General features: G+C 34.0%; 3 protein-coding genes across 3 annotated transcripts; 2 read left to right on the plus strand and 1 right to left on the minus strand.

Moving 5' to 3' along the window:
* The first annotated feature begins 18,421 nt into the window (after positions 1-18,421).
* On the plus strand, positions 18,422-74,092 carry LOC128676459 (zinc finger protein 177-like). The gene is made up of 7 exons (XM_053756583.1): positions 18,422-18,866; positions 52,575-52,685; positions 54,509-54,680; positions 57,764-58,030; positions 58,500-58,669; positions 72,232-72,397; positions 72,799-74,092. The coding sequence occupies exons 1-7, from the start codon at positions 18,678-18,680 to the stop codon at positions 72,834-72,836; spliced, it is 1,113 nt and encodes a 370-aa protein (XP_053612558.1). The 5' UTR covers positions 18,422-18,677; the 3' UTR covers positions 72,837-74,092.
* Positions 74,093-111,684: 37,592 nt separating this feature from the next.
* Positions 111,685-118,681, plus strand: LOC128676457 (cytochrome P450 6B4-like). Its single transcript, XM_053756580.1, has 3 exons — positions 111,685-112,963; positions 117,310-117,494; positions 118,136-118,681. Exons 1-2 carry the CDS (start codon positions 111,754-111,756, stop codon positions 117,477-117,479), a joined length of 1,380 nt encoding a protein of 459 aa, XP_053612555.1. The 5' UTR covers positions 111,685-111,753; the 3' UTR covers positions 117,480-117,494; positions 118,136-118,681.
* An 8,229-nt stretch (positions 118,682-126,910) lies between these two features.
* On the minus strand, positions 126,911-127,750 carry LOC128676461 (histidine-rich glycoprotein-like). Its single transcript, XM_053756586.1, has one exon. It carries the CDS (start codon positions 127,748-127,750, stop codon positions 127,022-127,024), a length of 729 nt encoding a protein of 242 aa, XP_053612561.1. The 3' UTR covers positions 126,911-127,021.
* Positions 127,751-130,845: the final 3,095 nt, after the last annotated feature.

Genomic DNA, 130,845 nt, shown 5'->3' on the forward strand with positions numbered 1-130,845 from the left:
TCCGCGCTCCGAATCAATACGTGTATTTTCATTTAGATTTCGTTAATGGCTCTTATTTGCATGAACTTAGCTCGTCTTTGTTTCGCTGTTTACATGATGATTATTTTAATAGATTTTTTGACATTTCGGGAAAATTGTTAATTTTAATAAGTTTTTAAAAGCCATTACATCAACTAGGACTTTGGGGACATTTGCGGATCTAGTGACGTAGTGTGTGTGTTGCGGATGAATTTCTGAGATGTCGAATCGTATCGCTCGTATTTATTTTTGTTAAGAGACGTAAACCGATAGGTAAATTATAATATTTTATAGGGTTTCTTTATCACAACTTAGCAAAAATAAGAAAACCAATGACGTGTAACTAGTTTCAAATAAAATCTCATCGTGCTCTACAACTAATTCGAAATTCGTTGTACAAGGCACTTAATATCTATCAGAGTTGAAACACAGTAGTCATCATGGCACTGCCTAAATGTAGGTTGCCATTCCCTCCCTCTAGGGCACACTTTAGGAAATTGCACCCTAAATTAATTTTATACGCACGCCAATCGTTTCCTAAAACGATTCACGAGTTTTTGTCTGCTTAGAAATATTTTTGGAGGGTTATTTTTTTTTTACAGGGGAAATCTCAAGCAGATCGTGCTAGGCTGAATGATATCATCCCGTAAATATTATTTCTAAAGTCAAGTTACACTAACAACCGACCATATGGCTCATCATTAGTCTTTTGTACTTACTGCTAAAATTAATATGACTTAATGGAATCCATTACGATGTCTTTGATGCCAAATTATAAACAACAATAAATCTGAAAATATCAATATCCTTCATTTAAAACTTAGGAATCGGCGAATATTTAATAACAAATATATGCTACAGGCGTATACTTGTCATTGAATATTACGTATATCAGGCTCATTTTAAAATGTTGATTGTCCACAAGTGATAAGATAAGATTTAAGGAATAATTTAAGGAAATAATGACCTATGAATTGATAAAATAATTATAATTTAAGTGACACGTCTATTTTGTGTCATCAATCACGTTCTAGGTACACTTGTACTGCGGACCTCGAACGTGGAAACCAGAATACTAGCCTTTTTAATACATTATTTTAGTTATTTTATATGAATTGATTTCACTACCGGTAACCATGCTATCGGATTTATTATTATTGTATTTGTTTATAAGAATTACATTGTTGATAGATCACTAGTAAGTGATCTATCATACAAGAAGCAACATCGGTTAAAATTACATACAATTTGAATGTATTTGCATGTTTTTATTGTAGTGAAAAAAATGTATCGGCTTGTAATGTAAAGTTTGTATGTCATCATCAGCCCTCCGCTACCTACCTGATACACATTCGCTTTTATTGATTTCCTACAACTGACTGTTAACCATAGTTTCAGAAAATATTTGTTGTATTCTTTAAAATGTAAAGTGTGTCTCAAAAAGAACTCATCATTACTCCTTTCCTCACCAATTCCCGGAGAGTCGGAGAAGTAAACCGCAATTTGGCGCAATCTTCAAGTCTATATTTCTCGTCATACTCTAGACGGCTTCATGTAACACGTTCATTATATTATCTGTATGTAATGTATCTTTTTCCTGATTTCTGGATGACTTGTATTCGTCAATTAATTTAAGAACTTTGTTCTTGTCGGTGGAGCATTTTCCATCTAATTCTGTCCTCAGCCACCGATTTCACCTCCCTATACGACACGAGCTCTGCCTTCTCTTTTATTTCATCTAGGAATGCTCTTCTTGTTTTTAAATTAATTGATGATGATTAATTGATGATGTAATTGTTAATCCTCGAATTTAATACTATTTGTATTGTGAGCTGGTAGTATATTTTATTAGTATAATTTTCCACATATGACGCAGCAGTAGCATTATACAGACCATAAACCTCCCGACTCGCCAAACAGCATAATCACGTATAAACGGAACCCAAAAAGGGAACATGAAGAATGCCCCGCCAGAGGGCACCGCTGTAATGAATTTATAATTCTCAGCAACAATTAGAGCGGAGTAGCCGCGGGAGCGAATTTAAATGTTAAATCTCCCGTCGTAGTCTGGACAGCCCACTGCTAGCTCGTGTGCGATATTAATTGGACTGTTATTATGTACCAGTCTATGTATGGCCTGTATAGTGATAGGGTTTTTAAATGTTAGTTAAGATATGCTGGCTTGATATAGTCAGGTATAATATGCGGGTCCATGCTTCGACAACTAAAGATGCCGTGTGAAGCGGATGAGAAACAGTACTGGGCACTAGGTTTTGAAGTTCTTCAAACTCTTTTCAAGTTGTTAATGAGATGAGCGCAGGTGATAGTCAGTCTGATGATCAACAGTCTGATGCCTGATACCTGTCCACTACATCTAATTTAAATAACCTATACCAAGTTGAAAATATTGAAACCAAAATTGAAAAGATTTACGTAAGTTAAAAATAACTTTGTGATTTACTCATGCCATCACATATGTCGCTCAAGTCAAGATAGAAACAGCATAAAAATTTAAGACCTCTTTGCTTTGTATGCTAGCTCTTTCTCACATAAGACACGACGTCGAAAAACAGAATCGCTCATTCATGCAGCCAGACAAAAGGAAACTTCACAAAAACATTCCATCCTCACCTAGCCCGTGGCTACCACTCAAAACACGAGCTACCGGTCTCTTATGCAGACCAAAAAATTATAATGAGTGTGAGGCCCGCTCGCATTGGACCAACATTGCGGCCGATTTCACATACACTGCTTAGTGTTATGTTGCGGGAAGCCATACCTGTCGCTATAAGCAAGTAATGTACGTCGTTTGACCGTAACGTGCAGTAGCTTCAGGCGCTGCGCGGCGCATGCGAGCTTCTCCCATTACGCGGACATTTGCATGCCTCCCATTTAATTCAGTCGTCTTCCGGCCCTCCGGCTGCGAGACACGGCACGCAACGATACTGTTAAGGGAGCGGCACACTAATACTGGAATCTTTACTGAGATTTTCTGTCTAAAACTTTATGTGACTGTGGAGTGGTGCAATCCATGGCTCATCTGTTGTTTTGCCAAACTGTCCCTCCTCCTACTTCGTAGATAAATCAATTGCTATTTTGACTAGAAAAAAAAGGAGACTCCGATTTTTCACTATCTTTTTGCGAAACTTGCGAAACGGTTTGCGAGCTCGGCCTGGGATATGTCACGGCGCGGGTGACCAAAATGCATCTTAAGCTCTTCTAAGTTCAGTCAGTCTCTACTGTATCTGTTATCATTAGCACTAACACTAGCCAATCCGCATTGGGTCCGCGCGGAAAGGGTTTTGCATCATAATTTGTCATATCCATCCGTAAATTGACTAGTGTCCTACCAGCTGAGACATTTAAATCATTTTCACTACAATAAGCAAGCCACATCTAAACAATAATAGCTTTCTTGAGATTTAGAAGCTTTGTGGCAGCTTGCAACGTCATTACAGCAAAATCATCTAGAGTACGACGAGACGAGATTTTTTAGTGTATAATGTGTGCAAGAAAGCTTATAAAATACCAGAAAAGGAAGTAAACATATGTATGTAGAATATCTAGATAACATTGATGGTTAGGTATACCTTGCGTATTTTGATCTCAGTGGCAAATAAACTTATTATCGAGTGTGTATACGTCTTTACACCGAAGTTGTAATTATTAATGGTTATGATACAACAGTTGGTAGTGTACTGAAATGATATTTAATTATGGTCAAATTTTCACTACCACCGTTCAAATTATTTTTGTTTTTTCTTCAAAATGTTTAAATTCTTATGGTTGAGTTATTATTCGTTTAGTAAGTGCTGTTTAGATTTCTTTCGTTCTCATTAGCACGCCTTTAAAATTCAGAAAAAACAATAAATTAAAATATACAAAGTCTAAGTATAATATATATATATACTTTCACAAATATTTTTTATTTATTTATAATTTACTGCTATTTCATCTAGTAATTAATCTTTTAGTTACCTATAGTTATTCAAGGCTTTATATAATTTGAAATTATTTAGAAAGTACGCCTATGATTACGCATTTGTACATTTGATTGTATTACGTCACATGCTACATCAAATACTTTATTTGTTAACGACGACTGCCGAGAAGAAATGCCAAAAGAAACTCATTTGAACAGTGTTGGTTTAGTTTTGACGTGACAATGATTATTCATCGTAACGTTTGTTAAACAAGTTAATTTGGTTTGGTTGGTAACGAGGTTTGGGCTGGTTTGGTTAATTCTACTAATATTATAAATGCGAAAGTTCCACGAGAGAAATTACGGGAGCGAAGTCCCGGGGCGTAGGTAGTATTTACATAAACTCGGCATTATACATTCGTTTCGCCGATTATAATAAATTTTAGTTACCTATATCTATCATTTTTGATCTAAATAAGTTTAAATGACATTTTTTATTTATTTACAAGTTTGGAACAGTTCTATACATTTACTTATCTATATCTGAAAATTGCAGTTCCTAGGAAACTGTTTTTGGAAGCTTTGATTGGACTTTTACCGAAGATACAGTATGGAACCATTAAACGCAAAGTTGTACTAGCATTGAATGCGTTACGTATTTATGATTAATAGAATAATACTCAGTATGATTACACGGTAGATAACGACGGTAGTGATTCTGACTAATCCACAATAATATATTCCCATATCTCGAAACCTACTTTTTTGATACCTTTTGTTCTGAGAATCAATAACAAAAATAACAGTTAGCCGAATTCCGCGCTCCGAATCAATACGTGTATTTTCATTTAGATTTCGTTAATGGCTCTTATTTGCATGAACTTAGCTCGTCTTTGTTTCGCTGTTTACATGATGATTATTTTAATAGATTTTTTGACATTTCGGGAAAATTGTTAATTTTAATAAGTTTTTAAAAGCCATTACATCAACTAGGACTTTGGGGACATTTGCGGATCTAGTGACGTAGTGTGTGTGTTGCGGATGAATTTCTGAGATGTCGAATCGTATCGCTCGTATTTATTTTTGTTAAGAGACGTAAACCGATAGGTAAATTATAATATTTTATAGGGTTTCTTTATCACAACTTAGCAAAAATAAGAAAACCAATGACGTGTAACTAGTTTCAAATAAAATCTCATCGTGCTCTACAACTAATTCGAAATTCGTTGTACAAGGCACTTAATATCTATCAGAGTTGAAACACAGTAGTCATCATGGCACTGCCTAAATGTAGGTTGCCATTCCCTCCCTCTAGGGCACACTTTAGGAAATTGCACCCTAAATTAATTTTATACGCACGCCAATCGTTTCCTAAAACGATTCACGAGTTTTTGTCTGCTTAGAAATATTTTTGGAGGGTTATTTTTTTTTTACAGGGGAAATCTCAAGCAGATCGTGCTAGGCTGAATGATATCATCCCGTAAATATTATTTCTAAAGTCAAGTTACACTAACAACCGACCATATGGCTCATCATTAGTCTTTTGTACTTACTGCTAAAATTAATATGACTTAATGGAATCCATTACGATGTCTTTGATGCCAAATTATAAACAACAATAAATCTGAAAATATCAATATCCTTCATTTAAAACTTAGGAATCGGCGAATATTTAATAACAAATATATGCTACAGGCGTATACTTGTCATTGAATATTACGTATATCAGGCTCATTTTAAAATGTTGATTGTCCACAAGTGATAAGATAAGATTTAAGGAATAATTTAAGGAAATAATGACCTATGAATTGATAAAATAATTATAATTTAAGTGACACGTCTATTTTGTGTCATCAATCACGTTCTAGGTACACTTGTACTGCGGACCTCGAACGTGGAAACCAGAATACTAGCCTTTTTAATACATTATTTTAGTTATTTTATATGAATTGATTTCACTACCGGTAACCATGCTATCGGATTTATTATTATTGTATTTGTTTATAAGAATTACATTGTTGATAGATCACTAGTAAGTGATCTATCATACAAGAAGCAACATCGGTTAAAATTACATACAATTTGAATGTATTTGCATGTTTTTATTGTAGTGAAAAAAATGTATCGGCTTGTAATGTAAAGTTTGTATGTCATCATCAGCCCTCCGCTACCTACCTGATACACATTCGCTTTTATTGATTTCCTACAACTGACTGTTAACCATAGTTTCAGAAAATATTTGTTGTATTCTTTAAAATGTAAAGTGTGTCTCAAAAAGAACTCATCATTACTCCTTTCCTCACCAATTCCCGGAGAGTCGGAGAAGTAAACCGCAATTTGGCGCAATCTTCAAGTCTATATTTCTCGTCATACTCTAGACGGCTTCATGTAACACGTTCATTATATTATCTGTATGTAATGTATCTTTTTCCTGATTTCTGGATGACTTGTATTCGTCAATTAATTTAAGAACTTTGTTCTTGTCGGTGGAGCATTTTCCATCTAATTCTGTCCTCAGCCACCGATTTCACCTCCCTATACGACACGAGCTCTGCCTTCTCTTTTATTTCATCTAGGAATGCTCTTCTTGTTTTTAAATTAATTGATGATGATTAATTGATGATGTAATTGTTAATCCTCGAATTTAATACTATTTGTATTGTGAGCTGGTAGTATATTTTATTAGTATAATTTTCCACATATGACGCAGCAGTAGCATTATACAGACCATAAACCTCCCGACTCGCCAAACAGCATAATCACGTATAAACGGAACCCAAAAAGGGAACATGAAGAATGCCCCGCCAGAGGGCACCGCTGTAATGAATTTATAATTCTCAGCAACAATTAGAGCGGAGTAGCCGCGGGAGCGAATTTAAATGTTAAATCTCCCGTCGTAGTCTGGACAGCCCACTGCTAGCTCGTGTGCGATATTAATTGGACTGTTATTATGTACCAGTCTATGTATGGCCTGTATAGTGATAGGGTTTTTAAATGTTAGTTAAGATATGCTGGCTTGATATCGTCAGGTATAATATGCGGGTCCATGCTTCGACAACTAAAGATGCCGTGTGAAGCGGATGAGAAACAGTACTGGGCACTAGGTTTTGAAGTTCTTCAAACTCTTTTCAAGTTGTTAATGAGATGAGCGCAGGTGATAGTCAGTCTGATGATCAACAGTCTGATGCCTGATACCTGTCCACTACATCTAATTTAAATAACCTATACCAAGTTGAAAATATTGAAACCAAAATTGAAAAGATTTACGTAAGTTAAAAATAACTTTGTGATTTACTCATGCCATCACATATGTCGCTCAAGTCAAGATAGAAACAGCATAAAAATTTAAGACCTCTTTGCTTTGTATGCTAGCTCTTTCTCACATAAGACACGACGTCGAAAAACAGAATCGCTCATTCATGCAGCCAGACAAAAGGAAACTTCACAAAAACATTCCATCCTCACCTAGCCCGTGGCTACCACTCAAAACACGAGCTACCGGTCTCTTATGCAGACCAAAAAATTATAATGAGTGTGAGGCCCGCTCGCATTGGACCAACATTGCGGCCGATTTCACATACACTGCTTAGTGTTATGTTGCGGGAAGCCATACCTGTCGCTATAAGCAAGTAATGTACGTCGTTTGACCGTAACGTGCAGTAGCTTCAGGCGCTGCGCGGCGCATGCGAGCTTCTCCCATTACGCGGACATTTGCATGCCTCCCATTTAATTCAGTCGTCTTCCGGCCCTCCGGCTGCGAGACACGGCACGCAACGATACTGTTAAGGGAGCGGCACACTAATACTGGAATCTTTACTGAGATTTTCTGTCTAAAACTTTATGTGACTGTGGAGTGGTGCAATCCATGGCTCATCTGTTGTTTTGCCAAACTGTCCCTCCTCCTACTTCGTAGATAAATCAATTGCTATTTTGACTAGAAAAAAAAGGAGACTCCGATTTTTCACTATCTTTTTGCGAAACTTGCGAAACGGTTTGCGAGCTCGGCCTGGGATATGTCACGGCGCGGGTGACCAAAATGCATCTTAAGCTCTTCTAAGTTCAGTCAGTCTCTACTGTATCTGTTATCATTAGCACTAACACTAGCCAATCCGCATTGGGTCCGCGCGGAAAGGGTTTTGCATCATAATTTGTCATATCCATCCGTAAATTGACTAGTGTCCTACCAGCTGAGACATTTAAATCATTTTCACTACAATAAGCAAGCCACATCTAAACAATAATAGCTTTCTTGAGATTTAGAAGCTTTGTGGCAGCTTGCAACGTCATTACAGCAAAATCATCTAGAGTACGACGAGACGAGATTTTTTAGTGTATAATGTGTGCAAGAAAGCTTATAAAATACCAGAAAAGGAAGTAAACATATGTATGTAGAATATCTAGATAACATTGATGGTTAGGTATACCTTGCGTATTTTGATCTCAGTGGCAAATAAACTTATTATCGAGTGTGTATACGTCTTTACACCGAAGTTGTAATTATTAATGGTTATGATACAACAGTTGGTAGTGTACTGAAATGATATTTAATTATGGTCAAATTTTCACTACCACCGTTCAAATTATTTTTGTTTTTTCTTCAAAATGTTTAAATTCTTATGGTTGAGTTATTATTCGTTTAGTAAGTGCTGTTTAGATTTCTTTCGTTCTCATTAGCACGCCTTTAAAATTCAGAAAAAACAATAAATTAAAATATACAAAGTCTAAGTATAATATATATATATACTTTCACAAATATTTTTTATTTATTTATAATTTACTGCTATTTCATCTAGTAATTAATCTTTTAGTTACCTATAGTTATTCAAGGCTTTATATAATTTGAAATTATTTAGAAAGTACGCCTATGATTACGCATTTGTACATTTGATTGTATTACGTCACATGCTACATCAAATACTTTATTTGTTAACGACGACTGCCGAGAAGAAATGCCAAAAGAAACTCATTTGAACAGTGTTGGTTTAGTTTTGACGTGACAATGATTATTCATCGTAACGTTTGTTAAACAAGTTAATTTGGTTTGGTTGGTAACGAGGTTTGGGCTGGTTTGGTTAATTCTACTAATATTATAAATGCGAAAGTTCCACGAGAGAAATTACGGGAGCGAAGTCCCGGGGCGTAGGTAGTATTTACATAAACTCGGCATTATACATTCGTTTCGCCGATTATAATAAATTTTAGTTACCTATATCTATCATTTTTGATCTAAATAAGTTTAAATGACATTTTTTATTTATTTACAAGTTTGGAACAGTTCTATACATTTACTTATCTATATCTGAAAATTGCAGTTCCTAGGAAACTGTTTTTGGAAGCTTTGATTGGACTTTTACCGAAGATACAGTATGGAACCATTAAACGCAAAGTTGTACTAGCATTGAATGCGTTACGTATTTATGATTAATAGAATAATACTCAGTATGATTACACGGTAGATAACGACGGTAGTGATTCTGACTAATCCACAATAATATATTCCCATATCTCGAAACCTACTTTTTTGATACCTTTTGTTCTGAGAATCAATAACAAAAATAACAGTTAGCCGAATTCCGCGCTCCGAATCAATACGTGTATTTTCATTTAGATTTCGTTAATGGCTCTTATTTGCATGAACTTAGCTCGTCTTTGTTTCGCTGTTTACATGATGATTATTTTAATAGATTTTTTGACATTTCGGGAAAATTGTTAATTTTAATAAGTTTTTAAAAGCCATTACATCAACTAGGACTTTGGGGACATTTGCGGATCTAGTGACGTAGTGTGTGTGTTGCGGATGAATTTCTGAGATGTCGAATCGTATCGCTCGTATTTATTTTTGTTAAGAGACGTAAACCGATAGGTAAATTATAATATTTTATAGGGTTTCTTTATCACAACTTAGCAAAAATAAGAAAACCAATGACGTGTAACTAGTTTCAAATAAAATCTCATCGTGCTCTACAACTAATTCGAAATTCGTTGTACAAGGCACTTAATATCTATCAGAGTTGAAACACAGTAGTCATCATGGCACTGCCTAAATGTAGGTTGCCATTCCCTCCCTCTAGGGCACACTTTAGGAAATTGCACCCTAAATTAATTTTATACGCACGCCAATCGTTTCCTAAAACGATTCACGAGTTTTTGTCTGCTTAGAAATATTTTTGGAGGGTTATTTTTTTTTTACAGGGGAAATCTCAAGCAGATCGTGCTAGGCTGAATGATATCATCCCGTAAATATTATTTCTAAAGTCAAGTTACACTAACAACCGACCATATGGCTCATCATTAGTCTTTTGTACTTACTGCTAAAATTAATATGACTTAATGGAATCCATTACGATGTCTTTGATGCCAAATTATAAACAACAATAAATCTGAAAATATCAATATCCTTCATTTAAAACTTAGGAATCGGCGAATATTTAATAACAAATATATGCTACAGGCGTATACTTGTCATTGAATATTACGTATATCAGGCTCATTTTAAAATGTTGATTGTCCACAAGTGATAAGATAAGATTTAAGGAATAATTTAAGGAAATAATGACCTATGAATTGATAAAATAATTATAATTTAAGTGACACGTCTATTTTGTGTCATCAATCACGTTCTAGGTACACTTGTACTGCGGACCTCGAACGTGGAAACCAGAATACTAGCCTTTTTAATACATTATTTTAGTTATTTTATATGAATTGATTTCACTACCGGTAACCATGCTATCGGATTTATTATTATTGTATTTGTTTATAAGAATTACATTGTTGATAGATCACTAGTAAGTGATCTATCATACAAGAAGCAACATCGGTTAAAATTACATACAATTTGAATGTATTTGCATGTTTTTATTGTAGTGAAAAAAATGTATCGGCTTGTAATGTAAAGTTTGTATGTCATCATCAGCCCTCCGCTACCTACCTGATACACATTCGCTTTTATTGATTTCCTACAACTGACTGTTAACCATAGTTTCAGAAAATATTTGTTGTATTCTTTAAAATGTAAAGTGTGTCTCAAAAAGAACTCATCATTACTCCTTTCCTCACCAATTCCCGGAGAGTCGGAGAAGTAAACCGCAATTTGGCGCAATCTTCAAGTCTATATTTCTCGTCATACTCTAGACGGCTTCATGTAACACGTTCATTATATTATCTGTATGTAATGTATCTTTTTCCTGATTTCTGGATGACTTGTATTCGTCAATTAATTTAAGAACTTTGTTCTTGTCGGTGGAGCATTTTCCATCTAATTCTGTCCTCAGCCACCGATTTCACCTCCCTATACGACACGAGCTCTGCCTTCTCTTTTATTTCATCTAGGAATGCTCTTCTTGTTTTTAAATTAATTGATGATGATTAATTGATGATGTAATTGTTAATCCTCGAATTTAATACTATTTGTATTGTGAGCTGGTAGTATATTTTATTAGTATAATTTTCCACATATGACGCAGCAGTAGCATTATACAGACCATAAACCTCCCGACTCGCCAAACAGCATAATCACGTATAAACGGAACCCAAAAAGGGAACATGAAGAATGCCCCGCCAGAGGGCACCGCTGTAATGAATTTATAATTCTCAGCAACAATTAGAGCGGAGTAGCCGCGGGAGCGAATTTAAATGTTAAATCTCCCGTCGTAGTCTGGACAGCCCACTGCTAGCTCGTGTGCGATATTAATTGGACTGTTATTATGTACCAGTCTATGTATGGCCTGTATAGTGATAGGGTTTTTAAATGTTAGTTAAGATATGCTGGCTTGATATCGTCAGGTATAATATGCGGGTCCATGCTTCGACAACTAAAGATGCCGTGTGAAGCGGATGAGAAACAGTACTGGGCACTAGGTTTTGAAGTTCTTCAAACTCTTTTCAAGTTGTTAATGAGATGAGCGCAGGTGATAGTCAGTCTGATGATCAACAGTCTGATGCCTGATACCTGTCCACTACATCTAATTTAAATAACCTATACCAAGTTGAAAATATTGAAACCAAAATTGAAAAGATTTACGTAAGTTAAAAATAACTTTGTGATTTACTCATGCCATCACATATGTCGCTCAAGTCAAGATAGAAACAGCATAAAAATTTAAGACCTCTTTGCTTTGTATGCTAGCTCTTTCTCACATAAGACACGACGTCGAAAAACAGAATCGCTCATTCATGCAGCCAGACAAAAGGAAACTTCACAAAAACATTCCATCCTCACCTAGCCCGTGGCTACCACTCAAAACACGAGCTACCGGTCTCTTATGCAGACCAAAAAATTATAATGAGTGTGAGGCCCGCTCGCATTGGACCAACATTGCGGCCGATTTCACATACACTGCTTAGTGTTATGTTGCGGGAAGCCATACCTGTCGCTATAAGCAAGTAATGTACGTCGTTTGACCGTAACGTGCAGTAGCTTCAGGCGCTGCGCGGCGCATGCGAGCTTCTCCCATTACGCGGACATTTGCATGCCTCCCATTTAATTCAGTCGTCTTCCGGCCCTCCGGCTGCGAGACACGGCACGCAACGATACTGTTAAGGGAGCGGCACACTAATACTGGAATCTTTACTGAGATTTTCTGTCTAAAACTTTATGTGACTGTGGAGTGGTGCAATCCATGGCTCATCTGTTGTTTTGCCAAACTGTCCCTCCTCCTACTTCGTAGATAAATGAATTGCTATTTTGACTAGAAAAAAAAGGAGACTCCGATTTTTCACTATCTTTTTGCGAAACTTGCGAAACGGTTTGCGAGCTCGGCCTGGGATATGTCACGGCGCGGGTGACCAAAATGCATCTTAAGCTCTTCTAAGTTCAGTCAGTCTCTACTGTATCTGTTATCATTAGCACTAACACTAGCCAATCCGCATTGGGTCCGCGCGGAAAGGGTTTTGCATCATAATTTGTCATATCCATCCGTAAATTGACTAGTGTCCTACCAGCTGAGACATTTAAATCATTTTCACTACAATAAGCAAGCCACATCTAAACAATAATAGCTTTCTTGAGATTTAGAAGCTTTGTGGCAGCTTGCAACGTCATTACAGCAAAATCATCTAGAGTACGACGAGACGAGATTTTTTAGTGTATAATGTGTGCAAGAAAGCTTATAAAATACCAGAAAAGGAAGTAAACATATGTATGTAGAATATCTAGATAACATTGATGGTTAGGTATACCTTGCGTATTTTGATCTCAGTGGCAAATAAACTTATTATCGAGTGTGTATACGTCTTTACACCGAAGTTGTAATTATTAATGGTTATGATACAACAGTTGGTAGTGTACTGAAATGATATTTAATTATGGTCAAATTTTCACTACCACCGTTCAAATTATTTTTGTTTTTTCTTCAAAATGTTTAAATTCTTATGGTTGAGTTATTATTCGTTTAGTAAGTGCTGTTTAGATTTCTTTCGTTCTCATTAGCACGCCTTTAAAATTCAGAAAAAACAATAAATTAAAATATACAAAGTCTAAGTATAATATATATATATACTTTCACAAATATTTTTTATTTATTTATAATTTACTGCTATTTCATCTAGTAATTAATCTTTTAGTTACCTATAGTTATTCAAGGCTTTATATAATTTGAAATTATTTAGAAAGTACGCCTATGATTACGCATTTGTACATTTGATTGTATTACGTCACATGCTACATCAAATACTTTATTTGTTAACTCTTTAAAAAAAATATTATTTTCAATAGTAATGTTCATTCGCCAAATACAAGAATACTTATAATAATCATTAATATGGAAAATAAATGACCGAATAACCAGCTTGTTCTCAAAGGAGACGCCGCTGGTGCCCAATTGGCCGTTATCTTACACTCGGATGACACCCTGTCTAATGTTTATTTTGTTTTGTCTCGAGTGACATATCTCCCTCGAGACGTGATGTGTGATTAAAAATAAATCCGGCCATGCGTGGGTGGTGTCCGTGCGTAGATGGTTCCGCATCTGCAGATGACAACGCAAACCTGGCTTTAGTAAATAAAAATGCATATTACGTACAAACAATTTCTATTGGAGTAGTATATTATAGTATAAGTTAGTGTAAAGTAATATTTATTATAAATAAATAGAGATTCTAAGAGACTACAAAGAATCGTCGACTAATTCACATGTTTACTTCAATAAAATGTAATTAATAATATATTTATTAGTGATGATAATAAATGGTTGAGAATGAAGGTTTTTCTTATGTTAGCCAAATTAGATTTTGTTGCCAATATTTTTACAAATTATAGGTTACTGTTTCTAGTTCTGTTACCACTAAATATATTAGTAGTAAAAATAAGGATTATATTATCAGATAAAATATTAAACAAGCTATAGTTAGCTTGTTTAATGTTTTATCTGATAATCGGGTTCGGTAAATTAATTTTTCTCATATTATGTAGCGTTGCGCGACGTCGTTCAGTATGTGGCACTTATTTTGTTGTGGTTACAGTAAGGCGTAGTTGGTGGTAGGTAGTCGTAAAGGTCCTGCCAGATGCCTTCAGGAGAGTTGAATAAAATATAACTATATCGTTAGCAATACACACTCTAAAAAGAAGAAGAAGTTAGGTAAAAAAATTATGAATTATCACAATCTATCATTCAAGGAACCCTGAAAGATAGATCTTGTTCGTTGGATTATAGTATGGTTACCGCAGTGTGACACTTGGTTATTGATCACTATGGCATTCGATGCATTCCTTTTTTTATAACCAGTATTTTAATTACAAATATTTGCTTACATGGAGGCATTTTATTACACACTACAAGAGTAAAAACGAAAATGCTCAAATGAGAGGCAGTCCTACAAGTTTATACCTATGTAATACCTACTTACTTAGGAATATATCTACAGAGTAAAGCTAGGTTAGAGATACATGTACTTACCTACATTACGCCAACAATACTTATACCTAATGCAGCTTTTCTTTCTTTCATTATAGGATCAGGAGCCACCTTTTATATTGACAAGAAGAAAAGGCTGCGGTGCAGTTTGTTGCACCGCTTCTTCTTCAGCTACTCTTTGTAATATAATTAGTTATAAGTATTTTTTTGACGTTAATGAGTGTTTTATCAGTCTTAATGGAATAAATATTATTGGCTTGATTGTAATCAATTATTTGTTTGAGCGAGTTGTACTCCTACATGGGATTAATGAGCAAAGACACTAATCCTCGTCGTAAAATAATTTCAGGTGAAGAAGCAGCTTCATCACTTTAGATATGGAGTTCTTTAAAGGGTGCAAAATCATTTATTCTTGAGCTATCGTTGAGGCTGCTTCTTATTTCTTATACATAGTTATGAGAGAATTTTTAGACTGCGAATTCGATACTTAATTACTTTTGTATGTATGATTATGAATGACTCTCATTAGGTGACGTTACAACCGTCACTAATGAGAGTCATTCATAAAGTCTCTTATTCCAAACATTGACAACACGATATTTGATAATCACTGAAAATCTGTCTCATGAACCATGCATACTTAATGCTATACAAATAAACATATTTATAAACTCATGGCACTATTTCCTTCGGACTGTTTTTCATTGGAACGGTATAATTAATTCAATAGTACATAAAGACCATTTTTTAATTATTTAAAGTGTTTCCACTTTTAAAAATTTTAATTACACTGTTATTAGTAAATCTATAAATTATAAAAATACCTATAAATGTTATTTTAAATAATATGATCATAATTGAATGACGTCAAAGGGATCGTAAGCCGCTTACGTCTGTCTGTTCGATATGGGATCATCGTGCGGTAACCAAACACAAGATTAGTAGGCTCAAGCTTTTGAAATAACTTTAAATAAATATATTTTTAATAAAACTTAATTTAAAATATAAATGTTAAATAACGAACCATATCCCAATAAAACATATCACACAAAAATATTGCAATAAAATGTTATATTAAAAAAATGTGTGCGTTTTCTTAGTGATACATACATAGAAATAAAGAAGCTAAAATCTGGTTATCCAATTATCTTTAACGCCTAATTTATTTAAAAAAATAACTTCATTTTCAAGATTTTACCAAAGACAATGATATTAAAAAAACAAAACACAACCATTATTTACAGATTTTTAAACACACATCTCCTTGCCGGCCAGTACGCTGCGTATTTTTTGTAGTACCAAATATAAACGCAATAAAAAGCCCTCCGAACAATAGCCGTCTGCCGGTAAGGCACGGTGGGAGGCCGCGCGAGGCCACGCCCAAAATCAGACCCCGCCCTGCGTTTTTGCCGGTCGAATTACGAATGTTTTTTTTTAACTTTAAATAAATTTAAAATTATATTCGTGTTAAATGAATGGACTCTATTAGGTTATGTGTATAATATTAAAAATTTTATTCTTCTCTTCTTTTAAGATTTTATTTATAATTCAGAAATTATAATACTACTAGCATTTTATTACCATAGTTTAATACCAAGATTAATTAATCTTGGTATTAAACTATACTAAGGAAAAAAGGTAAAACTTTTTAAGTAACAAAATAAACTTAATTAAGACTTATTAAGACAGTATATATAAATAATTTGATAAAATCAAAAACATGAAACTACTACTAGTAGGCGATGAAATACATTATTTAACTATTTATATTTAATCTAGATTTTAAAGGTAACCGAAACGGATATTACTTATAAACTACGCTAAACACGAATAGCGACTTTTAATATAAACTTGAAATGTAATCAAAATTAGATACTACGATACTATCAAACGCTGGATTATTTTCACATTGAAAAATCGCAAATAATCTTTTCAAAAATAGAATTTTTCATTTAAATAGAATAAATCAAGTCATCACGCGCTTATTCCCCTCTAAGTTGCTGGTCCACTTTGCTGGTGTGACACCAGCTATTCTTGCCCCTGTTACGCTATATCAATCCCCCGCCCCCTAATAAAATAAAATGTTTTTTCCCATATCTATAACTAGCGGGACGTCCGGGATTTGCTCGCGTAAAAGCATAATTATATACCTAAAACTTCCTGACAAATCAGTTGCTGAAAACCGCAAGTCCCTGCACCAGCTTTTGAATTTATCGCGAACAGATTTTGTTTTATAATACGTAAGGATAAATTACAAAGGTTAAGTGGTAAAAATCTTTGTAATACATAACTTCAGGTATACACCGATATATCTTGTATAAGTGACAATAAACAAAAAAAATATGTTATTATTTATATAGGTAGGTACCATGTAAGTGTCACGTATTCGGCCGTATAGGTAGAAGATCTTTACCTGACTCATGCAAACTACATACATTGCACAAGCCCGTGTGGGGCGGCGGCGGCAGGTGCACTCAGGTCGTCGACATCAACTGCATTGCGTTTTGTTATAGCCTTTATTTGTATAAACATAGAGGCCATCATGCGGTATTTTTAATTCAAAATTACCTGTGTACAAAATTTTGCAGTCTAATTTTGATGTGAAAATAAAGTAGGTTTGAGTGTTCAGTTTTGGAGTGATGCTCAAATAATAATCAGTTGACAATTCAACTTAAAGTATTTATGTAAAAAAAAATACCTATAAAAACAAATATCAGTGAGTAATGAGCATCAATTAATAAATATAATTATCATTCATAGATTCTATCATTCCACCATCCAGACCGAAAGTTTATTGAATTTTTATATTTAAAAAAAATGTTTTTGTCTACTAGGCATACCCATAAAATCACTTTTTGTAAAATTTTGAAAAAATACGACGTTGTATATGCACTTTTAATCATTAATGCAATTGTGTTTATACAATACAGTGTTACTTTTTAATCTCTTACTTTTCTGAATGTACTTGTAATAGCGAATGCATTTTGTTGATAGAAACAAAAACAAATTGTGATTACATAAAAAAATGCAATTCTATAAATATAAATTGATTTAACATTGTCGTAGTAATGTTTCTAACATCCATCTTGTGAGTTTGGCATTACTTTGTTCAATAATATTACTACTTTTTGCCATTCATTCATCATCCTTACAACACTTTTTTTAAGAATACATAAAACTCATATTTAAAAATCTACTTTAATTATTCCGTAGTTATTATTTAGTACTAGATATAATTTAAATTTCTTATAAAAGTTACTAGACTTAACTGACATTTTTATACTGTCCCTAAAAATATATCAAACATTAGAATTAAACGCATCTATCGGAATTGGTCACCTGTCATGTGGCATATGAAAAAATGTCTATTAAAAAAAGGTCAGGTGCGCCCGCGCAGCGCCGCGCTCCAAGGCGCTCTGACGGGCGGCGCGCGCCGGACAGGTGCCGCCTTAGGAGGGGGGCACCTTACTACACCTTACCACCATATATTTACCACCTCTATCTTCTCTATCTCAAGGGAATAGAGGTCGGATTTGATAGGCAGAACGGTGCAATGAATTGTAGGGCTTTACTCCTCTCCTTTTTATCGAACAAAAAATGAACTGTAAAACGCGATCACGGCCGCTAAGGTCAATGTTAGAGCTTCCTTCAGTGCTCGCTGTGAGAAGTGAGCATACGCATCCTTCGCAGGCCGGCCGTGGCGTACCGGTGAACGAACTTCACGTCCCGTGATAAATCTGAACGGACATTTTTCTGAACCATCGATCAGTCGGTGACATCGCGGAGATAATCGATACGACATTTTTTAATTTTTAATTGTAATATGCTTATTAAATGTGATGGACGACGTTAAAATTTTAGTGTAAAGAACTGTGATTTGGAAAATGGAGACTTTAGTGTTGATACCTCAGGACTTGAGTCTGGCCTTAAGGCCGGGTGGCGCCAGGGGGCGGGAGGCCTCGGTCAGCGTGTGGACCTCCGGCGAGCTGCCACGAGGGGCCTTGATGTACCCCTTCCAGGGCACCATCAGGATCGACAAGCTGCATGTGTACTCCCACGTGCCCGACCATGACGTAAGTCTATTTTATTTGTTTACTATAAACAATACGTAAACAATTATGAATCACTGAAATCATGAAAACAAAAAAGTCGTAAGTATGATTTGAAGTATAATTTTTGTATTTTTAGGAATATTATATACTTTCCTATATTAATTTAATCTATTCTGATTACACGAATTTCAAAAAGCCTTTATTATATTGGGAAAAATGAATAACAAATAATTATGATATAGGTTCGTAATCTTTTAGGCTCTAAATATGACAAAGATGTAAAGAAAAAATTAAAAACATTCAAATCTAATTAGCACTTTTATTCAAAATTAGTGACATTGGTATTGAAAATGTTCATGGATATTTGTCATTTAAATTATATTTGTACATAATAATATTCTTCAAATTACTTAAAAACTGGTAGTCGTAATATTTTTTTGGTATCCTTGTTATTGACATTTGAAGCAACTTATAAAATGAAGGTGTCTTTAATTACAAAAAATTAAGTATAATTTGAAGGACAATTAAGAATTTTAATTTAGAATTATCATTCCGTCTTATTTTTAGTTGTCACTTATTTTTTTAAAATTTGTTTAAAAAATTTAAGTGACAAATAAAAATAATTAAAATGGCAAATAATTTTAATTTAAATTAAATTTGTTCAATTTCCTTGAATTATGTTTATGTTTAATGAAGTGACGATGACCGAAATATGATCAATATTTAAAAGATATATTAATTTAATCTATAAACACAATTCAATATTCACTTCTTTATTTAAAAGAGTGAGATATAGATTAAATTAATATAGTTTTGTAATGTTGATCACACTTCGGTTATGTGAATAAATAATAATTTCATAGTCTACATAATTGAAACATAAATATAATTCGATGAAATATAAAATTTCCTTTCGTGAACAATCAATGAATCTCTGTTATTATTGATCAATTAATTAGATGTTAATTTTATTTCCCTAGTGATGCGCGTTGTTAATCTAGTTATCATAATCCGGACAAGAAACTACCATAAAACTTATTTGTGTTTTTACATAGAATGTTTATGTAATTATAATTTTTTATAGCCCAGAAAGATATGTAATTCATATCTTTATTCATACTGTATGAAATGAAATCGATGAAATACTTAAAAATGACACTAGAAATATTGAATAAAATAAAACCAGTTGTAAACTAGCAGCCATTTAATCATTATCATGTTCTAAAAAAATTTTGAACGTGAAATATCCTCACTAATATTAAAATTAAATGCAAAAGTAAGTTTGTTACTCTTCATGGTCTATCTACTCAACCAATCTTCTTGAAATTTTCATACGTGTAGATTGAAGTATGTGTACCTTTCTCCCCGGAATAATAAATGTTCCCGTGGAAAATTACAACAACAACAACTAGTATAATACTAGAATTAATTATAAAACGTTAGTAAGTATTTCAGTAACTATTATTGTTTAATCGATTTAGCTACACTTTACTATACAAGGGAAGTATATAAAATTCTATGGAATTTTCTACCATTTTCTACGTGAAAACAACTAGGCTCTATTCTTTGCATGTTTGCGAGATATGTAACCAGACAATGAGATAAGGAAAGGCAGAGTGGATTCACGCATGCGCCACACACAACTCATAATGTTGACGTGACAAACTCAGGTCTTCATCATCTTCATCAGATGAAGAAGAATGGCGCATACGCGAATCCACCCAGGGTTAGCAATCTGTGGGTTAAAATATTAGTCATGGTAATCACATGTGAAAACTTAATGGTCAACAAGAAAAGTAAAAATATTCATCTATAGCGACGCCCCGATGAAACGTACGAGTAGGCTCAGAAAATAGTTAATTTAACCCATAACTGATTGACCGGTAGCAATCCGTCGGTTCTATTATAACTGTAACGGCTTAACCGCTGGAGAGTGGGTTCAACCACAAAATACTGTTTGCATTCGATTCTGCGCACGTGCCCACCGGTGGGTGATTACCAATTATGTACCTGGGAAACCAAATGGACTCGGGAAAATACTGTTTTCCCAACAGGTAGTTGTTTTGTTAATTATTGGTAGGTATTGTCCGAGACTTCGTCTGCAGTCGTCTGGAGTTTTTATATACAAATATGAATACCATGTGAAATCTTTCATTCATAGAAGACATTGTGCGTGTATATGATAAACCAATAGTAATTTTACAGTTTCATTGAAATAATAACAAAGAAACGAAAAACATTGCGTTAAATTATTAATCTCATTTTAACGGTTCACAATCTCGCACGAGACAGACTGACAAATTCATCAGGCGGTTTATGTAAATTTTTGACATCTATATATTATGTATTTTAAAATTGAATTTTGCATAATTGAAACAAAGTACCAAATGTTAAATAGAGTTTTTTTTTAAGTACTCACAAAAGAAAAGCATTACCTCACCGCAGACCAGTCAGAACAGAATCGAACCTCACGTCCATCAGTCAGCGCTTTTTACCAACAAACATAAAAAAACCAAACCACATAATTGCATAGTGTTGTTACTTTGGAAAATAAATACGTACCTACCTACTATTGTTACGAATTATATAATGACACCGTAACGTAACGCTGTAAATACTTATAATATTTTGAATTTGTTTGTTCGCGCTAATCTCTGGAATTACGACACTAAAAAAATTTTTTTATGTATGATACAATAAACACGTTTATGTAAAAGTTTATAAAAAGTCTTGAAATTTCTAGGGGAGCGAAGCCAATCCGAAGACTGACATAATGTAGACTAGATTTTATTGTTGTAATATTATAATAACAAGCTGTTGTCCGTGGTTCCCTTGATCATTAACTATATCTATTCAAAATTTTATAATCAAATGCAGCCCTGCGGTTTAGCCATGACAGAGACAGACTTTCGCGATTATTATTATTAGTGGATGTTTAATTTATTCAACATATGGTAATTTGTTGTAAAACCTTTTTCGCGATATTATATTAAATAAATAACTGATTTCCCATTACCATCACGTCCCAGAGATAACGAGACTACATACCAATCAAAACCCCAGCTAATCGCCACTCACAAACCATAAACACTTGACAGTAATGACCGGTACTTCCGCGTGTAAATTCGTAAACTATACCATATTAAAAAAATATATTTAAAAAACACCTAAGGCAAACCGGAAGCGACAGTTCAGGTGTTATGCGTAAACTTTCACCATGTACAGCGAACTACACGTCAAACGAATCAATTGCAAGATAGTCTTTAGTGCTACAGCATAGAGCTCCGTGGAGGGTGTCTTGGCATACAGTTGGCTGTACTGGTTTGAAGCAAGTGCAGGCGATATAGTAGTTAGCATAAAAAAGCGAGATCGCAATGCGCAAGCGCCATATTCCACATTTTGCTGCAGGTTTCGACCCAGGAATGGCATTCATGTAAAAATAATAATAATATAAATTTTCACCTCGTGCTGTTTAAATCATTGTTGAATTCTAGTGGAAATAATAAATTCTATTTTTCATAACGATAATCGGTTAAATGTAACATACTGTCTGAAAATAGTTTAGTGCCTACATAATTAAATCACTTTATTGATATATGCAGTACTGGTATAAAAATCAACATAAAGCAGGAAAACATAAGTTTGTTTTTTCAAATAAATCACAAACTAAGCAATTAACTTTAAAACTGGTCTCATTACTTGAAGAGAAAACATTAAATATGATTGTAATTAACTGTTAAGTATTTGATATTGTTTTTAAACAACCCATTAGATATTTTCATCAAAATGACCAATGTGGGTTACATTACATTACATTACATTACAAAAACTCTCAAGAGAAAAACATTGTTTACATAATCAGTTTTCTAATAAAAAAACTTATTCAGAACCTAAGTGTCAAGGGGCATATATCGCAAAGGGCTGGAAGCTCAAGCACTCACGTACGATGTAAAAAGCGAATGTACACGATCACAACGAATTCCTTCATTTATTGTGTTTTTTTTTTAAATGTTTCACAGATATTTTCGTATGTGGTAATATAACTTCTAATATTTATTCCAATAAAATTTTCAAAATTATACATATGAGTAACATCAATTCTGTGTTTACTCTTGCTAAATTGTTTACATTTAATTTATCTAGGAACAAATATTTCGGTAACTTTGCGCCCTTAAGAAGATTATATTTCTGATTGTAGATTTTGGTACACTTCGTTACGTCAATTTAATCACTTTAATGTATCAATGAACACTGAGCCAACTTTCCATAAAAAGCGGAAGTGAACCAAGCCTTGCCCCAATCGATTGACGAACCATATCGATTCCAATCTTATTTAATTCGATCAATATTTTATCCGCAGTAAAGAGATTGTAATTCTTAACCTATTTTTTACAGTATTGTCCGCAACAATTAGTAGAAACTATTGAATGGGCATCATAAAGGAAGAGGAAGCGATTCATGTCCTTTGAAGAAAGTAGTTCAATAGTGTAATTAAAATGTAACTGTATTTGCCAAAATAGTTGCTCAATGTAACTAGAATATCTAAAGCTTGTGTTATATCTTCCTTCCTGTCGCTTACAAGTAGTGGACGAGGGCTTCCCGACGCGTCAGATAAGATAATTAGTAATACAATATCTTAAACAGCTGTATATGTTTAATTTATTCAACTCAGTTAACTAAAGTGCCATCTTATTATATAAATAAATAAATAATATTTGAGTAAGTTATATACTAACTAAATCTATGGATTAGTAGACCTGGAGCTGTTGAAACATTCCCATTAGGTAATTATTTACTTCAAAGTTTATGTAATATATTTTTTTATTGATAATACGATGTTAATAATAGTTTATTTATAAGTTAGTCGAAGTTAAAAGATATTACAATATGTCGATTATACATGTTATTATTAGGGAATAGAGCCAACGTGAAGCGGTGGTGGTGTAATGGTTAAGACGCCCGCCTGTGGATCGAAAGGTCCCAGGTTCAAATCTTACTCGTGCCACATGAGTTTGTATACCAATCTGACTCATGTATAGTTTTTTTTTCATCGTCCACCACTTGCTTCCGGTGAAGGAAAACATGGTGAGGAAACCTGCACACTGGTTGATTCTTATTAACTTGTGTGTGAATTGGAGAAGGCAATGGCAAACCACTCCATTAATGATGCCAAGAAAGTTGTTGTGTATGTTTCATTCCACGTAATAACCACGGCCCTCAGCCATGAGGAATTCGACAATGAAGAGATGTGTAAATAAATTTACAAAGGGTGAAAATGTAATTAGTGGATTGTATATGAGTAAGAGAATAGAGAAGAGAAACTATAAACAAGAAAATAAGAAATATCAAACGCAAAAGAAAACACAAAATGAAAATTAAAGGAATATAAACTAAAATTATAACTATAATATTTTAAAGATTCCGAATAAATCTCCGTACTCATGACATGCTCCATAAATGGATATTGCTGTTACTCCCGCTGCATTCCCTCACGTGCGCCACACTAGCTAGTAGCGTTCTGCGCGCACGCCGCCTTTCATTACCCACTCCTCTCTCATTCAACACAAGAGCCTAATTATCATTGTTCCGAATATTTTGACAACCACCATTTATAACGTTCGAATCAGTACCCCAACTCCAATATAGAGATCTAATAACACATTCTGTATTGTGCGTTTTCGAAATGAAGCCTCTTTGATTACGACTTTCACTTGTCTATAAGTGATCTTGTTTTACTGTATTCAGATATTGGCATGGTCGGTCGTACGAGGTTTACGATAAAGCTTTGGTTGGGATCATTGAATATTAGTAAGTCACTCTGGCATCTAATGGACCAACACTGTTTAAACGAGATCTGTATAAATGAGTAAGTATTTTATTTCGGCAGTCGTTCCAAAATGCTATTAATATTTCGGGACGATCGCTTCATTTGTGAGAAACTCTATTATTATAATTTTCTCTATTACATTTAAAATTTGACATGAAAAAGTAGGCTTTATAAGGGTAATTTCTCTTTGTCAAATTTTATTTAATGTTGTCACTTCTGACGCTATGTATATTTAAAGCCATTGATATAATAGACAATGTCCAATTTATTAGAATAGTAAGTGAGATAACTTCGTGTATCCAAAATTTCCATTCCCATTGGGCCCTGATCCCCAGCCTGCTTCATAAAGGAATTCTGTCTCAGCTATTTCATATATATCTCATTTTAAGTACGAGCCAAGTGGAAACTTCCTAAAAAAGAAAAAAGCAACATATTGGACCCAAAACAAATGATCGTGATTCATCAATTAAAAAAGCTTGGTAATTACCGCAGTGCGCTTATGAAGGCTTTTAATTATAAATAATATGAATTTATAATGAGAAGTCGAGTTTGAAAGATGTTTATATTAGTAATAGTATTTCTTTGACCTCCGCGTTCACGCCTCGATGCGGGGATAAATGAAGAGTATCGAGGGTATGTCTAAACAATTAATTTATCTTTTTAAATTGTGTTTGTTTTGACGGATATGAAACCTAACTACATTATTGCTTGTTCTGGAACATATATTAAACCTAAAAATTCCTAATCATATTAGATTGTAATACTGTTAATACATTAACATGTTCGTTGATCTTTTCTATGATAAAATTAATTTACATAGTATTCAAATGAAAAATCAAGTACAAGATTATAAAATATTTTTTGAAACTGCATCTTAAACTACAAGAATATTGTCGTATTACTAGACTCCAGTAGCCATTTACTTGTGTCATTCCAGAAATGTATCACAGAATTAATGTATGTTTTTTTTTAATGACGCAACTGAATACATTTACTGCCGGAATAGAAAAGAGATACATATGATTCCCAGCCGTGTTCATGATGTGTGCAAAAGTCATCTTCGTCAAATAAATTAAAAATATTGATAAGTTCTTATTTCAAATTTGTACATTTTATATAAAGTTGGATTAGTTTATGATGGTTACACTTCCAAAAACAAACTTCTCCAAATTGAAGACCAAGGAAGTTACCTCAACGAGCGCCCGTTCAAATTGTTCCCAACCTTTGGCGACGTAAAAACGTATATGTTACCACACTAGAAAGAGTTTCATTGTTCGAAGACAAAAGCGAAAGTTCATTGAATATGAGATAATTAGGTGTTTCACCTGCTGTTGCGTCACATTAGTTTTTCCGCGATTGTTTGGCCAGTGAACTTGGATTGCTATTGTCGGCGGCTGGAGGAAGCATATCGAGGGCCGACATCGAGACGCGCTCAATCTTGAAACGTTCATTCATGTTCAAATACGTATTTTGATTTAACTATAATTTATAAAGTTAGTATCTCCATAATAAAATTTTAGGCTTAAATTGTCATCTCGTTTTCAATTAGAATTAATTATGAAATTAAAATTTTTAGGTAAAACACTCGACTTATTTAAAACTTGACGAAGTCGTTATTAGACAGTCGTATGATCATTGCTCCACAATTTGAGCGCAGTTAAGATTGGTTTTATTCATAGAATGATAGAAGAAATTGAGATGTTCATTGACATTATCATTTCACATTAAGCGTCTTTACAAAATCGAATTTTCAACTAATATTTTTAACAGGTTTTCGATATTCCGAAAACAAGTAAAACCTACAAGTTGTTTACAATAAACAAGTCAGTGTTAGCATAATACAATAACCCATCATGCGAACTTACGAGAGCTTTCACAGAGAGGTGCCAGAAGCGATGCAACTATATATTCATGAGCTTTGGTATGTGGAGCTTTATATTTATTTAGATCACGCGATGAATTTATATGTTTATGACACTTCATTTGAGTATTTCAATGTAATGTGTACATTCCTTGTGACCAATACTTTGGTTCATAATAAAATAAAAGTAACTGTATTAAATCTTGTCAACAAAATAAAAACTTCATGCAAGTTTAAACAAATCGGCGGATCTTTTTTTATTCGGAAAAATATTTGGAATAAGAACTAAATATCTTTCCAACTTATCTGTCTAGTGCGGTCTTGGTGGCCAGTATGATTTACTACATTATAAACGTGCTATTGTAAATTAATGAAAACGTTGGCGATATACTTTTTTTAATAATGAAAAAAAAAAACCGTTCGAAATTTGGAAAGAAACACATAATCAACAAGCAAAAGAATGGACCAGTAATGTAGGAAGTACTGATAATTTCTCCAGTGATCATACATTAATGACAAATATTATACTATCTTAGCCTATTTCTTATCCAAACGTTTCCTCAATTTCCTTCTCACCTATAGAACGTCGGAGGCCAGGATCCGCTATCGCAACTGCCTTGTTGAACTAAGTCTCTATCATTATCAAGCACCAGTCTTCACAATTTTCCATAACTAGCATAAGTTCCAATTATTGCATAAAATATATGTACTTTTTTGTGAAGAAAAATAAATAAAATTCTTAAATGATCTTCCTAGTCTTCATTGCAGAAGGCATTGGTTGTTTAGAATTAATATCGAAATATTATATTGATACAATTGCCCTGCAAGAACTATAAATTCTATTTAACTTTTCCTTTTAAGCTACGAAACAATAATTGAAACAACATTTTAACAGTTGTGCGGCGATTAATTTTTTATTCATTTCCAATTAATTGAATACAGATGGCCGCTTGTTAGGTGATCGCATTATGAATCGATATCTCGATAATTCGATTCATCGATAAAATAAGTTTTGAGTGAATGGCTAAACACAATGCTCGCCCGCGGAGAAGCCAGCACTTTCTATAGCAACATAATTACCTATTGTTGAGAGCTATCGTCACTGAGGCCAATTAAATGTGCAGTATGAAATTAAATATCAAATAATATGTAAAGCTTCACCATTTCTCTCAACTTCGCGTATTACCGGTATCATTCGAGGTTATGACGCCCTGAGTCAACGTAAAAAATAGGCCTTTAAATTTTGTAAATCTAGATTTAATTTTACAACTAAGCGCCTGCATCTATCAGCTGTCAAGACTATGTGATCTCTAGTCGCCCCCTACAATATCCACGGGAGGAGTGATCTTAATATAGGGCGGGAACACACGCCAGACTTCACACCAATGCTTCAGCTAATCATCCCAATAATACAAATGCGAAAGTTTTGACCTGAGACTTTGTGTGTTGCACAATTTAAGCAAAATTAACTGGATAAAGTGCAATAGGATACGCTGCACAGCTTAGTCTTAACTAACGTTATTTATTGTTATTCTATAACAACATTGCCTGTATTTTCTATGACATTATCAAATAACGGCGTCGTGGATCGGGTCGGGAGGTTCCCTTTATTGTGGTTGAGCTTCGCGATGGCTGACTCACGCGTCAACTTGTGAACGGGTGCACCCGTTGATCACAATCATAATATGTTTCAGTATACCTTTTGACCATGTACTTTATTGTGTATTATATTACATTGTTATATTACTGATAAAAAATTATACATAAATTTATATTTAAAAATGGTAAGCCCTTCTGGCATAATAGGGACCAACACTGTTTGAATGAGTTTCTTTGGGCATTTCTTCTCAGCAGTGGTCGTTCCGAAATGCTAGTAGTTTGTAGCTTTGGTAAACATCATTTCATTTAGAATATGGCGTGAAAAAGTGCCTGTGAAGGCCTAATTTCTGAATAAATGATTTAATTTGATTTGATAACGCTTAAAGGTTGCCAGTTGTAAATAAAACTTATCATAATTGCCTTATTTCCATTTATTAAGGCGATAAAGTTTGATAAATCTTAACATGTTTACTTTATATCTAATATCCGTACTAATTTATATGTGGTATTTATTTTAATGAGTGTTTTAAGGCTTCCGGCTCATGATATTTCATATTTCACGAGCATTTGATAGCGCGATTGGATATTGAGATTAAATAGTGATGTTGAGGCCAGAAAAACATCTAACTGTCATACGAAAATACTGAATGTTTTTTGTTGTAATATTTTGAACTGATATTGGACTTCATGAGAAACAAAACAGTTGAAAAAATAAATTACATGAAAACAAACTCTTGGTAGAATGCTTTATAGAAATGTCTCTAGAGTTGGCTGCTTTTACGGATTAGCGTTGCTGGCCAATGCTGGAACGCCGTCTGCTTTCTTGGCACGATGCTTCACGGGCATCTTTTAAGATTTTTACCTAATTTTATTTTTATTAAGTTTTTTTTTTTCAATTATAATTTTGAATGTAGTAATGAGATGTATAGCCACACAAATTGTCATCATAAATATATATCTATACAATTATTATAAAGAGGTAAGCGTTTGTGACTTTGTGTGTTTGAGGCGGGTAATCCACGAAACTACCTAACCGATTTTGAAAATTCTTTCACCATTAGAAAGGTACGTTATACAAGATTGCTATAGGCGACGCAGGCAGACTGACGACCTCGGTGGCGAAGTGGTAAAGTGCTTGCCTCTGAACCGAGAGGTCCCGGGTTCGATCCCCGGTCGGGTCATGATGGAAAATGATCTTTTTCTGATTGGCCCGGGTCTTGGATGTTTATCTATATATGTATTTGTTATAAAATATAGTATCGTTGAGTTAGTATCCCGTAACACAAGTCTCGAACTTACTTTGGGGCTAGCTCAATCGGTGTGATTTGTCCTAATAGATTTATTTTATTTTTATTTTATTTTTATTTTATAGGCTATATTTTATCTCAAAATTCCCACGGAAGCGAAGCCCCGGGCAACATCTAGTACCTAAATAAGTAAACAACACAAAAGATGCCAAATTTGACTTTTTTATATTGTCACTATAATAAATTACTGCGATAGTGTTCCAAAGCATAGAAAAACTTGATTAAGGCCAGATCATTATTTACTCGTTATTTTCTTCATTAATAAGCATGTAGAACCAGTCAATAATAAAGCTCTGGAACTATACCGACGTTTAACAGCTACTTTGACAACATTAGCGGCCTTGAGCAGGAAACATAATGTAAATATGTGAATTCTGGCAATAAAATGAACATCGGAAGAAATTATAGTCTTCAAATCTGTGGGAACTGGTAGTGTTCGGATGTTGGACGCCAGAGCATTTTTATATACCTCTACAATTACTATGTTAGTAAACACTAGATGATAATTAGATTACATCTGGGGGCACGGTAGTGCCCCCGCAAGTCGAGCAAAAACGCTGCGCGGCCATCCCACCTTTTTCTCGATATTATTTTCTTCCACCTATAGAAATAAGTAGTACCTTTGTACTTAGTTTCCTATTTGTAAGTTTTATATTTACACTGTTACAAATAAAATTCGATAATAATAAAAATAGAGTGACATAAACATTAACCTGCTCAGATAAACGCAAAGTACGTACGTAATTTTGTTTAAACGTCAGCGGTGCACAAAGTCAGCGTCAAAATTGACTTGCGCAGCTCATTCTAACTGCCGGGTTCACAGATGGGTTTATGCCTAGTATTTTCCCACATTCAAACCCAACTGAGAGATGAGTTTGCGCCTGACTTTTTGGGAAGAAACGGGATATATACAGGGAGTACATCTCCAGGGGCATCTCAAATCAAATAAGTATATTAAATCGTAAATAATATATTATTTAATTGAGCCGTCGATATAATATGCACTACAAAGTTACAAAGTCTATGGAACAACTTAATGTGAATTTAATTGATATACGCATTTTCGATGCCAGCAATCTTTTATCAGCACTTTTTTTATCAAAATTATACAGTTGGAGTATAGCAATATCTTTGTGGGATTCTTCTCATGCTGCCACTATTTCGAAATTTCAGTTCTATCGAAGTCGAGTCATGGATCGAAACCCTAGGCTCTATCAACCCCGTAGGGGTAAATACAAGATACTGTATCAGATAGCCCTGTCAATTTAATGTTTAAAACAAATGTATTGGCACTCACTGCCTAGGCAAACTAGTTGATCGTGAAATATTCCGGAGCGTTATCTCTCAAATGCCATAAATATAATTATTTGTAGAAGCAATTGGCTGGTGTTATAGAAACTGTGATTTGTGTGGAGGTAACGAGCCACTGATTAGAAATCCGGTCGCAGCCAGTTTAGTAAACGATGGTTTCAATATTATATTATTTTTAAAGAAGAATATTTTAAATCTTATGTGTTTTTTTTTAAATTGCCATTGGTTGATAACTCTCATAAATCACCTACTGATTTTCAAAGAGTGATAATGAAGTCACATATAAAATTCGTACAAAAGTATTTAGATTGAGTTGCACCATTCAACTTTGACGCGAAATGGCGTGGTAAGTAAACGTCAAAGTTGAATTGTAGGTACAACCCACTCTAGAGTTCAAAATTAACGAACCCTACGAATATATAAGTATAACTAAAAAAAAACACTCATTTTCTAATTCATAAATTAGATTCACGTCGCCATAACAATACAGGTATACCACAAAAAGTCCGGAAATGTGCAATCTTACGGATCACTGGTAAAAAAAATGAATGATCATTTGGTGCAAATTTATTGAGTTACCTGTTCAACAAAAAATTGTTCGTGAATGGCGGTATTGACATGTGGCCAGCAACTAATGCTGCTAACGCGTGAAATATTATACCTTCGTGTTGGAATAAAAAGTCACAGGCTTGTTATTTTATATGAACTTTTATTTATTTCTACCTGTTCCGTAGCCCGTCTGTACGTAATATTGTTTTGCAAGTTATAGTTTTTAATATTATCATAACGCTCAACGGCTGAAGGATCCGGGAAAAAGCTCAGATGCAGAATCTCAGTCAATACTAGTGTTGAGAAAGCCAGTGTAGTCAGCTGTGACGACCATTCTCGGGAGTATCGCGTCTCATTCACATGTTCACGTTACGTCTCGTATGATTTACGGTATTACATTTTTTTTACTGACCACTTCGATACACGTTCATTTTTAGTAGTTTTGTTTGTGTATTTATTTGTTTTAATTTATGACATATTTATTTTTTCTTTTTCATCATATTTTCATGCATATTCTTAATTGATCATTATTAGACTAAAATATTCGCCATCAATCTCATAATATGATCTTGATTTATGAATAATTACGTAAAATCAAAATGATTGCTGTCTCCACAAAATAAACACAGCAGGTTAAATCCTCGACGGTGGTGTCCAGTGGGATCCCACAGAAGCAGGACCGATAAATAACATACGGCAATTTATGCTAATTCTCCGACTGAGACAGGACATCCGCTGGTCGAGTTCTTTCGAGATAGTCACGAATGTTAACATTTTATATCACATCAGTAAAATTGGCAAACTGTTTAAGGAAACAGCTGGTATTACTGAAAACATTGAAGTTAGAGCCTCTACAAACAATTTTAATCTTGATACAAATTTTAGTTTTAGCAACATTTAGTCACTTTGTATTAATATACAATTGAATAAGCGAAGTTTAATAAAGAGTGAAACGCAAGAAATAATAAATGTTAAAAGCAATATATAATTAGTAATAATATAATTCACAAGTTGCACGTGCAACCTTTTTGTGAGAGAAATTATTCTACGTTCTAATAAGTATTTTTCCATAAAGTTTGTACTTGTAGCAGAACCTAATGATGGAACATGATAATATTTCATTGCCTATCGAAATTTCTGTGTCAGCAATTGATCAAAGTTAGGCGTTAAAAAACACGACTTATAAATGTAATTATGCTAACAAGGCTCATCAATGACTTTCGTATTCTGTACATCATTAACAACACTAAAATATTCTATTGGCACTGTCATATATAAAAGCATTTAGGTACTCACGTTATTATCCATTTGATAGAACGATTTATGGTGATGTTATAGAAAATTGACGCAAATTTATTCAAATATAGTCTGTTAATTGTAAAACGAGTGTTTATAGTTATAACGATTTGATAGTTGATGTATGTCTATACATCACACTCTCCTCCGTACAATCATAATTCAAAAGTGTGCCCTAAAAGTTCATTCTAATTCATTGCTCTGTCGCAATCAGATCTGACACGGAGTGTTTCGACAAGAAGAGCAATGGTAGTCGAAGATGTTAAATTTGTCTCGAGTTGTGATGGATAACTTGATGGCAATACGATTTGTCGTGACTTCCACTAGATGGATAATGGGAAACGTTTTGGTGATTCGTGGGTGAATATTAAGAGCATAGTTCAAATGCTAACACCCGTAGATGCGAGGTCAAACGCATTAGCCACTAGCGCTATGTGTGTATAGACCTTTATTAATCAAAGTAACATCGCTCAATTTTTTATCGAACCATGCCTGTTCTATGAGAATCAGCTCTTTGACACGTTTGAGAATTATTATACCATAGAAAAAATGCAAGCAAAAATTTGTTAATGAGCATCAAAATTATGAATGACAAAAAATATGACATTTTAGTCTATCTCTTTAATGAGAATGTAATATTGCTTTTTATTCGCATTGGGAATGTAATAGAATACATACAAATCTATTTCGTTTGGGCATCTGCGTAGGTTGATGCTCACTGTGGACAAACCTCTGTGGTTTTTGTCAGTGTTCTTATATTATGTACTATATATATTTGTTCTTTATATGTGAAATAAATATATAAAAAAAGGTAAATCTATAGTATACGGTAAAATAAATAAAACTTAAACTGTATTCTATGCATATCATATTGAAAACATTTAAGTAAGGAATATTTTGATTAACTATCTAATATAATATATTAATAATCTTTATTGAAAACAGAGTAGCAGAGAATCACCTGGAGGAACGTAAAATGTAAATACACTACATAATGTTTTTCTTTTCGCTTTCATACAATCAGGAAAGTCTATTTGGTTATAACTTCATGAATATTAAAAAACAAATGCTTATCGATTGAAAAAGCATAAAAAGAAACAAAAAATGGCCTACTGTTACTTTTACTTTTCCTCTTGGTATAAAAGAGCAATTAAAATATAACTTCCTCGAGATCGGCGTCGGAAGTTCGATCGTTATGGGTGACAAATGTGAGATTCAGTCTTATACCGTAATATTTGGTTCGGAATTTTATTATTAAGTAGCACTGTAAATGATAATGAGTGGAAGTAAATTTAATATTTATTGCCATGGTATGTCACCTATATATTATTAACACTTTTTGTGTTCAATAGCTAGGCAAAAGCCTCCCCTTTCTGTTTCTATAAATTTAGATCAATAAGGTTTTCTTACTTATATAATGAAAATGGTGAACAGAAAATAGCTGAACAAAATTGGCATTAAACAGAATAAAATAAATCATTGAAAGAATGCCCTTTCTTTTCTTACTCCATCACAACAATATTATATTTGACATTCAAATTAAACTGCACACTTCTTCTCTTGCGTTATAGCTCCAGCGTTCGCCAAATAAATAATTTTGCCAACGTCAAGGTTATAATTAAGGAATAAATTGCACGGTATAGTAGAAAGGAAATTATTTAAAACTTATGAATACTGAAGCACGGTAACGATTGACGTTGTTGTGACAGTAGAGCACAGGTTAAAAAGGATTTAAGGACAAAATTAAAAAAAAAATACAGTAGAACATATCTCTGACTTTCCGTAAAATGTTGTATACTTTACGTAACTTGGTTAAAGTATAGTAATGTCCACAACACGCCACCTGATCTTGGCCGAGGCTCATCTCTCGCCACAGGTGTAACCGTAAACAATTCACTCATATTTCACCACAGAACCATACAATAGATCTATATTGGATGGATTTCTATCCGCAAATGTCAGGCCTTGTTTTTTTTTCTTGCTTTTTAATAGCATAGTAGATGCAGAAATTTAATTAATTTAATATGTAGATAATCTAGATCTAGATAATTATATATCTAGATAATCTTATATAATTTCTGCAACTTTTTTGTTCGATAAAACCTGTAAGTCTTGGTATAATATACTCAGTACAGAAAAAACTTATATAAGTATTCTTTAAGTTTTGTCTGTATTTAAACAGTGTATTTGTATATTTTGTAAAAGTTGTTAATTTTTTTCTTTCCGAACATGTTGCGCATTTAATTTAATCGATATGTGAGCATGAACTACTTGTAAGTCGCTATAAAATTAAAATAACACTCTCCCGACCAATCTAGATACAGATCTAAACTGCTAACCAAAATCGCTCAGACTTCGTTAACCAGTTAGAGCCTTCAAACTATAAATTAGCTTTTAAAAAGTAGTAATTTCAATTTGCGTCCATTCGTGACGAGAGGGGCCATAAACTTCGAGTCGGTAATCGAACCTGTGGCCCGAACTACCGGTAAAAGTAATTCGACCGTTGGGGCATTACTCTACTCTGCATGTTTGTGCGGAGGCAGAGGGTGCGGAAGCGACAACAGAATTATGGGATATTTGAATAAAACTCAATAATTATGATTTTTTTGCGGATTATCTTGAAAGATATTAATGTATTGTAGTATTGAAGTTATCGACTTAGGACAGAAATATTTGACTTAGACAAGGAAATAAACTCTTTATATACCCTACGAACAATGTCATCGACATAACCAATTTAACATTTTTTTTTCTTCCGCTCATTCGAATATATAGTTACTACCAATTTTTAACTTGATGATTTTGAATAAATGAGAATAATAACAATTGCTACCTCTCCTCTGAACGTGAGCACAGCTTTAGATAAGGAATGGACGAAATCTGAAGTAATTGTTTTTGTATCGGCAGTATTAAAACGTGTCGGAGCTTATCTCGTTAGATTTAATTGTATAGAGATAGTACACGATTCAAAGTATTGGAAGATGAAACATTGTAGCAACTTAGTGGAGTAGTTTCTAGAAATGTTTAATTCATAGCGAATAAACATAGGCAATTTGGATTTTATGATTATGGTCATCATTTTATCACCTGTATTAACATTATTGCCATGATTTGGAGACTAATTGAGACTAAAAAGTTCTGAGCATTTGTCCTTATAAAATGTGCGCCCTACGCCGGTATCAAGTCTATTAAAACAATCGTATAGTATTAGTCAGTGCTCTGCAAAATTATGAGAAGTAGAGTTTATTCCTGGGAGTTTTCTACAACAAGCAGGCGTTTTAACCATTCGACCACCATCGCTTCAAACAGGAATGCAAATTTATTTATAGGCTTGTTTGTAAATTATCAGCCATTTGGACCTAATAAGAAAAATTCTCACATTAATTTAGCTTACATGAAATCAAGTCACGAATTTTACCTCAACATGTACAAACGTACGTGTAGTATACTGTTTATTAATAACGCCACATTTTATGCTAATTCGGCTATCGTTTAGAATTTTGTTCCTTAATTAAATTGCCTATTTTAAATCAATACCCATAGCGGCAGAAGTGATAGTTAGAGAATCAATTGATTTATCAACCAATTATATGTTACAAGACCGTTGCATTGATCAGGTTTAGAACTGTCCAATTTGGCATGGCATAGCCATTTTTCTAAATGAAAAGTTGATCTAATACATTTTGTCATAAATTGGTTAGCGGAGACATCAAAACGTTCGTCGGATGCCGAAAGAACGTTATTTATTGCGTCCATTTCGATTTTTACTTCGCCTATGTGTTTGTGTTCTTGCGCTTATCTTGTTGGAGTTTTTATTGCACCGTTGGCTTCCGATGTCTCTGTGTAGCTGCTTGTTCTTGTTCTGCTTTGAGTAGTGTTGTTCTGATTGATTTTGTATATTTACTAACGACAGTTGCATTGAAGTATGTGGAAACTATTTTCTAATTTACGCAATATTATTTTAATTACATGTTAAAGCTGCTTATGTTGTTGATGATGTTGCTATAGATAACGGTTAGTGTAGTGAATCACTTTACATTATCTAGAATCAGATCTCCAAAATTTAGATGTTAGCGCGGCTCTCAATTAGGTATCTTCAATTTGTATTTTTTCCAAAATGCAATCCAAAATAATCATCGATGTAGATCATCGACGACATATGGCCACATTAGCCACAGTAATTAACTTCCAAAATTTTTGTCTCCCTCATTTATGCGCCACATCTCAGCAAATTGCAAAGTCTCGATGTCTCGTCATATTTATTCATAACCCGCAAATAACTTGCAAATAGCTGGAACAGGTCCGTCGGGACTCGTCCTATAAATGAGACTAGTTGATGGCGAGACATCATACCAAGTAACTACTGGAGCACTCTCTATGGTAATATCATTTGTACTCTTGCATTTTTTAACTCTTTTTAAGGTTCCGTAGTAAAAACTTTCTTTTTATAGCTAGAGATACGTTAAATCATCTTTATACTATGCCTAATAATTAACTACTTATAATATACCTATTAGACGTATAATATAGTCACATCGTATACTAATAACTACGCTGCAACCAAATCTGTGTAGTAAACAGTTTTGTATAAAGTAAATGTAAGGACATGAGAATATTTTTCAAGACGCCAGAAAACACGTTACGGTCTTATTATATCTAACAAAGTTAGATTGATATACGTACTCACTCAGATTTGAACCTGTATTTTTGCACCCAAGTTTAACACATGGTTTAGCCACTACCATCGCTTCAAAGAGAATTATTCGATGTAATGACCCTGGCCTGGCAATAAGGAATGACGTGTTCTATTAGCAGTTTATTTATTTCAGATTTAAAAGTTACAATGTTGAACCTAATGGTAGCACAAATATAATATAAGAAAGTCAATAACAGAATTTAGTTAGGTTTTACATTTAGAAAGATAGAAGTGAGTTTTTCATCAATATCTTAGGCCTTATCTACGTTTTCGTAATATTCTCTTTGTATGGTCTTTTTCTTCTAAAATTCAAAATTCTTTATTCAATTTAGTATAATCACAGTTTAATATTGACATTTAAAAAAATACTTTATCTAAGTCTTTTTTTACTTTCATTTACCTATGTATATCAATTTGGACCTATTCAATATCGTCTACTCATTTGGTTGCCACATCCATTGCTGATTACTGTAAAAGTATTTTTAACCAAAATAAAAAAAGTGACCCGTATTTTTTCATAACCAAAAAACTTCTAACAAGCTTGTCCAAAATGTAAGCTGACTTATGGTCAGACGAAATCAAAATTGTCCATCTACGGTTGATAAGTAATCTGGTCTGATTTATGTGTAAGTTGGAGTCTGTGGATCGTTATACAGCTCCACACTGGTCGAGTTTAATGGGCAATGAATAATTGATCTACTGGTCCAGTAGGGCGGCGTGTTGGCGTAAAATCCTGGAAGTAATTTCTTAGAAATATAAGTGTAAGTTGAGCTCGCGCAATAGTCGGTTCCGTAGTCGTACCATTAAGTAAATAGTATATCAATTTCATCTTGTCAAAATGAAAAAAAATCAAACAACTGGTGGTACGCGACACGATTAAACTTTTAATGTAAAATACTTTAATAAGTATTATACCTATAATATACCTAAGAACCTTGGTGCGGCATTTTTAGAATTCACACGTTTCCCTATAAATTTTACCTAACATTAGTGTCTGGCTCATGTTTAGCAGTTTTCATCGACCACCACTTGCTTCCGGTGAAGGAAAACATCGTGAGGAAACCTGCACACTGGTTGATTATCAACTAGTGTGTGAAACAGAGAAGGCAATGACAAACCACTCCATTACTAAAGCCAAGAAAATTCTTGTGTGCGTTTCATTCCACGTAACGACCACGACCCTCAGCCATGTGGAATACGAATATGAAGAAGTGTCTGGCAGGCAATCTTATAATCAATTTTATCTTATAATTTTAAAAACTTTCTCACGTCTAATTGGAGACTATAAACGATTGCAGAATCCGATATATGTGCACTTCCTGTATTTACTGGTTTTTAGATATATTTAGATAAATACCTTGATAATCAATCTCTTAACTGTTATTAGAAAGCTGAGAAGTGTTATATTATAATGTTACGGTTTTAATTTCCTTGGGAAAAATATTAAAACGAAAAACAAATATTTACTTATTTGCTTTAAATAAGGTATTTAGGTGATTTATATACAATTTGATATACATAGCTGGTACATTGCATATAAGAACTCGCCTATCTATACCTTCTTTATCAAAAATACTACGTATGTTAATAAAATTTTCTACACAGAGGTATACATCATAGCGCTTTATGTTAATGCTAGTGATCTCACTTGTTATCCTATCCTACTAATATTATACATGAGAAAGTTTGTGAGGATGTATGTATGTATGTATGTATGTTACATACATGTTTGTTTCTCTTTCACGCAAAATCTGAAGGATTATTATGAAATTTGGTACATGGGTAGAATATAACCTAAAATAACACATAGAGTACTTTTAACCCGAAGTTCCCACGGGAGCGAAGCCCTGGAACGCCGCTAGTAATTAATAAAAATATATACTCTGACGAACTGATATAAAAATAAAAATAAGTTAAAAAATAATAAAAATATTAAAACTAACAAAATGCATCTTTAGTTTTATATAATGTTAGTGATGAAAGTTACTAAAATTTACATAATATTTAATAACTTTATCATTTAACAAGTGGCCTTTCACAATATTTTGGCAAGACAAATCGTTGTTGTTTGTTTTTTAAGGTTTCTGTCACTATCGGCCATCTCTCATACAGTCATTAATATTTAGAATAATTCGTTTCGTACATTTGATGATAAAAGTGATTTAATGTTTACACTGATCTACATTTTTATAGTAATAGTATTATTTATCGTATTTTGGAAAGTACATAGAAGAGAAAGAAACAAACTGCCATGTAAAGTGAATTAAAAAGTAGATAGATAGATAAACTCTTTATTGCACCATTCACAAAGAAGTACAGTTACAACAAGATAAATAGTATAATGTTAGTTCATATTTTAGTATAATATCATTAACTTCTGATATTTTATATGTATTTCTTCTTCAAACAATCATTAAACACTATTATATAAATCTTGGAACCTTCGGACATAAGTATCGATGAGGTAGTTCGTGTAAGCTGTACAGTGTACACATTCGACTTTTGTGCGCGACTGTCAAGTTTCTATCGACATTATTTGTTGTCCCCCCATTAATGTCCCATCGAAGCACTTTTGACCCGAATCAGTAGCCTAATCGCCTGTTAATTTGTTAGATCCGAGACCAAAAGCGCCGCACTCAAAGATTTATGGCTTCATCTCCGCGTCTTGTTTATTTTATCCACTTTTTAACAAAAATCAACGTTTGAAACACACCGACGACATTTTTTTCTTTATTGGCACTCTCCGCGGCCGATAACGCAATCGATTTATATTAATTTGACAGAAATTTGTTAGAAGGTGACGTATGAATTTTAATGCGACATGATTGTGATTTCGTATAAGTTATTATAGTGTTCGATTTATTTTTTTGATAGTATTTAATTTTAATATTTTTTACGGTAAATATCTTAGTGAGTTTCGATTTCTCACACATACGAGTATATTGATCGTTCCTGTGGGGATGTACTCGGTGTCTGTAATACCCGGAATCAAACAGATATTGAAATGAAATGATTAATTTACGTGAACAGATGGCATGTAAATTTAATTATTAATGCCTAATTATAATCTCATGTTATTGAGTTGTTCTACTAACATAACATACATGTTTGCCAGAAAGCGATAAAAATTCAAACAATGTCGGCCATCCATATGAAAAACAGAAATTATTTAAAAATTAAAATATTAAAACAAAATTTGACTATTTCATGTAATTTTATGTAATAAAAAATAAATAAATTTAATTTCATGCCATGCCTTATCAAAGTTTTATAAGAAATAATTGAATCGGTAGTTGGTGGGAAAAAAAATCTGCCATTTAAGTAAATAAATGTTTTCTGGTATTTACAAGTAAACAAATATGTCTAAGATTCCTGAAATCCTGTCACTAATTAATTACAAACAAAGATAGCTTTCAGGAATAATATTGATTTATTTATACTGTCCTAGTGATTTTACTTTGTAGATTTAATTTCAATTATTAAGAGTCTCATTTATAACTATTTTTCACAATGCTTAAGCATGATAATTACTTGAATTTATGATTATACTGTAAAGCTACTGCATATTTAATTTAATGCTTGACTAATGATCATATACAGATAATAAATAAAGAATCGTGAAATGTAACAGTATGGCGTACTCCTACAATATGGTCGAACAAGAGAACCATAAACTTAACATTATATTAACTTCTTTTAGAGCTCGGGTTCGTGTACACTGTCCTTCCATTAGGTTATTAACGCGTGTTCGTGTTTCTTTATCCATTTTATTGAGTGACTTTGCGAAAACAAGGACTTTATTTTAAATATTCCTTTTTACTCAATTCTAGTTTGATTAAATGAATACACTAATACATTTAAGTAATGATTTTTTATTAAAAATATCAATAACTGTTATTATATATTTGTAGAAAAGGAAGGCTTTGCAAAGGGATTTCGTACTGAAATTAGAATTAAATAAAATTGTGCTTTAAAAGAAGATCATTGCAAACATCACGTTATACTAATTTATTTAAATAAAATGAAATAAAAAAACGAAGACGTTAGCTCACCGTTTTCATACGGCTAACTTTCCTGCCACAGATTGCATAGCTAACAATAAAACAGATTAAAAATAAAAATTAAAAATAAGAAGGGCCCCAGGCGCTATCTCTGTGTTGCGGTCTGCATCGAGTTCCTTGTGCACTCAGGTGATTAGACCCAGCCATACGTTAATAAGTTTTTTTTTTACTTTGATACAAACTTTTATTGATATCAGATATATGTTGTTTTATTCAAAGTATAAAAAATACATAACCATTCGTAAATCATCGAGGAGTTCCCTAGTTGGGAGTCGGTGCACAATCAGATCATGCTTATTGAAACATAACTTGGTCATCAGCGTTATGCTTGTAAAAATATATTCCATCGGAACGTATGTAATATCAAATACATAAATTAATCTTAAATTCTATTCTCTTTAAAAACTGGATCACCATACAAATAAAATTTTAGAAATTATTTCAAAAATCGTGAATTTTCCTGACGTCATAGTTTATTTTATAAACATGTTTTGTTTATAAAATAAATAATTATGTTACTTTGTATATAATAAGAATACATACTAATTCAAACTTATGAAATTAAAGCATATAAAAACAAAATACAAATTATGATAACATAGTATGATTTGTTGTTAATTTTCGCAGCTCCACATACCTAGTATACGTTTGTTTGGCGACTCACCACTCCCACGGGTGTGTAGAGAACAAACCATTTCGTTCTAAGTTTAATCTCGCGCGTGATATATCTGGCTACCAGTACCTACTGCTCGGCCCACCAATTACTATATAATTACTAACCTTACTCATATCAGAAACGTTAGCTTTTAGCTGGATGAGCCATCCAGTTTTTCTTTAATTTCAGACGTAAATTCGATTTGAGCAATTCAAGGGGTGTGTCTGATATTTCTTGACACCGATCAAAGTGCGTTTAACGTTTTTTTTTTGTTTTTGTGTATAGTTACGCCGGTTTCACCTAAATTTATATTTTTAATTTTTTAGTAGCTATAACATGTCCCACTGCTGGGCAAAAGCCTCCCCTCTAAATTCAAATGAGGTGTCGTTTGATCGTTTATTTTATGTAACTTTCTACAATAGAAAGCATTCCCTTAGAAATTAATATTATGTTAAATTAAATTGAAACCACTTTTCCATGACAATTCTAGGCTATGTTACATTAAAAAGGATTTCGGTATTCTTTCCAGTACGGACGACACGTTTTTGTCCATATAATATTACTATTCTATATTACATAATAAGCGTAATACTACAATAAAGCAATTCTATGTGTTTTCGAAAACTTGGAATTCAAAAAAGAATGTACTGGGCATCAGTTCCATGTTACATAAATCCTTGTACCACCAAAAAGCAACTGGCGATAGCCCGCCCTCTCATTTAACACAATTATTACGTCGCACAAGAATGAAAACAAACCGAATAGAATCCGCAGGCCTTGATTAAAACCGCGATGGGATGATTGTTCGTGTGTTTTTTTTTTGTTTTTATTAATTCTGTATAATACCAGTAGTCGGTGAGAATTGGACGTTGGCTTTCTTGACCTCGTGAGATATTGTTAGTAATTCTAAATGTAGTCGAATCTTGATGATGAATTTGAAGTATGAATATTTTTATTGCTGAATGTTAACCCTCTTTAGAAATGCTGTTATTGCTATCATCTAACAAGGCTCTATATCCTTGAGACGCCTCGTACGACATCTGCGAATGGATATATAGTAGTCCTATAGGTTGCGGGAACCTCACGCGCAATCAGCATTTTATGAGTAAACTGTGCAATAAGGAGTAGGTAATAACTAAAAAATAACACAGCGTTAAAATATCATATGCTTTCAAACACATTGTGTATTAGTGAGGAAAGTTTAATTATTTTTTGTCTTCGTTTTGCCCACTAAACCCAGAGTCACGAGCGCGACGAAGCGTGCCCAACAGTGGGTTACAATAGCCCTAATACAATTTAACGGTGTTATGTCTACCTTCGGTCTGTCCATCACGATCTGTTTAGTTTATAAATGGGAAGAATTCCATACATTTGGATAATAATAATATTATAACATAATTATTTATTTATTTTTTTTCTAACATTCTACTTGGGGCAAAAATAAATTTTTTGTATGTATGTTTGTAACGCGATAACTTTCGAACCGTTGGTCCGATTTTTATTAAATTTAAAAGATATGTACGATCTGTCAATAGAATTTTTAAGTTGTTGGCTCATCAAAATCGGATCAGTGGTTTTTGAAATATTCACAATTTTATAAAAACTCATCAAAAATGTACTGTGTTCACGAGATCTAATTTCGTGGCGAACAACTAGTATAATAGAGTTATGTATCTACATCCTTCCAGAAATGGTTAAAAATCCTTGACAGCATTTTCATAGTGGGTTGACGTCAGACAGATGGCCTATCGTCAATCACAGCCAAATCTTCTGGTCTGGTAAATGCAACTGGAATCACGCGAGCACAAAGATATTGTTTTTCTAAACATAATTTCTAAAGTTAACACAACAGACCTTCGTCCTACGAGTCATCTCATAACGTGTTCCAATAACTTTATGGATATGAAAATGCTGCAAGATCATCAATGAAAATTGTCAGAATACAAATGTTTTATGTCGCGGGTATAGCTGAAACCAATCGTTTATTCCATCAAAAAATGTCAAATTACAAAATTATTTGGCCTTTCCAACCAGCCGGTATATCGTTCCGTCCGTTTGTTTATCAATCACGGCTGATGATTGATGTGTCTGCTCGGTGCATACTAATTCAATGTAAATTATGTTTACGTGGTATTAAATCATGATTGAATGACGTGGGCCGGTCGGGTTAATTCTTATTTATTAGTGTAGATGAAAAGTTCTGAAATCACCTTTTATGAAAAGATTTTGAAAAGAAAAAATACATTATTGATTTTCTCTTTCATCTGAGCGTCTTCCCGGTTTTTTTACACAGCCCTTGGTCGTCGGAGCCCAGGGTCCGCTTTCCTACGTTTTCGTGTTGATGATCTGACAACAGTACTGATCTGAATAGTTTGTCTACTCAAATTTGGATGTAAACTGTCGACGTAAACATTTACCCTCGCTTCGCTTTCGTAGAAATTTTAAGAAAAAATGCCTGTCACTCAGAAATAGTAGCTGTCCACTGGTGAAAGAACTTTGGAAATCAATCGAGTAGTTCCGAATATAACCTTAAATTATATACTTACAAACATTTGCTCTTTATAATACCTATATATCATAATGCCTAGTCATAAAGTCTGCAGATAAAATAATAAAATTGTCAAAACTACTTGATTAATTGACAACATATGATTGTTAAATTACCATATATTTCACAGATAACACAAACACCAATTACACGTCTCGTTACCCACCACAGTATTGCACCGCGTGGTACAGCCAACCATGACCATTGAATGCCACCACAAGCATCACCTGAGTGCAAACACATTTCATGATTGGTTGCGCACCCCCGTATCGCACGCGTGGTATACCGAAGCGGAACCGGAGACAAGTGTTATGCCGTCATTAGTACCTACCAGGTGCTATGTAAATAATTAAATATGGAAAAGTAAACGTCTCTATGTCTCCAAACAAATTAATAAAGGAGGCTGATTATTTGGAAGCCACCTGGCTATGAGATAATGTAATATTTTCCAATTCGAGTATGTTATTATTGAAATTGGTGATAATTTCAGTCTCGGCCCCTGAAAACAACTGGCCTGATTTTTACATATTATTAGATTTTTCGAAGTCTCTTATACAAAACGATGGAACGGTCCTTATGAAGTCTTCAGATTTACTTTCGTTATCGATTTGAATTATTGAATATTTAGATCAAAAGTTTAATTTACAATGACTTTGTTACACTGTGTAAATAGTAGGGTAGCTTAATCGGTTATTATTCGGTCTGGCGATCACCCTGTAAGAACTATGTGGTGTATCGAACTACTTAATTAATATTGATTGTCGATACATATCTCTTTCTGCTTGTAGTTGTATTGTTTCCTTTTCATTGGCAAAACTGGAAATAATTCTTATTCTGTTACTTCTTGAAAAATCTCATTCATTCAGACATTATTATAGTCCACCTGTTATATATTAAATTTAATTTAAGTAATTGCTTTGCTGGAAACTTATAGTGTTTGGAAGTTTATCAATTAACACTGTTTTATAAGAGTCAATATTGTTATCTTTTGATTTTCTTTATAAATAATATTATTCGGTTAATTTTGGGTTCGTGAAACATCGTATGATCTTCTTCAAATAACAATTTTCGACCAACAACACTTTTAGGTAAAATTAAACTATATTAATGTTCTATGTCGTTTTTTTTTCAAATCTCGATAATATTAGCATAAACCTCTTCACACCTCGTCTTTATAACCCTTTTTACCCTTAATAAAATTACTGTTGACGATGACAAATACTTAGCAACTTAGTCACGGTCTATCACCCACCCCCATTCCGCACGTGGTAAGCCGAGCCGTGACGTCACGGTATTGCACGCGCCGTGTAAACGACGTAATTTAAGGCTATTATGGTATAAACACTCTTACACCTGTCGACGTGTTAGATTTATGAAGTAAAATGAAATTTTCTTTCTAAATTACTTGTAAACATAACAGATAATTTTTGATTAATTAATTAATCAAACATGCTCATATCAAATTCAATCAATTATAAAATTTATAGCATAAGTTGGGTTGTTTTAATATTTGCAACAGATTACAAAATGTATAGTGTTATTGTTCAAAATGGAAAAAGCAACATTTAACATGAGCAATATGCAATATTTTACAGAACATTTTGTTTTCATTCCATCACTATTGTCAAAACAACGATCTGAAGTGCTAGAAATGGAGTTGATTTTTTTTATTTAATTGGTATGAGGAGTAGAGTGTCTCTGAAGTTCTAATTTCTGAATAAATGCACCTTAGGGTGCCTTGTTAACGCAACGTAATAATACTGTTTCCGCTAGATAGTGTTGGGTTTTAGAGTTAATATTTATAAATAAACACTACTCACAGTGTAAAATAAGAAGAGAAAAATCTCTTGCCAAAGATAATGGAACATGGAAAAATAGATAAAAATGAATCATAGCACAAATGTCTGGGTTGGTTACAATCACTGACCGCGCGCCCCGCGCAGCGCCGCGAGAGGCGCATTCAAACAAATGACGCACAATTTCGCTCACACACTTGCCCTAGAGATAAAATTATACAAGTTAAAAGAGCAAGCGGTGAAGGGAAATATACCCCCTTTCCCATCTGTTTCCGGTAACATTCGGGGCTGTGAGGTCACAAAGCCTGAGGTTAGCATAAAAATAAAGCTCAAAATTTGATAATACCAAGGCTGGAAACCACCTGCCAAATGTCAAAGTTAAAGTTGCTTCTCAGCTGCTTAAGTAGTCTCATAGTACCTCGTGCGACACCCACGAGACGACACCTGTGGCCTTATTCTAGGATGAGACTAAACACGACGAAGGTGAAATAAAAATTATAATACAGCCGATGATAATTCGCTCATTCTTCTAATATTATAAATGCGAAAGTTTGTGAGGATGTGAGTTGACCGAGTTACTATGAAATTTGGTACACGGGTAGAATATAACCTGGAATCAAAATCAAATCATTTATTCAGAAATGCCTTCACAGGCACTTTTTATCGTCATTATTCTAAATTAAACGATATTTACCAAAGCTACAAATTACTAGCATTTCGGAACGACCACTGCTGAAAAGAAAACTCATTCAAACAGTCACTATTATGCCAGAAGGGCTTACCATTTTTTAAATATAAATTTATGTATGATTTTTTATCAGTAATATAACAATGTAAGTACACAATAAAGTACATGGTCAAATACTGAAACATATTATGATTGTAATCAAGTGCTGATGAAAGGAAAAAAAAGTATAAAATTAACCAAACAAAAAAACTTTTAATAAAAGATCGAACTAACATATTGAGTACTTTTTATACCGAAATTCAGTTACTCATAATTGTCAATATTTCGGATTCTAAGCAACGTATCACGATGAAACCTATACCAGATTTTAAGTTAGACCATCTGCTATACATCTGTGATAACATACAGTCGGCAGACAACAAAACAGACAAAAAAATGTTTTAGTTTCTATTAGTCCCATAAAACCCCCCCAATATTTCCTATGTACAGACTTAGTCCACATACAGTTTTATAATATGATTTGAGTCGCTAGGTTTGTATCTCGAGCCCGTGTTTCCCCGTGCTCAGTTGCGGTAATGCTGCGTTATTATTGGTCACCTCCGGCCTTCACGATCTCGTCCCTATTTGTGGAACATTTGAGTCGCGTGCGCCGCTAGATCAGCTTATGTTGGTTCCGTCAATACGTTTCCTACATCATTTTTAGGTTATGCTGCAGTCATATTTGTGTCGTAATGGTAATTTCCAATGCCTTATAAAAAATTTGTGCATTTTGAAAAATTGTATTTCTTTACCTATGTTCCCAATCACTGAATGTTTCAAAAATCTCTAATAATCATTTCAAAAGTTGTGTCCGTCTCTCTTATTTCTTGTATAAACAATACTTTTTCACATCGATACAAGAAATTGCATTGAAAGCAAACAATACAAGTTTAAGAAAATAATGAATAAACAGTAAAATGTCTATTTTTTTTCAAATTTAGGCACACGCATATTTGACAAGCAGGCACAAGATGCATTTATCTCAAGCGCACGGACGCGCAATTTGGTGGTGCTGCAAATGATAGCTGCAGGCTGCGATGTGAACACGAGCAGTGTAAACTTCCACAGCACTATTTATATAAAATTTTTAAAAGTAAAATATGATTTTAAAATATTTTACAGAATTAAGCAAGGTATTGGTGGAATTCACTTCATGAGAATCATGTATCTAGTGAAATTTATCTAACACTAATAACTTAAGGAATAAATCATCTAACAAACAGTGAAAACTGCATCAAAATCCCCGCTAGGTTTAAAAGAAGACAGTTTAGAAACAGACAAAGGCGATGAGTTTGTTTTTTACTATGTAGTGATAAAATTTAGCAATAAATTAGTATTTTTTATTTAAACCCTTGTACCTTAAATTCTAACAAGACAAATCGGTCGCATTGATCAAACTGGACCTTAAGCTAAGCCGCTCTCACTCAGGGTTACAGGAAGGGCTCGCCCGAGGCTCGGACGTCTTTCGGCTTCTGTTTTAAATTATTTTCGATGAATTACTACACGCATGTCATACAGTATAGTTTAGTATATTCGCTGTAATTTTCTCTGGTTGCAACCTGTCACACGATATATTGGCCTCTCAATTGTAAGTCGTAAAGCTCGCATATTAGACACTGCAGCGCGGGAAATTTGGAAATTTAAAATATATTCTTATGAAATTTAAATATCAGCGATGCCTTTAGCGATCTTTATGAAGTTGACTTTCCTATTAAATGAGGTGCCAATGTTTTCTTATATCTATTTTAGAATTAAACATTGATTTGGTTTAAGAGTTTAAGATTTTTTAGTACTAGGAGCTAAATGAAAAACTTCCAATCTAAAAAACATACTATTTCTCTAGAGCTGTCGAGTTAATTCTAATCTTTACCGCACATCAACAGAGCAAGTGTTATCGTTTTCTTTTTCTCCCAGTTAAAACGTGAATGGAAGTCGTAGGAATGCGAGTGGAGTCGGGGCGAGCTGTCAGTGTTACATGTTATATTTGTTACTAAATGTTTATGAGACTTTCACACTTGTCGATGTGAAAAATTCACGTAAACCTTGATAATCAGACTTTTTCAATTATTCCATAGATTAGGATGTATTAAGTGTTGTGCCTCAATCGTAAGGTTCTTTTCTCGATGCATTATGCAAATGTGTAAACAGTAAAATAATGAAGGCCCGCATTCCTTCATTACTCCATTGTCCTTCAATGCGTTGACGTCCGTCAACGGATCAATGCAGAACACCATGTCAAAACCTTATAATAAAACAACGGAGCAACAACACATCGAAGCGGAGCAATAGTTGGAGGAGCAATCATTAACATGATAGTACAGTTGCCAAATTAAGTGAGTGCAGTGTGAAGGGTCTGTACAATCGTAATTAAAAGTGAGTGCAGTATGAAGGGTCCATACAATTGCAGTTAGAAGTGAGTGCTGCAGGAAAGGCGCGGTACAGTCGCGCACGCATAGTGGTAGACTGACGCCCGCGGCCCAGCTTCTGTAGATCGTGAGCGTTGCCGGGCATTGCTGCCGCTGCCGATAAGGCTGCTTTCACATTATTTAATTATATAAAACTTTATTGCAAAAACATACAAAATTATGAACAAATGGTGGATTCAATGCCATATGTCATTCTTTAGCAGCTGCAGTCAACCGTTAGACTAATTAATAGAGATTTTATTTCATACATGATTATTTTTTAATAACATATTATTTATGTTGTGCTTATAACTTAGTTTCCTTGTCATAAAAGCTTTATAATATTTCATTTTTATATATTAGCTCAGTGTAGATTACGACATTTAGAGATAAATACATAAACTTGTTTTTATTAAAAATTAAGTGAGTTACCACATTGAATAATTCATTCCTCGTCAAATTTATGATACTTATCTGTCAATATTGTTAAAACTGGCAGATGATAATAAGAAGGTCCGCCAATTGACGTCAATTATATTTGACGAACTGCTGAATCAATCACATTGATTTTTAAGATTTTTATATTTACATTCTAAATGTTAATAAAAAGATAAGAGTGGGGTCTTATAAATTGTCAAATTCCCCAATTTATGGGACTATCGTTTAGAAATTCTGCTAAACATGGCCTGCCCGTTTTGCAACTCTTGGCTATGCCTACCCCACCAGGTATTAAGACGTGACATTATAGTTCTATTTAACTATGTAATATTATTTATTTTCAACGACCAGAACGTGGTCGCTATGGCCGACATCTGTCGGATCATCATCATAATCTTATACATTTATGAAAAATGTACACGGATGGAGACTAAACTAAAATAGCCTGTAGGCATATTTATTATCACAAGATGCCTAAAGTATTGGATCAACGGGATTGTAATAAATATACCCCGTGTAAGGCTACCCCAGTGTCGCCCTCTAACGTCGCCAAACCGAGAGTATAACTCTGAATCAGCACACAAAGGCCCACAAAAACAGGCCGACGTTTGTAACGGTACCGTGATTTATACGGCCTGTTATTCTGGATTTCGGGTTTGACTTTCGCCGTATTTTATACCGGGAATGGCAATGTTTAGATTGAAGAGTAATTAGACCTCGACCTCTTCTTAATTGATAACACTAGTGTCAAATTTTGTTCAAGTCGTTTAAATGGGGCCTGACAAGACACAAAAATATCTTATTTAATAAAAGTCGGCCCAGTAGTTCTTGAGTATATTAATTACAAACAGAAATACATCTTTATGTCTTTAAAATTTAAAAGGGAACTAAATTATTCTGTAATTTCTGCAAACTGAATTAGATAAAAGTTCAAATTGAAAAGTTTTATCATCGTACATTTATCTACAACCGTTAATAGCTACTTTTATACGCAAGCAAGTCAGCTGCAATTCATATACTGATAGAGGACATGGTACACTCGAGTACGTAATTGATTTTTTACAAGATTATTAAATCATTTATATTGATATTTTTATCTAGGTAAAAATATAGTTTTTTTTTCAATTTGAAATGAGGTCCGCACATAGTGTCTGCGCAAATGCGCTTGTTAAAAAAATATATGTTGTAAAGTTAAAAAAAAAACACTAATACCAAACATCAACCAACTAAATAAATAAATGTGTGCTAAAACTTTTGCCGTCGACTGTACGGCGAAAGCAGTTGTATCTCGTTAATTGCGCAGATTGAATCTTGTGGCGCGTACGCATCATATTTGCGCAATTCCGCACGTCATTATCAATGCCCTGCGCGCTTGAAAGGCACCGCGCATAGACTAACAGACTGTAAGATATGCCAAATCGGAGATGACAGTTAATGTTAAACGTTGGGGAGATAACATGCAAATGCATATGAATATTTAGACCTAATATAGTATTTAAAATTGTACAGTCTATGGCAATTTGAAGAAAAGACAAACAAAATGAAATTTGAATAATATTACTTAGGATAATTAGCTGCATAAATTTATTCTACGATCCAATGACTATGCAATAGATACAGTGAGACATCACAAGACACAGAGGTGGAATTGAGATTATGTTGTTCTCTTGATTATTTCTTTGGTTAAGTAGTAAAGTTATGACTCTCGCCTGTGATCAAATAGTTCCAGGTTCAAATCCTACTCGTGCCAACTTTTACTCATGATATGACTCTTATAAATATGCTTTCTGTGAGAGAACATAGCGGTTTTCGTAAAAATATTATAAGTTGTCTTTAAGTGACTTGATTAAAATCTGACACCAGCGGTAAAGGAAAAAAGACTAGATTAGTTTTTATTGTTGGGGATTTACCTGTAGATAGAGAGTCCTTCTTGGATCAAAAACAAATAAATAAATATAATCTAATTGTAGCATCTCATCCTATCTACAGCATTTAGTTGCAGCAGTCTATGGGCCTATTAGAGACATGCAAGTCATTTGCATCCTGTTATGATAATGCAGGAGGTATATTGCACTCTGCCACTTATCATATCATACTATTCTCTTGTAATTATTTTAGAATATGTACTTGCGTTTAAAATTAGAACAAAAAAATGAACTTTAATTCATTTTAAAAGTTTTAACATGTTTTCTTATCATTAATAGTCTTTCCTTTGTTCTTCTCAAGCGTTATTGCTAACACAGATGTCAGATTTTACTCAAATCGCCTCAAGGCATCTGACATGACTTACCTATGAGTAGATATAGTAAAATATAAATTAGTGTACTTAATAACCGACTGGCTGTTTGTTCACTGTGTTTTCTTTCTTCACAAGCAAGTGGACAATCAACTTGCTTCCATTAATGGTAAGGGTAGCCAGGGGTGAATGCATAAAACCAACCTTTAAATTTGGAAGATTCGTTTGTGATTTTACAATATTGCATGACGATAACTTATTATAGTCTATCAGTTGAGGATCTATCAGCCTTTGAGGCCCTCATTTGCCTCGTGCAACATGCACGGTAGGATATGGAGTGGTCCTATTCTAGGTCGGAACCACACGCTACTACATAAGGGTTATTAACCTCTCATTAACCATTTCCATTGTGAACAGATCCGCCACCGGTTCGGTCTGTACGACGAGGTGTGCACGTCGCGCGGAGTGCAGGTCCGGCATTGCAACTGGGTGCGCTTCCTGCGGGTCTCCGAGAACTACGGTCCTCAAGTAAGTGGCTACAAAATTCTATATTCAATTTAGGATGATGATATTACATCACTTATTGAAGTCAAAAAATTGCTTAAGCTACTGCCGACTTCCAAGAAGAAGAAGAAGCGGCGCAACAAACTTCACCGCAGCCTTTTCTCCAACGACGTCAATTAACAAAATGTTGGTTTAATATATATGTTAAAAATTAGATTTATTAATTATAAAAACTAAATTTAGATAAGTTGAAAAGATTTACAGTATTCAATAAATAATAAATAAATATATTAGGACAAATCACACAGATTGAGCTAGCCCCAAAGTAAGTTCGAGACTTGTATTATGGAATACTAACTCAACGATACTATATTTTATAATAAATACATATATAGATAAACATCCAAGACCCGGGCCAATCAGAAAAAGATCATTTTCCATCATGACCCGACCGGGGATCGAACCCGGGACCTCTCGGTTCAGTGGCAAGAACCTTACCACTGCGCCACCGAGGTTGTCAAAAAAAATTAATTATCAGTATGCATGCATTGTGGTCGCATAACGAACCTTGCGACGTTTAGCACTCACCTCCATGCCTTCATACTTCTTCATAGTCGTATTCCTCATGGCCGAGGGTCGTGGTTGTTACGTGGTATGAAACACACACAACAACTTTCTTGACATTATTAATGGAGTGGTTTGCCATTGCCTTGTCCATTTCACACACAAGTTCATAAGAATCAACCAGTGTGCAGGTTTCCTCACGATGTTTTCCTTCACCGGAAGCATGTGGTGGACGATGAAAACTACTATACATGAGTCAGATTGGTATACAAACTCATGTGGCACGAGTAGGATTCCAACCTGGGACCTTTCGATCCACAGGCGGGCGTCTTAACCATTACACCACCACCGCTTCAATGTACCTTGATATAGTAGGTTCTTAAAATTTGATTAGATGAAATATATCTCTCGTCTCTGACAGTGGCTCTACCAACTGAGCTAGTGACGTCATTACTCACTCGACCGAACTAACAATACAAAACTCTTTATTCAGTTAAAGATAAAAGTCTACTGCCGACTTCCAAAGCAGAGTTAAAGAAGCGGCGCAACAAACTTTACCGCTATTTTTTCTTCAAAGACGTCGATTAACAAATGTGGATCTTATTATTTTCACGAGCGTTGGATTGAATAGGGCAATCTGGCCAATGACATAAGGCAGTTTTATCTAGCGGTTAGTATAACTGTCAGATTACCATATGATACATTATCATAAAGTGGTAAAACAGGCCCTTAGTATTTTTAAATCTATAGTCTAAGTATAGTTCAAATGTGTGTCTTATAACTTACTAGTAGCCCGTTCCGGCTTCGCTCGAGTAAACCATAATAAATCTTTCTCAGAAATCACCCTATATAGATAATCAGACTTAATTCAAAGTAATTGGAGTTTAGGATTCGAACCATGAACAAAGTAACAACGCGACATATTTATTTTCACCCTCATTTAAATACCTTAAGGGTAAAATTTTAAGAAATCCTGAAACGCGGGTTAGATTATTTTTGTTGCATAGCATGTATGCCAAGTTTTAAATAGATCAGTAAAGATTTTCGTTATTTTTCATACAGTAAGTTTGTGTTTGTACCCCTAATTTTTTACCCCTTTAGGGGTAGAATTTTGAAAATTCTTATCTGAGCACTACGTGATAACCAAAAGCTACTGCCCAAAATTTGCGTTTATAGCTTCTATGGTTTAGGCTGGGCGTTGATTATTAAAAAAAACGCTTGTTCTTTGATATAATAAAGATTTGATCAATCTATAGTCTACAACAGACCATACCTGATCACAGGTGAACCTAGTATGCACGAAGGTGAAAGGCGAGCCGGTGTACGAGACCGTGAAGCCGGTGTCCCCGCACACGGAGCTGGTGGTCTACTACCTGCCCGAGCGGCCCGAGGAGATGTTCTTCGTCAGGATGAGGAACAACCTCTATCGGCAGACCATGGACTCAATTTTAGAAGGTTTGTCTATCAATAATATTAGTCAGTTATTTTATTGTCATCATCAGGCCTCGTTCCATCTTAACCTTCTCTGTTCTGAACCATCTTTATCCTGTTGTTGACAGATATTATCTTTACATCGTCTGTTAGTGTGTTATTATTTATTTACAAGACCTGACGGTGTACCTGAACTCCTCAATTTCAGGTTAACTGCATGGACATTTGTTTTTGTGTCACGCGTTGTCAAACAAAAATAAAATCTTATGACAAAAATTCAAGTTTCGTTCTCATACATAGGAAAGAAATCAGTTTTACAATACTTATGCGATACGCTTATCTATAATTTAGACGAAGAAATATAATATATTCAAACGGAAATAATTATATCTAATGAAGATGACTAACTCATATGTTACGAGCTCTTTCTCACGGCGCGAGTAATTTTGATAGCACCATAAAATGGCAGCCAAATAATATTTTTACAAGTTTTTTTATAAATGCAGTTCTGGGCTATTAAAACATAGTACTCGTATATGCTACGTAGATAAAATAAATATATATGCTAGCTAAGTAGCTAGCATAGAAAGAGAAGTCTCTCTCTACACCGATTGTCACAGTCAATCAAAGGAAAAGTCTATACAATGAAGTTTCTTCTCATAGGTCATAGCAACCTGTCACTATTAAATCTCAATTCCAAAACGCAAACTACGCCATTTAATTGAAACGTCAGCGGCGCGCAGGTTAAAATTAACGTCAAAGTTGACTGGTGAAACCAATTCTTAATTAACGACAAAAAACACTTTATTGTATTGTTACAATGATTAGTTATGGGATTAAACAAAAAAAATTAGAATTAATGATGATAGCGTTTACATGTTCACAATTTTATGGCTGGTATAAATAAATATAAAGACCTTTTATATTAAATGTCCTCTTTACGATCGTTACGGAAATGGCTGCATATTTGTATCATTAAATCTTCTTGTCTGGTGATGCAAGTCTTTGTTCGATCCCAAAAAGACCAGTGTCCGTCTCTCGTTCCGCAATGCTCTCGGCCGCGACGCTCTCGAATTTCAAAACTATGTGCGCCACGGCCTTGGTCGTGACGCTCTCGTTTTAATTATTTTTCATACTTCTCGAATGAGTACTGTTGAGGCCAAAAATGTTAAACAAAAATAAATAATTACATACCAAGAAAGAACGAAAACAAAAAGTGTTGGCCTGATCTTGAATGTAGTCAAATGATATGCGTGCCAATGATTTAATAACTAAGGATCTCGAGAAATGTGAAATGGAGAAGATAATTTAGTAAATTAGACCATAGATTTTCTGAAGAAAAAAGGTAATAACCAGGAGGAGAGAGAGATAAAAGTCATTTTTTATGATAAATGAAATTAGCTGTATTTTAAGATGGAAACTAAGCTAATATTCTTATGCTAATTTCATGTTTTAAAAAACAAATTTAATCTTAAATTCTTCCTCATCTCGTCAAAGCAAGTTAGCCTACAGGTATCCCATTATTTTGGTAACGAAATTCAATAGTAATATTTAAAACTAGATATCTGGTTTTACGATTAGGATAACAATATTAAATGTAATATTAGATTATCTTAAGAACAGTTTTGGTTTATTACAGTTGAGAATAAAACCATGAACACGAGAAAATGAGAGGTCAACAAAGTTAAAACAAAGTGAAGTAGCAACTATATTATATTAAAATACACACAGCTCATTTTTAAATTCAATAGATCGAACTAAAAAGCAATCTCCAAGCGGCTCGGCAAAGCGATCGGATCCGCGCATAGATAAGGTAGGGTAAAACATTCGTACACACTCAAAGATGCCGCCGCTGTCGCTATCGACTTATTTTTTAAATGTGAATAATGATATTATAATCAAATAAATAACAAGTCGTTTATTAAAACAATAGACCAGAACAAAACCATACGTTACTTACTTTTACATCAATGCTGCTTCATTCTTTGCAATGAAATGTCGACGCTATCGGTCAGTCAATAACTTAGGTTAGACTATGTTACCTTCTTTTTCATATAATAGTGTATGATTTTCTAAATAATCTAAGGCATGATATATAGAATTATATGATAATTAATGAATATTTGATTTAATCTCTCTCTCTCTTTCTCATCGGAAAGTATTCCCGGTTCGGTTCCTTGCTCAGCCAAAAATTGGAATCCAAGGTTCCCTCATCTACTTTTTTATTAACTTCTTTGGTCTACAGCATTCTAAGTAGATACTTTACATTTATTTTAAGTTTTATTTATACATAAACTAACAAACAAATCTTCAAGTTAATTTGAAAGCAAATAATTTAATGAACATGCATTACATTATCAGTTAATGTTGTATCTATACCACGAAAAAATCTCACGCAATAATCCATCCATACTTACTGTGCAACAATCCATCTAACTATTCAACGTTGGTCTATTTTAAGAGCAAATCTCAAATCAAAAACAGGCTAGCATCTTGATCCAGCAAATAGAGTAGGCAAACCGCGACGGGGACTAGCGATGGTATCGGCCGCCCATCTGTCTTCTCGCCGCGCCGTATCGAGCCTTGCTATCAGATCGCGAAATATCAACTTATACATATCCGGTGGACTACAGCCACTAATTAAAATAGTCCCTTTCGTTAGCAAATCATTTGCTGCAACTTTATGGGTACTCTCGTCCGTATTTAATTTTATACTTGTCTGAAATCCGATCTAGATTATGTATTTATTTCTTTTAATTTATCGTTTCTGATAAAACCGTTTTATTTTGTCGTGAAGCTTTCAAAGAACATCCTATACCTACTACTAATATTATGAATGCTAAACTTTGTGAGGATGTATGAGTGCATGTTTGTTACTCTTTCACGCAAAATCTACTGGACGGATTGTTAATAAATTGGATATACGGGTAGAATATAACCTGTGATAATATCCCGAAGCCCTGGGGCGCAGTTACTTCAACATATATCCCTCGGAGGTTCGGATTAGATAAATGATTACTATGATCTAAATTTGTTTGGTTCGTCTTCGAAACGTCCTATAAAGAAGACATTATAAACTCATCGATAATTACCATTATTGTCTACAGATTCACCATTAGACCTTTCCACATCTCTGCTATCAAGAGTCCTCTTACCAATATCTCCGCCGTCGGGCGCAGAAGACGAACACAAGTCAGTGTCGGGTGATTCTCTGACGTCATCCTCGGCAGGCTCGTCCAACGAGCTACTGGAGATGACGCCCAAGATCCAAAGGAGGCCCGCGAAGTCAGAGAGGGCGTTGTTACCTTGTGAAGTCTGCGGCAAGGCGTTTGACAGACCGTCGCTACTGAAAAGGCATATGAGAACACATACCGGTAAGAATGACTTTATATTTGTAACGTTCAATGGAGGGCAGTTGCTAATGACTTAACTATGCATAATAAAAATGAGTAAATGAAACTTTTTAAGCGACGTCACTCCTTTTCTCGTTAAACATTTTGGTATGCGCAGTCGATAGCAGATAAAATTAATCTTTATATTGAAAGTTAGACATAAGGTGAGTTAGCGGTCCACTAGATTCCTACAGGATGATGTTGGATGATGATGTAGAACTGGCTAGCTAGAAGCAGAGTTTTCCCTTGGTTATGTATTCTTACGTATGTACAAGCAGTATAGCGAAGCAAATCTTATCTAGTTTTTTGTGGGGGTTGCAGCATTTAATTTATTATTGTAATTTTCTTGAAACTGTACCTATACTTTACTTTTAGCTTTTATACTTCTTATTTTAGATATTTATTCATAGTTCAGTATAAGAATTTTAAAGGGATCAATTGCATTGTGCAGGTGAGAAGCCCCACGTCTGTATGGTCTGCAACAAAGGCTTCAGCACGTCGAGCAGCCTCAACACCCACAGGAGGATACACTCCGGGGAGAAGCCCCATCAATGCCAGCATTGCGGGAAGAGGTTCACGGCCAGCTCCAACCTGTACTACCATAGGATGACGCATATCAAGGTTCGTATGTTCAGTAGATTAATATTACGTATAAAATATAACAGGTGCAAACAACCAAGATTACAACATATCTTGAAAAAAAAAAATCTCCATCATTTCATAATATTCGCTGTTAACTGCTGTACAGAGCTATTATAGATCAGCATTGTGTTATTTCCTTCGACTTAGATATGTCATCACAGTAAATGATGGATATCGTACGTTTTGCCTGCAGTTTAACAGAACGATTGAAACAAATTCAAACAATGAATCCCATCGGTAATAAAATTCACTTAATCGTATGAATTTACGGACCTGACTGAAACTGGATCGCATTATAAAAATAATGAATGAGTTCTGATCATTCTGGAAGTTTTCTGTCCCTTTATATGAAACTATAATAAAACTAATGTGTTTATTCAAACATTTTAGAAGTTTCTTTTGAACGGCGAGAAATCTTTAGCTTGGCTTAGAAGGAGGAATAAAATTCTGTAGTGATAATTGAATCTGAGTAAGTCTTCTGTGAATCCCAGTATTTTAATTTAGTAATGATGATTAACCAGGGAAATCCTACTCAAACAATTTTAATTCTAACTACATCATTGACTATTGTCTTGTAACTACGTATCTTAATAAAGTTATAGCTATATTTAGCATACTCGTATATTGTAATGCATGTATGTACATTGACGCTGCGCTCTGCGCGAAGGCAGTGGGGCGGAAAAGTCAAGCGTTCTGAACCATGGTCGTGAGAATTTTCTGAAAATGGATTGAGTCATAGCCTTAAACTTGGTGCTTTGCTGTGTGGGAATAAACCAGTAGGTTACGAATGCAGTGAGGTTATTAAAAATAAAAAGCGGATATGTAAAACACAATATTACACATTGTAGAAACGATTCCTTAATAATTATGTCTTAGTAAGGATTCGTTGCGTGCATGTGGACTTCTTTCATGTTCTATCTCTGATCCGGACGTCAATGAATACATAAATATCGATTTGTGTATGTAATTCAATATGTCATTAACCAATGTGTTCTTCAAAGCATTATCTAGTTATTTTCAACAATCGATTATGTAGTATTATATTTATAAGTAATATTTCATGAAAAAAGAAACAGTTTGTTGATTTATCACAATCTTACTATAAAATTTTCCGTGTTTTTTTTCCAACGTCATTGGTACATATTGACACAAGATGATTAAATTATTGCTTTACATAGCTTACCTAATCACGGAAACTTACACACAAATACAATACGTCATTGTCTTGCAAAATATCACCAGTTATCCTTGATGATACACAATAGACACTCCCATTACAGTTTTTAATGATAATTCACATGCACAAGCATATCCTTAATGTCCTTCATAGGACAATAGTGTTAGTTTTTTATCACTTTGAAATTATACCATCATTTACATTTCTTGCTGTTGTAATTAAGAGTGATTGTTTTGCTAGTAGTTTGTATCTGTGATTGCCGTGCTCTATAATGGTACTTATTGTTCGCATTCACTTTGATATATTGTCGAAATGATACCTACATATTATTTAAATAAATAGCTGACTAAATATTTCAGTTGTGAGTCGTTACAGCAGCCGTGGTCGCGGTCAGAATGAATTATGTAAAAAAATATACGTCTATAGTCGGATTGTTATAACACCACTTCATATATTTGACGCAGTGGTAAAGTTCTTGCCATTGAACCGAGAGGTCCCGGGTTCGATCCCCGGTCGGGTCGTGATGGAAAATGATATTTTTCTGATTAGCCCGGGTCTTGGATGTTTATCTATATATGTATTTATTATTAAATATAGTATCGTTGAGTTAGTATCCCATAACACAAGTCTCGAACTTAATTTGGGGCTAGCTCAATCTGTGTGATTTGTCCTAATATATTTGTTTATTTGTTAAATACCTACTGTATATTTATCTTTGTCTGGTATTTTAGCGGTCGATAAAATCAAACGGGTGTATGTTTTCGGTCATTCAGTGCATGTGATCACCATCAACCTTATACACCCGTTCAAACCTTATACACTTTCGAGTAACGTATACACGTGTGTGAGAAAAAAAAAAACATTATCTGTTTAGCCACTGTGTCCACTATTTACATAATCTGTCAAATATTCGTCAAGGATTTGGTTGTGATTGGGTCCAGGTTGCCATCTGTGTCGGCACTGTAATGTGAAAAATACTAAAAACGACGAAACACCAAATGTTTGATGTCCGTTGCCGGCCGAGTATGAGAAAAACTACTGAATATTGATCAAATCCAGAAATGGACAAGAGAACACTCGCCTCTTATAAATATTTATTATTTTTACCTTTTTTGCCGATAAAATGAGCTTCCCTTAATCTGATTTCGAACGCAGTTTCAGGGATTTTTAGATTTAATGAAATTAAATAAAGTTTTTAATAAAATTATTTCTCGATAAATTGGTATGTGTTCCATATATCAAACGCAATTTGAGGAAACTAATTTTAAAAACTTTTGTTTATTGTCTGTATTATATATTTATATTTCATTGTATAGAACATTAAAATATCGATTTATTAATGTTAATTTAAACAGAAAATATTAGTTTTCATAATGGGTAACTATTCATTTATTTTAAATCGAACCAATACATGAAATCGTATTTCTTGTACTGGTTCGATTCGTCATCGACAAGAACACTGGTTCTAATATATTCCCAAGCACTAAAAAGTTTATTGTTTACCTAATTATAAATAAAAATTGAAGCAATTGGTGGTGATAAAATCTCTCATGTAACAATTAGAAACAAAAACGAAATAAAAACCTCATAACAACATGATAATTATAACAAATCACGAAGAATCCCATGATCACAATGAAGAGGAGCAACACTAAACGCATGGTAATGTATTCAAGTGCTATACCACGGTTCGGTAAAGCCTGGCGCACACGGACGTTACCGTGCTCAATTCCCATAACGCCCTACCTTAAGTTTTTACGTTAACTCTGACCTCATGTGACGGCGTCTTAAGAAAATCACACATGGATACGGTCAGTGGGCACAGGGCTGTCAGTCTTTTTTTTTCATTTATTTGGGTCTACAAATAGTGTCTCACTATGAATGATAATAAACATAAAACAAATGGGTGAGTAAATGTGAAACCAATAACGTGAACCACAGCTTGCAAAGAAGAATAATGTTAGGAGAAAACAAAACAAAAACAGTCATGAACTTATTATTGAGACCTTCAGTTTATTTGGGAACCCCTTTTACATACTATTTGACTAAAAATTAAATTAACCGAACGCTAAAATTTAAATATAAAGTACTACATAAATTTTATTTTCATTTGAAAAATTAAAGTAAATTTAAATTTTTTAACGAAAAAGCGAATGAGGGCACTCATTCGCTTTTTCGTCAGAATAAAAAATAAATAAATACAAATATTGTAAGTAAGTATATTTTGAAATATTGTAATCCAAAACATTTTTTATAAAATATGTAGGTATTTCTTGTCAATACTTAGAAAATAGGATATCAAAAACAAAAGTTTAATCGATTTGTTATTGATATTGCAGTGTAAGCATAAAACGGTACTTTGAATTGATAAAGACTAATCTCTCAAAACATAAAGCAATAATACCTATTAATTACTTTAAAATACAATAAAAGTGAGGATATAATAAGGAAAGTCCAAAAGTTTTAGTTCATTTTGGACTAGGTACATATTGCTCTAGCGACGATCTCATGCGAAATCTAGTAAAGATAAAAAATAAAAATGCAGAATAATTTGTTACCTATAATTCGTCGCCTTAAAAACTGCCCGTCGCCAGCCCTACTGCCGAAGACACACCTGTGACCAGGTAGTTAAGGCCCCAATAATTCCCGGGTCACTGTGGGAACCCGCCTGCCCAGGGGACTGTGACGCGCAATCATGCACTTAGCTTTGTTATGTTATTGTCTATTACCGCTACCTACCACTTTCTTTTTTGCACTTTAATAGATAGAGGTGGTTGTAAGAAAATTAATCGTGAAAAATCTTGTTATAAAACTCTATGATATAATGGAGCGACGGTCGTGGTTCACCTGCCGGTGTACCAACAAAATTTATCAAGTTTATATATTCACAAACATTAACAAATCTGAAAAGGTATGTCATGTTTAACTTGATATTTCATTGTCATGTGTTTCTTACTAAAAATCTATTATTTTTGTAATATGAAATGCATAATTTATTTTGGAAAAATTATTCTCATACTGCGATAATAACAATGTGCCTGTTTTTAATATTCAAAAAGATGTTAATTTAGAATTTTCACCGGCCGCACCCGGCAGTACCGTTGACAGTTCTGAATTATCTTAATATTTCCCAAAATTTCCACATTATTTAGTCTTAAAAGTCAAATCGCATCGCCCTTCTAGTACATTACCAAAATTTCTCACGTGTGACCGCGGAGCGTGTCGAAGACGCTATGAAGACGAGCCAGTAGACCATGGCGTCCCACGGCCTGTGTGAACTTGCTATATGAGACGCCCCATATCTGATTCCGTTTCATTAAATCATATTTGATTTTATTATTTTTCTTTATGAAATTTTTCATTAGTTGAATATTTATCATCATTTATATATTCATCAACATCAATTAATTTAAGAACTTTGTTCTTGTCGGTGGAGCATTTTCCATCTGATTCTGTCCTCAGCCATTGATTTCACCTGCCTATACGACATATTAATATTTATCCATATCTATATTTAAAATAAAATCTTATGATACTAAAACAGAATGAAAATCCTAAATTATGTCACAAGTACACGAAATACTGATGAGAGGCTCCGTTGGATTGCGAGACAGAAGATCAAAGTACTCGTGTGTGTGAATCAAGTCTTGCTTTGCACATATGTATACATATTATGAAATAAACGTTTTTTCTGTCAAAAAGTATTAAGATAGATTACGTTACCTACGTGTTATTTTTTGACTCCGATGAATCACCGGTTTTAATAATATTCATGACAATTTTTTGTCATAATGTACAAAGAAAATTATCTTCTAATGTCCGAATGAATGTTATGGAAATTAAACAATCAAATATATGTGAGATAATAGTAGCGGCCATAAATATACCATACATCAATTTAGCGAAGTCATTTCGCTTAAATAAGCCATTAATTGATCACCATTCTCCAAGGATCTTTCAGCTGTCAGCGAGTGAGATTGAAAGCCAGTAAGCTGGAAATAAATAATATCACAATAGCTTGGATACAATGGAAACTGGGCTTGAGGGAGATGCACCCGGGACAGGCTTGCAAAAGTCAAAATTCATTAAAATTGATTTGGTGAAAAGAGCAAGACAAGTGAGGTTAGTGTAATTAATTTGGTCCAATTAGTTTAACTACAAACGCTATTTGATGAAGTTATAAAAAAAAATTGGAAAACACTAAAGTGGACAATGAAAACAATTAATGTTTGTTTCGTAATAAAAATGATCACCATAGGTCATAGTGACGATGTTATAGCAGTCGCCTTGTAGATCGCTACATTAATAATCAAACTTACTAATAAATGTAAATTTGATTTGCAGTAAAAATATTTTTCAAAGAAATTCAAACATAATTTGAGCTTATTAAATTGTATACAACAATCATACTTAAACTATTCAACAGTATGTATATAGGAGTTCCCACAGGAGCGAAGTCACGGGGTAACATTTTAGCATTTCTGGTAACAATAAATTTGCTATCGAAGTCTCCGCGTCAGGAAAGTGATCGGTTGACGCATTTTCACTCGTTAGCTTCGTTATTTGTTTGTTGTCAGTCTGTCTGTCCATCCGCCACACTCCACATTTTGTACTCACAATTGCTGGCCCCACAAAGGATGGGTTGTGGTACAAGTATAAAATTAAATTGGCACAATGCAAGATACGGTGTGAAGTCTTTATTACTTTCGGGGCTTTGTGTACCGTTTTATTGGGTTCATGTCTTCCAGGTGCCTAGTTGTTATAGAGCGTTGGAGTCCAGGGTCGCTTCACGGTCATATTTTTTCTTCTCCGCTTCGCATGCACGGTCTTGGTCATTCTAATTTCGGCCAATTTTTGACGGCATCAAGCTAGCCCTTCTATGGATTGCTCCTTCTGTCAGGCGTCACCTACGTGATTTGATTGTTTACACAAGACCTTTATGTATAATTGCGCAGTCTCACAACAAATGGGCCACACCTCGAGAGTAACGAGGAGCGAAGAGCCAGCGGCTGATGCTGATGACACGATTCGCTCGTCCGTCACGCTGGGACAGTCGCATTCAAATTTTTGCACTTACACATTGAAACTGCTTTGCAGCCAACAATTTTTTTTAACACATAATCTTACAATACAGATGCTAAATATTAATTCATACTAATTCGTATAATATAGTTGATACTTAACATGCTCAATGTGAAACAACAAGGACATATATTATGTATTGACACTTGTCTGCGCAAGTTATAGTTATAGGACTCTAAATTTTTTCGCAAAATGGAACAGACAGGTGAATACTAACAAACCGTATAAAATCTTTTTTTTTAACTCTATCACTAGAATCACTAATTTAAAAAAGTATAATTTTTGATCTTTTATTCGTCAATCTCCTGAGAAAGGAGTATAATCTTTTCAATGTGAATTACTGTCGTCTATCCCATCATAGACGCTGTTTTTATAATCCCATCAGCGTCTCACACCTGCCAACATAAGCCTCTAAAATCGGAAACAATTTTTTTAATTGCGCCCTTTCCGATGCCATAATGATAATTACGTCGGTATCATTTAGTGGTAATGGCGTCAAATTTAGAAAATTTTCGACGAAAGGTGCTTAGTTTTTTATTTTACAACAGGTGATTGTACCCTTTCAACATTTAGACAAGACATTTGGCGTTATATCAATGACATTTCTATGTAAAAACTCGTGTTTTTTTTTTACATAGAAAAACAATATTTAAATGGAATGGGAAATATGGTAATTATATAAACACAAACACTTATTGTTTGGTAATTCTTTTTAGTTACAAAATAACAAATGGACTTTAGACACAAAACTTTCCAGAAGTGCAGACATCATTTTTGTATTTCATTTTATTCAATAACAGTTATATCACAATCAGGCACGCTTCGTCAACATGTTTACACGAACGTATCGGAAATATTCTTTGTAAAAAAGTATACAAACATATTTTTTCACATAAATATAAGTATAACGTATAAAACACATTAAAATTGTAAATATAATAAAAAAAATAATAATAATAAAATACACTTAAAAATAGTATGGTCTACAGCTACACCGCTTTACTCGAATTAAGCGACAGATTATAGAAAACAGTACAACAGGAAGTCAATAAATGAGTTTTATTAGCCAACTTTCAAAAGAAATGTATCAAACTAGTACTGATACGACTTTATTAGACTAATGTGACGCGTATATAAAAATTCGGCGTTTATCATTCTAATTACAAACTTGTTTCGGTCACAAATGAAATTAATTAAAACTTAAATTTATTTATTAACAGTGATAGAATCAAGTCTGTGGTATTTCTGGTAGCATTTATTAAAAATGATTTGTAAATTTTTGAGCCTTAAGCACTACTACAAAAATAATAATTTTAATTAATTCTATGACATACACATATGATACTAGCTTGTGGTCAATATGTCTCAATTTTTAATCTCACGCGTTCTATATTCATAGACCACCACTTGCTTCCGATGAAGGAAAACATCGTGAAGCTGCGCACTGGCTGTTTTGACTTCTGAGTTAAATAAATAAATATATTAAGACAATTCACACAGATTGAGCTTGCCCCAAAGTAAGTTCGAGACTTGTGTTATGGGATACTAACTCAACGATACTATATTTTATAACAAATACACATATAGACAAACATCCAAGACCCGACCGGGGATCGAACCCGGGATCTCTCTGTTCAGAAGCAAGCACTTTACCACCACGCCACCGAGGTCGTCGAAAGAGTCGACCAGTCAAATCATATCAGTTGCCTTTAGGTGACTTCAATAAAATCAATAACATATACAAAGCACTCGATGAGAAGCAGAGAGCCGCCAGTCCCGGTGTGAGTGTGACCAGCGCATGCGCACCGCGCCGCGGGTTGTACCTTTTTTCTGCATAACAAAAACTGTCTCTAGAATCTCCTTTATTCATTGTTACACAACCACTTTTTATAACGCTGCATAGTTATTCTTTTACAAAATATAAAACGTGTAGAAGAATATTTTTTTGTATCTGTCTAATCATTTGTAAATATTTTGTCACCTTTACTTGAAAATATAGAGAGTGGCAATTTTTTTACATTCGAATATAAAAAAATGGTATATCACCTAGTAATGGCAGGATTACATTGGAGTTATAAACATGAAAAATATTACATAATAATTGCAACTTATAAGTTTTACTAATTTTGCATTTATTTGTTAATTTAATATCTTCTCACCAAATTTTCCGACACCTTCTTACTGGCACTGAAAGCACAGATACATGACATTTTTAACGCATCCACCATTGTAATTTTTATGAACGCCTTATTTTAAAACGAAAATATAACAATCAGTTTAAAATTTGAACGTCTAAATAAATAAAAGATTTACATTTTGCCAAAGATTTTAGAAGTGCCTCTTCTGTTCCCTCTATAAAACGCGTTCACGTGCCATCAACAACTGGTAGTGGAAGCTTGATCTACAAATAATGACAGAGCTGCCACCAAACATAATTCATTTTAATCAAACTATCTCCTCATTTTATTAATAAAGAAATGCGTGCGGATAATTTCCGCATCAATGGACCTAAAAAAAACAGATGTGCAAATTACACCACGATCTTGGCTTCCTCGTAATAGGCGATTGTCTATTGTCCGATCCTTTGTGGAATATTTTACTAGATCATTGCAGTTTTTTTCCTGTTTGCACATCTCCTGATACGTTTCAGTAATGGTGATTTTTGCAACATTGTTGGGTAATTTTAGTCTAGTAGTAGCTACTTTGAAGAAGGCAAGATTGAATCAAAATCATAATCAAATCATTTATTTAGATATTAGGCCTTCACAGGCACTTTTTCACGTCATATTCTAAATCAAATGATGTTTACAAACTACTAGCATTTCGGAACGACCACTGCTGAGAAGAAATGCCCAAAGAAACTCATTCAAACAGTGTTGGTCCCTATTATGCCAAAAGGGCTTACCATTTTTAAATATAAATTTATGTATAATTTTTTATCAGTAATATGACAATAAAGTCAAAAGGACAATTGAAAAAATATACTTCTATTTGAAAAGTACTTTATTGGCAGAATCGTTTAGACTTTTAAGCCTCAAAATCTAAGCTTATAATATATATTAGCTACATAATTTTGTGACTTATGCTGAAGCCGAAAAATCCTAGTGTTTGAGCAATATATTCATAACTCACTACAACCCGCGGTGTTACCTGTGTAAGTATTTTAAAAACATATTTGTGTTATAGTTATATAAAGTCATTTTCGCGCCATTCGCGCCATTGCATAAGCGAATAACACTTCTTGACGAAATCCTACGGAAATCGCCTATATCCAAGGCATCAGCTACCAAGTATCATAAATATTGTCCCAGCCATTTGATCGTGAAGAAGTAACAAATATACTCACAATCTTTCGCCTTTATAATATTAGTGGGATTGCGTTTTGCTAGCCATTCACAAATAAAAATTAAACATAAACTTAAATAGATACTCTGAATGTTTTATTTCAAACAGCGCTGTTAATCCATCTGTTAATCTATACCCTTGTCAAATCACCTATGTTGATATTTTTTTCTACTTTTTACATGTCACAGTAGAATATGCTTATTGATATACTAGTTTGACATCTTCGAAATGTCACGTAAAGTCACATTCAGATACGACATTTGCATATTAAATTAGTAAATAAAAATACTATGAAAGGCGTTTGGTACCCGTTCTCGATGGATGTTGTATGAGGCGATTAAGAGACAAAAACACAACAAGATTTGATTTCAGTCAGTCGGCCTGTTATAAAATCAGAGCCGAATATTTAAAATTGTATTGTATACTGTATGTCTTTTATACGGAACATGGGCTTTGGGTATCATAGGTATCATAGGTGGAATGAAACCGAGGATACATGACGAAAATACCGTTTTCAAATCGGAAATAAAATCGTTTTGAAAATAATATTAGAACTCTACTAACACACATTTTCAACTACAAAATAACTCTACAAATCAAATTGGACAAAATTTTTATCAGAAAAGTGTCCAATATATTTTTTTAAATCCTCTACCTAGACATTGGCAATACAAGAAAAGAAAAAGGGTTATACATTTTTCTTATTCAGTTATTCATTCAGTTATTTACTTGCCATTAAAATGTCTCGATGCTCAATGCGATGTCTTGACACTATCGTTGAAGAGTTTGCCAAACTTTGGGTGATTTGGCTGGTATTTCATTAAGGTAAATAAAATCTCACATAGAAACTACGCAACGTTCGTGGATTCACGTCGGCATCTGTCTGAGTTCGGCGATAGTGTGCAGCCGGCATTAAAATCGCACGGCTTATCTGAGCGTCGCGAGCGGCCCTATATCAATCATTCTTTATCTACCTCTGATTAAATTATACGAAGGCTTAATGAAATGGCTTAGGAAGAGCTTACACTCGACTGGGTAAAGTTTTGCCGTTAGCTGTCGAACATGTGGGATGTAATGTGACTTCGTTGCTTTCACATGTGATGTAAATAGACATTTTAGGTGGAGTCATTTTATGAAATTGTCAGTTTTTTCCCATTGACCTGAAAGTCATTGCAAATATTTTCCGTGAAATAGGTTTGCTAAACCTGTTCCTTGACATAATATAATTATGTTTGTTGCCTCAAAAAAGACGTTACTTATGAATTATTAGATCAAATGTGAAGAAAGCTATGTGTTTCATTTTGTCTCTGACAAAATGGCGTTTGTGCATAGACTAGAATGTGAAAACTGTATTAATCTTAAGAATCGTAGTTGTAGAAAAACGGTTTCAGCCAAATTAGTTTTAAAAAAAATTAAGATTTTAATTCGTTACCGTGATTTTTTCACACTTAGAGCTACATTCTAAAAATATAATTTAATAAATAAAAAGTGTGACATCAGCCTGATTCCCGCATACACCCTCATCATAATATTCTCGTGCCTGATATCCTCTACCAATTAATATGCTTCTTGTCTTATGCCCCGACACACCATATTGATTATCGAGAACCCAGGTTCAATTAAGGTATGGTCAAACTGTTCAATATTAGTTGAGTGAGTGCATTATTTTTATTAATGATTATGTTAAAGCCATAATCTAATCACGTTATTTAATTTGTAATGAGTTTATATGCTTTTTGCTAAGAAATCAACAACCATTCATCGAAGCAATGACATATAGAAGGTTTCTTCTTCTGATTATTTTTGGCGATCGTATTTTTTGTGTGTTTGTAATAACTTTATTGCACGAAAATACGTACATGAATCAAAATTAATATAAGAAAGATACATTGTACAATCTTTTTTTGTAGAAAATACAAACATCAGTTTATATTTTTATGCAGCCACCATGCATACAAGTGCAATATATGTCACACTATTGTGATAGACGCGGGCGTTTTTGGTAACTTGAAAAAAGTCTCACCAGCTCCTGATCTAAAAAACATTCTCAAATCAAACACACGCACATCCCGACAAGCGTACTAACGAGCAATACCGAACCATCGATATATTTCGTTAAATTACCAGCGTATCGCATTTGCATTCGATTTCCATAACGCGAGGCAGGCGTATCGATGCCATACGTCACTCGAGATCGGAATCGCGATTTTAAAACGAATTAAGGTCTTGTATAGTTAAACTTCATTATTTTTTGTATGGCTATTAAGTTCTGTGCAAAGACTTCCCTTTTAGCTTGCAGTCTGATCTAGTTTGACAATTAGGTCATAATTGATGTCATTATTGAAATAGTCGTAATAGTTAAGTCATTTTGCGACTTCAACAAAATCTAACACCACTGTTAGAAAATTCGATAAAGAGTTATTGGAAATATCTAAGTATTATACAATCCAGACATCAAAATAGTGTAGTTTTGATTGTTATATTTGTTGCTATGTTTGATTGTATTGTTTTTATTTTCAAATATCCTGTTAACCCATCATATTGGGGCTAACCATTCTACTTTTTTCAATCAGATTATATTCGAAATATTGTGCTAAATCTCATATTATATTTATTTTATCTTAATTAAATTGTTTTCTGTTAATTTCCTGTGCAGTGTCCTGGTTTGATTAGATTGGAAATAACAAATAAATTACATTTACCGCCCTCAGCTCCACCCATTTAATTCTCACTATCCTTCCTAATATTCACACTAACAAAAAGTCATCATGCGAGGTCTAAATTGGAAAGTTGAAATTTAAGACCTTTTTTGTTCGAAGTCCGGGTTTGAGCAGTAGCTCAATTATAAGGTAAGAGGCAATATTCGAATGAATATAGTCGCTACCGAATATTACGAATAAATCAATAAACAAAGAACCATTATCTGTCTCACGGTTTCCGATGGATAAATCACGACCGGCAAAAACTGCTTGTTTACTGTTAAAAAAGGGAGACTGTGAGGCGTGTACCAAATTGGTTTTCTCTTAATATATTTCAATTCGTTTTTAAGTTATAATTAAGTTTATATTCACAAAATCAATTAAGCTGGTCTTAGTTTGCTGCCTCATAGATAGTTTACTCTTGACTTGTACCAAAATTTGATGACGCATGCATTAATATTCGATTATTGTAGGATTATATTTAGCCTTAAATTTTGAAACATAGACTTTCATCCGTCTGGTGTTAAAAATACATGTTAAAATGAACATTTAGAACATACCTTACGACCAACAGAAGCAAAAGAACTAAGGTACATCAAACTACCAACATACAGATTAAATTAAGCGTTGAAACATAAGGAAACCACAAATCTACTGTCATTGTGTCTTTAAATAGTAATTTAGTACACGGGAAGCCGCACGATATGGTACATTCACGGCGTATTGAATTCTTCACGACCACCGAATGTGCCATCAGCGGTACTTTGTTGTTTACTTGTTTATTTTTCTTGTAAATGACAATTGAATGACGGGACGTTTTGTTGCTATGCTATGTTTTTTTTTGTTGTAGCTCGTTTAAATGTAAGTTATTAAGACATTCCAGGAGTCTCTACAATAAACTAAATACCGATAGACGAAGGGATGCCTGTGCATTAGCAGTGGGTTACAGAAGCTTGACGATGATGAGGCTTAGAAACCGCATGTACTATTTTAATCATTGCAGGTCGTCTGGCATCCCTCTTTATTTTATACTACTAAGCAAGCAAATAGCCATATGACCTGATTCTTGCTTAGTAAATAGGAAGAGTCACGGGTGTTACGTTCACGTGGCCAGCTCTGAATGAGCCTTTTTACGCTCTTTTCAAAGAATTTCATTTTACAGTTCGCCTGCTCTGGTGCCATTTAGCACCATTCAGCATCAACACTTTTTACATCTTCTTTCTCTGTTTGTCTCTCAGGAAAAGCCACACAAATGCAGCCTATGCTCGAAGTCGTTCCCGACGCCCGGGGACCTCAAGTCGCATATGTACGTGCACAGCGGCTCCTGGCCCTTCAAGTGCCATATCTGCTCCCGCGGGTTCTCCAAGCACACCAACCTGAAGAACCACCTGTTTCTACATACTGGTGAGTATGCTATAGAATCAATGGAAATGTTTTTGTTGAGACTAGAGTCTCTCGATTCGATTTTTACGTAATATCTTCTTAGAAAAACACATGCTTTTACTGCAACGCACGTGGCTAAAGGCGATGGGGCGATGGAGAGCATGGGAGTTTGAGCTTGATTGATATGTATATTAATAAATTTTACGTTCCTTGATAAAAGTTTTTTACTAATTTTAAGTTTTGTATGGGCGAGTGGCTACTACTTTGCATGAGTAAAATTGATACTTACTTATACATATTCAAACATAGACGGGCAGACTTAATCGCTGGACAATACTTCAAAGCCACCACGCCCATTCCCTATGCCATGGGATTAGATATGTTGGATCTATCATATAAAGTTGTGTCTTTCTTTGTTACAGCGAAACATCAAAGAAACAGTGCAAGAGATGCTACTTGAAGCAAAATATCCCTCAATAAAAGTTCATCTCATTTGCTGTATGGTCTGACTGAACTGACATACAAACACTCCTTACAAATTATACCTGTGTGATATTAGTCTAAGTGTTAATTTATTTTATAAGGATTCTGTATATTTATTTCTACTATAGATTAAGTTATATCAATGAGCCGATTAACTTATTGGAAGTCATTCCAATTTTTCTCTTGCGTTAAATCATAGTTAATTTGAAAGAAATATTTTAAGTACTTGATTTATAATAATGATTTTGTTCTCATTTATCAATGTATCTTCAAAAGAAACTTGTCCAAAAAGTACATAAAATATGTACATAAAAAATTGAGCAAAGTTTTGTTTATGATAAAATTAGTTGTATATTTGTTGTGATTGATGGACCTGTCTGCAAATATTGTTTTTGGTCAATGGAATCAAAATTTAGATGAGTGTTAAAATTTAGATGTTTAAGTGTGTTCACCACAAAGTATTGATATTATGTGACTCCATAAATTATATTAACGGGACTAACACGAACATTATTTATTTAACGTTGCTGCCGTTGATATAATTTAGGTAGTAATGTGTTCAAAGTGCAAAAGTTTAAAAAACACCAAGGTATTGATACTGGATGGTTAAATAACAAAAAAAAGAGATCAAGATGTTTATCTACTTTTTACGCTAAATAAGGAATAGCGACGTATTCCTTGATTCTTGGATTTGGTAAATTAATTTACCTAATCTTGTAGAAAAAATGTCGGTCTTGGGTCCACAATGATCTAAATCAAATTCATTTGCATGGCTAGGTTTTATAGTATTAAATTGCGGTAATAAAATGCATAGTTTGGAACAACTAATAGAATTCGTTTGTTAAAAATTACGGAATTCTATTAATTAAATTACCTCAGACGGGAGGGGCAAATTTAGCACAGCTTTGCATAGCTCCTGTCGAGACCGGGCCTAAGTTATTTAAGCTCGATTTAGTGGATGTTCGGATTTATTTTCATTCAAATGTTGGTTTATGGTTCAGCTCACGTATATAAACTTAAAGTTTAAGCGCTATATGATTGCTGTAAATATAACTCTGCGTGTGCTACATAGTTTTATGTAGTATTTCAAATATACTTACATTGAGTACGTATATTGTGATTATAAATGCCGTCCAATTTTTGTAAATAAACGCTTCAAAATCGAAATACTAATTTATGAAAAACTATTTATATTACTTTATAATAAAATAGCTATTCACGTAGTACAACTTCTATCTGATTTTTATTTCACACAATACTCCCTTTTAATAGAAACGTAAGGAAGGAAAGAATGAATCTACACAAAATCAACATTTATTACAGATATTATGAAGAGGTTTTATATCAAGTAAAATGTTTAGAATTCAAAGGATACCATTCGACAACACAACTCGTAGGATGAGAGAGAAGGAGATGACCCTATTGCAGAATGGTTCTGGGCTTTTGTGAAATAAGTAGTCTTGAAATTTGGTTGAACATCGGTAATTATATAGGAGTTCGCAGAGTTAGAATCTGGATACTAAAATAACCATTTTACAGTGATAGATAGTGGCCAACTCACGAGTCTGTTCAGAGCCTAATGACCAATGTGCTCAAACGACCGAAGTCGCCAAAATTACTGTTTCTATAAATACTTTAATTATTAGCGGCACTAGTACAAAAATTTCACTGTCGCTCGCTAGTTTTCCAACAATCTCCACACCAAAAACAGTTCTGATGCTCCATTTTGACTTGATAGAACAAACACTTTATTTATAATATTATGTAAGTATCCTACAGGGATGTCACTACATACTTTATTAATTTACCACCGCTGTATATAAACAAAAAATTGCAAGCTCTAAGCAAATCCATCCAATTTATCGAGGCTTTTAAATTGAGCAGCGTAGGTGTAACACGCAACCGGCAGACTGATTTGCATATAACAACTCAAGCGGGAGTTATTAGCTCTTAATTGTACTGCGGAGCGTGTTCCCGGCAGGACGCCGCGGCCGCGATCCTCGCTGAGACAATTCTATCTTACTTTTAAACGGTCTATTGATAGTTAGGTTTGAAACTCACTTGGAAGAAAATGCTTTAAATAAATCTGTCCTAATCTCAACTAGTATTATAATTGAGAAAGTAAGTTTGTTTGTTATCTCTTCATGTTTTTTTTTATATTTTAGAAATTTAGATACGTTAAATCCTGGAAAAAGGTACTTTAAAGAAATAAAATCTTTTGGTGGAAATTTACGCGGGCAATTGCTAAAATATTAATCATGAATTATTATGTATTTGATGCCGGTGTAAACTGTACAAAATTACTGAGCTCTCAGACTCTGGCATAATTGATATATCAAACGTAAGTATCAATATTATTTTTCGGGTGGTGCTGATGAATCATGATGGTCGACAGGAAAATATCGTGAGTATCGTGAAATATAGAAAAACGATTTATAAATCTTATTATGTTTTTGTAGTCAGAATTTGGACAATCTTTGCGGTCTAGTGGTCATCTCGCCGGGCGGTTTCACTGATAGTCCCGGGTTTGATCCTTAATATGAAATATTTGCATAAACATTTATCATTCTATCTATTATAATGCTACTACTAAACCGCTGAGCTGGTATTGATGAAATTTGGAACAGATATAGTCAATGACCAAAAGGCTAACGCGTATGGAGCTGTGTAAAATCGGTAGTGATAAATATTTCACAATATTTTAACGCAAAAGAACTGTGGGCTGAAAAATTAGATATCAATCCTTTTGCACATTTATAATAAACATTACTTAAGTTAATGACATCATTAATACTTGATTAGAAGTACCAAATGGATTCAATGAACGACTTGATATTATAATTTGACTTTCACTTGGCAAAGATGGTAATAAATTAACCACATTATTAGATTAATTATATTGTGCGATGATTAATTTTACCCGTGTTGTATCACATTTCCTATTTTAAATACAGGCTGATGTATAAACAAAAAAATATTTATGATAATCGCTTGTCTCTCTTGTATGTCATTGTATGTCATTGCTTTATGCTCCCAATTATTTGACTACAAGAAACTCGCTTTGAGGCCCACCACTGTTTTTATTTCTTCATACTTTTTAAATCTACAACAACCAATGTTAACTCCTAAGGTCTGAGTTTTTTTTCTCTCTCTTTCAATTCCAAGAAGTAGTTATGCTCAAGAGTGGGGCTACACATGACTACTCAACGAGAAACACGTGTGAGAAAGAGAATCAGAGTAGAAGAAGATATATAGAAAGAGACAATTTTGTTTTCTTAGATCTTTTTAATGATACACCGATACAAAGTTTTTATGAACACGCAAAATGGAATAACATCGTTACAGAGACCAGGGCCTACATAAGCTTTTACCGTATATAATAAAGCCTTTGGTGTAAGCTACGAGTGTTAAAATCAATCAGGAAAAATAAGTATTTTGCTCATGCACCCCATAAACAAAAAGCCATAACCTTATGGCATGGCTTAATAAATTGTGAATGTTTTATGTAAAGGAATATGTTTGCGTTTCATGATATATATTTAATTTTTTTCTTTATTTGTATATATTATTCAGCGTAAAATAGCAAAAAAAAAATGTTTATTAACAGTTTGCTATAAAATTATTTGAGCGAATCCTCAAATTTATTACATCGCTTTGGCCAACCATTTGTCCAAACACAGATGACGATCACGCTGTGCATACCGATAGATGCTACCACAATAGCTCTGTTGATCGTTAACATTATAAATCTTACACGAAAACAATTATAATGTTCGCTGGGTGGTCTGTTTAGACCACCAAAACTGGGCGATTATTGACCATCTCAATCATAGTAAGACTATTGGGTTAAACGATTCTCGAAAGTGTAGGTGTTCAGTATTGAGAAACAGTATTTTTAAATAGGACGGCTAATGTTACAGTTTTAATAAGTCAATTAATTTAATGTGATTACTTAACTATATTTTGTTTATTAATTCTTTATTTATTATGTTGGGTACGAGTATGTGGCTACAGTCAATGTTTATTGTATAAGTAATATATCAATCGTAGTTATATATCTCCTTCTGCACTGTTAATATATACACACACCGTTCGCACACTGATTCAGGTCTCATCTGAAAATCAGTGTATCGCACCTCTGGGTGATATGTGTACTGAGATGGGCCTTTTTGTATTGCTGCAACACAGTACACTTGCTCAATTGTGCTATGTGAATACTGTGTTTTATTTTGTACTTTTAGTCTGGTTGTGTATTGCGTTCTATTACCGAATCTATTACCGAAGGTGTGTTTTGAGTATATGTGTTTCAATAGTAGTACCTTATTTAGATGAAAGATAAGAAAATTTGTATGCTTAGTTTCGTCAAGAACAACTAGGTTTACTGTTTAGTTGGCCATTCACTTTATATACAAATCATAATCAACTTCTTCATATCAAAAATCAAAACAACGCTCTATTGGGTGCTAAATATATTCTTACCAGAACCGAGCCACTTCGATGGCTTCATCGGAAGCTGCTTTCAAGTCAGCCCTAATTCAAGATTTAAGATTCATTTTAAGTTATAAAGGTGCTAATATTATTTACAATAGTTCCTATTACGTGTAAATAAGAACTGCTATTGAAATAACATACGATACAATTTTAACAATAACAATCGACACCCAGATGAAACCAAATAAAGTTTCTGAACTAGCACTATAGTGGTACTCAATACAGGTCAGTCTAATCGACTGCCGATAAATAAATACACAGTATCGCTCTAGCTATTACAAAAACCATTTTGACAGTTCAAGTGGGCGATCGTACTGTACATGCAACACCACATCAAGTCACTCCGAACAGACCTGTATGCAATGGCCATAGCTGAGAATTTGCTGCGAGAATTTTTTGAGCTGTCGCCTGTACCACTTTTTGTGAGCGAAATGGGAGCAATCCCCATCAGATAACTTAACAAAAAGGCGATGACGACCGAAACACAAAGGCGCCACCGTCTCTTCGATTACGACCTATGACAAAGCGGTTTGCTGAACAACGGCCCATATTGATCCAAACATCTCTTCCATTTTGTTTGGGCTATTGGATTTTTTGTACGGCATAGTTGTTGTAGTGTGAGATGAAATTTACATTGCATTGCGTCGAAACTCTTTCAGGCGTCTTCAATTTTTCTCGATCTCCTTCATTTGTGGTGATTTTCAGTCAAAGATTCAATTTTATTTTAAGGACTAAGATGTAAAACAGAATACAAAAAAAATAGTAAAAAGATTAGAAGACAGTATGGCGATCACAATGATCACTGATCAGATACAGATCTGATCAGTGCTTATTGTATAGGATTTGTATAGATTAGGATCATTGATCTCTTTATGTATAGGATTAACGCTCTTATTACCACTAAAGTGAGCATTGATCCCTTAAATAAGAAGATGTAATAGCTCCGCCAATAAGACATTGAAACCCACTCGAGCTCGACCACAAAATATTATCAAAGTGTTAATTGCTCAACACGCTACCCGTTGGTATGATTTACACCTCGGATCTCGATTCAGAGCCGAGTGGTTAATAATCTCGATTAAACTTACGACTACTCCTTGAATTAATCGATAATTGTTCATAAATCATCAATGTTCCATTGGCAAAAGCATTATCGGGGTGCGAACAGTGAATTTATTGTCCTGGTACAGAGTTGGCGTGCTAAGGCTACATAACTCGGCCGAATACCCTGTTATACGGCTGTAGGATGCGCGTCGTCTGTAGGCGATCCTGTAACAGCGTTACTTATTCGATGCGAGACGCATTTGAATTTTAAATCCTTGTTTGATTTGTTTTGAATTGTATATCTAAATCGGTGATGAGATTTTATTTATTTGTGACAAGTTTATTAACAAATCTAGATTATGTTCATGCTTGTCTATGAGCAAAGAAAAAGATTCTAGGTTTCCTTCCCGCGCACGTTGTAAACGTCCGTCATAGAATAGGGCAGAGGATCTTTCACATATAATTGGGCTAGGAATCTCTCATATATCTCTGGATTATGATTTTAAACAACATTTGAATCCGTTATTCAGCTACTCGTGACTAGTAACTTAATAAGAAAAGTAGTAACAAAATAATTAATAAGAAAACCTAGTGACTTAATAAAAATTATACTGATTGTGCATGAAATAATAAGTAAGGTCAAGTGGATCCTACCATTATTTTTTCAGTCATATTAAGTCCAGTGCTGGACATAGTAATCACCTGTAAACATCCGCAAGAACGATCCTTAACCGCCAACTTGCCATTATATTTCCATCTGTCGTGGCCATATTTTAAATAATTTATTTTATGTAATACACTATCTACGAGTATATCTATTTACCATCGTAAATATTTTATAACATCTCATTAAAGTTATTGTTATTGGACTGCAATAATTTTAATGAGTACTAGGAGACTTGACATTCGTAATTAATTATTTAATATTTTATTTATGAAAGTTAAAATCAAAAATTTATTCAGGAATTATAGATGCAATTCACTGATTATTAATTTGTGGAGATCTACAAGTACATTCTTACGTCAAATTTCGTAAATTATGTATGATTCTCAAAGATGCAATTTAGTAACATTTTCGGATGACCATTGTTGATGTCGAAAAATAGTATTTCTTTAATTCTGTCAGTGAAAAACTTACGGAATATAATACTCAAATAAATGATTGTTTTTGTACGCCAGATTGTCAGATAATATTTAGGATTTTTTTCTCAATTTGCAGTTATAAGACAAGAAACCAACAACAAACCACAGAACAGAAACTTTTTGTCTATTCCAATCTAGAGGAAACAAACAAACTTACAAAATAAACAACGACGGATAACCGCGGTTTGATACAGTTTGCGAGTACATCCAACTACACAGCAACCTACACTAAGTTCATTGCAAATTCTCTCTTATTCCCAGGTTATAAACGTCAGTGTAGTGTAAAGATAGGTGGCTGTACTGTGGTGGTGTAATTTCATCTAACGCCAGCAAAAACCATGATTGTTTATAGGGGCCCTGATAATATCGCAGCATTCTCAATTTCTCACTAGGGTTGTCAATGAAGTGAAAATTAATTTATCACTATCTTAATTTATTTTCTTTATTATGATAAACTAGAGCCCGTCCCGGATTCGCTCCAGTAAAACCATAATAAATTTACACACTTAAACTCTCCTCTTGATTCACTCTATCTATTAATAAAACCAGCATCAAAATCAGTTGCGTAGTTTTAAAGACGTAAGCATAGGTACGGACAGACAGCGGGAAATGACTTTGTTTTACGCACTACCCAGACAGAGACATATACATGGACAAATTACACAGATTGAGTTTGCTAGAAAGTATCGTATTTGAGACTTGGGTCACTACTAGCGCAATAATCCTACTACATTTTAGAAACTAGGAAGCGGCCCATCCCGTCTTACCTCGGGTTAAACCATAGTAAATAATGCATCTAAACCTTCCTCCGAAATCACACTATCTATTGATGAAAACCATACTGAAATACGACCGGTAGTTTTCATTTTATTTTCGGAGTTCATTGCGTGCATAGACAGATGCGACAGGGGTACATCTTTTTATAATATAGGAGGATATCTTATTATAATATTTAACAATAAATAAATATGGATAACCATCCACGACCCAGGTCAATCTGATAAAGAACATTTTCCATTTTGAGGTGACCGGGAATGGAACCTAGAACTTCCAGTATAGCAGTCCGGCATGACATGGCCATCAAGGTACAGTTTGTCAATCAGACATGGTCTCTTGGACAACGTTTGAGGCCTCGTTTAATGTGTATCTTGTGCTGTAGCTGCAACAGTACTCATATTGACATATTGTTCCTGTTACATCGCTCAGGTATATATTAAATATAGTTTGAGCCAAGACTTCATATTATTTGCATGTAGAATTAAATCTGCAAGCCGCTCTATTGTATACTGAATATTTTCTGGCCAGAACTGAGTCTCTTCCCTGTGTTTTGTAGTGTCAACCCTAACAACTTCGTCTTTAGAAGTGGGCTAAAGGAAGCACGTGCCACCAATCGCCAATAAGCGAAACAATTTCTCCTCTTAAAGCTCACAAATCCACAAAAGCAATTAGGAAATCTAATATCTAACCAATAAGGTCAGTTTTTGAGTAGCAGTTCTTGTGAACAGCAAAGGTCACGGGTGTAAGGAATCACGAATCAGATATTATTTTGTATTGTGCCATTGATATTGGGTCCCCGATTTAAAATGATTTTAAACAAATACAAAAGTATAAAAAAATTACTGACAAGAATATTTACAAGAACGTGATTGAATTGATATTGTCAAAATATGTTTTAAAAAAATATAAGTTTTCCTTTACGTATGATAGATAAAGCACTGTTCATTATCCAGATGACGGCGATGCGAGTGCCTTCAAAAAATCATCACATAACACTGATCTATTTGTATGTTAAGTATATAGGTATATCGATAAAATCAGTCTATTTCAATCTCTTGGCATCTCATAATAAATACTTTCACGATTTTCATGTTTTGTCAAAACCCTGAACTACATTACGATCGTTTTAAATGAGTCATAAATTTCAAAAATAGAACTGTGATTCAACTAATATTTTAGTATTATTTTAATGCCAGTTAAAGCATACCATTCATGAAGGAATTCATCGATGTAGTCTGGACTACATACCTTGTACTTTGTAACTTGTTTCAATGAATTGAGATCTTAATTGAGGTCTAATTATTCAAGTCAATGGCGGACATAAGTTAAAAAACTGGGCATGTAACTTGTTGGACGTTTCATAAGTAAGATGTATGTAACGTTATTTTTTTCGTCACACATGCCGCACGAAGTCACTCATGACATTTTTCGAATTTTACTTGTCAATATGTCGATTCATAATTATAATAACGTGTGTATTATTTCAGTGGCGTGTGGTTCCGCCATAGAATAGGACCACTACATATTCATTCATGGATGCCGTACGAGGCGAGTAGCAATCATCGCATTTCCAAAGAGTGTAGAGGTCAGGCAGGTGGCCGTTCAAAAAATCAGAGCAATTGGGTGCTATAGGCGTAAATATGAGACGCGGGAAAAGAGAAATATCGAATGATAATTAATACTAATAGAAGGTATAGATAAATTAATAGTCTCATCTTCATGTGTTACTACATTAACTTTGTTTTATTTATTAAATTCGGCTCTGATTTTATGACCAACAGTCTGTTTAACTCAACCCCTGTTGGGAATGATGTCGTTGCCTTTTAAGCCCTGTTTCGTGGCCTTGCATGATATGTATGAGAAGTTACGGAGGTCCTATTGCGAAACCACACGTCACATATTGTAGCAGGAGGTGAAAATAAAGCAAATATTGCAAAAAAATATAAAAGACAAAAAAAAACAAATTGATTGAATACGTTACGTCATTTGGTATTAACGGTCGCCGTGTGCGCAGGTCGTGAGGGGCAGGGGAGGGGGGTGCCAACAGGTGAACCTACACCTGCCCCAACGGTCGACATTACGATGGTAGATTAGATGCAGGTAGCTCCTTTGTTCCTTGAACTTCCGCGGTATACAGTATTTTATTGCATTCGCTACATTTTATTGATTGACTATGTTTTTATCCGCGACTTTACACGTACGAGAAATTGTATTTCTCTTTCACTCATCTGCACGGTCTCATTCGCAGTCAAAAAGAACCAGAGCTCTGAGTTATTAAAAATAAAATTAAATATAACCTGGCTGACGTCAATCCTTAAGGATGCTGTTGTTTGCCTGTCAAGACTTTCTTCCTCAGTCGTCTTGTAGGACAATACTTCGTAGCCGAAAATCACAAGTTGAAATAAGGAAAAATTTATTGCTGTTTTTCTCACAACACGATTTAAAATTTACATTCATTGATAGATAGATGGAAGGTAATTAATAATAAAAATAATTAGCTTATGCATTATTTGTTATTGGCTAAGGTTCTGAACTTAGTGCTCCACGGCCATGCTTCCTATTAATTAGGAGTCATTATTGTCAAATGATGTAAACTTTTTATAGTGTACAATTTTTTCAAATATTTTTGACTATTTATATAGAGAGGTAGTGCGCTAATAGTTATTATAAGACACATAACAGTTCTTTTTCTTGCTCCTCCTCCTCGGTAACATGGTATTTTATTATACAATGATTTAAAAAAATGGATTAACCCGCAGAAAAGCAGCAGTAATGAGTGGAATGGACAATGCGGGTCGGGACAGGTGCGGTGCGCACGCGCCGACCGTTAGCGAGAAAGTGCGGTGGCACGCGAATCGGGTGGCCACGATTATTCTAATTAGTGGATTTTTATGAAATTTTAGTTTTAAGCTAATGTCAAAGAGAGCATTGATTCAGTAATTAGACCTTCACAAGTATTTTTTCACGTCAAATTTTAAATTATATAGTTTATCTCAATAAGCTACATAGTAGTACTGGAACGAACGCCGAGTAGAACTGTCATGCGAGCTGCACGTTGTGTTTTTCAGTAAAGAAATTCGGAAAAAATATGAATTTTTATTCTAAATTTTATTTTGCTCGTGGTTTTGCTGAATGGGAGAGGATTCGTAGCATGGAATGGAAAATGGATATAATTTCTCAAAGATATCAAAATTATAGCCGATAGCTTTTTTAAAACACACAACGGATTTTGATATTTTAATAAAGTGTTCACTGATTTAGACAATTTTTTTCCAAAGATTTATACATACATTAATAACTCCGTGTAAAGGCAAAACTAACATTTAAAACTTTATTAAGAATTACTATTTAAAGATATATTTTTTAATTTAAAATTATTCATTCTTCTCCACTTCTTCTTAGCGTGTCTACTCGGCCAAATTTTGGATACGACAAACTACTAACATACTAATAAAACATAAGCCAAAAAAAGCTCATCTAACTTTTCTGAGTTCTACCTCAACGTGGTCACCCCACCAGCTTACCAAATACTAGAGTGATTAATGTCTGAAGAAAATTTGACGGGTGCTGTTTCATATACTTAGCCGCACGCTTTTTGTCTGTCCGTATGTGGAGCGACGATTTGGTAACATTAGTGAGTGGATTTTGATGATGTGGTTAGGTGTTCGTTTGTGAAATGCAAAACATGAGTTATAGCTTTCTTTTTTATTCTAGACTAGATAACATTAAATAAATATGGATAAATCACACTAACTTAGCCCCAAGTAACTTGGAGGATTCTGTTATCAAAGAACAAAGTGTCTACTATTCCAAACATCCATTCATTGTACAGCACTGAACACAATATTGAATACGTCTCTAATGATACTGATTGAGACAAATAATACGATTATGCAGACATTGATAACTTATTATCATACCAATAAAAGCTTTCTGTAAATTGCAATAATGTACCTACGAATAAAAGATATAATATATTACCTTCAAATTTTATCCGTACACGAACATATCCAAATCTGGCAGTTTCAGAAACTTTTACTGAGGCTTACTCTTACATAGTCGTATTCCTCACGGCTGAGGGTCGTGGTCATTACGTGGAATTATACACACATAACAACTTTCTTGGTATTAGTAATGGAGTGGTTTGCCATTTCCTTCTCCATTTCGCACACAATAATCAACCAGTGTGCAGGTTTCCTCACGATGTTTTCCTTTACCTGAGGTTTACACAATCAAGCAAATAAACTTCAGAATGTTATTTTTATATACTAGTATAAAATGTAGCCTATTTTTACAATTTTTTTACAGTCTGCTTATAAAGGATAGAAAACCGATTTTTAATAAACTATTGTTTTTTTTCCCTTTCCATACTAAATAGGTAGAATAAACACCCAGTGTTCCCCCATAGACGACACAGTGCGATCAATTTTATATTCCTTATACATACTGCACTACATTGAAGTAATTTCGTGTTTTAGCTAAAAATCTCAAACATATATATATTTTATATATACAGTATACAGACGACAATTATTTATCAAAAAATTTGAACATATCACGTGGAGCTAAAATAAATATTATTTAATGATTAGATGAAAAAAAACATGATCACAATTTGTTCTATAAGTTTTTCCGATCTTTTCATAATTTGACATAAATGGTAATACAATTTTCCACGGATTTTTTAAATAGCTAATTGATTAACAAAGCGATATAACTCTGGAATATAGTTGGGTGCATGATTCTACTTGCACGTAATTCTTTACTCCCTTTTTTACTAACCGATTACGAAGCTCGTGCCGAGCTCAGGAGCGTGGAGTATCCGTTGGTCATCCTCTGTGATCATTTTAGAGATCAATTGGTAACAAGGCCCCAGTATTGGCATCTTTGAAGACTACAGCGTCATGAGATAGCTTTTGTTATATTTTTATATTTTCATAGAAATTATTCGTTATCAATTTACATCACTATTATAAGGATTACTATGATACAATTTATATTTGCTTAACTCACGAGATAAAATATAAATTAGTTGACTGTTTAAATAATATTAATGCCTCATAATTTCTAGATTCTATTTTTATTAAGATAATGCAACGAATAACTTAGCATAAAATCAAACTAACAAAAAATACACGAATTTTTACGAAAAAAACGATTAACCCAAAGAGCGATTAGTGCGGAACCCTTCAAAAAGGGTTTCTTTTCAACAAAAATTGGAGTAAGGTGCGCTCAACCGTTGTAAATCCGAACACGCGACACCGTGACGGCGGCGACGGGCGCGGCAAAAACTGTCGCTATGGGAGTTCACACTGGGCGTGTGGCCGAGTCGGCCGTGACATTTCTCTAGCAGGGACAATTTGCAATTTGTTTAAAGTTTGCATCTTGTCATAAATACATAAGCTGATTAATATCTTTGAGTCAGTGGTAAAAAAAAAGTGCTGTAAGGTTTCAATATTACCTAATGAATAATATTCCTCTGGCTCTGCTTCTGTTGGAAATAAAAATATAGCTGAAGATATTTGCACAATGTTTCATCAATAACACAATAGTTTAAGAATTCGGACTTGATAAAAATACAAATTTATCTTATTAACTAAATTTCCTACAAATTTAGAAGGATAAAACACGGTCTTCTTTTGGCCATGTAAGGGATAAAAGTTACAAAAATATAAACAGAATGTGAGACAGAAGATTTAGTCAGTTCTTAATATTCTCATTGAAATATCTTTAAATTTATATTTTTTATTCATTACAAGTTGACTTCAGGCCAATGGCAAAAGTATAGCGCGGGCCGTTCAGTGTTGCTCATTGTTTGTTAACAGAGAACACGCTTAGATGAAAGAGAGATAACAATCCTGTCCGCGTAGTGTTGAGAATACTCGCCATCTCACTGGACAGGTGTGCACCGCGTGATTTGTAATCATAATGTACTGGGTGCAATGCAGATGTCCACGCCGTACCGAATGAACTTTTTATCTCTTCAGATTGTAAGTTTTTTTTACATTTTTCCATGACGTGATGACCATAAACGAATGATCACTCCTAGCCGGGTGACAGGTGTATTTTTTAGATCACACTTGATATTTCTGCTTGAAATTGGCTCAATAGACAGCTAGGAGACATCTCCAGTGTAAAAGACATTTCTTTTATGTTTCCGTTGAAACACACTTTTTTAAATATATTTATTTAGTATATTATTTTTAATATGACTTTATTTAGTATCAGGTGTTCATATAACATCACCACATTTAAACTTAAGGCAAGGTGTTATTTTTTGCCTAAATTGATTATTGGTTCTAATAAAAATTAAATAAAGTGCTTCACTATTGGCTGTAATACAATCAGACGTAACATTACATTTGCAGTAATAGTGACACAAAATGTATTTGATTAGCCAAAATATATCTAGCAGCTTTGAATACTATTATTCAGAAATTTGTTAAATTAATTTAAAATAAAACATCCTTATAAAAGTTCCCATAGTGTCTTACGAATACAATAAGAGTTTATTGATTTTAAAAAGCAACCAGAAAATTCACTTCCCTCCTTTTCCATCACTGGCATTGTTTGTTTAATCCTAACAGAACCTTCGTAACATCCATAGCAACACATTCTATGTTTAACAAATTGGAGCAAAAAAACTCCATATTCATTCAACGAAGAATACCATCGAATGCGATCAATAGGCCGTATGGTCCATCGACCATGTGGCCGGCACATGTTACTTCCCATAATGATACATACATACATAATAAGGTAATTTTTACTTATAACGTCTTTTGTATGTTTCTTCACCCTTTATGCAACAGAATGGTAGCGTCGATTGGTATTGTGGGTATGTCTGATGTTCGATATTGTTTCTTGAGGAGAGTGATTCACACGCGAGTGAGACGTTTCCAATATTTATTTATTTATTAAGATACACTAGCAGTAATTTACATACAACATTCGACACAAAGTACATAAAATTATACATATACACAACGTTTACCATTTGATATTTATTAAATTATCAAATTAACTAAACACATTTTATTAAAAATATAATTATGATTGCTTAATATAATATTCCTTGATTAGGTTGAGCAAGTTATGTTTAAAGACAATATTCATAGCGGTTCAGATGGGTAATACTGCCAACCTTCTTGGAACCCTTCCAAGCGGCGACGTGCTGAAATCTCTTTATTATTTTCGATTATAATTTTTGTAAAAAATTATGTCCTATGTAAGAATTGTTTGTATTTAATTAAAATTAAATTCAGGCTATCGTCAAATATGTCCAAGTGTTAGCTATCCCGTTCCCAATAGATTCTCGGATCCCGAGACTTTGAATTCATTCGTGATTCGAATATTTTCTGTTAGAATATTGTGTGCGTTTGAACTTCAGCGTTAATAGAATATATTATATTTTTTGGAAATTGGCAGGAAGCGGAATGTAAGCCTTCAAGCACAAATTCAATAGTTTTAAAATTTACAATAAGAAAAATTGTAACATTAAAAAAAACTTTAAAACATAATTATAAAAGCACTAGTATTACCGGTTGTTGGCAATAAATTCACCGTCCGTGTGAACCGGCCGCGCCCCCGAGTAAGTGTTGCCAGTAGATAATAATTATTTTATTAAAATACGCTACCCGTTCGTCCATTTCCACTTTTTGATTTATATATTTATTAATTAACGCTTAAACTGTGAAGTTTGACTACCACATTTAACTGCCTAATATTTTTGTCTCAACATACGTCCATGCTGTTCTGGAAGCAAAGGCAAAAAATTTTAATAACACATTATATTTTTTTACTTTAACTACTTCCCCTGTGCAGATTGTAAAAGTTGAACAAGGGAAAGATCTATCATAGGGCTTTTCATAGGCTAATAGGCCAGTAATATCGTTAAACGTAATCAAATCAAATCAAATCATTTATTCAGAAATTAGGCCTTCACAGGCACTTTTTCGCGACATATTCTAAATTAAATGATGTTTACCAAAGCTACAAACTACTAGCATTTCGGAACGACCACTGCTGAGAAGAAATGCCGATAGAAACTCATTCAAACAGTGTTGGTCCCTATCATGCCAGAAGGGCTTACCATTTTTTAAATATAAATTTATATATAATTTTTTATCAGTAATATAACAATGTAAGTACACAATAAAGTACATGGTCAAAAGGTATATTGAAACATATTATGATTGTGATCAAGTGCTGATGAAAGGAAAATATATATACCTATATATAATTAACCGAACAAAAAAAAGTTTTTAATAAAAGATCGAGCTGACCAGATCCCCCGGCAGCATCCGTTCACGAGTTGACGCGTGAGTCAGCCATCGCGAAGCTCAACCACAATAGAGGGAACCTCCCGACCCGACCCACGATCTTCTAGTCTTGCCACTTGACTCTGTCTACCCTGCAAAAAATAACGACTTAATGCTGTGTATGTATATTACTATTGTATAATTTTACACAAGACCTAAATTCTGAGTAGAAAAGACATCAACGAGCTTCAAAGTGAACCAATTTTAATGTAACCAGCGTCCCGCCCGGGCTTCTTCTATTAAAAACTTAAGTTATACACTTTAACTTACGTCAGGAATCAAATATACATTTAAACAAATCCGCATCAAAATCAATTACGTAGTTTTAAAGATCTATGCACACACAGTTACAGACAGACAGCGGGAAGCGACTTTGTTTTAAACTATGTAGATTGACCATCGAAAATATGAAGTTTCTAATAAATTTCCTAACAAATTGGTGTCTAAGATCCGTGCTATTGCGTTTCGTGAAAACCCGAGAATTACTTAATTGCATACTTCATACAATTAATTAAAAAATATTTGTACATAAAATTTCGTCCCTTTTGTAGTCGTAGCATTATTGTGATAACGCCAGCGTTAATTACCTGCGCCCACGCAGAGCGCCAGTATCAGCAGCCGATGATGTATAGCGTCACTTCGGTACTAGTTTGGCGCAAACTGTTACCACTTTCTTTTGCTATCGGAACTAGTATTTTTGGTCGTGACAACTGTTATTGAGCTAAACGACCTCCACTATATCTCCTTCTCTCTCTCTCTCATCCTCGTGTGGTTGTATCATTAGGGGTGCATGTAAACATTAAATATTTAATATTGAAGATTTGGCTCTTTATCCCTTAGTCGCCTCATACGAATTCCATGGAGAATATAAAATAGAGTGGCACTATTCTTAATCCAGAAATTCTTATTTCCGCCAACAGCTACGAGACTTCGAGTTTCGCAACCCTTGACTCTGTCTAACCCGTAAGGAGAAAGACGTGATATTTTATCTATACCTCATTTAGGAAGAGCCTTTGAATAGGACACTCATTAGTGAATGACACCAGTAAAATAAATAAATAAATAAATAAATAAATAAATAAATAAATAAATAAATATATTAGGATAAATCACACAGATCGAGCTGGCCCCAAAATAAGTTCGAGACTTGTGTTATGGGATACTAACTCAACGATACTATATTTTATAACATATACATATATAGATGAACATCCAAGACCCGGGCCAATCTGAAAAATATCATTTTCCATGTTGACCTGACCGGGGATCGAACCCGGGACCTCCAGTGTAGCAGTCCGGCGTGATGACCATTAGGCCACGGAGGTCGTCGAAAACGTCGAACCGGTGTTAGCAATAACACACTGGATATTATACCTATTGAATTTCGCGTAAAATTGTTTTGTCTTTCACTCAGTTGTTATTACGCGAAAAACATATTGCAATAACATTATTACAATAGTTATACAATAATATATTGAAGGAATATTCTATGCTGCTTTTGAGTAGAAGTGGCAATATTGAAATGTTTCGGCTTGATGTGGTTACTCAGACAATGTGTGACAATAATGAATGTCAAATGGGCAATGGGCTCCGACGCTTTACTGTTGAGAAAACAACCAGGACATTTCGCAAATGAGATTGACATAATTAAATATTCAAATAATAATTTATCTGATTATTATAAATTTTGATCTGAATATTAATAATTCGATTTAATTGCGATTGTATGTATGTGTCTGTGTAGCTTGTGTCAGGCCGTTAAAATGAACATCGAAAAAACGATCACTTTACTCCTATATTTTCCCAAGAAAGCTGTTCTCATTGTGGACAAAGCCGCGGGCGAAACTAGTCACAAATCAATAATATTAGCACTTTGGAGTGGAAATAATTAAATAAATCAACATGTATTTAAATACATAAGCTTTCTGGGTTCAATCCCTGAGGCGAAGTGATGGTGTGGCGTGAGAACTTTTGATACTAATTTCAACAGAATTCGTCCTTTCTATTTTGTTTTTTTATACCTACATATTGTTGGATCAAAAAAAAATCAAAACTCTAAAACAATTAGTAACAAAACTAACATTTCTTTAGTTTTAATGGCTGATGTAAAGGCCAGAGCAAACAAACAAATTCGTGAAGCAATTTCATTAAAAAAAGGGCAAATCACATCTACGATTTTTTGAAACTCCAACTATTTTGCTGTAATTTTAGCCGTCTGTCTGAGCATTAACTTTCGATAAAATTGCTCTTGTCATCTAGCAGCAGCTGTCTAAGACATTTTATTTCATCTCGTATGAAATGTATGGGTGGATGTGAAGTCTTCCTGCTCTAAGCGAGTCTTGTCTCAAAAGTCCCTTTGGACTTTACTGTATATATAGTGAAGTTAAAACAATAATTTAACTTCAAAATATAAACTTATAAATAAGTAATTCTTCTTCTTCTTGGCCTTATCCCACTCATGTGGGGTCGGCACAGTATGTAAGTTCCTTCCATTTCGTTCTGTCATTTGCCATATCCATTGACACTCCTTTCCTGTTCATACTATCCTTGACACACTCCATCCATTTCTTCTTAGGTCTTCCTCTAAAAATATAAATAAGTAAATACAAGATGTATTTAAGAAGAAAAATAATAAACACGAGATGACACATAACAAATAACATTTCAAACGATCCATTGATCTTCTAAAACAGAACTCTGTATACAACGAAACGGACACAACGCAAATAATGAATCAGTGCCTATCCGGCGTTGTAAATATCGTTATACTCAAATTCATTGCAAAATAACCTCTATCGCCGCTGCATAGAGGTCTGCAAGCCGACTTGTAGTTTAGTGTACCTACATAAATATTGTTATTCAGTACAAATCCGATGACAGTGTAGCGTGAAATACGGGGGAATATTTTGCCAGTACGAATGTATTCACCCATATGGACGGGCGTGTTGGTTACGATACATAGCGCCTCACCTGCCATTCGATAGATCACGCTTCAGTTATAAACTCCAGCGACAGTAATACTACATATTTAATAACGAGAATATTTTTCATCGCGACAAAGACAGTTTTCAATATTGCTAAAGCTGTATTTGTTAACTCTATAATAAATGACGACAATGAGATTTTTGGTTAGATTATTTAAAAAATTATAATACCTAAAAAATTACTAATTTGCTTAAAATAGATTTAAAAAAAAATTAATAGCTTAGGAATTTTGTTCTGAATTCGATTTGGTTCTTCACCGCTTTTTATTTTAGTGGAAATTTTGTGAATCGATTGTAAAGAACTTTATATTAATATGAATGTAAGAACAAATCATAATACCTATACCTATATATTGCAATATTTACTTACATAGATTTATTAGACTTGGCTTGAATTTTCTATTCTAAATACAATTCTGACAGATTCTGTCAGATTCTGTCAAAAAAAAACAGGCGTGTGGGACATGATCACTCTATATCCTTCCGTAGATCCCGTACGTGGCGACTGGAGGCACACAGCACACACAGCTGATACAACAATAGAATAAATGTTGTAAAACTAAATCTAAAATCTTTAAAATTTTTAGGTTGATTTTTAAGCTGACGTTGACAGTTCACAGCACCAAGGACCCCGAATGCGAGGATGACATGAATATTCGGTCAATAAAAGTTAGCCATTTAAACGTCTCCACTGCTAGGCACTGGCTTTTATACAGATGAAAAAAGATCATTTTAAAAAATATTCATTTTGGATTTTTTCAAAATATAGTTTCCCGCTTCTGCCCGAACCTTGGACCGTGCGTAAGCCCGCAGGCAGCGACACTTGGCTGATCTATAGACCAACGGTACCGGGGCCGAATCGGACAAGTGTTTTACTCTAAATAATACACGCATTCTACTAATTTCGTGTTTCGAATTGGTGTAGTTAACTGCCGGTTACTTCGGTTAAAAATAATTGAGGTTGTTTTGTCTAAAAAGATTAAATATCTCGATCATTACGCGATTTATATGCATACGATTATTTAACTTATTAACTTTTAGCAGGACTTGTTTTGTGTCCCGTTTAGTGTCCGTGAAAGGGTTAACCAAATTTCTTATAAATTCACTCACTGCACTGACAGTGGCCCCAAGTTTATGTACTTCTGGCTCATTTCACAGCCAGAAGTGTATAAATTATACGACAAATAATTTATACATATACTTAGAAATTATCTTAAATAATCACATAAAGAAAGTTAGCCACCAACCAGTTCAAAAAAAATACAGGACGAAAACTATGACATAAATTGATATCATTCTGTTCTACACTTGTCATTTCAGCCGACACTCCCTTCCTATTTACGAAGCTCTTGATGAGATCAACCGACCTTTTTGGACTTATAATATATTTTTGTGCATTGAAAGGCCTTTCTATTAACACATTGGTACTTACAAAAAATAGTGATAACATAACACCACCTTGCTGTCTCTGTTAGTCAAATGGTTAGTTAATATAAAATGGCCACTTACATACGATTTTGTAATTACATACAAAATGTTATAAAAACTATGTCGAAAATCAATATCTACTCAAAGCAAAACGCATATTTACCATCTGGATAATTCATTTAATAAAATGCGGCAATCAGCTGGGAGCTATTACGGTAAAGTAGAAGTTACGAATTTTATTACATGCGGCCTGTTATTACCAGACGAGAGGAGCGCACGCGCCGATCTATGAATATTAGAATTTTAAAAGAATGCGACCGCCAGATGCTATCTTTTTAATAGTCGCACACTTTATACAATTGTACTTTAAGAAAGAAGGCCTGTATAATTTTTTTGTACTAAAAAAAACATGTTTTTGTTCTATATTAAACTAATTAAACCATAGCGACTGTAAAATATTTTTCATCAAAAATGAATTACAAAACAACAAAGAAAAAATTACAAAACAATATTATTATTTTTTCTAATTTGATTATGACTCCTTATGATATTTTTTCCAAATATTTACATTCAATAAACGCCTTTTCAAAGAAATTAAAATCACATAACGACTACTAGTAGAAATTGTATTTTCTATTTCATACACGTCAGTTCAGTAAAGTTACGATTATCTTATTCCATCCATAATATACCTAATTATAATCTTAATTTTGTATATAGGTAATTCAGATGAAAGTGTGCGCACAATCGCAGTCCAAAACATTGTAATAACTAGCAATAACACTCGTCGTTAAACTTTAATATCGATCTGATACTCCATCGCGGCCCATAGATCAATTTGTATCAATCATTTCGCGAAATGTAAATCTAACAACAGTATTTTTTATAAATGAGCAATTATTGCGTCATAGATTTTATTGTTTAATTGTAAAATTTATATTTTCGCTATTATTGATTAAGTGATGAAGACTTAAGTTATTTGTAAAAGAACTACAGATAACGGGAAATTCGTTTATTTTAAGCGAAATTAGTTATTCAGTATTTAAAAAAAATGTCGTTTATTAATACTTATTTTCAGATAAAACATTCCGACGCAATAATGTATTGTTAAATGGAATAAATGAAGAAAAAAACGAAAGACATTATTAACGAAAGGACGAGGCCATAGACTTATATATTACAAAGTTTTGAAATCATTGGATATGGCCAATTGTTGGTCATCACATCGCAAGTCATCGCATTTCCCCTTTTAATTTTATGGATAATTCAATAAGAGATTAAGCTCATACATGTGTAATGAAATATTAATATTTCAACAGATACAGATTTCTATAACTCAATTGGTGAGTCCCAGCAAACTATGTATTTAAAGGCGTTAGTAGAAGAATAATATTATTTCGATTGAGACGAGCACCATATACCAACACGTCTCAATCCCCAACTCTCATAACTCAAACCACGATGAAGTCTTCATTCCTTTTAGAAAACTCGAGCAAGCTTTGTCTAATTTCATCTATCAAGACGTGGGTAGAACTACATTAATAAATGACCGCCCGAGGCTACCCGCCGGCCGGATATGGTACAACAAATTAAATACTCATTCGAAATTCGACTCAACGATTTTAAGATAGGGTTGATTTGGCGTTGAACGGTTCTTAATTTGCATTCACAAATTCAATGACCAAAAATTAAGGCGATATCCGACGGGTAACGATCTGGCTGCAATAACTGTTAGCCCAAAGCTATTGGAAGCAATGATCGGTGCTTCCTTTGATTCTCTTGATGGCTTTTAGATCTCTACATTCTATCAATATTTTACAAAATTTTAATTGGATAATTTCGCTCTTTTGTTTGTGTTAATCTGTCTGCGCGTTTACACGCCGTTATGCAGTTATTTGTAACATTTTTTTTAGTTTCATCTTTAGGTTTAAGTAAATCTATTCATCCGATGATCATAGTAACTTTATGTAGAAAAATATATTTTTGATGACGCAACCAAATGGAATTTGTATAATTTACTGTATATATAAAGCCAATAAAAGCGTTTATCCGTAGAACAAATGTGTATACTTTAGCACGACTTGTTGTGCTGTAGAAAGTATTACCGATAAATTAAATTTTTGTAAATACAAAAGTACTTTTTCCGTTATGAAAGAATTATTTAGTTGGTAATAAGAAAATGTATATTATTAAAATTTTTGCAAGTAAAAGAGAAATATATTTGCTTTACGGCTTTAAGGATTCTTGTCTACGACATAGCATATGAACATAATGTACGTACTGAATCAAAGCGATCAAGTCGTACCCACATTTCCCACCGAAACATTTTGTATAGCGGTAACTCAATACATTTGTAATAGATTACTATTAAAAGTCATTTTGATTTATGACAAAACTCTAGATTTATATTACCTCATCGCCGGTAAATTAACGCATTTCTTATGGTATGTCTTTATCGCAGTTTGACGGAGTACATAAAATCTAAGTATACTTTTAGTTTTAATAGTTGGTTTGTCGTATAGGATGTGTTAAATATTTTCTTTGCGTTTCAGTGTTTTTATTCAAATAAATATAAAACTTATCTGTTGTTAAAATATTCTTCTGTAATCTATGAAAACTTTTGAAAATATTATTATGTATAACTCAATACGCGCTGGCTTGATGTCGTCGAGAATAATATAGATGTATTTCGCATTTATAATAATCTAATAAATTGAAAAAACATACATTCAAAGCTAACTTTTCTTTGGGTATGACAACTCAATTAGTTAATAGAAAAACATCATATTTCACCAATAAACCAAATTATATCGCAAAATCATTTCAATAATAAAAAAAAAACGTAAATATGGTATCCGATTTGCGAAAGTGTAAATTTTTTTGGTCAGAATTTTATAATTGTACATTTGAAGTATATAGATTTAAAAAATCATCTTGTATATAACAGCGCTACCGTTCGGTGTTCAATAATATTTTATGCGCAATTAGACACTGTTTTGTCTCGAATTTCTCATAAACGAGCTTTCGTCAATTCGGTCCACTTTTGATTCGTTTTACTGCCTTTTCATAAAGTGGGGCCACGAAGCAGGTAATGTAGACAACCGAAATTAAACAGACTGTTAAACGTAGAATTTTGTAACCCTTGTAATTTTATTTTATTTTTGTAAACACGAAAGCTCGTAATTTGTATGGCTTGAAATCTTGTAGTCAATAGTTAATTGGTTAAATACATTGTTATTATAAGTTTATTTATGAAAGCAATACTCTGAAGGAAACATTTTGAATCATATTACACATACATACATCTGTTAATGTTTTATTCTCTTGTGTATGTGTGCTCTACACACTAGATTTATGTGCTCTACATCCTCCCATGGATATTATTTGAGGCGATTAATTGCTAAGATTGGCCTTAAAAACATGCAGGCAAGAGCTTTCCCAAAGAGTGTTGATGTCAGGCAAACAGCCGGTCATAAAATCACTGCCTCATGACATATGTAATTGATTTATGACATTATTACGTACGTTTTGTACATTTAGCTTTTTATTTATATGTATAAGAAAATACAACAATTTTTAATAATGATGTAAATTCGTCCTCCTAATTTTTAATACATGTATAAGACCTATATTTGTTAATTTACGTCCTTGGAGAAAAGGCTGCGGTGAAGTTTGTTGCGCCGCTTCTTCTTCACCTGCGCTTTAGAAGTCGGCAGTAGACTTAGTAATTTTTTGACGTCAATAAGTGATGTATATCATCCTAAATTGAATAAAGAATTTTGAATTTGAATTTGAAAAAACTGCCGGATCAAAAATTTTAGATAAATTTTTTATTTGTCTCTTGGCTTATGAAACCAAGAGACTGCATGGAAGAGAGAAAGAGTCCTCCTTCCACAATCATCCATAACCTCAATTTCCGTGGCCCCACAATGAGGCCAGGAACAGGTAAGCACCAGTATTTATAAAACTAATTGGTTGTAAATCGGAGGCAGATAATTCAAAATGGCCGAACGATTTTGTGTAGTAAATCTCATAAACCTCCCTTCACGTTTGTTGCAGACACAGAATTTGGAATAACAACGCAAATAGAAGTGGTATGGATTGCGCCGTTTTAGCTCCAGGCTCCAGCTACTCGTAAATGTTGTTCAAATTTGTTTTTTATTATTTTATAATACTGTTTTATGTGCTTTATCTCAATCTTTGTTATTTTGTCTTTATATTACCTCATTTTATAATTAATGTATATTCTTTATCTCTTTCTGATCTCAGCGTGTTCCTTATTACATTCACGGTTGTGGCGCTTTGAAGTCCGGGGTCAGCTTCTAATTTTACACCTAATATTTTTCTAGATTACTTCTAAATTAAAATAAATTTCTAAACTTACTCCTCTTGTATGACATCCAAAAGACGATATGAAGTCGTCCTATTTTAGGGCGGTGAACACACGGCACATGACACTTCTCTATATCTTATTAATTCGACTTCTAAGGTAATAGCTTCATGATAAGACCATTTATGGTCTAATTGGGAATTCAAATGTTCTTGGAACTTTTTGTATTAATCATTATTAATTTAAACGCCAATCAGTTGAATTAGATTGGTTTTATAACTGCCTTTTACAAGCGAACGCCATTTCTCCTATAGATGTAATTAAAATATATGAACTCGCGATTACTCTGGTTTCTAGTTAAATCTCCAATTGGTTTTATTACTGTTATATAAATAATAAATATATCAATCAATCTTACTTCTTGCTGTTATATTAATAAATGCTAAAGTCTATTACTCAATAGATCTTGATGAAATTTGCTTCACGGATAAACATTTTTATTCAAACAAATGCATTAGTGACTATCATTGGGTTATATGTATCTATGAACTGCGGTTTTTGCTTACCATCTGTTTTTTTGCCTTATCTATAATCCTAACCCTAACTAATATTATGAATGCGAAAGTAAGTTTGTTAGTTTATTTGTTTGTTACCTCTTCACGCTCTATTTACTCAATCAATCTTCTTGAAATTTTACATAATAGTTTGATGTATGGAGAAGGACATAGGGTATGGGAAAATTAACGCGGGCGAAGCCGTGGGCAGAAGCTAGTACATCATATTAAAAAAATATATATGGTTGTTAACTTTCTAATATTCTTAGAAGGCATTTATTTAAGCATTATTAATATAACCTCTGAGAAATTGGACAAGCTTCACCAAATCGGCGGCACATTATTACGTCATTACCATAATGCTCCAGAATTTGATGGGTTCTGAATAAAACATCAGTCATGTTTGTGCGTACATTGACTGTACATTTGATACCCGTAGTTTCTATTTAGGTGAGGTTGAATATTATATCATCTTCTTGAAATTTTGGATACACATAGCATCATTCATCCCGGAAAAATAACTGTAAGCCATGGGAATTTGACGCGGACGAAGCCGCAAGCAACAGCCAGTACTTTATAATATCTAAAATGAAACAATAACAGAATCCTGTTACAACAATCACGCTTTCACATTTCCAGACAATTTTCTCTGAATTCTCATCTTTGTCGAAATAATTTGGAGAACAAACTATTTTCATTGCCATTTAGCACAAGCACCATTCATTTCCTATTATAATTATATGAATGGGGATCGCGTTATTTAGAACAACGAATTTGTTATGTTTATAGTGACTAGATTAGCGTAGTCTCAGTATAATTACATACATTTATTTATCATACTGCATACTAATAAATAAATAAATATAAATATATTAGGACAAATCACGCAGATTGAGCTAGCCCCAAAGTAAGTTCTAGACTTGTGTTATGGGATACTAACTCAACGATACTATATTTTATAACAAATACATATATACATAAATATCCAAGACCCGGGCCAATCAGAAAAAGATCATTTTCCATTTTGACCCGACCGGGGATCGAACCCGGGACCTTTCGGTTCAATGGCAAGAACCTTACCACTGCGCCACCGAGGTCGTCACAAATACTGCTTGAAAATAATCTAAATCCCCACTCTAACTGTTGAAGTATAACTGCATTAATTAACAGTATATGTTTAAATTATGTTTAGTTATGTGAACTAATATAACTTTTTAACCCCTGAAACACAAGACTATATGTTTGATATTGAAAAAAAAAAAGAATTTATTAAGTTTCAGTCTTATTGCTCCTAATGATATTTCTGTTTAGGTAACTGATCAGGAAAAGTAAGACACATTTTGATACATCTATTATCCTGTTTTAAATCGCCGGTCTGATGAACGTGTCCACACCTTTACCAACCTACCACTGCCATCAGTTACACACATAATTACTGAAACGCGTGCGTGGTACGATGGGACAAATAGAACATCTGTGCATGAATGTGGTTGGGCGTTATTATAAAAAAGTCACTTACATGGCACCTTGCTTCTGAAAGGTTAGGGTTCCGTGAACATTTTATGCAAATTTACGATGATTTCAATGAATGTGACGAAGGTATATTTTGCATGATTCAGAAATCATTATTTTCAGTGGATTAAAAAGATTAAAATTACATTTTATATTCAAAGTGGGTATGTAAATAAATGCTTGAATCTGCAAATGTAAAACATTTTTGGCAATACATTTTACAATAAAGAAAGGGGAAGGCTTGGGGAAGGCTTTTGTCCAGCTCATCATCATCACCTGCAGCCCTCCATGACCCACTGCTGGGTATAGGCCTCCTTCACCAACCCAATAAACCTTCAATTCTTCTATTCTTAAAAATAGATTTAATAATATTATTTCAGCACCTAGCTACCCCAATATCTGCTGTGTCCTTCAATTTATATGATATAATTATTAGCTTGTGACTATAGGATGACAGAAATCTGAATCTGGAATAGACAAGACCGGCGACGGCGTTGCAATGTAATGGTGTACACGATGCGATGATACATCATGGGAGACTTCAGTAGGTTATTTCAGTCTCTCTCCAAGAAGATTACAATATTGGCAGGAATCATCACATTTTGGGGCTTCATGTCTTCGATTCGAGTTCATGTGGGTCTTCAATTGGTTCCGTCATCAGCCTACAGAACCCTGAATATGAGAGCAGCAATGAAACCGCCATGATTACCATAATTCCATCTCCACGTGTCCGAGGACGCGGCGCACAAAAACTGGAAGTAATCACAGTACATCGAGAGGTATACGAGCACGCAAGTGCTTTCCCAAAAATGATGCTCCATTATTATAAAACATACATCATTGCTGTCAAAACTCTCCATCTAACTACATCTAAATAAATTAACTACATGAACTATAGTATTATGTTTCTGATACAATTTGCTCTAGCATCAATATTTTCGTTAATTACTGATATTTTTATGATAAGGTAAAGGAAAATATCGTGACTCATAAGAAACCATCATACCAGTTGCTGATTTATCAGCTAGTTTATTAAACAGAGAAGGTAATGGAAAATCACTGCATTAATATTGACTAGGAACTCATAGTGTGTTTTACATGCCACAACCCTCAGCCCTGAGGAATATGACTGTAGTATAAGAAGAAATGTAATAGTAGCCTATTCATCTCCATCAGAGGACTCATAAAAATGTGTATTATTAACAATTTTCATAACTTGTATGGTTCTCTGAACCAAATGACCATTCACAATTTCAATCAGCGTTTGAAAGTAAAACGTCAACACTTTCGCGGTCGCCTGTACAAAAACGCAGTAGTCGCACGAAGCGTGCTCCCTGGGCTCGCTACTGTATCCAATAATGGCTTTTTTGCCGGGACTCTCGCAATCACCCGTAAACAAGTTTCTTTGGGATTCGGTGCTGTACCGCCTTAAGCAAACTCTTTCCTCTTTTTGGGTAACAAAGCCATCAAATATGCTTGATGGTAATTGGTTGCAGTAGCCTATGGACACTAGTAATGACGGGATGTCGAGGACCAGATATTAAAATGGTCTATATTTGGTAATGAAAACTACCTACCATAATTTGATACTTGACAAATGCAGCTGAAAACATATTCGGTCATACCTCATTTTGTTCTAATAAAACGTCTTTGGCGAACACCCAAGTACTTATTTCACACAGTTTTTTTTATTGTATGTATTCTATATATAGGTAGGTATAGGAGCATTAGGTAGTTTAATTGAAAAATGAATATGTGCTCTAAAATTATTTGTTACAGAAGTTTACAATTAAGAAAATCGACATTTTATTATCAAATCGAATATAAAATAAATGAATGTGCAATATATGAATAATTGAGTGTCTCAAACCCGTTTAATTAATTTTATTTTAATTATTAAGTTATAAAAGTCGGAGCTATATAGACTAGGGGCGAGAGGGGTACTTAGCATATGTCTAAAATTAATAAAAATCGATAGAGTATTCTTTGTAACACTCTTTTCTATTGCTTGCCAATGCACTGTCTCTCATTTGAGTGTTTTCCACGTCGCTTCCTCAGCCATGGAACGTCGAAGCCCAGAATCCGCTTTCCTGCTTTTTCTTCTCATCTTCGCACTGTCACCGACACCCTTAACTATCAGTTTATTGCCACAAATAACTTACTTGATGACATCAGGCCACTATATTTTAGATTTGTTCTTGTACCAGATACTTAGAAACTTCATAGCCATACGCATGTTCACTACGTAATTACTGGAATAATCTAACATTATATTTGAATCAAAATCAATCTGAGTGATTGGTCCCTATATTTTATTTATTTATATTTTCAGTAAAACATAAATTGAGAATTTAATGAAGATTACAAATAAAAAAGTACTAAGAGTGAAAGAAATTCTATTATCTCAAATCATTCAGATCATTCAAATCATTCATTCTATTATTCATAGTCTATTTAATTCTACATACCGAGCTCTCGCTCGACGTATCAGAGTGGAAGTGGTCTGCCAATTGATAGCAGCCATATAGCAGCATATCTTCAATTAGCGTGCCTTACTTAAACACACGGCCGCTACTTACTGGTTTCCAAAGATTAGTGAAGTAGCAGAGGCGATACGATAAACTCGTGACAGACAATCAGAGGATGAAGCAGTTGAGTTGTTGCTTCAGCTCATTTTGACGGTCCACGAAACCCAACAAGAGCATAGCTTAAATAAGGAAAAGGGATGCTAACTTAAATCTGGTATATTTGTAATGAAACGGAATACCATTTAATTTATATTTATACCTATTTCGTAGTAACTGCAACCACATTTGCGATATAAATGTTGTTACAGTTACTACTACTACCAGAATAAAAGATCTTTTGTTTCCGATAAAAAATATTTATTTATTTAAACTTATTAACAAAAATATATAACTGATTATCTATCTTAGCTGCCACTTTCTTATGCTACTTAATAAAAAATGAACAAAACTTAACGGTCCATCATAAATAAATCATGCTAAAGTTTGTATTCTGAGTTCGCTCTTTACACACATTGAAACGAACACGTATTCTGAACCGCAGACAATAATATCTGTAAAAGAATACAAATATTTTTAAATTTTAGGTAGTAGTAGTTTGTAGCTTGTGGGAAATAACTATAAATATAAAAATTTACGAGAAAAAGTATCTACCTGTGAAGGCCTAATTTCTGAATAAATGATTTGAATTTGAATTTAGGGGTCGTCAAAACCTTTACCTCTTCTACATTATTATAATCTTTGGCCCAGTTTTTGCCTCATCACATTACCCGTCAGTGATCAAGCGATCACAGAAGTGACGGCCGATGAACGTGATAGCTAATCACAGTGACGGGCTAAGAAGCCGCTTCCTGTCCCACTGTCTAATTCACAGCTCGGATTAGAGCATAATGCCTGAGCAGTTGGCTCTTAACTCCTCATGCTGAAAGTGTGTGAAGTTTATGACATTGTAATTCCGAAACGGGTGAAACTGGATTGGATCGAAATATTATGATTTTTACCATAAATCTAGCTTTCCTGTATATAAAAAATCGAAAAGAAATCAATCTTAAGCCTTCTTATTTTAAGGCAATTCAAGAAATAAATAGAAAAGATTAATCAATTGAAAATAATATATGTATTATAAATAATGAAACAAACATATAATAGGGTTAAGCAGCGCCAGGTAGGTAAACGAAAGCTTGTACAAACATATTTCAAAATATATTTTAAAAAAATACCACTTGTGAAAGTACATATAAAACAATAACCAACCCTATCATGTACTTTATAACACCTACGCCAACCATTAACCCTCATAACGTTGCGAAATATCGAATTTCTAATCGAGATATCGGAATTTCGATAGCCGGTAGCCGACTCGATTATAGTAATTTCACATCGAGCCATACGTGCTTATTTGATCCACATCACGTCAGTATCGATTTCATTACATCGCCACCGATTTTAATAATAAATCTAGTCAATGATGGATCGCACCGGATGAGTTTTTGTCCATATTCTTTATTTTTATTACGTCGTATCAACTAGGCGTAATTACGTATGGGATATTTTAATGCACTTGATTGTTAGGGTAACGTACGTGCTGTAATCGAATGAATAATCAGAGGCTATTCGATTTATACTCGTTACTCGTAGGTGTAAAAGTTAATGTAGTAGCCTGTTGTGAATTAACGGTTAAATAGTTTTGAAGTGATAGATCTAATTTATAGAATAGGATGATATAAATTCCGTCCTTGAATAAAATCACTATTCCTCCCGTAGACGTCGTTCGAAGCGAGTAAGAGACAGTAGATAACAACATTTCCAAAGAGGATTCATGTCAGGTGGGTAGTCGATCATAAAATCGTAGCCGTATCTTCAAAATTGAAAGATTTATGTTTTGGTGAGATTAGATATCACCTTTATAAGGGAGATATTAGAAGCACCTCTAATGAAAAGCATGCATGGAAACAGTCATAAGTATAAAGGAAATTCCTAATCTAAACCCTATCCCTAGTGATAATATCAATGTATATTATATGTTTTATAATCTATATGTCCTGGCCTTCACAGCATAAAATGCAAGTACAAATACGTAAGAATAAAAGAGAGAGACAGTTTATAACATTTCATATGTAATAACAACAATATTTGATTGTTTTCTTCTTGTAGATTGGACATAGCAACCAGGAGCCGCGGTTCATTACCTACAATAATTGTATCGAAGTATTAATTTATTGCCTGAGAAGAACCATCTCTATTCATCTGTCCGAGACGGGATTTATTGATTTCTGCTATTTCACTTCTCCGCTACTGTTGGTCTTGTGAGTCCAATAATAATGTTGGGTTACGAGCTGCTCTTAAATTAATTATGACTTTATTGTGCCTGCCAGTTTTTATAGTAATTATATAAAGGAACATCTTGTACTTTGTATGCGACGACCCTGTTACATGTATTAAATCATGAGTCTAAAAATCACTTAGATACTTTGAACCTCAGTGTTCACAACTCCTCACTTTGAACAAAGAATAAAAAGCTTAGGCTTACAGTTTATCCCGCGTCAATTTTCCACGGGACGGCACGGTATTTTCCATAGCCCTTCCATTGGGTAAATAAATCGTGAAACATTAACAAATAATCAAACACATTTTCGAATTTATAATATGAATTGGGATAGTCATCCATATCATTTGTCAGACTCATAACTCTTATATATGGTTTAGTAATCATATAAATAAATAAATATATTAGGACAAATTACACAGATTGAACTAGCCCCAAAGTAAGTTCGAGACTTGTGTTATGGGATGTTAAAACTCAACGATACTATATTTTGTAACAAATACATAAATACATGTATAGATAAACATCCAAAACCCGGGTCAATCAGAAAAAGATCATTTTCCATCATGACCCGACCGGGGATCGAACCCGGGACCTCTCGGTTAAGAGGCAAGCACTTTATCACTGCGCCACCGAGGTCGTCAAGTATGTAATATAAAATACTGAGAAGCGAATTATTCGAGTGACGTGAGAAGTAGTCTTGTTATTTTACTCGAGGACAATTTTTCAGCAGGTAGGCCTCTTGTTTGGGCCCTTTCTGCCTGCTTCTTCGATGCAGCTCCCCGGGAACTCTTCTCTTTGTTGCTTATTTATCTGTATAAACTAGCTGTTCGCCGCGAACGTAGACCTCGCGAATACAATAAATTTTGATGAGATTTTACGAAATTGTGAATATTTCGAAAACTACTTAGCCAATTTCTGATGCCCCACTCAACTTAATAATTCTATTGACAGATCCTACATACATCCTAGATACATCAGAGCAACGGCTCGAAACTCATTTACTTATCCTTTCATCTCACTTTTCGTTTAAAATCGTATATAGTGAAAAACAGTCATAACTGGATGGATACAGGGTTAAGGCAAAATTTGATAATGCGACACAACACTGTAGCGTCCGCTACAGTGCTAGCCGTGTCCTCATGTACACTTGCGTTAGTTTTTGTTTTAACAATATAGATGAAGATGATTCATCATTTCTGTACACACGTCTGTATTTATATTATTCCCTAATAGACCCCAAAGCTAATAAACAAAAATCAAGCGAACCAGCGTCGGCGCACTAGTGAAGGCAAGATTCCGAATTCTTTTGTGCCGCGCCGCCGCCGGACAGTAGCGGCATACATTGAATACAATACAACACTTATTTATAGTCAAAACTGTCCGCGCCATAGCGTCCCGCTTCTTAGCGGGAGCACACACTAAACTAATAATACATAAATATATATATAGAGAAATTATACGGATTGATTTAACTCCGAAGTAAATTTGAGACTTGTGGTATGATTTTTACTCAATGATAACTTCTGCTTTATTTAAAAGAAGTCATTTTATAGCTTGCGTGCGTGCTCTTTAATATAAGTTATAAGTGTTATTTATAAGCTGTTTTTGTGGAGAAAAATAAAGAATATTGTTATTATATATAATAAAAATAAATCTTCCCAGGTCAATCTGAATAAGATCTTTATTTATCTTGAATTCACCGGCGATCGAATCCAGAACCTCCAGCAGCAGTCTGATGTTACGACAAACATTAATAAATGGCTATCATAACCGCTGCTTATTATCGAACACAGTTTCAATACACTGGGTAGTTTCGGAAAGCGTAGAATGTAGATTGCATGTGGTTAGAACTTCACACTTTTCTGAAAATCCTCATTTAAATTTCTAAATTAATGTAACAGAACAACAATGTTTACTTCATTCAAAATATAAAGCAAAAAAATATATTTTGCTCTAAAGCAAAAATCTTGAATCTTAAATCCATTTAATTATTATAATCGATTTTTTTTTGTTGATTGAAAATACCTTTTATAAAGTATTTTTTGTGACTGAAATATCTGTATTTTCTGTCATGTACAAGGTTATTTTACTAGACATGGCGTATATAAAAGCGATTAAAATATAGTAATTAATCATATACAATACCTACATGAGATCTCGGAAATATATAATTGGTTGTACTTTACTATTTAACCATCTAAATTTACTACTATTTCATTCCTCACATCAATAAAATATAGTTCGTTACTCAGTGTAAAATCCCTTTAAAACCAAATCAGTCCGTTCCTTTTGCGGTTCCCGAGATCAGAGGAATAGCAGCGGGATTTCTTTTTTCAAAATGTCGCTAACGGTACCCGCAAGGTCAGGGGAACTAATGATTTCTTTGTTTGTTTCTTTATTAGTTTCGGTGGGGTACGAAGACAGGGGACTGACTTTTTGACATCTAAAAGAAAATAGCATTCTTTGTTTTTATAACTTTTATATACTTACATATTATAAAAAGAAGTCCGTCCTCTGTCTGTATGAACGCGATAAACTTAAAAACGTAAATTTTGTACGGTTTTCACCAATGTATTTGATTTGTGAGGGAAGGTTTAGGTGTAAATTAAGTATGGTTTTGCTCGAGCGATGCCGGAACGGGCCGCTAGTGTAATATAAATAGGTGTAATTTGGTTTTTGACAGATTTCTATGTCCAGCATTGGACTTTTTGTGGCTGAGATGTCAATGATGTGCGATTTATTTCATATTCATATCATAATTTGAGGTTAAATGTACTTTTTTAGTTGTCCTGTTGATCAATCGACTATTTTCCCATTGAAACAATCATGGCACCGAAAATATTTCTGATCCAATGATCCAAACATATCTCTCCAGTCCTCAGTCGCATCGGGCCGCGTCGGGCCGCGTCGGGCACCATCGGGCTTACTAATTAAACAGTAATCTCCGACTACACATGCGAACCAGTTATTATAAAGACACGGCCACACTATACCTTATTATTACGCAAGTATTAGTGGTACTGAATGAAATGTTCGTGATTACTAGTGGGAACTTCTGAGAAATTGTGCACGTGAAGTATTTTTTATTTCATAATCTTTTAATGGTCATTCAGACCGAAATGCTGGAAATAAATAAAGTAAATAAAAATAATAAAGTAAAGTACGCAATGTTCGTACATTCGTGTCAGCATCTGTCTTCTCATCAATTCGGCGATAGTGTGTTATCACTTCATATTTAAATAAGTGTTTTGTGATTGAAAAATATACATACATACTGAATTACCTATGTATTAACTTTCTTTTACATCTACACACTAATGTCAACATTTTTTTAAATCTAAAAATTAAAACAATTCATAATTTCTCACGAGCAAGTGAGACGTCGCCCCAAGTTGAAGTTAACATGGGACAACCGATATTCGCTCCAAATAGATACATCTCGATATGACTGATTGACGTAACTCGTAATTTGTGATCAGCCAGCGATGCGCGTGAGCAGGGCGGCGCACTTTAACCACAAATAAAAAACATGAAGCTTACTCGAAAAGTTTGAGATATTTTTTTATATTAGCCCTTAAGAATATTTGATTGAAATAACATTGCACAAGAATATATTAAGAATACAGAATAAACGTTACAAATATTCATTTCCATAATGCTCAATTAATTCGCTGATCGGATGATATTACTAGAACAGTAGACGTTAAGTGGATCAAAATTGTCCAAGCTTGACAAAGATAGCATAAACTGAAGGAGGTCTACCTTACACCCTTGTAATAGAAAAAGGCTAACAGGAAGAAGATTAGGAATACATTCCAGGAATAGTAGAAATTTAGGTTAAAAAAATTATAAACTTACTTACCTTCCGTAATAATATTATCCTCCATTTTAGGCTTCATCGCAATAGGACAAAAATACATTCTAGCTTATATAATTTGATAGCAGTTTTTCACTCACAAATGTGGGGTAAAAAAAACTCGTTAAGGTAATCATCCCTAATAAATGTGTGTATATGGTCAGGTGCCATTACAGAGTGGTCGTTAGGCAGGATCGCCCGGAGACCTTTGTGTCGCCAGTCCCTGTTTTTTTTGCCACGCACCAATTTTTTTTTCTTGTTTGTCTCTGTGATTTTTTGTTAAAAGAATAGTTTCATGACTTTTAAGTATTTTGCATCCCATTCGGCGAAAATTCCTGTGCCAACATCGACGTCTTTTGAAACTGAAATATATATGGTAGGTAAAAAAAAAATATTTTAGTACGATTCGTAATAAGTCATAACCATGTTATTTTTAATCACAAACCCAATGTTAAAAACATATGACCCAATGTTAACACCCAATGTTAAATATATACCTAATGTAAATTTTCGTGATAATTTGTGTGATTAGAAAGTAAAACTAACCATATTGATTATGTAGTATAAAATCCTGGAATCACGAGAAAACAGCAGAGTATATAATAATTTAAAATGGCGGCAAAACGATATTCGAAATTAGTGCGCGACGGGGCACTGCGTTCATTCGAAATTTTACTAAAACGCATTTGTACTGAATAGAAGAAACTCAAAAATCATTCATTCAATATGATCAAATTGAAGTGAAATTGTTAAACATTTAAAATCTAACTTTTAGTAGCTTTCAGTAAATTTTATTAAAGTAATTGAGAAAAAATGGGTGGAGAATTAAAGAAAATCGCTTCATGGGGTAGCGCTATTATTTATATCACGAATCAACCCTTTGTGAATCGATGCGCCCGATTTAAAATCAATAAAGAGTTCAAAAAGATCACTTTCGCGATCACAGTATGAGCTCGATCAGTGATCTATAGATCTTTTGTTGGTTGGAATCGATCTCAAGTTTGATTACGCGAATGAATCGATACCAGCGATCGGTTGAATGTCGTGCCGCGGGTCAATAAGTATTTGATTGGATTTTTTATCGATTTGAACTCGCCTCTTAAATTCCTTTGTGGTTATAATGATGCACTGTGCAGTTTGTATCGGAGGGAGACAAAAAATATATCATATTTCAAAAGGGTATCAATTTGATGATTGGTTCGGTTTAACACATTAATTACAATAAAAATATATTTTTGAATTATTTTTTGGGACGTAATCTAAAATTATTTATACTATAATTTCAGTTGCAGTAATAAACATTGTCAGTTGAAATTCCACAAATTATAATATATATATAATATAATTATTAGTAGTTTTCGGCTGGGCGTAGAAAGATGAAATTTGGTGTAAGATTCCTAGGACATGTCCAGAAAATCCCACGGGAAACTGTTTTTTACTTACATACGGCGTTGTGGGCAAAACTAGTTTTTCTTTTTATATAACTACGTATTTTTAAACATAAATAATTGTATGTCATTGTAAGCCTATGAATAAAAAATGTCCCCAAGAACGTATAAAAAATCTTTGTTAAAGAAGTATGGTTGTTTTTGAAATATAAATATGAATTTCACAGTAGAATGAAATCACTAAGCAAATAAATAAGTTACATAGAATGGGTTATATTTGTTAGTTGCAATAAAGTACCTTTTGAATAATTCCGGTTTGTATTTTACTCGTGTTATATGTTTGAAAATTAAATTATATGTCGTTTATGCACAAGTGGGGGCTAATGAAGTTCCCTGAGGAATACCAGCTGACAGCTAGCGACATCTTACAACAACTTGTGGTATTACTATTCAGATATACTGTCTGACTTACATGTTGGAGAGCGCCACCTACCGCTTGCTTTAAAAACGACGTAGTAACCATCGCGTGTTCTGCCATCTAGAATGAAGATTTGGAATTAAAAAGTTTTCTTTTTAGTGCTTTTGAAAGTAGAAGTTCGGAAAATGTACTAAAGATGCCAGCTTTCGTAAATTATTTTTATGAGCCATTCATACACGTATTTTGAAAGTATTTATGCAAGTTTAATTATCTAAGTACCTACTTAACTTTTATGTTGGCGCTCCAGCATCTTTCTCTCTCTTCGCATGTTCTCGGTTGATTTGTTTGTAATAAAGTTTTAAAAAAGCGTGTTTTCATTGCTCATTCCTACTCCGTTACGACAACGCCTCTGATTTTACTCTTTGGAAATGCTATTGTTGCTTATCGAAATCTATGAGAGGTTATAGAGTGGGCTTATTCTAGGACATGAAACACAATCTCGAATCTCGTGTGTTTCTGTTTTGCACAAAAAGCGAATTTATTAATTTATTAAGATAATATCACTATATATTTGATTTTCTGTTAAATTTATACTTTTACATTGCTGTTAAAAAGATGACTTTATTACATACATATATGTAAATACAATTAAATTAGGAAATTTTGATTTTATAGACACAGACATCTAGGTAAATAAAAATTCAAATTTAATGTCCACTCATTATAATTTCTGAACCAGTGTATAAACTGTTATGTATAATGCAGTCTCTTAAATCTTTCCATCTCAAGTTCAATGCCATTTCACAAAATTTTGATTTATGCTTTGTTGATCCTTCATTTTCGATCCACATTTTTAGATTCCTTTTTAAAATAATAAATAAGAATTCTTATTATTTATTCGTTAATGCAATTATAACTAATAGCAACGTAACATAAATTTATATTTATAAAATGAAAAGCCCTTCTGGCATGATAGGGACCAACACTGTTTGAATGAGTTTCTTTCGGCATTTCTTCTCAGCAGTGGTCGTTCTGAAATGCTAGTAGTTTGTAGATTTGGTAAATATCATTTAATTTAGAATATGACTTGAAAAAGTGCATGCGAAGGCCTAATTTCTGAATTTGATTTGATTTGTAAAATAATAAAAAAAATGTTATAGTATATAAAAGTATGTATAAAAAATGTTATAATATATAAATATTATTAGGCAGTATATTTTGCTTGTGTTTCTTTTTATAATAGTTTAATTTTACATTCGAGAATATTCTCTAACTAACGACCATTTATATATAATAATGTTATAAAAAAAAAAGATTTGTATTTTTGTTTGTAATTAGTAAATTCGCAAATCAAAACTACTAGGCCGATTATAATAAAATTTGACACGGAGTTAGACAAAACCTTCAGGAGTAACAGCGAAGTGGTTACGGGTCGTAGTTGTTTTGTTGTTATTTAAGACATAATAAGATATTTCTCAAAATAAAATAAAATTTAATTATATGTAAAAGTGATGGATGACGGGTGTTGAAACTGAATTTTCTGAAATGATTATTTGAAATAATCAATTAATTAATATTTTTTCTATAATTTATATTAAAATAATTATCTACTAATAGTTGTTTTTATCGACTAGTAATAGTTACCGACCAAAACGATCTTAGGACGAAGCGGAATATATCTCGAAAGAAGTAACATGCTGTTCATCAACAAACGAGAGTGGTTACCGTTACTGACCCAGTGCGCACGCGCACGACGCAGTTTCACGCTTACGCCAGCGTCGACCGAACGCCACCATGTTCTTCGAGAGCTTCCTCATCAACTTCTTCGTCATCCTCGTCCTCCTGGTGGCCCTCACCTTCGACTATATCACCAAGTTCTTCAGCTATTGGTACATCCGCCACGTCCCCTACAAAACATGTATCCCATTTTTCGGGTCCGATTACCACAGAGTCTTAGGAATCAGAAGTAATACGGAAGAAGTGAATAATTTCTACGAGAATTACCCAAAGGAAAAGTTTGCCGGAGCAGTCAAAAGCCGAATTCCCGACCTCATTGTTCGAGACCCGGATGCAGTAAAAAGGATGTTGTCAACGGATTTTGCAAATTTCCATAGTCGAGGCCTCGGCTTGGACAAATCTCAAGATGTTTGTTTACGAAACAATTTGTTTTACGCCGACGGAGAAAAGTGGACCTTATTGCGACGCGGAATAGAAACGCTAATCCAAAACATGGAGTGGACGCAGAGAGATTTAAATGAATGTTTGCCGGGAACAAATGGAGACGTTATCGTTCAGCATTTGTTGTCAAAGGTACTGGATTTAATATTCAACGATTTGTTACTGGACGGCTCCGATGCATCGGTTATACGGAACCTGAGATCAGCGCATAGTCTTTCTCTGTCGAACAAATTGAAAACGTACTTGAAAAATGTGTTTCCATTATTATACGAGCTGTTTGGGTTGCAAACGTTGCCGGGGGAGCCGTCCAAAGAAACTCAGACAGCGTTACAAGGATCCAAACTGCTCGGGAAAATAAAGCAAGGATCTGTTTTTCAAATGGGAATAAAGGAAAAAGACAGAAGGAACACTAACGAGGCTGACTTTGCGTTTTCTTCGCTGGCTATGTTCATAAATGAAGGATATTTACCGTGCTTATATACACTGACGTCGATGCTATATGAGTTGGCGAAATATCCCGAGGTTCAAAAGAAAGTTAGACAGTCAATTGGAAATAATGAAGACTATTTAGATGCTGTCGTAAAAGAGTCATTAAGGCTACATCCAGCGTATTCAGTAATAAGTAGACAGTGCGTGAAGATGTACCAATATCCTGAGAACAAGTTGGTGATTGACAAAAAGGTCACAATAAATGTTCCAGTGGAAGCGATACATAGAGATGAAAAATATCATGAAAAACCCACCGTGTTCAATCCAGAAAGGTTCCTGAGTAACTATGATGACAATACATATTTACCTTTTGGACTTGGGCCGAGAAAATGTGTTGGTAAGTTATTTATTGTAATTAACTGATAATCGTAAAACCAATTGACCTTATCAATATTATAATGTAATATAAAGTTCGACAACTCATGCAGTTGGTAAATTGCAATTATGTAATAAATGTCAATGAAAGCCACGGAAACCTTTTTTTCGCCAAAATCATTAAAAATTTTAATTATCAATGTTATTATTTAAACGAAACGTTAAAATACAACACGTTATAAATTTATATAATGATATGAAAAAAATAGAAGTAATCTATTCCAACTGGTTAATTAGTATTTACCGTTTCTAAATGTGGTTAGGCCGTCAAAAATACTTGCTATGCTTTGGTAGATACGTTATGCCCGGCTCCACTGTATCACGGAACAATATACCGAACTTTGGCAAATTCGGAATACATTGCTGGTTTTTCATTGCGATAAATAAAAGCTACGCAATGTTCATGCATTTCCGTCGGCATCTGTCTGAGTTCAACGATAGGAGATATAGAGCTGGCTTTAAACTCGTGAGTTCGCTATTTGGCGGTCACTAGTCATGGCTCAATTGCTCAATCGTGCTTCGTTGCAGCCACGCTAAATGTTGTAGCTGCGTTGTTTTCTATAGGTTTTGATGATGACGTGCGTCGAATCTCTATACAATCTCTTGTTGTTCTGTGTCGTCTATGGACAGACGTTAAAACGACGGAGCGCGGCTGAGCAATAGGGGATGGCTCTTAATTATACAGACTGAGCCAAAATCCCTTCTCACTTAATTTTTCCATTACATTCTATGCCATCGGACGACATCCACAAAAAGACATACATGGATTCAGTAGAGAAACTCTGCCACAACAGCAGACTGGTCGGTTGACCTTGCCCGTTCAACTGACAGCATCAAATGTAGAATGATTAGCCCATTATTGCCAAGTGACATTGCCCCAAACTATTCGTCACAGTCAGTCACCCGTAGACTAAATTAATTTACCCACAAATACTGCACTTTTAGGATCTTGTTCCATTGCTAAGCTAAGTCATCGTATTATGTCGGATTGACCACTATGTGAAATACTAGTTACTAGGTTTTTGCCCGCGGCTTCGCCTGCATAAATTTCCCACGGGAACAGTTTTTTCGGGCATAAAAGGTCATGTCATAAAATCTTATGTCCTTTTCCATACTTCAAACCACATGTATGCAAATTTCAAGAAGCTTGCTTGAGTAGATAGAGTGTGAAGATGTAGAAGACAAAAAAAATATTTTCGCATTTATAATATTAGTTAGAATTATATCGTTTCACTAAAATATATTTGATTTACAGTAGCACTGATAAAGTGCTGTTGATTTGTGATCGTTGACACCGTAGCTTGTGCAGATACTGCCATCTACAGAGCACTCTGAGGTTATGTTCAAAATACAAGTACAGTTACTTGAAAGGGAACTTAACAGTTTTACAGCTTAGATATCTCGCATATTGTTAGTGGAATTGCACCCTTGTACTTACAGTTTTTGTTTGTTTGTTTCGTCTGGACTCTGAATGTTTTTGTTCAGTTTTATTGGAAAAATGTTTGGTTAGGTGTTGTTGTTCCGATAAAAGTTTAGTACCGTTAATATAAATGGACATGCAGTGATAAAATGTTGAAATAACGATTATTTTCTAGTATCAAGATTGAGTCACATAAATAATTTTAGATTATAAATTTATCTAGTTTATTAAGCTTTTTCGATTTTATTAATTTATGTCAAACTTACTGCGCCACCGCGCCGTGAAATATCGGGGTTAAGAGTACCTAATTAATCTGGATTATAAGTACCTTTTTTTACGTGGGAAAAGACCCTCGTCTCATCCATCCAGCCACGGGAAGCCGGACAGATATGTGGGACTCGAACCTGCTAAAACCACACGTTGGGGATTATATTATGTACCTATTCGAAGTTATATTTTGCCCATGTAGGTACCTACCCACATCGTAGTCATTCAAGTAGATTTTGCGTGATGGAATAACAAACTTACTCACTCTTTAACCAGCCTAATAATGTCACTTCGTCTACAATGAAACTCCCATCTCCAATATTGCAGTGTCTCCAAGTGTCTCCAAAAACCAACTAGTCCTTCAGACTTGTCTCTCATCTGAGCCACTTATCATTTTCTTCATCAGGAATGTTTGTTTATCTCAGCGAATCAATCTAACCCGCTATCTCATAAACTTAAATTATTGACAAGAAAATGTCGATAGTGTTGAAGATATGTTTAATGACAAGTTTCTGAGTAAACTACATTGAGAGCAAGTAATCATTACTAGTATTCTCTTAATCTCTCTCTCTCTATCGATCCGTAATCAAAACAAATTCTCAAATAATCAAAAATCACTAAAAGCTATATATCTCTTCCTCGATTGCGACTAAAATCGTCTTGTACAACGTCAAAGGGTCGGCTTTGATGTTGTACAAGACGATCTTAGTCGTCTTCTTCTAAGATGAGATTAGGTTGTATGATATTCGGGCGGCTATGTACGCCCGAATATCATAGAGGAACCTAATCTCATCTTAGAAGAAGACTAAGAACAACAAGGACCTCAAGGATAAATTTGTGTTTGCAACTCCATCAGGCAAAGCTATGTAAAAATTTCAATCAAACAAGCACGTTAGAATGCCTCCAATTAGTTTATTGTACTAAAAACGTTCAATTTATTTACAAATACGTAAAGAATTCAGTTGGAAGTCTAGTCGATGTACTATATAAGATATTATCAATGTCGAATAAAAAATACAATGTTAGTAATAAATTTCACGGCTGAAATCCGGCGGCAATTAAAAAAACCGTTATAGTGATTTCTAATTGACGCGGTCACGCATCGCGCCCGGTGATAACACGTTGTTTAACACTGACTACTAGAAACTAAATACACTATCTACTAACAGATAGTGTATTAGTTTCTATATTCCACTATCAGTTCTGATCTTGCGTGGCGATGAGGCCGGGGCTCTGCTAGAGTAGACAACTTCACATCCTTCTGTGTCTGTCACACGAGGAAGGCAGCCCTCCACACCAATCAGCTTAAGTTGGTCAGAAAATAATTGGTAATTATTTCTTTCGCTACATTAATTTTTCACCATAATTATTACAGTACATTAACTTTTTATAATATGTCACAGATCTTAATAGGCTAATTAGTAGAAACCATATTGAATAGGCTAATTGGTAGAAACCATATTGAAATTAGCTTATTTAAGATATTGGGAATATTTTTTATTAATTTACATTTAGACAAATAAAGAATAACAATAAAGTTAGAAATGTGACACGTTATACCAAATTTTATTTTAAAGTTATTTATATAATTAGTAGCTGCGGATCATAAGTACCCTAATGTGTTATTCCAGGTTGATATGTGTGTACATATCCTCACAAACTTTCACATTTATAATATCAGTAGGATTTGAAATGATACTAAGCACATTGATTTCCCGATCCACGATAGATACCGAAACGCAGATAACGAAAAAAAAAGCAGTCAACACTTGCCAAATGAATAAATGTTTATCTAAACGCTAACAGATACTTGACTAGGTATGAAGCAAGTTTCTAATTTATAAATCTAACGGTACAAACTTGAAATATAATGTGCTCAGTCATTTTTACCTGTCACTATGTGGCTTGGTTTACTTTGACAAAGTAACAGTTCCAAGCTATGCTTTCTCTATTTTATTGGTCAATATTGTTTTTACAATGCATTCATATCGAGTATCTTAATCTAAGAATATTTTATTTATCTTCCCTACAATTTACGCGAAGAAGGTTTATGTATTTTATTTATTCTAGTAGTATATTGTAGGTTTCTTCATAACATAATATGAAAAGAAATCTACTCACTATTGTACTTATTTAGAAACTTACATGTAAACATTTCTTACGGCATTACTTCCTAGCAGAGGTCGTTCTGAAATACTAGCAGTTCGAAGCTTTAAGCATAATAATCTTGAATGAATTATTTATAATCAGCACTCGGATCACAATCATAACCTGTTTTGATATACCTTTTGACTATGTACATTATGTACTTTTATATATTATTAGAAAGAAAAAAAAAACATTGTAAGAAACAATAATGGTAAGCCGATCTGGCATGATAGGGACCAATACTGTTGAAATGAGTTTCTTTCGGCATTTCTTCTCAGCAGTGGTCGTTCCGAAATGCCAGTAGTTTGTAGCTTGTGAGAAATAACTATACTATACTAAAAAGTGCCTGTGAAGGTCTAATTTCTGAATAAATTATTTGAATTTAAAAAAAATTACGTGAAAAAGTCAAATTTCGGAATTACATTTCATAATGAATGTGAATATCCAAATCTACAAAATATGCTTCTTTTCAGGCGACAAGCTCTCCCAGCAGATAATCAAAGACGTAGCTCGCAGCATCCTGAAGAAGTATGAAGTATCTCCGTGTGATAAGACCCCTGCTTCCCTGCCCGTGACGGACCACAACTTTGGACGAGCTGTCGCTCAAGATGTGTGGCTGAGATTCAGGACTGTTGCGTCTTAAGATAAGAGGATTCTGGTGGGTATTGTGCTCCTGATTTTATTTATTATTTGTAAATTACACTGTCTCATCATTTAGTTTATAAATTTAACGTGTCTGTCTGTGTATCTGTGTATCTGTCTGTGACATCGTAGCTCCTAAACAGATGAACCCCAGACGTACCGAACGTATTTACGGATGGGAGCAAGAAGGAGGGCGGAGATGCGGGATCTGCCTTTGTAGTCATGAGGGAGGGCATCCGGCTATGGTTCGCAAATATAAGCATGGACGCACGGTCTCAGTCTTATTTGCGAACTATACGCCATCGACCAGGCCCTTAAATGGCAACTACCGGAGAAGACTATGGCTCCGAGCCATGGTCTTCTCCGACTTCCTGTCGGCCCTAAAGGCACTGCAGGACCGGAGCAACACTGACAGTGCGTATCTGAAAAGGTTCAGAATTACAGATAACGACCTCTGCCCCTGTGATGAAGCTTTAGTGAACAATGATGTTCCATTAAAAAATATCTAGAATTATCGTGGGAAATTCACTCAGTTGAAGCTGCGGACCACAGCTAATAAAACGTGGAAACTATAATAGCTACGCTCATGTTTTAAAATGTATTGCTGTTAGAGGAAGGCTGTTCCTATCCGATATAATTTGAAAACATTTGTTTCAGAATTTCCAGACTTCGAGAAAAGGATTCAAAAATCGAATTCATCTCACATGCCCCTTGCATTTATTATTTATATTTAGCGTATAAAATTTACAATAATTTAGCATAAGTGGTATTTATAACTTAGTCTTTATAAGTACCTATTATTTGTCAAATAATTAACGTTAATTGAAATGTGCTTCTTTTTTGTACTAAATACGTGGTAAGGGTTGTAAAAAAGGAAAACTATTTTTCTATAATAAAAGTGTCGAAAATGTAAATTACATATTAAATTATAACGAAAGCTAAATTCAAATTCAAAATTCAAATTCAAATAATTTATTCAGAAATTAGACCTTCACAGGCACTTTTTCTTGTAATTTTTTTTTTATTTATAGTTATTTCTCACAAGCTACAAAGTCATACACACAACAATTGTTTAATTAGCTAAAAGATTTATCAGTTTTTGTGTATAACCCATAAATCATAAACGTTCATATGAGTAAAATATAAAATACAATACTGGTATTTGGGCGCATTGAAATCTAAAATAAATTATCTATTCAAATATGGTGCATTTAATTACGTGTGAAAGATATATTTATCTAATTACATACTGTATGATATCTTTATCCCTTATCCTTATCCCGGAGAGAGAGTAGACAGAGCCACGTATTGCGAAACACAAAGGTCGAATTTAGTTGTGATTACTATTAATTTTTTTTTAACAGCAAAAATCACATTTTTCTACATCATATTTTTCTATAAGTTCCTTACACATTCTGAAGGATTGTTAATGGTTTCAAGCTTCTTACATTCTTATGTAAGAAACATTCCTTCATCTTGTCATTGATGTTTAGTACATTACAATGAAATATTCAATCTTACATACATACGAGATCGCTGTTAAATATAACACCCTCTTTGTTGGTCAGTCGAGCAAAAATATAAAACTACATCACTGGACAAAGACCCAGTCCTAATTGAGCCTCTCATACAAATCATTGAGCTGCCAAAACCTTAAAAAATCAATACAAGTGACAATAACAGGAAGGGTATCGAAAAAACCGGCCTTGCGAGGGTCGAGTGGGGATGAAAGGGGAATATATATACACTCTGATTTTTGATAATGGAATGTCACACATATACACAACCATAAAAGGGTAAAAATTGAGGGTTTTTTTTCTTGACATGATGCTGACGGGCACTTAATGGATCACATAATGCGGGGAATAAAAGGTTCGCACTAGTGTTTTCTTTTCGAGTGTGTTAATTGCCAACAAGATTTTCAAGTCGCCTAAAGGCACCACGATTACCTACTGCGTCTATTGGCAAGTAATCGCATACTAGTGAACTTAAAATGGCAACCGGAGTGCAGGTTTCTTCACGATGTTTTCTTTCACCGAGTCAGATTGTTATACAAACTCATGTGGCACGAGTTGGACTCCAACATGGGACCTTTCGATCACAGGCGGACGATTTTAACTACTTGACCACCACAGTTTCTCTTGCAGTATGTATCCTAATAATATTAAAAATGCGAAAGTTTGTGAGGTTGTATATGTGTATGTTTGTTACTCTTTCACGCAAAATCTACCGAACGGATTGTTATAAAGTTTGCTACACGGGTAGAATAAAACCTATAATAACACATACCATGTGCGAAGTGGAGACGAAAGAGTAGGAAAGCAGACTCTGGGCTTCACCACTCAACGGCTGAGGAAGAAACCGGGAACACACTCAGATAGAGAGAGTTCCGAGAGATGTAGGGACATGAATGTACACCTAATTTTGGTAGAATATAAATACCATCATCTAAGGTAGTGGGATTAGCCTTTTTTGTTTTGTTAATGAGCAATACGAAACTGAATTTTAGCAAAAAAACTTGTATGATATTCTGTCTCTTTCTTTTATATTATTACAAAGCGAGACAGTGACACCATGAGAGTTGCGAACGATTTTAAATTACAGTTATTTAAGCTTTCACATTTTTAAACTCGTCTTGGCATATAGCTTTCGTACACGACTTTTGTGTAAATTCTCAAGCAGGTTATATACTAGATGGTTTTTGCCTAGAAATATTGAATATGTTAGGTTATTACTGTATAATTTTTAGCAGATATATTTGATACCTACATAATGTAGAGTTTTGTGAAGACTTTTTTTATCCTTGAATATTTTTTTCAATTAGTCACTAACCGCTGTCCGTAGCTTTGCCCGTGACAACAACTAGTTTCTTCTATAAAAGTATTATTCATTCATCTAAGTATTCTCATTCTCATTCGTTCTCTGCCCAGTGACCCATGCCCGAGGTGGCATAAATCACAAGCGCTGCTTTGACCATGAATTGCTGGTTTTCTGGGTTTTTCTCAACTCCTGTTTTTCATGAAATCAACGGCTGTATTTTTGCGCAAGCATAGATAATAAACTTTCGCTCAAAATGTTCATGTTTGTGACATTATTTCTTATCGAGCGTGTGTTAACACTACAGCCAGATATTATTCAAGTAGTCTAAATATATCCATGACTGCTATGAGATATTTTTCACGTTCAAACAAGTATTAGTCTCTGAAAACACAAGGCTAATTGTTATCACAGGCGGTCCACCGCCGCTTATACCTCATAATACCATAGAAGTATTGGAAGGAAGAAATAAATCAAAATTGGAATCATTTCAAGTTTAAAAATATTGATATTTTAAACGTTCATCTGTCAATTACTTATTAACGTTCAATCAAATGAAACGCCTTCACTTTTCTTTGTAGTGGCAAGTCAGTTATGCGAATTTGAAAATTGCAATTTTTAATTTCAATACAGTTGACACACTACGGCCAAATGGCTTTTGTATTACTAAATAATTCAACCGGGCGTGTACTAATAAAAGTTTCAAGGCGGTGGATTGGTACGGCGTCGAGAGCGCGCCTAATCAAATATTTTTATGATCAACGCCTTTTTACGAGCGGCCTCTTTGCAGAGCTGAATTTGGGTGCGGTGTACAGAATAAGACTGTAGCGATTTTCCTATGGTTAGTTAACACGTATAGCCGTTGCGTCGCGATAACAGCGCGACAATCGACGCAGTCGATAGCATAGACGGGTACGTGCCCATTCGTGCTTCGTCACGTTGACATCGTCGATGACTAAACACAGAAGAACGTAGAAGATGTATGAAGGTTCTCTGTTTGCAAAGAAGCGCAACGGATCAGTGAGACTCACTATCAGAGCGGAGAGACTGCCTGGGACTGGGGGAGACTGGGCTCTTAACCTGTCAAGCCCGTTTTATATAGGGCCACAGACAACTAAAACTCGCGATGCTCAGATTTTTCTCGTGCCGACTAAGCTATTTACGAAATTGGTAGCAAAGTTTAATATGTTTACATATGTACTGTATCACGACTTCATCCTTTACGGGGTAGACAGAATCAAAAGTTATGAAACTTGTAGGTCACATTTAACTAGTAGGCGAGCTTGTTGTAATTATTATGAATAAAGTTTTTTTAATAATATTATTAGTGATGACGAGGTATTCGGAAGTAAGAATATTGCTTGTTTATCAAAACGTAAGATGATATCAGTTGTAAAAATATTGATTGTTAAAAAGGCCATATCTTTCTATTCCTTCTTCCATCTATTTAGTATAAGTAATTAGTTTCTCCCGCATATTCCTTAGCTGTTTCGAAGTAGGTACCAGACACCAGTTAAATAGTAGTAATGATTATCTGTATTTTGTTTAACAAAAAGCAGCACACTGATTTCTGTTGAATTATTACATTTTAGAAAGCTATTGAGATATATTATATTCAATAATATTACCGAAAATCCAGTCTTCTTGGAAATAAAATATGCGTAGACCATTTCAGACTGTTCAAAAGAAAGGTTTCAATGCACGCTACATCTCGCAACTTGAGCCCTGCTCCTACGGGATCTAATTCACTCCAGAACATCATTTGGATAAAGAACAGAATAAACGTCATTTTGCCAAAAGTGTGTCAAAGCGTTGTTTTTAATTGAAACTCATAAAAATAGGATAGGTAGCTATCCTATTTTTATGAGTTTGTGTAGATTGATCGTCACATCTGCCCAATCTGCACGTTAGTCATTCGGCAACTAAGGATGCCAGGCCGTGTGAAAAGGAGAAAGGAAAATTAGAAAAGTGATGCTGGAATCTAACGCTTTATGGCTGCGGAAGCGAGCTGGATAATACTGAGAAGAACGAGAGAGAAAGACGTTTTTTATATATTAACCCTGGACTTCGCGGCGTCACAACAAATGCAACTGGAAACACATGCAACTATGAGCCATGAGACAAATAATAGATTGATTGATGAGAGAGACTCTCTTAGGTTTGCTTGTGGCCTAAGTCGCCGGATATAATAAACGTTTTTCATGAATTTGTATACTTCTGTGATTCAAATATTGTATGTTTTAAGCCGCCATAGTGTTTCCGATAAGGAAAAACTCCCGTCAGTTGTATGTTTTAAGCCGCCGTAGTGTTTCCGATAAGGAAAAACTCCCTAAGCAATAGAGTAACAATTAGTAAAATACACTGATATAATTTATTATTGTGTGAAAGGCACCCAAAACCCCATTAACATATTCAAAATAGTTGGTAATTTTGGAGATCTTGCATTCAACCTATAAATTGCACGAGATTTGCCAAAGATTTCAGATTTCAGTTCATTGCTCGTGCCCTACTTTAGTTTAGGATATTACATATACATACAAGATTAAAATATTATGTTTATAGATACTTTTACGTCATATTTAGCTGGTACTATGAAGTTTTATAAAGACCTGGACCTTCTTAATTTTTCATTATTTAGCTTTAGCTTCATGAAACCCTTTATTTCTCAAGAGAATATAATTTGTAGCAGTTTTATAGACCATCAAGTAAATTAAAACACAATCCCTTTTTGTTTATTTTTTATACATGTCGTGTCTCACAATATGTATTAATTTATTTATTAAAATTAATTATTCCAAATGAATGCATACTTAATGTATAAATTGCGAAATCAATGCTTGAAGCATTATTTCCCAGCTGAAATGAAATTTATTAAATAAATAAAACTTTGCTACATTGCTTATACAATTGGTCCCACACTAGGCAACATGCCTGTCCTATGGTAACCAATGTTATAGACCATAAATATAACGTTAACAGTAGCCGACAATAGGTTTACAGTAGTAGTTATATACAATTCCAAGGTCAATAATACTACTAATTTAAAAAAAATAGGAAAAAAAATCCTTTATCGTCATATTACATGTGGACCTGACAGTAAGTTAGACTGAAATCTGTAGAAACTGTTCAGTATCAATGTAATCCCATTTCTTAATGAACGATGTGATTAGGTGCTTACATTTTCCAAGACTGAACATCAGGAACAAAAACAGATATAAATATGTGGCGCAAAAAAGTGATAATTGTATCACACTACTAACTATACAACATATAGTATTTTAATAATTATTATAACAGCGCTAGCTTGGGTACAACATTATACATTATATATCTAAACCGCATCAAAATCTGTTGCGAAGTTTTAAAGATCTAAGCATACATAGAGGCAGACAGCGAGAAGCGACTTTGTTTTATACAATATAGTGATACCTATAGTTGAACATTATATGAGTATACATGTTATTTATGTAGTAATATATAGAAATCAAATGCACTAATGTGTGTATTATGATTTGAGGATTGTTATTAAGATAAATTGTTAATTATAAATTATAAAATAAAATTATAGTTTTTTTTGTACATTTTTAAAATCGAAAGCATCAAATATATAATGTCGCTATAAACTGTAGTATCCTGTACATAGATGGAACTCCTCCATCCATCACTTCGTGTTCAAACACGGACGGAAATAAAAGGTGCGAACAAACGTACACACGGAAATAAACAAGCAAATTCACAGGGCTGCCACTACGTATCATGAATTTTACTTAATTTTTACTTTAAAAAAAAATCTTTCATTTCGATACTTGTTCACCTTGATATATATAAATAGTAAGTGAAGTTTCGTAGAAATTTAAGAGGTACCTCTTCGAGCTGATGAAATATAAAAATAAATAAATATTGACTATTTCAATTCTACGTTAGTCCTTTCGGTTTTTACTCTAAATTCCGGTCCGATTCCAATCAGACTCCTTTCCTTCAGTTCTCCATTTATGAGATTACGAAAAATTTTTGAGGACTTGAAAAATTCGAAATATTTTATGTTTTCTTTTTTGTATGCGTCTTATACCTAAAAAAAAAAAGTGTCCTCGAACAAGTAACTTACTTACAAAACTTTCCAATTCAAGTGTCCTTGTCATTTTGCACAGTTTATTTTTGTGACAACCCTACAACGTCGGCGGGTAAAGGCTACTGTATATCCTGCAGCGGCGACAGGCAGCACGTATCGCATCGCGAATGCACTTTGTTTCATTGCACCTGCACTCATTATTATAAACAATACCTGATGTGGATTTATTATCTTAGGTTATCTGCCAATAAAATAAAAAAGACAATTTTGCTTTACTGAAAGGAAATATTGTAACATTCATCATTGCTATTGATGGCAGCAAAAGCAAATAATATAGAAAATATATAACTGGTATTGAATTGCGTTCGAACAAAACCAGTGTTATAATAAAGTAAGGAAGTACCAATAAACACAAGTGGCGAACTGCATTCCGTTAACTACTTCGCTGTTTGTTTGTTTGTTTCGATTGGTGTTTCTGTTTCGGTATTAACGGAACTAATCCCGGATCTTCCCTGTACGGAGACTGTATTCGACCCTCATATAATTGCCTTTTGGGGGGCTTTTTCGAGCCAATGGTCTGACAACTAGAGATGACGAAAACCGAAGTGGAGACGATAGAATAGGAAGACTAATCTTGGGCTCCGACGCTCAATGGCTGAGAAAGAAACCGTCAACGTGCTCAGATAAACGAATATGCTTCAGTATACATATAATAAATCAGCAAGAAAGATATTAAATATTAATTCTAATTTTGCAATCATTATTATAATTAGAAATAAAATAAAATAAGCTAGAACTTAACACAAATTAAATTTTGGTTTGAATACACAAACACTTACGGACAACGGAAGCTACCTCACTGTTTAAGATATCGGTTACTGAGTAAGGTTGACTTTACATGGAATAAGTAAAAACCGACGAAAAGAAAGTAACTTCGATACAATTTTAACTCTCAAATTACTCTATTCTTTAAATATAAATAAATACATTCCAAAAACTTCCATATCCTTACATATTAAAAAAGAAGTGCGTATTGTCTGCCCATCTGTCTGTATGAACCTGATAAACTCAAAAACTACAAGACGGGTTTTTGTACGGTTTGATCACTAATAGATCGTGTGACACTGTTTTCTGAGGAAGGTTATTTTTGTTTTATCCGAGCGAAGCTGGGATGGGTCGCTAGTTAATCTTAATTTTTTTAAATAATATAAATCCCATTTGATCGTTATATTAAATGATGTTAATACTATTTTTAAGAAATCCTTATTTTTTATTAACTGTAAGAGTTGAAAAAATGATAACCACTGATTAATATTATTTTTAAGAAATCGGTATTTTTTATTCACAGTAAGCGAAGAGTTTTTGGCGTGGTAGATGTCGCCACATTAGAGTCGTGAATCACTTGTATGGCTTGATATTCGTTGCGTTTCATCGGCTTTTTACAAGTTAAAAAAAGATTAACCACTCAAACAATTTAATAATTAAAAATAAGAAATTGAAAATAAAAAAAAATAGGGACTGCCATATCTGTTACTTTTTGAAGAATTTGTCATTTTTAATTAACTTTAATTGTATTTTATTAGTTGTAGTTAAATGTATTGATATTATAAATGTGGATTTATTTTTTTAAAATAAGGAAACCAAATATATTTTAAAATGTCTTTGATACCTCTCAGGTTTCTCATTATGTAGCTACTACCGCAAGATGAAGTTGTTAACAAGAAGCTTAATATCCGCTCGCTACTCGCTCCGTGTACATACACCATTAGTTTCGTTGTAGCCTAGGGATTTGGAATACAAATTGGTTTAGTTATAAAACTGCAGCGAACTCTCCAATGCACTGTTTGTATGCACTATTGACTACAGGTAACCGTGTTTAGTTACTCTCTCAAAGATTAAATTGGCTTCGAAGAAAATAACCGGAAAAGTGCAAGTCACAGACACACCTTAAACTAAAATCGTAAAGCTAACGCGAACTTATTATATAATTAAAAGCAGTAATTAGCCTAGGTTTATACAAATACTAGCTAAATCCCGAGGCTCTGCTCCCGTAAAAATTCCGGTATAAGAAGTACCTTCTGTGCTGCCAGTGTTTTAAATTTTGTCAAAAATTTAAATTCAAAATTATATTATATATTTTGAATTTATAATACAATTGGGTTATATGATAAAATGCAAGGGATTGGAAACCGTAAGGGGAGGCTTTTGTCCAGCAGTGAGACCTGATAGCTACATAAATATAAATATTGGGAAAGCGTATGTTCGTACAAAGCCAAATTATTCCGGCCGCCATTATATTTATTTATGTGTTTACCATGACTCATACAATTTTTAGTCCATGAGTTTCTGCGGTTTCGGTTCAACCACAACACAACTATACATATTTTTCACCGCAAAATATTACTGGTAGGACGCGTAATATCAACATTTTCAACCTAAAATTTGGTTGTAATCAAGTTATGATCTGACACGTCGGATTTACAAGTATTATGGGATATAAAGTTTCATTTTAAAATTGTATTGGATGGCGAAATAATAAAAAGATATAAAAACACATCGTTTTAATTTCCATAACGCTTATTTGCTAACAATTATAATTTACAAAAATTAACAAAAAACCCGTAAAAAAGTTAAAAATATCACAGCTGTGCTTTGGCTTAATGCTTTCCGTGGTGGAAGCCCCAGTCCTTGTGGTCGTGATGACCGCCCTTCTTGCCATGGTCGTGATGATGGTGATGGTGCTCCTCGTGACCGTGATGACCCTTGTGACCCTTGTGATGTTCATCATGGTGATGCTTGTCGTGATGGCCGTGTTTACCGTGATGGTGTTCATGGTGTCCGTGATGACTGTGACCACCCTTCTTATGATGACCTCCATGCTCATCGTGATGGCCGTGATGATGACCGTGCTTGTGATGCTTGCCTTCGTTATGATGGTCATCGTAGAAGTGATGGTCCTTATGGAAATGATCCTTATGGTATTTCTTATGGTATCCGTCAGTTTTCTCTCCCTTATCGTGATGCTTGTGATGACCGTGTTTCCCTCCTTTGTGATGATGACCGTGCTCGTGATGATGACCGTGATGATCATGCTCATCCCAGTGCTTCTTGTGACCGCCACCGTGTTCTTTGTGGTGTCCTTCGTGGTGATGCTTCCCGTGATGCTCGTGTTCACCCTTGTGGTGATGATGATGACCTTTGTGTCCTTTATGTCCTTTCTCTCCGTGTTCATGATGGTGGTCAGCGTGGTGATGGTGACCACCGCCTTCCTCATGATGATGGGACTTGCCACTGGCAGCCGCTACCAAATCCTTCTCATCTTCGGCGAGTCCCCTCGCGGACGCCGCCGCGAGGCAAACTAAAGCGAATACGACAAGACACTTCATGATTGTTGTTCTGAGATTGGTCCAGATCAGTATTTATAGTAAAAAGAGCTGAGGTGAGGAAAGTGTGGAGCAATGCAGTGCGCAAGCGCCAGGGACGATGGGCAGTGGACCGTTACGTCGATTCGACAGTTTAACATTAGTTTTGACTTGCATACGTTACTTGCAATTAAAAACATATTTCAGAAAAATAGTTACATAACAATTTAAATAAATAGGAATCTAGTTACTTAGTTACCTTGTATTTTATTTTCAAGATTTGACAGGTTAGGAATGCGTGGAAGATATTAGAGGATGCTTTGGTCTAGCAACGGAACGGGTAAAAAATGTTTCATTGTACATTTCTTACAAACTTTTGATAACCCTTTACATACGTACTTACGATTTTACTAAACGGTAGGTATGTTTTGCCAATAGAAACTTCGATTCCAAATAGGTAAATTCATTTGAAATCGCCGCGGCATGATAAATCATTTACTTAACACGTACATTTCGAGTACAATGCAGCAATATTCCATAAAAACTGCACATTCTGAACAAAGCCTCGCTTTGAATCGAACTTTTATAGGGAAACTATTGAAACTGGTAAAAGACTGGCCTATTCCCTTTGGTATTTCAGGAGAGTCGAAAGAATATATGATGACAATAGAGGAACATATATGATGAATGAATAGGTATTTGATGGCTATCTGTCTATCTCATGTAATGCGGGTTTAGTTTTCAGAGAAAGATCAGAGTTCGCGTTCTTCCTTTTATAGATTTGGCTTTAATTTTATAATCAGTCCGGTTGTTTACACTTTTTCGAAATGCTGTTATTACCTATCAACAGTCAAGACTTTTTATACATTCCTCAAATTGTACAACACTCACAGGAGGATATTGAGTGGTCTTATTCTAATCCAGAAACCACACCTTCCTTGCGCTAGAACTGGCTGGAAAGTACAAATTATTAATTTCAATTGTTGGGACAATTTGCTATAAAGTCATGTTACTAATATGACGTTATGCTTAGGTATATGCTGTTTAACTATGATCTTTCAGTAAAAAAGGTTTTTTTCTTTTTTAAATATATTTTATGCACACGCCAGTCTGCCTCTATGTACCACATCTCCTCTCACGGGTCTACTGGAAGAGATTTCATTTGAAATAAGTAGCTCCCTTGTAGTCATTTTTATAATGTAATTTATATTTTAAGTTTTTTGTGTACATACATTGATAAATAAATAAATAAAGGAAGTATATCATTCTGCTACCAATATTTCATGGGTTTAGAGAGTTTCTAAGGGGGTCCAAGTAAATAGTGCCGCTTGGAACACACTAATATACGTGTTTCGACATAAAACGAAATTTAATTTTGAATTTGTGTTGCGAGTTGCATTTTCTTCAACAATAAGTTCCTCTAATAAGAGGAAAGAAAGCCAATAGGCTTTCTTTGTGTTTTGGAGCTAAAATTATTTATTCAGTTGGTGTACGAATTATTTGTAGTATGGAAAATAGATTGTATATCCATTGTTTTCTCACATTTTCGTATTCACTTCGCAAGGGTTCGATATCCCTAATTGTCAGACCACTGGCACACAGCATCTCGTCCGTGTACTGTCCAGTAGGTGCTAATTTAGAAAGAGTGAACATACTAAGTATGATGACGGAATAAAATTTCGTGAAGTTACGGCCTTTAGCTAAATAATCTGAATTATGTACGTAATAATTAGCACTAAATTGGATTAGTTATCAGTTTTCATTTACTGGTTAGAAATTTGAGAAATTACCGATTTCGTTGTATATTTTTTATTGTATTCAGTTCATGAGATGTATTTCATAATAATAGTAATACAATTGAATTACATTTTGCAAAATTGTAGCTGTTCGTGTGTTGGACTATATGGTCGCAATCTAAAATAAAAATAAAAAATGTCATCTGGACTCCTGGCTCCTTCCGTCTAGACTGAATACTAAATACGTTTTTCACTCTCAACAAAATATAATAATCTTGTGCAATCTCGGCTGATGTTTTATTTTATCGATTACTTTTCTAACATACTGTACCCAATTACTTCAATCGGTGCTGGTTAATTAACTGTACTATTTTTAAGTATTACTTGTCAACGATTGTCAACGATTGTTGGAGAAAATAAATGATTTTTTACTTTTTACTTAAATTGTTTAATCAAATCGTACATTTTTAAATTTTAACAACAATAACATGTCACGTTACGCTGCATGGATCTTTCAATTTTATGGACAGATTTATCAACTGTTCTCTGTACAAGACAAGCGTGGACGTACAAAAAACATGCGAGCAAGTGAAACACTTAAACTGACCAATCGCGATATCACCCTGAATTTACGAGCCCAGGTACACGGAGTTACAAATAATTAAGCATATAGAAGAGCTATTTGACGTCAATATCTGATGTATATCATCCTAAGTTGAATAAATAATTTTGAATTTGAATTCGAGCCGCGTGACACCACACATCCAACGGAGCATTAACATCTCCGTGACTCGTAAGTCCCTGTCCCTGGTGGACTGTACACATAAAATTCAATTGCGAATTGAAATTCTGTTTCGAATTTTCAATCCCTATTTCTCTCGAGTTCACAGTATCACGGTTTCATCCCTTAGGGGCAGACAGAGACGAGAGTCACGAACGGGCATATTAGTGGAAAATTTCGCATTTTGTATACATAACTACAAAGTAAAAATACTTGATTGCAACATAAACAAGATATAATTTTGAGTAAGACTAGAATTATGTGCATTAGGCGGCCGTGTCGCTAGTGCGTATCTCTTCCAGGCTGCCTTGAGGAAAGGAATATCATTAAATGAATTTGAGAGATGTTTCAAAAAGGCAAACGGTACACATAGATTTTACAATGACACTTGGAAGGAGATGGCTCGTTGTACCTATTATTTTATGTAGTTCTATTAAAAGCTAGAAGGTGACATTTCTATTTTCCACATTATTTCGATTTCCATGGTCCAGGTGCACGATTTCCCATCGTAAAGCGGCTTCTACGACCCAAACAACTTTTTATTCCATTATCCGAAGAGCAAAGTTCAATAAAAATAAGAAAAAAAGTTCAAAGCTTCCATC

This window comes from Plodia interpunctella, chromosome 16 (assembly GCF_027563975.2).
Source record: "Plodia interpunctella isolate USDA-ARS_2022_Savannah chromosome 16, ilPloInte3.2, whole genome shotgun sequence".
In the NCBI taxonomy this organism is placed as follows: Eukaryota; Metazoa; Arthropoda; class Insecta; order Lepidoptera; family Pyralidae; genus Plodia; species Plodia interpunctella.

Excerpts from the sequence above, each read along its gene's own strand:
- LOC128676459 (XM_053756583.1), top strand. The coding sequence starts at position 18,678 with ATGGAGACTTTAGTGTTGATACCTCAGGACTTGAGTCTGGCCTTAAGG. Across the intron at positions 52,686-54,508 it reads CCGAGAACTACGGTCCTCAA|GTGAACCTAGTATGCACGAA; the intron begins GTAAGTGGCTAC and ends ACCTGATCACAG. Across the intron at positions 72,398-72,798 it reads CCACCTGTTTCTACATACTG|CGAAACATCAAAGAAACAGT; the intron begins GTGAGTATGCTA and ends TCTTTGTTACAG.
- LOC128676457 (XM_053756580.1), top strand. The coding sequence starts at position 111,754 with ATGTTCTTCGAGAGCTTCCTCATCAACTTCTTCGTCATCCTCGTCCTC. Across the intron at positions 112,964-117,309 it reads TGGGCCGAGAAAATGTGTTG|GCGACAAGCTCTCCCAGCAG; the intron begins GTAAGTTATTTA and ends GCTTCTTTTCAG.
- LOC128676461 (XM_053756586.1), bottom strand. The coding sequence starts at position 127,750 with ATGAAGTGTCTTGTCGTATTCGCTTTAGTTTGCCTCGCGGCGGCGTCC.